The following is a 132778-nucleotide window of genomic DNA, read 5'->3' as shown; positions in this document are numbered from 1 at the left end:
ACTTTTAGAAATGGGATGATAGTTGCTTATTGGTCTACAAGTGGACTGCTTGATTGTGGAGAGACTGTTCAGATTCCCATTGTTCACAAGAGTGTTTCATAGTGAGAAGGTATATATTATATATACCATATATATATATATATATATATACCTTATAGGTATATTACTCATAGAGTAATATGCTGACTGGTTTGAATAGTTCGACAGTCACCCAGGGAATACCCGAACTCCGTTGATGTAACCGGCGTGCCCTCGGTAGTAGACGTTCTTCCCTTCAGCTCTGGCTCGCTCCATTTTAGGCCAAACTGCAGCTCTTGCCTCCCGGTCTAGTTTGCAGAAATCTTGCTTGAAGTAGACGCCTGCTCCTTGCACACCTGGGAATCCTTAGTCAGTTTCCAGAAAGCGTCTCGGTAGTGCCTCATGGTGAACTGAACTATTATTTGTCGATGTCTACCCGCTTCTTTTTTCCCTAGACGATGGACGGTTTCCACATGTGGCGCGATCTTAGCCAAGATGTCAATAACTTCTTTGCGGGTATCTTCGTCATTTTTTTCTTTCCAGCCCTGGATTTTCAAGTTCCAGCGATGCATATATCGTTCTGGTTCCAACATCCTCTCTTTCATCTCAGCGTTTTCTTTGTTTAGAGCAGGAATGTCTTTTTCCAAACCAGACAGTTTAGCCTTACAGTCTTTTATATCGGCTGCGTTCATTTCAGCTAGCTTGGCAATGTTTGCCACCATTATCATGTTGTTACTTAACTGCACGCCGAAGTCATCAATCTTGTTTGTTAGCTTGTTAATGGCTTCTATTATGGAGTTGTTGGTTTCCACACTTTGGGACACAGTAGCCTTGCTAGGTGGTGTGGGTGCTTTGGTGGGCATAGGTGGAGTTTTTCTTTTGGCTGACGGTGTTGAAATCTCCATTGCATATTCGTGGCCAGTGGGTGCGGAGCTCTTGGAAGCTACCGCTGGCTTAGCTGAAGCTTCTTCTTTTTCCTGCGTCATGATCTTCTCCTTTTAATGGCAGATTGGGTCCGTTCAATAGGTTTCAAGAGGTGAATCTAGTCCTTAAAAACTATAGGCAAAAACAGAAACCTACTTGGTATTCAAAAGTAGAGGTCTAAACAGGTCCACCGGGATTAGTGCACGACGGCTTAAAAGAAGTTGCCTGCCCCGACAGCCATCTTGCCGGATCCCCTGTTCCCTGTTACTTACAAGAGCACCTGGCTGCAGCCACTGGGGAGTGTCGCTACCCGATCCATACCGGAAACCCGATCGGTACCCCACATGCGCAAATCTTACGTCACTTCCTCTCTTTGCCAACATTGCGACATTCAATATATTTGAATGATACGGTTAGCGCCCAGTTAGCTCCTAGCATTTCTCAACAGCTCTGCCTCCTTTTCGACTACCGGGACATTTAAACTATGGATAATCCGTATACAAACAAATTCATGCTTTTCTCCTCAACAGAGAGCGTTCCCCGATTGAACAACAGCGCCGTAAAATAAGAAGAATGGCGCCTAATTACAGAGTTAATAATACAGACTTTGTAATATCTCACGTGAAGATTCAGCAGCCAGATGAAGTGTTTACTGTGAACTGACAGTGATAGCGGACATCATCATCACTATTCCGACAATCCTCTCCACACAGACAAGCATAAACACACTCGACTATCACTAAATCAAATTTAACACACGTTTGTAATGACGCCAATTCAGTTTACAATAGGGTTCATTCGCTCAGTCAGCAGGCGGCGGTATCCTCGTACACTGGGGAGTAAACTGCCAATAAACGAACAGAAGAAGAAGAAAACCCCTGCACATGCGCGGTACGGATCGGGTAGACCCGATTTGTACGGTCCGACTTTGCACATGCGCAGTAAGGATCGGGGAGTCCTGATCTGTCACTATCTTTTTATTTTTTTGTTTTTGTCTACATTATATTGAAATGCTTCATTATTGGAAACATGTTAAGATATACTTGTTATTTTTAACATCTTAACAGATACTCTGACCTGTAACTATCGTAAAACGCTACGACCGGAAGTAGACACCTTTCGCGCATGCGGGGTACCGATCGGGTAGTGACAGCGAGGAGAAGGGTCTGGCTGCAGCCACTGGGGAGTGCCATATTGGGACCTCCACAGTAGGCGGAAATACGTTCCCGCATCGATTTTTGGTTTTGTTTTGTCTTGTTTCTGCATGGATCATTAACCTTGCAAATTGATCGTAAAGGTTGGTACAGAGTCTTCCATGTATACATTCGCCGTTAATAATTATATAATTCTAGGAATCATCTACTTTGCTTACACTGATTACGTTGGCACTTTGTTAGCGTTACAACAACGGTCAGACCCCCGAGGTATCTAAACTTTAGTAAGAATGTGCACTGTTAACACCTCTGACTAGCATTTAGTGGTCAGTTTCAAACATATTTGATTTTTGCTTGTTATTGAACAAATTCACTTCGCTGCTTTCCCCTATCTGACATCAATGCACATTGTTCCATTTCCAGGAGCAAATAAATGGACACATTAAAAATGCTTTGCCTTCAAAGGTATGTTGGTATTAAATATCATAGGTAAAGTTATAAATATGCCCTTCTTTTCAGCACCTCTGCAGTCTCTTTGTTGACTTAAAAGTTGCTTTTCACATTGTACAGTTCAGTGCATTCGTCAGCAAGACAAAAAGTGTGTTTTCATTAAATATTTGTTTTCCTGTTCACCACATTTCCTGACAGCTCTTATGATCCACACCATTTTGCTTTCATTATTAAGGATGGCTTGGATATGGTAAATGGTAAATGGCCTGTATTTATATAGCGCCTTACTAGTCCCTAAGGACCCCAAAGCACTTTACATATCCAGTCATCCACCCATTCACACACATTTTTGTTAATATGTACAATCTGATTGTTAGATAAACTGATTGCATTCTATACAACTGCATTTAAATTACATGTTGTTGTTTTTTTCTTTTTTCTCACTCTTACAGACAAAATGATATGCCGGTGCACTTTCACTGCCCTGTCTGCAACACGACAGTCATACAGCGTGGGGATATGGTAAGGCAATTATTGTCATGTCAGCATTCAGGACTGTTCCCCACTGAACTCTCTGTGGAGCCCCGCCTCCCTCTCAATGTCTTGTCTCCAGCATCTAAATCATTTTCTGAATCTTCAGTAGAACATTCATGTGCTCCTCCCTCTGTGCTAAATGAAACTGTGGCTTGTAGAAAGTCCATGAAAATGAAACGCCCTCACTGTGGTCTTAGTCTTCTTACAAAAAAGCTTCAAGGCTGACATGATGAGGAGGCATTCAAACAGGTCAACAGATGTTTGCCTGGCCTGTCATCTGCAGTGTTTTTGTGGAGAGGGACTTCTTCTTCTTTCTTTTTCAGTTTGCAGAGGACATGGAGCTCTTTTTAAAAGTGCTGACGAGCAGAGACTACGGGTCAATGTGATGTGATGACATGTGATGACAATGATGACACTTAATGGACAGATGAAGGCACTGGCTGTTTGTTTGTGTTGTTTATGTGCTGTTGGGTTTCTTTTTTGCAGTGTTCAGAATTCCAGTTAAACTTATAAAATGTTGTTCACTTGTTTCCATACTTATAGTAAAAATTTAAGTGTAAATGTAACAGCATTGTTTATACTTGTAACTTCAAAGTAAAAAGCTTACAGTTGCTATTAACATTAATGTATTACCCTGCAATCAATAATATTTTTAGACATTTTACGCATTAACCCTCTGATCTCTATCCTGGCCATTTGTGGCCACTTCACTTCTTTTTTTTGTGACTACTACACTGCAGTGGATCAAAAGAATGACACAGGTTTGATCTTAAGGATCTAATAGTTGTGTGTTTGTGCATCACATTGCAACGCAAATATGTATTTGCAAGATAGACTGGAATAAATTATGACGCATCAAATATTACACAGGCTGCAGTGAATTTTTGTTGATACAGGCTACTGAGCTTTGAGTTTCCCAGTCAAACTTAGCTTTGACCTCATGGTTTGAGACGGACAGACTCCCACGCCCCACCCTCCCCTCTCCAAGGACATTGCTTTAGACATTGACCCCCAAACACACCTTCCACCTCTCCCCCTCCCCAATCCAGTCTCAATGACCACCACCCTCCCCAATCCAGACCTAACGACCTCCACCACCCTCTCCAATCCAGACTCAACGACCTCCACCACACCTCTCACCCCCCTTTCCTCCTCCCTGAAACTCAGAATACACACTGAGGATGTGAGCCGACTATTCCAGAAACAGAAGCCCAGGAAAGCCCCCGGACCAGACGGCGTCTCACCCTCCTGCCTCAAAACCTGTGCTGAACAGCTGGTTCCCATCTTTACTCGCATCTTCAACAGATCCCTGGAGCTGTGTGAAGTTCCCTCCTGCTTCAAACGCTCCACCATCATCCCTGTTCCCAAGAAACCCACCATCACAGGACTGAATTACTACAGACCTGTCGCCTTGACGTCTGTGGTCATGAAATCCTTCGAACGACTGGTGTTAGCCCATCTGAAAGACATTACAGGCCACCAGCTGGACCCTCTGCAGTTTGCCTACCGGGCAAACAGGTCGGTGGATGATGCAGTGAACATGGGGCTGCATTACATCCTGCAACACCTCGACCGCCTGGGAACTTATGCCGGGGTCCTGTTTGTGGACTTTAGTTCGGCTTTTAACACCATCGTGCCTGAACTTCTCTCCTCCAAACTCTCCCAGCTCAGCGTGTCACCAGCTACCTGTCAGTGGATCACCAGCTTCCTGACAGACAGGAAGCAGCAAGTGAGGCTGGGGGAGATCACCTCTGAAACTCGGTCCCTCAGTATTGGTGCCCCTCAAGGATGTGTCCTCTCACCACTACTGTTCTCCCTCTACACTAATGACTGCACCTCCAAGAACTCGGCTGTTAAACTCCTAAAGTTTGCAGATGACACCACTGTCATTGGCCTCATTCAGGATGGTGATGAGTCTGCATACTGGCAGGAAGTTGAGCGGCTGGTGCAGTCAGCACAGTCTGGAGCTGAACACTCTTAAAACTGTAGAGATGACAGTGGACTTCAGGAGACATCCATCAACTCTGGTCCCCCTCACCATATCAGACAGCCCTGTGTCAACTGTGAAGATCTTCAAGTTCCTGGGTACAACCATCTCCCAGGACCTGAAGTGGGAGACCAACATCAACTCCATCCTCAAAAAACCCAGCAGAGGATGTACTTCCTGAGACAACTGGGGAAGTACAGTCTTCCACAGGAGCTGCTGATCCAGTTCTACACTGCAGTCATTGAGTCTGTCCTGTGCTCCTCCATCACAGTCTGGTATGGTGCAGCCACTAAACAGGACAGGAGCAGACTGCAGCGGACTGTACGGGCAGCAGAAAGGATCATCGGCGCCCCCCTGCCCTCCATCCAGGATCTGTACCTCTCAAGAACCAGGAAACGGGGAAATCATCACAGACCCCTCACGCCCTGGACACAGACTTTTTGATCTGCTGCCCTCTGGCAGACGGTACAGAAGCCTGCAGACCAGGACCACCCGACACAGGAACAGCTTCTTTCCCCTCGCCATCTCCCTCCTTAACAGTTGACCTGTCACACTGCTCCCACTGCCAGACTGCAACTGCACCTTATGTACATTCTGTAGTATTCATTCAACCTCATTCATTTCTGTATTTTGTGTATATACGTTTAGATGAGTTATTTATAGTTGGTTTACACAGCTTTGTGTATGTATGTGTATGTATGTGTAATGTGTGTATATAGACACGTGTGTGTGTGTGTGATTTACATTGCTGTGCTTGAGAGCCTCCATCTACCGGAACCAAATTCCTTGTATGTGTCTGCACATATACTTGGCCAATAAACACGATTCTGATTCTGATTCTGATTCTGATGCTAACACTTCACATTTCATAACAAGACACCATAGCGACCGTGGCTCAGAGGGTTGGGAAGCGCATCTGTAACCGGAAGGTTGCCGGTTCGATCCCCGGGCTAAAATTCCTCTCTGTCCTGGTCGTTGTGTCCTTGAGCAAGAAACTTTACCCTACCACCTACTGGTGTTGGCCAGAGGGGCCGATGGTGCGATATGGCAGCCAGTCTACAACTGCAGCTGCCTCCACCAGTGTGTGAATGTGAGAGTGAATGAATAGTGGCATTGTAAAGCCCTTTGGGTGCCTTGAAAAGCGCTATATAAATGCAATCCATTGTTATTATAGTCCAATCACACTATTCACATTCGTATATACGCATATCATATCGTATATCATATTAATAAAAGATTCAAAGCTGCAGCACATACAGCAACACATACTGTTAGTAAATGTGTCCTGGACTTTATGCAGTTACAGAAAGTGCTGCTGTAAGTAAGACTAACAGCTTCCAGATCGCTTATTTTTCTGGAAAGATGGCAAGAAGGGCATCACTGCTCATTTCTACAATCTCCCAGATCTTGGAATACAAGCCTTTGTCCCACGAAAACCACTTCACAGTACTAAGAGTCCACTAAAACCTACAAATGAAGAGTCATCCTGGAAGAAATAGGGCGCACACTAGTGAACCTCAACAATTGCAAGACAGCCTTGTCCCCGATGCTTATATGAAAAAAATAAATAAATAAATAGGAAGATTTATGAAACCTTTAGGACTTTATTACTGTTTTATCTGAAACGTTACTGGTACTATATATAACCTAACTGGCATTTAAAGAGTAAAAAAAAGAATGTAGATAAAATTTTGATTTTGGAGCTAATTTAAAGAGTCAAGTCGGTAAAAGTAGATAAATGTTTTAATAAATACACATTTTACAGCATTTTGTGAACATACACAAAAGTGGCCATTTTTGGCAACGAACAAGCTGAGAGAGAGTTTTATAGTTTTTGCTCTCTTTGAACAAAAATAATAGTGCATAATAATCAATGTTGATGTTAATCAATTAGATGGTCTCAGCCTCAGATACTTATCAAATCACACAAAGATCATATAAAAACAAACAAACAGATGAGCAAAAAGATTTTATCCTTAATTTCTGTCAAACAATGCTGTTTCCAGCGGTTAGTGTCATGGTTGCTAGGCAACCTGAGAAGCCATGTCGGAGACTAGACTGACCCATTTCACAACCCTTTCGGCCTTCTCGGTCTTCAAGGACGCGGAATACACAACACATATGGGGTACAATACAGTATCCACATCTGAACCAAAGAGTAAAACAGTGAAATGTGGATTATTAAATATTAGGTCTCTCCTCCAAGTCTCTGTTAGTACATGACTTAATAATTGATCAACAAATCGATTTACTCTGCCTTACAGAAACCTGGTTGCAGCAGGATGATTATGTTAGTTTAAATGAATCAACACCCCCCGAGTCATTCTAACTACCAGAAACCTCGAAGCACAGGCCGAGGGGCGGTGTGGCAGACAGTTACAGAGCACACCACTTTGCAGTTATTTATTTGTAACAAATGTTTGGAATCATGTCTGATTTTCGTTCCACTTCTCACGTGTTCACCACTTTGTGTTGGTCTTTCACGTGGAATTCCAATAAAAGTGATCCATGTTTGTGGCTGTAATGTGACAAAATGTGGAAAGTTCAAGGGGGGCGAATACTTTTGCAAGCAGCTGTATACTCAGAACACTGGAAATCATCTACAATGAAGAAATCATAGACTGACAATAACAATAATACACAAAACACTGGGTCACCGAGGTCACCCAGGACCGTAACAAATAAACTCTGGCCACGAGAGCTAGTGAAAAAAATCCAAAATACAGTATATTTTTATCTCCTCTGTCATGTTAATTTGATAAAATGATATCTTTCTAGAGAGAATGAAGATGATCACATCACTGCATGCGAGGTTAAGCCTAGTTCCCCTGTAGCGTCTATGTCTTTGGATTCAGCCAATGAGAACAGTGATGAGGATCTGGTCATATGTGAAGATATGTCACAGGGTGCAAGACTTGGTGGTTCAGTTAGACATAAGTCTAACTTTAGTTGTGCTCTTTTGTAAAATGAGAAATAATCAAACTGTTGCTTAAATTTACTCAAAATATCAGAAATTTGCACTTCCATGAACACATTTTCAGCAAGAATTTAAACCTAATTTTTTATGATTTGTTGGGTTAACCCTCTGGGGTCCAAAACATGTCTGAATTTACTTACTATCCCACACTGAAAACTATTTTTTTGACATACTCTATTAACACAATTGATCTCAAAAATCACACAAATGCAAATATGAATTGCACATTTTAAAAACATATAAACACATTTTGTAAACAATAAAGTTATATACAATTATTTACCTAAAAATGCAGCCCCTGCATCTGGCATGTTTTGTACAACTATTTAAAACTACTACTAAAACTAAAATTACAGAGCACAAAAGGGTAACTAAAGGAGGCACCTTTTATTCACTGAAGCAAAATCCAAATATGTAATATTTATGATGGGAGACAGAGGGGAACATAGCTGGAACTAATCAAACATATTGAAATGGGAAGAAGGAAAACTCAACACACTTAACAGAGGACATGTGACTGTCAAAATAAAACATAAAATACACAGTGTGATGCAGACTAAGACACACAGGCTTGACACTGAAATCAAGGGAAAAACAGACAGGGGAACACAGCCGACTAGAGAGACAGAAGGAGACACAGGAGATAAAGTAGCATGAAGACAAGGGTGTCTAAATGTGAGACATGGCACACATGTGAGACACAGTAACAGAAACCTAAAGACTAGAAACCAAAAATATATCACAAGTAGAAAACAGCTAAACTAAAGCTGTCCATATACATAAACACTGGTTCACGGACCCAGGACCATGACACCAGCTCTTAGTCCGTCACTCCTCTTTTGGACTGGAAACCAGGGCCCAGAGAGGCTCAGCAGGGTGAGGATGTTCTGCATATAATAATAAACCATGTGTACATATCATAGTATAGAACAGAAGGCAATCATCAATATGTAGTTGACACGGTGGTGATTAACACTATTGCACCATTGCCTTAATCAAGAAGCTCCTGAGTTCAAGGAGCCTTTCTGTGTGGAGTCTGCATGTTTTCAGGGGTTTCATCTCTCTGGGTACTCTGGCTTCCTCTCAGGTTAATTGGTTAATAGGTGTGGTAGCCTGTGGTAGCTGGAACAGGCTCCAGCTTTGTTAGAGATGATCAGAATGCAGTAATTTGTGTAAAGCCAGAATTTCAGATGGTTGGTATAGATACAGACCCACTTTAACTCTTCATTTCTGTTTTCTCTCATCGGCTGTGGACAATGAAAAGAAGCTGGTCTAAAAGGGTTAATGGACAACGTCTGCAGAAAATGCTCTGTGTAGATTTAGGTGAGGTGTATTTTCTGGACTAGCTGCTTCAATTACACATGGGCTCAAACAGCTCTCTATTTCAGCGCTTTTTGTGGAAAAAGGTTCAGGGCTCAGTTTATGTGTGAAAACACCATGAGATCAGCCATAGGTCAGAAAGGTCTTCATCCAATCATAGAGCAGTTATCACTGAAAAGTAGAGCTAAACTCTACAAACCTTATATCTCCACTGTCCTCAAGCATGGACAGTGTGGCCACACTCTCGATCTGGTTTTAGCGCACTCATTGCCTGTTTTTAATCTGAAAGTCTCCGATCCTGTTTTCTCTGATCATATGCCGGTTCTGTTTGATATCTCTTTATCTAGAAATGAATTCAGGGGGCATGTCCCTGCAAAGACATCTCGTTTGTTAAATTCTTCCACAGCAGCACGGTTCTCCACCTACTATAATCAGTTCTCCATTCCTGAGACACTCCAATATGTAGAGGAATTCAGTTTTTCAGTTTCACTTGTCAGACTGTCTTGGATATTGTTGCCCCTCTAAAAATCAGGCATCCTAAGACTAAGTTTGAACCCTGGTTGAGCGATGAAACCCGTGCTGCAAGGCGTGAATGTCGTAGGGCTGAGCGGAGATGGAAAAAAGATAACTTACTGGTCTCTTTACAAAGTTTAAGAGAGTGCTGGGCCTTATATCAGCTTACAATAAAAGAAGCAAAGCGGAAACACTTTGCAAACATTATTATGGAAACCACATATATTGCTTAAGTCAATTGAGACTATTTTAAGCCCTCCCTCTGCTCTTAGTTTTGAGCCTTCACTTGACATGTGTGAAAAGTTTCTGCACTTCTTTATAAACAAGGTAGCCTCGGCTAGGGCGCGGATTATTTTGCCCACATCTGACCCCTCTGATCTTCCAATTTGCTCAGCTGTCTTTCAACAGTTTGAGTCGGTTACTCTTGCTCAGCTACAGGAGGTGGTGGATCATTTAAAGCCTGTAGGCTCACCTTATGATCCTATCCCTCCACTTTTTTCTGAAAGAAGTTTTTTCTACCATAGGTCCAACCATTTTAACCATTTTAAATAGCAGCCTTACCTCAGGTGTGGTTCCAAAGAATTTCAAAGATGCAATTGTGCAACCACTTCTTAAGAAACCTGGGCTAGATACAAACGCTGTTGAAAACTTTGGACCAATATCTAAGCTGCCCTTTTTATCTAAAGTCTTGGAAAAAATTGTATATGACCAATTGATCCCAGGAGATTTTTCAATCTGGTTTTAAAGCAATGCATAGCACTGAATTAGCGCTTTTAAGAATTCTTAATGATATATTTTTATCATGTGATTCTGGTGAAAGTGTCATTATTATTTTACTCGATTTAACTGCTGCATTTGACACTGTAGACCATGAAATTTCAATCTCGCGTTTGGAGCAGTGTGTCCGTATAACAGGTGTGGCTCTGAAATGGTTCAGGTCTTACTTAACAAATCGAACCTTTTCAGTTCGCTTAGGAAACTGTGAGTCCTCCCGTGCGCCGCTGTCTCATGGAGTACCACAAGGTTCCATTCTGGGCCCTATCCTGTTTTCACTTCATTTACTTCCATTGGGCTCAATTCTTAGAAAGCACAGACTCTCGTTTCACTGTTATGCAGATGACTGCCAGATTTATGTTCCTCTTAAAAAGAAAGATGGGTCATCTGTAAATCATTTGCAAACTTGTCTGGAGGACGTCAAGTCGTGGTTGGCGCTAAACTTTCTTTGTTTTAATGATTCTAAACCTGAAATAATGGTGTTCAGACCTGCCTCCACTGCTGTTCCGTGTGTTGATCTGCAATCCCTGAAATCATTCTGTAAACCAGAGTTAATTTGGGTTTTAAAATGGATCCTGAGCTTAAGCTTGAAAGCCAGATCGGGTTGGTTGTAAGGTCTAGTTTCTTTCATCTGAGGCAGCTGGCCAAAATTAAGCACTTTCTTATGAGACAGCAATTTGAAACAGTAATCTGTGCCTTTGCAACCGTTTGGCTGGATTACTGTAATTCTCTTCATTATGGGGTGAGTCGATCTTCTGTTTTCGACTGCAGCTAGTCCAGAATGCTGCTGCATGCCTTTTAACTGGCACTCGTAGATGCGAGCATATCACCCAGTTTTATATTCACTTCATTGGCTGCCCGTGCATTTTAGGATCCATTTTAAGCTGCTTTTATTTGTTTTTAAATGTCTGTCCAATGCTGCCCCTCTGTACCTCTCTAAGCTTCTTCATCCATACATACCTTCCTGGTCCCTCAGGTCGGCAGACCAGCTCCTCCTGAGCATGCCCAGAACTAATCGTAAGCTCAGAGGGGATCAGGCGTTTGCTGTGGCAGCACCAAAATTGTGGAATGAGTTGCCTTTACATGTTAGACAGGCACCTTCTTTATCTGTTTTTAAATCACGTCTTAAAACATATTTATTTACCTTGGCTTATAGCACAGCAGGACTTGTTGATGTCTCTTAATAAGTTTTCTTATTAATTATATTACTTTTAATTTTAAGATATTTTATATGTAATTTAAACTGTTTCCTCTCTGTTTTATATTTGTAGCACTTTGGTCAACATTGTTGGATGTAAAGTGCGTTATAAATAAAGATACTATGCTATTCTATGCTATGGATTAGTAATGTGTGACTAGTTGTAACTGCAGAGTCCTCAGTAGATCTTTGATTCCAATATGTTTACTGGCTTGTTTTCATTTAATGGTGGACCTACTTCTTCATAATAACCTGAATCAGTGCAATCAGCCCTTGTTGGAGTCAGAGGGGTGATGGTATGCTGACAGGGACAGGTTAGAGAGCAGAGTAAGAATCTTTGAAAGCTCGTGCACACAACAGCAGAGTGAAGTGTAGAGCAGTGACACTGAATGTGACAACAGGAAGTGCCGAAGGTGTGTCTCTGCTTGTCAGACTGCAGATATTCAGTTGACCTCCACACACTATGAAGACTGTACCTGTACGTCGGCTCTTCCTCGGTGAGTTATTCACACTCAGAACAATACAAATATTTCCAGCAGAGACTGATTCTCAGGGGAGCATAATTATTACTTTAATTGGTAATAATAATTATAGTGGATTCAGAAAGCAATGACGGTGCTTCACTATATTCATATTTTGTTATGTTACAGACAAAATAGATTAAATTCACTTTGACCTCAAAATTTTAAGCACAATACCCCATAATGCCAAAGTGAAAAAGCTTTGAATGAGAATACTTTATTAATCTTGGAGGGTTCTCACTTGGTGTTCGCTCTCTCTGTGGTAGAGTACCACATCCTGTTCTTGTTCCAACACACAGCGGTGTGTTTGTGTAGCTCATCTTTGTGGCCAATTTAATAAGAAAATTATAGATAACTTCTTATTTTACAATGTAATCTTCACATGCTTCATCCTAAGCACACTCTCTATTGATTCCCTTGCTAATTATAGTCACAATATTCACTCACTAAATGTTTCCCAATTCAGGGGCAGCATCCATCAAAGGATGTGGTTTTTGTGATCTATGTAGGCCATACCCTTTGATGACAAAAGGCCGGAAGCGGGGGGCCGTTAAATTAGTCATGCTGCTCAGGTTTATACTGATACTATGCGCTAACATTTTGATACAGCATTGTTTGACAGAAATGAAGGAGAAAATTCTTTTGCTCATCTGTTTGTTTGTTTATATAGCATTCATTTTTGTCATGACATCACTTTGATTAGTTGAGTATCTGAGGCTGAGACCACAGGACAGTAAAACATGATTGTTGGGCTTCATTTCTGTGCTGAACAGTCATTTAAGATTAGCTAGTAAATAATAATTAGCTGATGTTGTTCATGAGACTAAAGTCATCTCACTATGGTAATGTAAATATAATATGGACAATATTATAGTTATTGTCAGATTATTATGATATATTACAGCAGTGAGCTTGAACTCTGTGTCAAATACTGAGCTTCAGTAAATATTCAAGTTGCAGTTATTTATATTTCATATATTCATGTGCTCCTCATTAAAACATAAGACTCTGATTGGTTTATTGTTATTTCTGGAATTGTTAGAGAAGCATATTTTGCCTGCAGCCTTTTCTGATGGTGATAATAAAGACAACTGCTGAGGGTTTGGATTGGGACGTGACTAGAACAGCACACTGATGATATGGCTCCAAAATCTTTAGCATAATCCCCAGGCAGGATAGGGAGGTTAAAGTTTGATAGAAACCCTTCGTATGAGAGGAGTTTACCATCTTCATTAAATCACTGAGCCACATGTGTAATATTATTAAGAAACCAGTATTCCATCAAGAGGGATTTGTGTCTATATGAAACGTCATTATAGTTCCATTTATGATACCTGGGGGAGAGAAATTATACTTAAGGATGAGACTCCATGACATAAAGGCCCTGCGATGAAAAGCAGAAATTTTAATTGGTATTTTATCAATGTCATAACTGCATATTAAGAAAAAGTTAATACCACCTGGTTTAGATATCAGACAGAGGGGAATAACATTCCAAATGGAGCTGGGATATTTTTGTAAATATTTAAGCCAGTTCATTTTCAATGTATTGTTTAAAGTGCTAAAATACAGAAAGTTTAGAGCAATTGTTATCATATGCATTGATGAGAACAGCTTTTCTTAAATAATGAGTCGTCCTGTTGCAGGTGTGTGTGTGCTGCTGCTGTCTGCACTGACTGTTTCTGCAGGTGAGTCGATGGAAGTGAAAACAATCAGTGAGACTCCAACAGGAACACAAACACATTTACTCTGCGTGTGTGTGTGTGACTCTGCTCTGTTTGTGTCTCTGTTGGTCAGATAAAGGTCTGATCCTCGAGATCCCTGCACTTCCTGTGAGGACAGGAAGTGACGTCACTCTGCGTTGCAGACGGGTGAATGATGACATCATCACAGCTTATTTCTTCATTAATGGAAGTCGTATTGGATCCGAGGCTAAATTAGAGCTCACCATCACAAATGTCCAGCAGTCTGATGAAGGTCTCTACTCATGTTCTACTGATGTTTTGGGATCATCCCCTCCAAACTTTCTGAGGGTCAGAGGTCAGGATAATGACATCACTTCCTGTTTAAAGACATGAACTAACCTGCTGAGCTGATTATAAACTGAGTGAACCATCTTCATTGTCTCTCCTGTAGATCCTCCTCGTCATGCTCATCCTAAAAATACATTTTCTCTGTCTGTTATATAAAACGTGATGTATGTGTTGGTGGAACTCTGTCTCTTCACTCTGTTTGTATCTCTGTTGGTCAGATAAAGGTCTGATCCTCGAGATCCCTGCACTTCCTGTGAGGACAGGAAGTGACGTCACTCTGCGTTGCAGACGGGTGAATGATGACATCATCACAGCTTATTTCTTCATTAATGGAAGTCGTATTGGATCCGAGGCTAAATTAGAGCTCACCATCACAAATGTCCAGCAGTCTGATGAAGGTCTCTACTCATGTTCTACTGATGTTTTGGGATCATCCCCTTCAAACTTTCTGAGGGTCAGAGGTCAGGATAATGACATCACTTCCTGTTTAAAGACAAACTAACCAACTAAGCTGATAATAAACTGACTGAACCATCTTCATCAACTCCCCTGCAGATCCCCCAGCTCTACCTCCTCCTACTCAAACAGCCATGCCCGTCTCTCCTCCTGTTCTTTCTACACTCTCTATTCACAGCACCCCTCCCCCTTCCCCTCCACCTGGCCCCTCCTGGTTGGTCCCAGTTGTAGCAGGTCTGGTTTCTGTGGTTCTCCTGGTTCTGGTTATGACTGGAGTTCTGCTCCTTTGGAGAAAACTAAAAGGTAAGAAGTCTGTCAGGTTATATAAGCAGATGAAAATTCATGAATGAATCATGAATCAGTCCACAGTCCAGATCAGTGGGTCCAACTATGTATATGCCGATCTCCTTTCATGGCATCACTAAGACAGAGCATAGGAAAGAGAACATGGGTAACCTGGTCCAGCCCTAACTATATGCTTTAGCAAAAAGGAAAGTTTGAAGCCTAATCTTGAAAGTAGAGATAGTGTCTGTCTCCTGAATCCAAACTGGAAGCTGGTTCCACAGAAGAGGGGCCTGAAAACTGAAGGCTCTGCCTCCCATTCTACTTTAAACATTGTTCATTTATTCTGTAACGGAATCAAAATAAGGAAACAATCATAAAGAAACACAGAAAAGTAAACAAACAACAAACTGCTCCTCTTACAGCAATCCATACATTTCATACACAATTACCCTAAAAATACTTCAAACCAAATATCCAAACTTGTATAAGTTAAGTGTAAGTTTGTTCCTGTATAAAGGGAGGTCTTCCTTGCCACAGTCACTAGATACTTTCACAGATTGTTTACCGGTTCTTGTGATCTTTACCTTTCAGTGTAAACCACAACGGGGTACCTGTTGTTGTGATCTGTGGTTAGATACCGCAAAAACTCAAAATCTTACCAACTATATATGTCTAATTTCTAGTCAAAATATCTCATCACACTTAAAATAAGACACAAACAATATTTCAAGTAAAAATATCTTGTATTAAGTGAAAACAATCTGCCAGTGGAACAAGTAAAAATTCCCCAGATCCAAGATTTGATTTGAAGACGCAGCGTCTAAAAACAAGTTCCTATATTACACTGAAATGTTACTCTGTACCTGAATGTGTCTCAGACAAATATACTCAAGATTTTGAGTTTTTGCATTGTATAAATGAAGCTGAAGTAAAACAGATTCATAGACTAGAGACGGAGCTAATAATTAGGAATCTGCAGTGAGCTGTTGGAGGGTTTGATTAAAGTCCATGGAGAGCTCTTCCTGTGCTGATGTTGCTCTGTGTGATGTAGGAGGTCGGGGAGCAGAGCTGTGGAGCTGTGGAGGTGACGGCTGTCTGAGACGGAGCGACTGCCTCTGCTGTGAGTCTCCTTCATGTTTCTCCACATGTATTATCTGTGTTTCCACCACTGGAGGGCGCTGTGGGTTATTGATGTGTGGGAACAGCAACCAATCACTGCAGTCTGAATGCTTCTCTTTGGTCATGTGACCATTTGATCTCTGATCAGTGTGTTCTTCAGTTTCAGGCCTGTTTCTGCTGACTGCTGCAGGTGAGCTGATGTTCCTACACCTGTCTGTCCTCATGATAACCTCTGACCTTTGGTGACCTTTAGTGACCTCTGTCTGTTGCAGGTGTGTGTGTGCTGCTGCTGTCTGCTCTGGCTGTTCCTGCAGGTGAGTAGAAGATGAAGAACAAACACTAATAAATGAAGGAGGAGGGAGAAAAGTCCTCTGGAGGAAGAGCCACAGGCAGAGTCCTCCTTCATTACTTCTGCACTTACAAATATTGTTACCACACTCTGTTGATGTGAAAGGCTAGATCACTAGAAGGTGTTTGATTAGAAGAATTGGACGATGAGCTAAGTTGCTTTCTTTAAACCATTACTTTATAGATATATAACAGTGGGTCTGGTTCTGGAAAAAACACAAGGTACATCAAACTTGCATTTCGTCCTACACAAAGTGTACAACACTCCAGAATAGGGGACAAATGCCCTAAAACATATGTAGCTCCCTCTCAGTCTGTACTAGGTCACATACACTTTAACCAATCAGAGCTAATGGACAATAAAGAGACCCACCTCCTTAATCAGGAGTCTCAACACCGTTTAAAGGACCTCGGTGTCTCGGTGGGTTTGGGCCCAGTGCTTTGTTCTGATTGTAATGCTGTTCTTACTTATTAGTATCAGTTTCTGGTTATTATTATTATTATTAGTTTTCATTAGTCTTTAGTTTTCTGGTTTCTCATCAGTGTTTATTCCTTTGTTCCTGACATCCTGTTTGTTTCGCTGCTTGTTTAGTGTGTTTCACCCTTTTTCAGGTATTCAGGTTCTTGTTTATAGTTCATATTTAATTCATTGTAGGTTATCCTGCCTCCTCTGTGTCTTGTCAAGTCTGTGTCTCTCTCAGAAGTCCAGCATTTACCAAATGCTTTATTTTCAGTGTCCACTTTTCTTTTTTGCTCCTTTTTCTCTCTGTCTGTCCCTGTTTTGCTATTTTCTCTTTTTCTCAGATTTCCCCATCACAATTATCTGTATCTCCCTGTCTTTATTCTACATGAGTCTTTTTCTTTCTCCCGTCTTGTCAGCTGTCAGCACTGCACAGTGTTTACCACCTGGAGTGCACAGAGCTGATTGGCTGAGTAGTATCACATGGGATGCTGAACCACTACTGTAAAGACCAGAAAGCTGTACCAGTTAAAACAGAAGTGGCCTCTCAGGTTTTGAATCTGTTTTGGTTGTAGGTCCGAGTCTGTATGGAACAGCCAATGGGTCCGGACCCAGAGCACAGTCCACCTGTTAGTGTCTTAAAGCCTGTTTGAGTTCATGCAGTGTAATATTCCCACTGAGATTTTCTAGTCTTACTGACCACTCAAAGTGTTTGGACTACAGGTCCCACTCATATCTGCTTCACACCCACAGCTAATTTAAAATCAGCAGGTAACCTGTAGTCATGTCTTCGGACTGTGGGAGGAAACTGCAGAACCCACAGAGAGAACATACCAGACAGAAATCAACCAGCTGGGGCTAAAATCAACCTTCTTGCTGTGAGGGGACAGTGCTGACCACTGCACCACTGTGCTCTCTTCAGCTGATCAATACTCACTGATATCTGCACCAGTCACTGTAGTATCTCCTGCAATCAGGTTCCTCTCCTGCTGAGACTGTACCTGATCCATGATGGGAGTTTCTTTTTTCTCTCATCTAAAACTCTGATGGTCCACAGTAACAGTGGAACCCCCACATCCACAGGTTTGATAGGTTATTTTTTGTGTAAGCATGAAATAATTCATGTGTGATTACAGTGTCTGTTAAACACAAACTACAGTACTCTGCAGCAACAATGACACACAATTCAAAGTGTGTGACAAATTGTGTTCAGCTGTGTTTGCACTGAAACAAGAGCAATGTTTAGAAGCAGAAGATTTTATACTCCTGACTCCTCCTCTCTGCTTCCTCGTCCTTCAGCTCCTCCTCCCTCTGAGCTCCGACTCTTCTGCCATCTAGTGGTCTTCTGTCCGTACTGCATCTCCACCGGTCTGCTGCTGTCCGTCTGCTGGAGCAGGAAGAACAAACCAGCCGTCTCCATGGAGATGACCCAGCATGATGGAGGAGGTCAGGGATTGGACAGAGAGTATGATGATATCACCACTGAGCATGCCTTCTGAGCTGCGGAGGCTGTTAGTGTTTAAGTTGCAGATGATGATTTTTCACTGCTGGTAAAGACTTCACTGGTCTTTAACTTCTTCTTCAAACTCTTCCACTGGACTGCTCCACATCAGTTCATAGTTGTTCATATTTGTTGTAAACTGACTTCTCCTCCCACTGTCCCATAGCCAGGAATACATATGCTGGTGCACCAGATAAGAAGTTGCAATGCACGTTTGTGTACATAAGATTTTCTGGAGGAGGACAGGCATTTGTTTAGAACTCTTAAAGATGTCGAAGAAGCTCCTTTAAGCAATTACTTTGGTGTCCCTCCACCTCCAAAGAAATGTCAGAAGGAGTCCGAACCACAAAAGAAGCGCGTATTCACGGAAAAGTGGTTGCAGGAGGTGAGCTGGCTTCAAACAAACGATGAACGCACAGAGATGTGGTGCAGAATGTGCCGTGAAAATCCCTAGCGGACAAAAACAGTACCTCTTATATGTATGCGAGCACGTGTTGCAACTTCTTATCTGGTGTGTGTCTTTTATTTTGACAGCGAATGTGCAGCTGTGGATCCAACCAGATGATTGTTAGGTTTACTCTGTGCCTATTATTGTACAATCTACTGTACAATATGAAGCGCCTTGAGGCAACTGTCGTTGTGATTTTGTGCTGTATAAATAAATGTCACGGTTCTGGGTTCAACACAGCATTTTTGAATTCTTATGTTTTGGTTTATTTTTGAATGATCGTCTTGTTCTCTGGTGTCTTGTTTATTATTATTATTATTATTATTATTATTATTATTATTATTATTATTATTATTATTATTATTATTGGTCTATTGTTCAGTGATTCTGGTTTAGGGTTTTGTTCTCAGGTTTTGTGTTCTCCTGTTTTTGTGTGGGTGTAGTTCTGTGTCTAGTCTGCGTCTTTGTGTAGTGTTTTCTTGTTTCCTGTTTTATTGTGAAGGTCTGCGTCTCTTGTGAGTGTGTTCAGTTTACCTCCCTTGTCTCGTCTCGTTAATTACTCCCAGCTGTGTGTAATCTCCCTGTGTTTCTCTGAGTGTATTTAAGTTGGTGTCTTCTGTTGTTGTAGTCGCTGGTCCGTCTGTGTATCCACTGCTTCATCTGTGTGTGTGCTGCCTGCTGTCAACCGTCATTTACCTTCGTCCATCCTCCTTCATGTTCATGTCCTGGTTTGTGTTCAGTAGTTTAGTTGTTTAGATAGTTTTCTGTCCCGTTTCCCATTGCTTTATAGATATACCTTCTCACCTTCACGACAGCCTGCGATTGGATCCTCCTTTATTATTTCCACACGGCTCATCTCACTCGTCCTGACAATAAAATTGAATTGAACTGAACAGAAGAGTGCAGTCCTGGGAACAGCAAAGATACTGTGTAGGACCCTCAACCTCTGAGGCCTCTGGTGGATAATCTCAGGTTTTTGTTTCACTCTCGGTTTATTAATGATTGTGTGTTTATTGAAGATGATTCTGGGTTGTGTAGGTGCCTGAGATATTTCAGAGTTTCTCTGGTAACGGAGCAGGAGAAGGATGGATGCTCATCATATCTCTTTATACATGACATGATTTATTAGTCTGATTGCATTATTTAGCAAATACTCACTGAGACCTGTGACTTGTTCACTCACCTCTGACTCTGAGAGTCACTACTCTGTGTAGCAGCATGAGTCCATCCTTGTTGTAGACGGTGCAGGTGTAGACTCCACTGTCAGTGAGGTGGAGGTCTTTCAGGGTCAGACTGAAGTCTCCAGTTCTCAGTGGATCTTCCTTCATCTCTGTGCGACCTCTGTAACCCTGGTGCTGTTTGTCTGCCTGACTTTGGCTTTACTGAAACACAGACTTTGGTGTGTTTGGAGTCTGAGCGTGTCCACTCCACTGTGACGCCCTGACGAAGGTCAGCTGTGCTTTGAAAGGGCAGCAGCACAGACCTCTCCCCTTGTGTCTCCTCCAACACGTCCACTTCGTTATCTGAAAAGAGACGAGAGCAGAACATGTAAAGTACAGACAGACAGACATCAGTGAGGTTGATCCTCCATCATGTCCTCTGCTGTGTAACCAGCAGCTCCTGTTTTCAGTGCTTCTCTGACTTGGAGCTCAACTGTTGTGTGTTGATGTGTGAGGCTGCACAAACAGCTGTGCAGCTTTTATTCTCACACAGCTACAAACAGCTGAAAACACTCACAGGTTTCTTCTTTGTCCTTTTTTTCACATTAGAGAGAACAACAACAGCAACAACCTCAGCAAGTACAAGTAACGGTAAATAATAAATCTTGAATGTTACTGACAGTGTTGGGTGTAACGCGTTACTAAGTAACGTGTTACTGTAATTGAATTACTTTTCCACTGAAAAAGTAGAGTAACTAAATACTGTTCATTTTTAGGTATTTTAATTACAGTTACTTACAATGTACTTGTGTTACATTGTAAAATAATTGAACTCGCGGAATATCATTATTTAATTTCAATAATTTATCTTCTAAAGGTAGAAGTAAACTCTGCTCTTTAACATCGCTGTAGTGCAGCTGCACGTCATTTCACACCGGTTTGCTGCACAGTCGTATTCTACAGCGGAAGATGTCGGACTGAAGCGAGTGGCTGCTTTATGAAATGGACATATTTCACTTTTCTGAAACAAGCAGACATATATACCACCTCCGCTGTTAATAGCACGAGTAATCTACTGAAGTGCCTGACACGAGAGCATAGATGAACACTTCTGAGTGATCCTTGTTCATCATCCATCACCGCGGCAACTCCTGCTAAGCAGCAAAATGTGATTTTACTTCAGCAGCACAGAAAGTGTCTGAAGGTGAACTTAAAAAAATGATTGGAGGCTACACTGTGGAAGAGATGCTACGGCTGCGTACTGTAGAGTCTCAGTCTTTAAAAAATTATTATTTAAAGAGTTTAATTTCTATTGTTTGTCCACTCAAGGTTTAGAAGGATTTTAAGAAGTATTTAGTTAAATTACTTATTTAGTAATTAAATTACTTTTCTGACACAGTAATTAGCTAAGTATTTTAAATACAATATTGACTAAGTAATTAGTAATTAGTAATAAATTACTTTTTTAAAGTAACTTACCCAACACTGGTCGTGAGTTTACCTTTGGGCCTCCTCCTGGTGGGATCTTATTCAGATCTCGCTCTTTCGGTCACTACCCACAGCTGGTGAACACGGGTGAGGGTGGGGAAGTAGATCGACGTAGATCGAGAGCCCTGCTTTTACACTCAGCTGTCCAATCTGTTTGTCAATCTCCTGTCGCTCGTGAACAAGACCCCAAGATACTTCAACTCCTCCACTTGTGGCAAGGACTCGTCCCCAACCCGGATTGGGCACTCCATTCTTTTTCTGAGGAGAATGGACCGATCTGAGGAGAATGGCTGCAGATTTGGAGGTGCTGATTCTCATTCCCACCGCTTCACACTCGGCTGTGAACCATTCCAGTGCGAGCTGGAGGCCACCTCCTCCTGACCTCCTGCCTGGTTGGGCAAACTCCCTCAATGTGCCCTTGAGTATCCTTTAGAGGATGAAGAGCTGGTCCAGTGTTCCACGTATAACGGGCGGACTGTCCTTTCCAGCACCCTGGCATAGACCTTCCCAGGGAGGCTGAGTAGTGTGATCCCCCTATAGTTGTAAGACATCCTCCGGTCCCCCTTCTTAAAGATGGGAACCAATCCAGAGGTACCACCCCAAACACAGCCAAAACATCCCTAAAACATCCAGAGTCTTCAGGAACTCAGGCTGAACCCAGGGGCTCTGCCACCAAGGAGTAGTTTAACTGCCTCAGTGACTTGACTCACTGGACATTGGTGGGTCTTCCCCCTCGTCGCCAGGCTCTGCTTCCTCCACAAAAGACGTGTCAGTGGGATTATGGAGGTCCTCGAAGTATCCCTTCCACTGGCTGACAATGTCCTCAGTCGAAGTCAGCAGCACTCCACCCGCACTATTAATATGCACTGTGCCTTTTAAATAAATACATTCAAATTATACAGAGAACATTAATAATAATAATACAAACTAATAATGTCTTGCAGCTCCGCCCACTGTCAAACTTCACTCCACGACGCCTCTCTCCAGTCACCATCCTGCCATGTTGGTCTGCAGTGTCTATGACTTCTTTCCCAGTAAGATCAAAGTGAGCTGGCACAGAGACGGACAGGAAGTCACCTCTGATGTCACTTCCACTGAGGAGATGGAGGATGGGGATTGGTACTACCAGACCCACTGCTACCTGGAGTACACACCCAGGTGAGCATCATGATAATAATAGTGCTAAAGTTTAAACATTTAAAGTCCAGATCTGAGAGTCACTAATGTTTGTGTCGAAGGTCTGGAGAGAAGATCTCCTGTGTGGTGGAGCACGCCAGCCTGGAGAAACCTCTGATCACTAACTGGGGTAAATACCTGTCTGCTTGTATCTACACACCTGTACATACCTGTCTGTCTGTCCACCTGTCTGACTCTCACCTGTGTGACTCAGATCCCTCCTCATCCTCATTCATGCCTAAGACAGAGAGGAACAAGCTCGCCATCGGCGCCTCAGGACTGATCCTCTGTCTGATCTTGTCTCTGGCTGGGTTCATCTACTACAGACAGAGAGCTCGAGGTCAGAGAACCACTAATCACTCACAGACCAGTTCAGACCAGAAACCAGTTCAGACCAGAAACCAGTTCAGACCAGAAACCAGTTCATACCAGACTGAAACCGTTCAGAGATACAAAATCTCAAACCACATACGATGGGTCTAAAACTGGTTCTGATCTGGTTTACATCAGTATTTTTTAATATATTGATGTTTTAAAAATGTACACTTTTGGGCAGGTTAAGGCCAGTTTCACAAATTTCTAGAACAATCCTGTACATTTTCAGACAAGTGTTAGTTTCTGGCTGCATTCAAACGCAGGTTTTCTACTGGTTTCAGAGAACTCTTGGTCCTTATCCAATCTCTAAAACATGAAACTTTTCTGAATAATCAGCTCAGTTTAAAATCAGCTTCCATGAAGTGCTTTCAGAGTTTGTTGGTGACTGTGTCCTCATCTCCTCTTCTTTCTCCAGGTCGTATCCTGGTTCCCACAAACTGAGGCTGTTCCTGGTCCTGGTTTTCTCTGATGTTTTAAAGTCAGCTGCTTCCTGTGTTTAGCAGACTGATGACGGTGTAGCCAACATGTCAGCTCACCAAAGAATAACTGAAACAATATCTGTAACAAAAGAAGAAAATGTATTCAGGGTCTGACTGCAGTTTACCATCTGTGCTTAATATCTTATAGAGCAGCGGTCCCCCAACCCCGAGTCATTTGGTACCGGGCTGTGAGAGTTGAGGTTCTGGTGTAAAATGTATGGTTTTCAGGGTTTTCAGGGTTTTTAGCGGTTTTTAGCGTTATTTTTGTTTTTGTCGTTAACTCGGTTTTTGTGGGTCTTTAAACGCATGTTATGAATAAGTCTTCTTTTTTCGTTAGCGGTACTAATTTTCTTTTGTGGTATTTATTTGCGACACCTTAAAGGCCGTGAAAATATTGTCAGGCATAAACCGGTCCGTGGCGCAAAAAAGGTTGGAGACCGCTGCCATAGAGATTTCTGGATTGGAGCATGTCATCCTTCAGGACTTGAATCCACTTTACAGTTTACTTTTTGACCATGGGCCTGCTGACACAAGCGCTCTTTAAATAACTGTGACTCAGTCATTGTTTGTGCTAGGAAGAGCATGTGAATGGTTTTGAAAAGATGAGAAGCTGTTCTTTACGGGATATTTGGTGTATTACGGTAGCACAAAGCGTTCACAGGCTACTGCTGTCTGAACACAGACAAGTCAACTCTCCTTAGGTTTTACCGTCAGTGTTTTGCAATGCTGTAGCTCCTCAACCAACTGGGCTAGAGAGACATTTCAAAGACCAGCTTTACGAAACTTTACTGTGCATCACTAGAAAGCACGAGCAGCCACAGTCCAATCACAGATAAGAACTGATGATTGATGATGATGATGCACGGAGCAGAGAGGCAGGAATGGAGAAGTGGCAACGCACAAAAAAAGACCAGGAGATTTAAAAAACTCCAATGTGGCTGAAAAACCTTTTTATACATATTTTTTATATTTCATATTTAAAGTTGATGTTGTGTTACATTTTGTTCATGTTGAATATCAGTTTCCACTTAAATATAAAGCTGAAAAAACTGTCTGTTTTGTTTCTTTCTAAATGTCTGTATATAGTCTGGCCAGCAAAATAATAAAAATGAAAAGAGCTACAGTGGCTTGCAAAAGTATTCGGCCCCCTTGAACTTTCCCACATTTTGTCACATTACAGCCACAAACATGAATCAATTTTATTGTAATTCCACAAAAGAAAGAAAGACCAACACAAAGTGGTGAACACGTGAGAAGTGGAACGAACATCAGACATGATTCCAAACATTTGTTACAAATAAATAACTGCAAAGTGGGGTGTGCGTAATTATTCAGCTTGAGCATGTGACTGCTGCGTCAGTGCACACAAAAGTCTTTGATAGGTTTTTAAGATCATGTCAGCATTAGGTTAGTTAGGGGGAAAAGGTATATATCTTATAAAGGTATATATGTCCATGTGTACCTCTGCTGTCACAGCCCTCCCCTGCACCTGCACCACCAAACAAACAAGGAAGTCATATTTAGATATTAGAAGGTAACTTCCTCTTTCTGCTTCTTGGAAAGTTCAGTGTTTGATGTTTCTGTCATTTTTCCAGAGCTTCATGTAAATGAGTCCCTTTAGAACTCATATCTACACTGGATCGTTATGTCAGGAGGACAGTCTGTATGTTCATATTCAAATACTGAGTACACAGAGAGTGTGTGTTAGTACAGATGGTTATTTACTGCACAGCTGTCTGCATGAACACCAGAGAAGAACCAGATTCAAACCTGCAGGCTCATTTCATGTCTGTGTACAGAGGTGCTGTGTGGACCACATTTGAACTGTTGCTTCTTTCTTCTTGGACAATTTTAAACAGATGATCATTTATTAAGAAGAATCATATATTTCTTACAGCAGTGTGTGATAAACTAGATATCTGTGTTTAATATAAAGTGCTGCGTGTCCATCAAACACTGAAGAGCTGCTGGATTCATTGTTTCCTCCAAATGACAGAAAAGTCATTTTCATGTGACAGAGCGACGATGCAGTGGAGTCTGTTTCTGCTTCTTCTGATGGGTGAGTGATCATTTTACCAGGGCTCCTGATTGTTTCCACCTAAAATCCTTTAGTTTGATCAGGACTCATTAAACAAATGAACTCTTACTGAGAAAATCCAGGATTTGAGAACTGTGTGATAATAGAAGACAAATGGGCAGATGTTATATGGACTCAGACATATCCGTTCATCTGCTATAATGGTGAGAATTTGTGGACAGTAATGTGGTGATAGAATATTTAATAATGTTATAATCATTTAGTTTACTTGTGCGTTCATAACAGTTCATTACTTTGATTGTTGACTAACCTTTGTTTCTTTACCTGCTTCTGATGGTACCTGTGGGTTGCCAGGCAAAAAGTGGTGGCCAACGTTTGATAACTGGACTGCACCACCACTTCCTGCTGAATGGGAGAATGTGTATTTTCTTTAATTAAAAACAAAGTATTTGTATTTAATTAAATATCGAGTTTAGGGTTTAGTAGTTTTGATTTTCTTCTTTGGTGTTTAGTTTATTAACAAACTACATTGTACTGCATCGTTTTGTGTTTTATGATTGTGTTTTGGTTAGTCACCCATCTTATGTCATAGCTGTCTGATCAGCCATGATATATACCCCCGTGTGTCATTTCATATTTAGGTCAGTTATGTTTGTTTGGACAGTCATTTGGGTTGTTAAAGTTTGCAGTTTTGCCTGAGTTGAGTTTTGTTTCTTTGACCTCTTTTATGAGCTCAACATTTATTACTTTTGTAAATACAATTTTTGGGTTAAATAAATAGCAACCCTATTTTCCAAATAATTCCTGTTTCAACTCGGTCCATCACACCAGACAAGCCGAGAGAGATAATCTCTTCAGCGTGTCCTGGGTCTGCCCAGAACACCTCACCCACCTCACCTGTAACATTTAGTGAGAAAACTTTGTGTAGCAGGATGTTTCCCTCCTCGTTGTAGACGGTGCAGGTGTAGCCACCATGGTCACTAAGTTGGGGGTCATTCAGTTTCAGACTGAAGTCTTTAGTTCTCAGAGGATCTTCATTCATCTCTGTGTGGTCTCTGTAATCCTGGTCCTGTAAGAGATTCTGGTGTTCATTGTTCTGATACACATGGACCGTCGTATTTTGGTGTTTCCAGTCCACTTTGACGTCCTGAGGAACATCATCTTTGTTTTTTCTTTGTTTGTTTTCTGTTTTCAGGGTCATACTGAGGTCTTTGCTTCTCGTGGGTCTTTTCTGTATTTCTGCTCCTTTAACACAGCTGTTCTAACACCTCAGATACACCTGGACCAAATCTCCTCAGGTGAGTAAAGGATGCCTTTAAACACTGTGAGCTGAAGAAACATTCTGAGCTCTTGTTTTTATGCTTGATGCTCAATCATCCAGGTGAGTAAATCCCAAAAAGTGGATTCTGTTCATCTGGAGCGTTTTCAGTGGGAGGAACATTTTGTCACAAAGGATTCACTGCAGGTTAGTGTGGTGAAAGATAGAGATGTACAATGAGGCAAAAAGTATTTAGTCAGCCACCAATTGTGCAGGTTCTCCCATTTAAAAGATGAGAGAGGCCTGTAATTTTCATCATAGGCTGGGAAGACTGAATCTGCAATAGGTAAGCAGTTTGGTGTGAAGAAATCAGCTGTGGGAGCAATTATTAGAAAATGGAAGACATACAACATCAAACATTGTCTCCTGTAGCTGGTATAGTTAAGGTGATTACAATGTTTAACTTGGATTATATGCATTTATGTTGTCTTGGAGTTAGTAGAAAACTGCATCTGCTGTTTAAATCTAAATCCTCCACCTGTCACCTCAACCCTCTGTTATGACCCTCTGAGGCTGAAGCATCATTAACGTGCATGATCCACAAGCTTCAACTAGGATGTATAAATGTGTGCAGTGATGTGTGTGAAGCCTTTGAGGACTCACGGTGTTATTAGCTGGTAATGAAACACAGCTTCAGACGTTCAGTTATACGAAGCTGTGAAGGGCTGTCAGCAGGTGATGGCTCAGGTCACAGCCCACCTGTGTGATGTCACTGAACACCTGTGTACAAGCGCTGCTTCAGCCTCTGCAGTCGTGATGTGTTTATAGGACATCAGACAATCCTGCGTCCATGGACAGAAGTCAAACAGTGTTTAGCCTTGGTCACAGGTCCTCTGATGTTCACACAGAGTCACAGTCTGAGGAAACTTTGTGTTAACATGTTTCTGCATGTTCTTATAAAAACAGCTGATGATTTTACAGAAACATGATGCAAACATGAGAATGAACAAATGATTTTTATTAACAGACACTGTTTATTTTTCACTTTGCATGACATCATCAACTCAGTGCAGTGATAACGGGGGGGGGGGGGGGTGGACGCAGTATTGTGTGTACTACAGTTGTACTGTGGGTAATGACACCTGGTCACGTCAATCAGAGGTCACTAAAATCAATATTGAATCAGTAACTTTGCTTTTCTCGGGTCCCTCCCCAGTCAGACCAGGACTGACATGTTTAGCTGCATGTTCTCCTCTCAGGGGGTGGAGTCTGTCGTGTGGCCCTTTAATATCACACCTCTACTCTGACAGCATGGTGGGAGTTTCTAAAAATAATGGAGTCTTCATTAGTCCCATTGTCAATGGAAAATTGTACTAAGGAGTCAGTATAATCTTTTAATGATACAAGTTTCCATATATGCTTAGAGGTGTATAATCGATTGTGTAGTGATAGGATGTGTGATCTTTAGTAGGCTGCAAAGGCTTTGTGTGCATTCCAGAGTGTTCTGGCATCCACACCTACATCCTGGGAGCATGGGAGAGGTCATACCTTCTTTTATTATTTTATGGTAGGATAAACGTATCTATGTCTGTTTTAAGCTAAGTGCCTTTTGTTTAGATGAACTGCTGGACTTCCAGACCAGCAGGTTTAGGGAAGTCTTTATGGGTTCACACTCTGACCACACACACACACACACACACACACACATCCACATTCTGATGTAATATGCAAAACGCACCCACTGATGTATATAAATAAAGCCCAGGGCAGTGACAGGGCGCGAGTCTCGGAGTCCCTCACTTCCGTGCAAGTGCTCTGTGACTGCCCTTGCTTCAAGTAAAACTTGTGTGTTTCTCCTCTCTGATTCTCAGCTGAAGAAGTGTTTAAGAATACATCTCTTGACACCCATGCAGACGTACGCCTATCTGGAATAACCCTGACATATTACAAAACAATAATATGAATAATTTTCCAGAATGGAGTTGTAAAGGAATTAAATACTTAGAAGATATATTAGAAGGAACAGACTTCATTCCATTTGACAGACTTGTTATATAATATGGGATCAACAAGAAAAGATTTTTAGAATATCAACAAATTAAATCCATAGTAAAAAAGAAATTTAACCTCAGTCAAGTTGAATTGCAAACACCACCAAGTACGGTACATTTTCTTACTCTTAAATCCCCTAAATTATTGTCTAAAATATACAGAACACTTTCTAAAATAGATGAATCAATATCCCTTCCTATTGCAAATTGGGAAGCAGATTTGTCAGTCGGCTTAGACCAAAACCTCCGGTCTCAGATATGCTTAAAAACCTTTAAATTGATTAGAAATACCAGTCTGCAATTAATACAATACAAAATACTACATAGAGTACACCATACAGGTCAACTGATGTTCCAGATGGGCTTTACATCTTCCAACAACTGCTCACACTGCCAAACCAATACACCGGACAATTACATCCACGCTCTTTGGTTCTGTCCACCAGTGCAGAAGTTTTGGCGAAGGATATGTGAAGACTTATCAAAGTGTCTGAAATGTAAAATTCCAACCTCCTTTTTAGTGTGCTTTTTGGGCAAATTGGATGATGTCACTACAGAAACTAACACAGTCCAGGGGGCCTCTGGCACATCGGCCTAACTAGGGGGCTCCTCAACTGACAGGGAGTTTGTTCCATCCTTGCAGGAGTCCACTCTGCTGGTGGGGGAGAGTCATAGGAGAGGTGGAGAATAAACTTAACCTGGTTGTCTACTGTCTTGTGCAGTCTGGGAGATGATTGAATGTTAGGGTGGGTACAGTTTCCTCTGCAGTGGGGTCGGGTGGGCTGCCCCGGGTCCTGTGGGGCTGGGCGGTCCTGCTGCCGTAGGCCCCGATCTGGATGGGCCTGTGCTCCCTTGCCTTGGTGGGTGCCGAAGGACGGGGATGCCTACTGGGGTCAGCGGGGGAGCTAGCCCCAGGGAGGGGCATCTTGTTCCTCCTTTATTTTCCTCCCCATCCCCGGCTGCCTCCCTCTTCCCGCTCCAACACACCCACCCACACAAGTAGGGCTTTGGGGTGCCTTGAGGGTGGGCACGTTAACGGCGTCCAGTGGACGGTCTGTGTATTCAACCCCACCTCTGGCGCCGGTGCCCACCTCTCAATTTTAAATCCATGTAGACATTGAGGGTTCTTTGGAGGGGCCGTGCTAACACCTGCTGCTCTCTGGCAGCAGCATCATGCTCTCCCGTGTTTTAAATGCACCTTAGAACAGCACGCAGCAACACTACGCATGAGCAAGAGGAGGGAGATTTGGGGTCTTCACACACCCCTGTTCTCTGCTGGACATCGGCTGCTGCTGCGGAACCTGGGGCGGTCTGCTTGCCTCCACCCCGGGGGAAAGTGTAACACCTCCTGGATCTAGGTGCCGTTTCCCCCTCCAGGCACGAGGGTCCCTGGTCCCGGGGTATAGAGTTTGTTTGGGGAGTGTGATTGTGTGTACAGTGTCCATGTATGTCTATCCCTACGTTGGGTGAGTGCTGAATATTTGTATATCTGTGCAGGAGGGTGGGAATGCATGTTTGTGTCTGTGTGCCTGTTTGTCTGTGTCTATATGTCAGGTCGGATCTTACACTCCACCTCTCTGGGAACTCCCAGGCCCTCCAAAGGCCTATCTCCCCTCACCACACTCCCTGCCGGTAACTGATGCACTCTGGGGTCGGTGCATTGGTGGTTCTTGGTGTCCAGGGCTGGGTGCTCAGGTATGTACCAGGTCACTCCCGGTGACTACTTGGCGAGGCCTGGTGCCTGTTGCTCGGTCAGGCCTCTTCTGGGGCAAAGGGGGCCCTCGGGCCTCCGGCCTCTGGGCCTGCGGCTCGGTTCACTCTGGCACAGCTGGCTGTCGGCAGAGCCGGCGGGCACACCACTGCAGCCCCCTCTGGCTTCTGCTCCGTGGCTACTGGGTAACCCCTTATCCGCATCCGGGGCCCTCCTCAGCTCTTCCCAGGGGGGCAGCATGGATGCCCCTCCGGTGGTCCTCCTTGGGCTCTCGCACTCTATGGCCTCTGGATGTCTGGAATCTGGATCTCCTCCATGCCTGCTTCATGCCCTGGGGGCGGGGTTATGGCTCTCTACATCCTCCAGCAAACCATTACATGGAGAAACCTTTTGAATACAAGCGCGCTGAACCACACAGGTGTGCACACGGGTGTTCACTGTTCATAGACATAAACTATACCTTAATTAGCTGCTATTTCCAAGCACAATGTACGCTGTCGGTCCTGCTTTCTACACAACAACATTCAATATTTAGTATTTACTGCTGTTTACACTTAGCTAGATTAACATGATGGTGTTGTGTTTAGTATGTTGCTCTTTTTCTTTTTTTTCTCTCTTCTTTCTCTCTCAATGGGTGATCCAGGAGATTTTTTTTGCCCTCTCTCACTGTCCCTCTTCCCTTCTGTTTTTCTTTTCCTTCATCTTTCTTTCTTCCTTTCCTATCCCTCACTCATGTCTGTCCCGTCTGTAACAACTGAAAAATAAAATAAAATAAATAATAACAACAAAGGTTGATCAAATGGCAAGGACGTGATGATCCATTTGGCAAAGTAAATCCATTGGGTATCCTAGTTGGTCTTCAGACAACAATTCTGATGGCTAAAGAACCAAATGGGACAGGCGAAAATAAGGCAGAAAATAAATAAATTAATTAATTAAAAAATTTTAAAAAAAAAAATCACACCTGACCTTCCTCAGGATGTCACAGTGGAGTGGACACTCACTGATCCCAAACCCATGAAGGTCCATGAGAGTGGACCTTCATAATCAGTAACTAATCAGTTATCAGTAATCAGTAACTAATTACTGATTACTTCCCCAAAAAAGTAATCCCGTTACTTTATTGATTACTTTTTAAAAAAAATAAAAATAAAATAATAAATAATAATAAAAATAAGTTTTCTTCCCACGCACAACGGACACTAATGTTTTTGTCACTTTTTATGGAATCAAACTCAAAGTAAGGTCAGTACTTCCACGCTTTAAACGCTGCACGCTCATACTCTCTCTGCACTCGATATATGATCCATTGTTGATCTGCACACAGCTGTTGCCACGAACGTCGCACTCGCTTACGTCACTGTCATGAGACATTTTCGCAAAAAAATCACGGTTTTAGTAACGCAGTAACGCAGCGTTCCTACGGGAAAGTAACGGTAATCTAATTACAGTTTTTGCAATAGTAATCCCTTACTTTACTCGTTACTTGAAAAAAGTAATCAGATTACAGTAACGTGTTACTGCCCGTCTCTGGTTGTTGCTGGATCGTTGCCTCAGGGGGAAAGTTGTGTGTGTGTTATGCAGACTAACAGAGACTGCAGCTGTCAGCAGCCACACACACTTTCTATTCTTCAAATCAAATCTCAGTGAAACATGTTCACTGGCAGCTCAGCTTCAGCATCGTCTTCATGCTGTGACTGCAGCCGTTCAACTCTGTTGATCTTTAACCCAAATCATCACAACATGCAAATATAATCATCAAAATGATGTGACTGGAAGGATGCAGCAGTCTGTGCTCCACCTTTCTCCTCCACACCTGCAGGTGGAGAACATGGATGCATGAATCTCTACAGAGTTCTTTGAATATTATCCGTCTCATCAGTTTTCAGTGAACAAAACTGCTCACAGAGCCAAAATAAGCAGTTTGTATCCAACATAACTCAGCTGGACTCTGATGCTCCGTATAACAGCCACACATGAGTCTGGATTCACTCAAAGCATTGAACAAACTTTATTGTAAATGAAGCTTTTGGACATTTATTCTCTGATATTTGCTCTTCAGCTCGAGTCTCCATCAGTGGGAACATTTCCTGATTCAACTTTTCTTCTGTTCAAATCAAACTCCATGAGAATCAAAGTGTGAATCAGAGTCCTGATGATCAGATTCTATAGAAACATGGAGACTGTAGAGGATTTACACTCAATATGTTCATTTGTTCCCTTCAAGAAAAATCAATCATTCATCAAATTAAATCAGTCGTTGATCAGTTTGATTGACAGGACAGATGATCAGAGGTGCAGAGTTTTTACCTCCATCATTGATACAGGGATTGAAGTATGGGTGGAGTTTGTGAGTGAAGGAGCAGCCAGTAAAGGAGTAGATCAGAGCTGCAGCACCTACATCATAAAAGGAGACCAGACCCTCCTCATAATCCACAAACACCCCCACCTTCTCAGGACCAGGATGAAGACAGATATTAACTGGAGAGTCATCAAGAGCTTTGTACTCATTTCCATTTCTCAGCCACACAGTCCAGAAACCATCCTGAGGTCTCGCTGTGATTTGTCCCTTCCTGTTCATCGACTCTGTGGCCACTCCTAAATCCCACTCAGTCTTTCCTTTAACCTGAACCTCAAAGTAAAATCTGCCTGAAGAGAAACTCTGCTCTCCTAAAACACAATGACACAGAGAAAATCTCTCTGGGTTGTCTGGAAGTTTCTTCCTCACATCACTATCATACACTTGTTTTCCATCATCAGACAGGATGAGATAAGGATGAGCTGTATCAGGATCCAGAGTCACATCCACCTCATGCTGCTGGACCCTCTGCAGCTCAGCCTCAAACAGCTTCTTCTTCATGGGTTTCCAGACTGTCTCCTCCAGCTGAGCCACAGCTCTCCCCACAGTCCCCTCATATGATGGTGGATGAACTCTGACCTCTGTCCAGCCCTTGCTGGGTGGAGCAGCTTTCAGGGAGCAGAAGCTTTGGAGGAGGTGGAGGTGGTCTTCAGAGCGTGAGAGCTGCTCCACCTCAGAGCTTCTCTCCATCAGCTCAGAGATTTCCTGTTCCAGATCTTTGATGAGACCTTCAGCCTGTTTCTCTGTAGCTTCCTGTTTGTCTTCGATCTCCTTCATGAGCTCCTTCAGGCGTCTCTCAACAGACTCCATCAGAGCCGTGAGGACCTGAACACCTTCTGCTTTCTGTCTGTCTGCAGCATCTTTACTCATCTTCACCGACTCTGTGATCTCCTGAATCTTCAGTCGTCTCTTCTGGATCATCTGTTGAATCTCAGCCTCTGTCTTCTCCAGCTCTGCCTTCTTTCCTTCATATTCTTCTCTCAGAGGAACAAACTCGTGGTTCTTGTGGTCTTAAACAGGGCAGAGCATGCAGACACATGTCTGGTCGGTCTTACAGAACAGCTGCAGAAGGTTATCGTGCTTCGTGCACATCCTGTCTTCCAGGTTCTCCACAGCATCAATCAGCTGATGTTTTTTCAGACGTTTCAGTGTCAGATGAGGCTCCAGGTGAGTCTGACAGTAGGAGGTCTGACACACCAGGCAGGACTTCAGGGCCTTCAGTCTGGTTCCAGTGCAGACGTCACAGGGAACTTCTCCTGGTTTGGCAGCTTGTTGCTCTGAGCTGCTGCTGCTGGCTTTCTGCTGAGCTTCACGTCTGAACTGAGCAACCATCTCAGAGATGAAGGTGTTGATCTTCAGCTGAGGTCGAGTGTAGAAAGTCTCTTTACACATGGGACACTGACAGCTCTGATTCATGTCCCAGTGCTGACTGATGCAGGTTTTGCAGAAGTTGTGTCCACATGGTGTAGAGACTGGATCAGTGAACACATCCAGACAGATGGAGCACAGAAACTGATCTTCAGATCGCAGATTGCTGGCAGCAGACATGTCTGCACTCTGAGGGAGAAAGAAGAGAAACATTTGATTCAAAATTCACTTTAAATTTATTTTTTAAAAAGAGAGAAACAAGTGTCAGTAGTCTGAGGAGCTTGGAGAGAAAAGCGTCTGGACTTCTTTGAGTTTCTTGAAGACGTTTCATCAGAGAAGCTTCTTCAGTTCTCAGAGTAACTGGTGGAGACCCAGCAACACACTCAGACACAAACTGGTTCATCCCAAACACAAACCTAACATCGTAGTGTCTGCTGTACAGTGCAGCGTCCAGATGGACAGGATCAACGTTTGGAGATGAAGATAAATACAGTCGTTAAAAAGATGTGAAATTGTTTCTCTGACTGTTTTACAGAAGGTCCAAGATTCATCCAGATCTTTTGTATACTTGAATAAATCAGTTTGTTGGATATATTCCATCAATTACTGTGAAGTAAACTTCGACCTTGTTGGTGACTAAATGCTTCTTATTGTAAGTCCAGATCAATGACCCATTAATATTAAACAGTGACTGTTCCAGTAGAACTGACAGTGAGGAGGACAATGAATCATAAACCTCAGAAATGTGTTATTAACTGTTTGATCCAGTATATTAATGGCATTTATGAGAACATGTTTATTCAGAGGTGTCTGTATATTTGGTCCATTTGTGCGTCATTAAAAACTGTCCTGTTTTCTCTCACAGATACTGGAACATCACAGCTCCTCAAAAACTCAGGATATGGAAGAAGATGAACTTTTCCAGTCACTCGCTGGGATACATCATTCATGTTATTCTGGATCCTCAGAAAACATTGATTTATTTTTGTATTTCATATATTTGTTTGTCCAAATCAAAGATTGATGTTAGTAGAGAAGAAGCCACCATGATAAAGCCTGTGTGTGAAAACAAGATCAGTGGATTTGATCAAAATCACATTTAAGGAGGAATTCTGTCCTCCAGTTTGTTTAAATAAGCTTTGGGATTAAACACCATCATCTATGTTTGTGTATGATGTTTGATCCAGTTCAGCTTCAGTCTGAAGTCCAGAGCACAGATTGAGTCCAGAGTCCTGAGCAGGGCCACAGTGAGACTGAAACAGGGCTGGTATCATCACTGTTTCTATAATCGATTCAATTCTATTCAGTTTGGACTCAGACAGTCAGAAATATTCTAATTCTGATCATTTATCAGAACATATCCAGATTTTATATCTATGAGTAAAATATATGCATAAAAATATTCTGCAGTAGATCAAAAACAAAAGAAAACCATGAATCAACATATGAACATCACCTGATGCTGCTGAAGTGAAGCAGAGGAAAATTACAGAGGTTTGATTACAGACACAGCTGAGTGTTTTAACATAAACATTTAAATTTCTCTGGTATTGAACAGCTGAAATGAGGCTTTCTTGTTGGAGGTTGTTAGATTTGTGTTCTCATGAGTAAATATATTAATTCATCTTATGTTGTGAAAGACGTTTTCTGATTGTCATTTTATTTTGGAAAGGATTTTATTTTGGTGATTCTAGATTACTTCACTTCCTGTTCCTTATGTTCTGAAGCGCGAACTGCTGAAGTAATGTATGGTTTTCCCTCCTGTGTTGCTAACAATAAAAGAAACGGGAAAAGTAATCAACCAACCAAGTGTGTGCATTATTAAGAGAACATGGCCGAAGAAGAAGAAAACTCTTCGAGCTCAACAGGTTATGGGCCCAGGCGTGACACAACAGGAGGAAGATGGCAGAGGTTAGTGTTCAACGGAGACGAAAACAGTTACGAACTTTGGGAGGCAAAGTTTCTCGGCCACATGTGGATCATTGGTCTAAAGGACACTATATTATCAGCCACTAACCCAGATGCAGAGAAGAATGCTGAATGCTACGCTGAACTGATTCAGTTTCTTGATGATAAAAGCCTTTCACTGGTAATGAGAGTTGCGACTGACGACGGAAGAAAAGCTTTAAAAATACTTTGTGACCACTACGATAGTAAAGGCAAGCCCAGAATCATCGCACTGTACACAGAGCTGACGTCTTTAAAGAAGAAACCAAGTGAGACAGTGACAGATTATATTATCCGAGCTGAAAAAGCAGTGACCTCCCTAAGAAATGCAAAAGAAGTCATCAGTGATGGACTTATTATCGCTATGATTTAATGGTGGACTGTGGTGCTACTTCACACATCATTACGGAGAAGAACAAGTTCATAAAGTTTGATGAGACTTTTGATCCTGAGAAACACTACATGGAGCTCGCTGATGGATCCAGGACAAACAACGTCGCACTCAAGAGGGGAGATGCCAACGTCTCTCTACGGGACATACAAGGACACTGTACCACCATCACACTGAGAGATGCCCTGTTCATCCCATCCTACCCTCAGAGCATATTTTCAGTGAAGGCAGCTACAACCTATGGAGCACAGGTGGTCTTCAAGGAGGGACAGAATGAACTAGTGAACAAAGATGGGACAGTCTTCTCCATCGAAGAATACAACAGACTCTACTATTTGAAAACGGTAAACAATGAAACATCATTCAATGACATGATGTCCTGTGACACTGTTAATCTGGCTTGTGATGTGAAAACATGGCACGAAATTTTAGGACATTGTAATGTTAGCGATGTGTTAAAGCTACCTGATGTTGTAGATGGCATGAAAATCACAGGCAGTGGCATGTTAGATTGTAATGTGTGCACAGAAGGGAAATTCACTAACAACAGAAACAGACAAAGCGACCCAAAAGCAAGTGAGCCATTACAGTTGGTGTACACTGATCTAGCCGGCCCCATTGAACCAAGTGGCCAAAGTGGTCATAAATACGCTATATTATTTACGGATGGTTTTTCAGGGGCAGTGTCAGTTTACTTTCTAAAACAGAAAAGTGACACCACAGAGGCCACAGCAAAGTTTCTAGCCGACTGTGCACTATACGGCAGTGTTAAGTGCATTAGATCGGACAATGGCACCGAGTTCACAAGCAGTTCCTTCCAGTCTCTTTTAAGGGAAAAGGGTATAAAGCATGAGACATCTGCGCCATATTCTCCCCATCAGAATGGCACAGCTGAGAGGCAATGGAGAACTCTCTTTGAAATGGGGAGGTGTCTTTTACTAGAAAAAGAGCTGCCAAAAGAATTATGGCCTTACGCCATTCAAAATGCAGCACACATCTGCAACAGATGCTACAGTAACAGGACTAAAAGTACACCATATCAGATGTTAACAGGGAAAAGACCAGATCTCTCAAAACTGTGGATATTTGGGTCAGACTGTTATGCATACATACATGATCACAAGAAACTTGATCCCAGATGTGAAAAAGGAATATTTGTGGGTTATAGTAAAAATAGCCCAGCATACCTGGTTTATAACCCTCACACAGGAAAAGTGTCAAAACACAGACTTGTGAGATTTATCAAGAAGAACACTGTTGAACAACAAACACAGACTGATGAATATGACACAGAAATTCAGACTTATGAGCATGTAGTGCCTTCAAAAGAAAGTACAGAACAACAAAATGAAAATGCAGCAGAGAACAGACCTCCTAGAGAAGAGGAAACCAACACAAATGAACCAAACCCTGACATAGAAAGAAATGAGGGTGATGAGCAAAACCAAACTGAGCGCTATCCTAACAGAGAAAGGAAATCTAAATATTTAGAGGATTACACATCTAACTGCAAAGAGGTAGCTAATGTAACCTCTGTAAGTGTTGATTATTGTTACAGAGCAACCTGTGGAATCCCCCAAACCTATAAAGAGGCGCTGATGTTACCAGAGGCACCAAGGTGGAAACAGGCAATGACAGAAGAAATCAACTCTCTGAAAGAGAATGACACATTCGAACTTAGTACTTTACCTACTGGTAGAAACGCCCTCAAAGAAAATGAACAAGGACAGATATTCAAAGCCAGGTTTGTAGCAAAAGATTACAACCAGACACAAGGAATAGACTACCAAGAGACATTTGCACCAACAGCAAACATGACATCTGTGCGAACCCTAATGCAAATAGCAGTCCAGAATGACCTTATTATCCACCAAATGGATGTTAAAACTGCATATTTGCATGCTCCCATTGAGGAAGAAATATACATGGACCAACCAGAAGGTTTTGAGCAAACAGAGTCAGGAGAAAACTTGGTGTACAAATTAAAGAAATCCCTTTACAGGTTAAAACAATCAGGTAGAAACTGGTACAAACTCTTGAATGACTACCTTGAACAAAATGACTTTGAACTGATCTTTAAGAAAAGCAGTGAGGATCTAGATCTACTTGCTTACAGTGACTCTGACTGGGCATCCTCTGTAAAAGACAGACGCAGTACAACAGGCTACTGTTTTGCACTTACTAAAGAGGGACCAGTAATATCTTGGAAAACAAAGAAACAGCCTACAGTGGCACTCTCAACATGTGAAGCTGAATACATTGGTCTTGCAACCACTACTCAGGAAAGCATGTACTTAACCCAACTGTTAAACGGCATGGACAGAAAAAGGTACACATGTACAAAACTGTTTGGGGACAACCAAGGGGCCATTGCTTTGAGTAAAAACCCAGTGAACAGAGGTCAAAGCATATTGATGTGAAATATCACTTCATTCGTGAAGCGGTAAATGAAGGGAAAATCTGCATTGAACACTGTCCATCAGAAGAAATGGCTGCAGACATACTAACAAAACCAGTTACAAGAGTGAGACTCAGAAAGTTTCAAAAATGGTTCTTTGGAAATGCATAAGATGCTATGGGTTAACAGCATGAGAACGAGGGGGGTGTTAGATTTGTGTTCTCATGAGTAAATATATTAATTCATCTTATGTTGTGAAAGACGTTTTCTGATTGTCATTTTATTTTGGAAAGGTTTTTATTTTGGTGATTATAGATTACTTCACTTCCTGTTCCTTATGTTCTGAAGCGTGAACTGCTGAAGTAATGTATGGTTTTCCCTCCTGTGTTGCTAACAATAAAAGAAACGGGAAAAGTAATCAAGTGTGTGCATTATTAAGAGAACATGGCCGAAGAAGAAGAAAACTCTTCGAGCTCAACAGAGGTCATTTAAAAAAAACAAACAGCAGCCGACAGCAATGAACACAACAGCAGACTGGTGGGTAATAAGTGAACGAATAATGCTGAAAACAGATTTGAGATGGGAAACTGTTCTTGAAGTACACTGAGAGAGAGAGAGAAGAAGTGTGATTTTTAACGTGGTGGAAGAAAAAAAAGTCAGAGAGAATTCATGACGATGTTTATCAAACATGAAGCGTAGTTTGCTTTTCATTTGCTGCTGGTTCAGTGAAATTTGATCAGAGTGACAAACCTGCAGCTTCAGAATCTGTGAGATGTCGACTTTCAGCCCCGACGGCGTGTCCGTGTACGACGTCGGGTGAACGATCCACGCTCTGTTTACGTCTTTGTGCAGAATCTGTTTACCTGCTTTCATTTGCTGTTTTAGCAGTTTGGTGGTTGTAGAAATAGTTTTGTGAGCTTTAACCTGAGATTCCGTCCTAATACATTTATGTCTTGATGCATTCTCAGTCATCCAGGTAAGTAAATCTCCAAAAGTTGATTCTGTTCATCGGGATGTCCAGATGAACAGAATCAACTTTTGGAAAATAATTACATTTATATTTAAAAATCAATTCAAGATTTAATGAATTGATTTGACGTAATTAGAATCGATTATTGAAAACCAGCCCTAGTTTGAAACAGCAGCTCGATGTTCCTACAGTGGATCTGTGGTTACATGAGCAGATTTCTATGGATCCAATGTGACTGTGATGAGTCAGCATGAACAGGGCTCTAGAATAACTTGTTGCCATGGTTGCACTGGTGCGCCTGACAGTTTTTCTTAGGCACACCAGCACAAAACTTAGGTGCACCCAAATGTTTCAACCCCATCACTTAACACTGCAGTTTTACATGTTCAATGTTTTATTTGAAAATCCATACAGACAATATTGATTCGTAAATGATTAACTAACAATCTTGTCATCACAAAGCAAATTTGGAGCTCAGTTCTACAACAAAGATCAGTTAGTGAAAAAGTGCTTGAGCTTAAAGTGCTTCACTGAGCTGAAATTTAAACTATATTGTAGACAGTGTTGAACTTAATCATCACATCGGCTCCTCTGACGACCTGTTTGCTGCTGCCTGACGCTAAAAGGCAGTGGGCAGAGGGGACACTTGGACTGTGCATTTATCACAGCATATGATGTGTTTTCTGGATACACTGTGCTTTTTCAGGGTTTCATTTCTAAACATGCATCCAAATTAGGTCTCCCCAACAGAATTTCACCTGCGTCAGGAGCACTGTCCAAATCACGGACAAACAGTATCCCACATTCTTGATTTTTAGCTCACAAACACCTCTTTTAAGGACTTATTGCTCCTGAAATTTTGGGAGGTTTTAGCTATTTAAACAGTAAAGTTGTTGGATCCGCTCTCCCTGCCCAGCGAATGCTCCCGACTCAGATCCTGTCGGGGATCCCTACCTCGGCACAACACCTGCCACGGTCTTTGCACACTCACCACAGTAAATGCATCATGTTGTCAGCTTTACTGTATCTTAGCCAGAGAAACTGGTCAGGCCGCTCTCTTCCAAATGTCTACACTTCACCCTTTTACTGTCAGTGGGCTCAGAGTCCATCTAATGTGGCTCATTATCTGATGCCGTCTCCGGACCAGTGTTAGACACTGAGAGGTTGATGGCTCCGTGTCAGAGCTATGGCTGTGAATTTCAGACAGATCAGGCCTTAATGATGATGATGATGATGATGGATTGGATTTATATAGCGCTTTTCAAGGCACCCAAAGCGCTTTACAATGCCACTATTCATTCACTCTCACATTCACACACTGGTGGAGGCAAAAGTTATCAATGGTTCGTTTCATCTTTTCTTAATATCAGTCTGTACATGCTCCACAGAGCTTTTCTTCAAATTCTTTATTTCTCTCTCGCTTTTGAAACTTTGTACTTTTGTGTTACTCGCAGCAACAACTCCACCTCATTGTTAGTCCATTTAAAAAACTCGGTCCTCCACCTTTTGCCGCGACGTTTCAAACAGCTGGAAAGTGAATAAACGGCAGACAGAAATGAGACAGGTCAAATCGTCTTGTGTTTCACGCATGCGCAGGACTGGAACCTAAGTGTTTTCGGCTGTTTTAATGTGGACGCACAACTCTGTGAAAACGACTGAAAACACTAGTGTGGACGCGGAGCGTTTTCAAATCTATCCGGGCGAGTGTGGACACAGCCTAAGTGGCACCATGGAGAAATGAGGTGGCGCTCTAGAGCCCTGATGAAGTGAACAGAGTGAAGATTTGTGTAGAAACAGGAAGTGTGATCAGCTGCACTCACCACTGTTGCTGAGAGAAACCTGATGGACTCCAGTGAATCTTCTTTTAGAGACAAACAGGACTCGACTGCAGCTCTGCTGCCTCTCCCTTTACAGGAATCAGCCGTCATTACTGTGTGATGAGGCCGTCATCACACAGTAATGACGGCCTCAGGTGATCAGGAGAAACTCACCTGGATTTCCTTTTTCCACAGCAGACTGAGAGCTTCAGGTGGACCCTGAAGGTCGTCTCAGACACAGGTGGTAAAAGTACACACAGTGTGTACTGAAGTAGAAGTACTACTGTTAAAAATACTCCAAGTACTGTTTCAACTTCTTTACTCAAGTAAAAGTAAAAAAGTCCTGGCTGTGAAATGAGAGTAAAAAGAGCCGATTGAAGAACATTTCTAACACATGTGTTTATACAAAGCTAAGCTGGTAAACCATCGAGTGTCTCAGGTTTCTGTAGATACCACTTAAAGAGCTTCAGTTCCTTCTCTCTGAAATCCCCAAGTGTTTCCAGAAGCTCTGTCTGCAGACATTCCTTCATCTTTGCTCTGTAACAACACAAGAGTACAAATCTGAAGAAACTGGAAAGATCAGAGTCAGAGTGTTTTAAAGTTTAAGAAGCCAGTGTGTTTGTTTAATCAGGATCCCCATTAGCATAAGCCTTAGCTTTATTAATCCTGTGGTTCACTCAATCCAACACCACAACAAAAAACAAGCAGATTCTTAACAAACAGATAGCAATTCATTTCATATCACAAGAAATATATTCCAGCCCTAACTACAGTGGCTTGCAAAAGTATTCGGCCCACTTGAACTTTTCCACATTTTGTCACATTACAGCCACAAACATGAATCAATTTTATTGGAATTCCACGTGAAAGACCAACACAAAGTGGTGAACACGTGAGAAGTGGAATTAAAATCATACATGATTCCAAACATTTTTTACAAATAAATAACTGCAAAGTGGGGTGTGCGTAATTATTCAGCCCCTGAGTCAATACTTTGTAGAACCACCTTTTGCTGCAGTTCCAGCTGCCAGTCTTTTAGGGTCTGTCTCTACCAGCTTTGCACATCTACAGTCTGAAATCTTTGCCCATTCTTCTTTGAAACAGCTCCAGCTCAGTCAGATTAGATGGACAGCGTTTGTGAACAGCAGTTTTCAGCTCTTGCCACAGATTCTCGATTGGATTTAGATCTGGACTTTGACTGGGTCATTCAGAAAGTTCAAGGGGGCCGAATACTTTTGCAAGCCGCTGTAAACGGTTTTTAAACTGAAATCCTAAAACAACAAAACGTCACAGCATTTAAACCTTTTACACTGAGAAACAAAGAACATGGATTTACACCACCCAGGTCCTGATGGATGGCCTTTACTTCTGAGGCCAGTAAGAGTGATTGATCCATTTAATTCATTCATCTGTTAAGTTCAAATAGCTGAACACTGAAGCATCACAGACTTGTCCATCTCCACAGAGTTGATCCAGCCCTAACTATATGCTTTAGCAAAAAGGAAAGTTTGAAGCCTAATCTTGAAAGTAGAGATAGTGTCTGTCTCCTGAATCCAAACTGGAAGCTGGTTCCACAGAAGAGGGGCCTGAAAACTGAAGGCTCTCCCTCCCATTCTACTTTTAAATACTCTAGGAACAACAAGTAGGCCTGCAGAGTGAGAGAGAAGTGCTCTAATAGGGTGTGTGTGTGTGTCCAGAGTTCAGCTGACACAGTGTCCTTCGCCCTGCCAGGCTAAGTAAACAGTCTTCCAGCCAACCCAGGTGACCTTGCGTAAGATAGGAAGAACAGTCAATCCACAGTCTGTTATCAGGGTGTTGTTGTTCAGCTCCAGCCTTGAGCTCTCAGCTGGCGCCGAAGGGGTCTCCGCATGAAATGATGGTGGTTTTTATTTTAGTGCGAACAATTCATATGAATTTCAAAGCTGTTCTAACAGTCTGACACTGGTCTCTCAATCGCAGCCTCAAGCTTCTCCAAGATCTTATCCGTGCTGACTCAATGAGCCGATTTTGAGAACTCACGACTCGTCCCATCGTTTCAATCCCAGCGAGCAGCCTTGTGGGGGTTTGAACAGCCGGTTCCGCTTTCTTTAATCTTCGATAAGCCAGAGGAGACAGAGGAGAAAGAGTAAGTGACGGAAGTGACGGGTAAGGTAAGCGACCCATGTTGTAGGTGACGTCAGACGCCGGAGATTTGGCGGGGAAAAAAAGCGAATGGTAGCGTAGAGTTTAACAAAGTTTCTTTAAGCTTCAGTATTACCAAATATACTAATCAATTGTCATATAACTAACAACATCTGTCCTATCATCTCTAACACCCTGGAGGACAACGGGGAGAGTTTGGACGCTCTCCAAGATTACATCGACCGCTGCTTTCAAGATTTAGTAATGAAGAAGGCTCAGAGTGCATCTTCCCCGGCCAAAACTGAGACGCTGTCATCGAAGAGATGTCGCCCGGCAGACTCCCCCGGCACAACATCGCCTGCCGGCAAAGACATCGTAGACATCCTGGAGTCAATCGACAAGCGATTGTCCAGTTTCGATGCAAGGCTGTCCCTGGTGGAGATTTTACAGCAGGAATTTAAATCTCTGAGAGAATCCCTGGAATTCAGCCAGCAGCAGGTGGAAACGCTTGCCGCTGAAAATGCCACGCTACGGGAGTCGGTCAAATCTCTCACCGATAACGTGACCCAGCTAAACACTGAAAATAAAAAAATAAAAGAGTCCATTATTGATCTACAAGCCCGTAGCATGAGAGACAATCTTGTTTTTTCTGGTATTCCAGAATCTGCCGGAGAGGACTATGTCTATTGCAGCAAAACTAAGGGAGGATTCAGGGTCACCTGGTCCAGCCCTAACTATATGCTTTAGCAAAAAGGAAAGTTTTAAGACTAATCTTAAAAGTAGAGATAGTGTCTGTCTCCTGAATCCAAGCTGGAAGCTGGTTCCACAGAAGAGGGGCCTGAAAACTGAAGGCTCTGCCTCCCATTCTACTTTTAAATACTCTAGGAACAACAAGTAGGCCTGCAGAGCGAGAGCGAAGTGCTCTAATAGGGTGATATGGTACTACAAGGTCATTAAGATAAGATGGGGCCTGATTTTTCAAGACCTTGTATGTGAGGAGCAGGATTTTGAATTCAATATTGGATATAACAGGGAGCAAATGAAGAGAAACCTATGTAGGAGATCATATTACTGATTAATGATCAAGGAACTGACCTCAGAGTCCATTGTTCATTCAATGGACTGGTTTCACTTATTGTACAAATGTACTCTTCATAAGGTTGGGGAAACCTGCAGTCAGCTGAGACTGAAGAAGTCACTTGGATAAGTGATGAAACGTTTCTCCCATTGAAAAGGCTACATACAGATGAACAAAATCAACCTTTTGGGATATACAGGAAAACAAATGCTCTCTTCTTCAAGTCCCTGTCAGGACTCTTGCTGCAGCATTTTAAATGTTAATTTCTAACAAGTGGGCGTATATCTAGTGTTGGTATCAAGGTCTGTCTTCTTACTCCCATTGCCAACTCTAGGCCTCATTATGGTCTCAGTGGTCTCTTCCAGCCTACAGCAGCTTGAGCCTTAAGGCACGGTCTTCTCCCACCTGTCCCTTGCAAGTCTTAGCTTTTCACAGCCTCTCTACTCTGTCAGCTATCAGGTGCCAAGCACAGCTCCCACCGCTCACATTTTCAGTCTTTATGGCTCTTTGTTCTCTGTCAGCCATAAGTAGCCCTGAGCCAAGTCAGATGTGTTTTCCACTTAGCCATCACCATGAACCAGTTGTTAGAACCTCTGTTGACTTTTCTGATTCATAACCGCATAATGCGTCTCCCTTGCACTCATAAGGAAAGAGAAGGGTTTAACTCTGACTAAATGGTAAATGATTCAAATGAAAAAAATGTGTTAAACAGGAAGTGAGTTCAGAAAAATACCACACGTTAATAAGTTTTGCAACAAACTGACAAACCCGTCCTGAATTCTTTTGATTCCTTTCTCCTTTTAGCTCAGTGAGTTCACCTAGCCAATATATTTCCTCAGACAGGAATTCTTCATTTAACTTGTGACAGGTGAACTGAGGTTGCATGCTAAGCCATTTTAATAAGAACAGCATAAGAAAACCAATGTTACTTCTTTTCCTCCTTTTAGTAAGGATCGTGCACATGCTTGATGAAACGCTGCCAAATTATATTCATAGTACATTTGTAGAAGAGAATCAAAAATCTAATAAGGAATCTTTGGGATGAATTATAAAGGCGACTGAGGGCATTAATGTCTGACCTCACAAATGAGTTTCGGGAAGAATTAAAAAGTTCAAAACTCTCCTAAACACTCCAGAATCTTGTGGAAAGCCTTCACAGAAGACTTGAAGATGTTATAGCTGCAGAGGGTGGGCTGACATCATATTAAATCCTATGACTTAAGAAGGAGATGTGACTCGATTTCACATGAGACGGACAAATACTTTTTCGCATCATACCAAAGTTTTTCTCTTACAACAATTCAGAGACACTATTGCGTGCTTTTATTTCCTGTAGAGCTGATTTCCATAGTGCTCTACTTTCTGGCCCCGTGAACAAGTAAACACAAACAACAACCGCTTTGCACCTGAATGAATTTGACCACCTGTGATCACAGCCTTTGAAACAAATGTCTGCTTCACTGCTCTTTTCCCTTCCAATTTTTGCAGTAGTGTAAACAATCTTGTGTTATCTCTGATTAACCTGTATGCAATGCCACTGAACCCTCACTTCTAATATGTTGAACTGAAAGTGTTGAAGTGCTTGGTAGTCCAGATGTACAGAATCAACTTTTGGAGATTAGTCAGTTAAGTTATATCTGTAGTGCCTCCTACAGGCTCATTGAGAAAACATGACAAAACAAAAAAGAAACAAACTTTTTTTCCAGGTATATCTGCTATTTCATCTGCTTTCATTTCATAATTAGACCCCATTCCTACAAAACTGCTCAAAGAAGTCCTGCCATTAATTAATTCTTCGATCTTATATATGATCAACCTATCTCTAATAATCAGCTATGTACCACAGGCCTTCAAGCTGGCTGCAGTTAAACCTTTACTCAAAAAGCATCTCTAGACCCAGCAGTCTTAGCTAATTATAGGCCAATCTCCAACCTTCCTTTCATATCAAAAATCCTTGAAAGAGTAGTTGTCAAACAGCTAACAGATCATCTGCAGAGGAATGGTTTATTTGAAGAGTTTCAGTCAGGTTTCAGAGCTCATCACAGCACAGAAACAGCTTTAGTGAAGGTTACAAATGATCTTCTTATGGCCTCTGACAGTGGACTCATCTCTGTGCTTGTCCTGCTCGACCAGCCCAAAGAGCCATTGGACGCGCAAAAGAAAACTCTGGGAGCCACAAATACTTTGTGACATCTAAAATGAAGATAACACTGTATATATATATATATATATATATTTTACCTTTAAGCTTTGTGTGAACAACTAAGGTGTGTTGCTTATGAAATCCATGAAGTGCTACAGAGAAAATTACATTTTATTCATGTAATTAACACATTTTGAACTCTTAAAGAAATATAACAAAAGCAAAGACACCCAGCTGAACTAAAATGATCCAGCAAACAAAAACTGTTACATCTCCTTTGGGATTTTGGAGTCTTGACCTGACTTTTAAAAAAATAAATGGAAAAAAAGCACTATGCTGCTGAAAGATGAAAAATAGATATTTGCAAAAGTCAGCCTGAACATGTATTTTACCAGGTTACTGTGTGTGGCAGGGCGTGGTCTGCAGCGCCGCTGCAGGGGGCTTTAACACCGGCTGTGTGCGTACAGCAACCGTGTGTGTAAAGTGGTCAATACAGAGATGCTGAAAAGCATGTTCATGGAAATATCGTTGGATCTGCTGTGATATGTTTACAATGGGACTTCTGCTCCTGTACGAAGTCACTTTCATCTTTACGCAGGACTGTAAGCTGTCGTCTGTGAGGCGTGAGCTGTGTTTGTTTATAACATAGTTCATGGTGGAGCTGCTGACATAATGTGGATCCAAAGATCCATAACTGGCCTATCTGGGGTTGAAAGTCTCGATAAATGCACGGCGTTTTGGCGGGTACACCGGCTTCCACGAGTGTGACGCTTATTTTGAGCGATGAAAAAAGAATAGAATATAATTTTATATTTGTGTGTTAGAAATATGGTATCTAAGCAGATTCTTCCTCTGGATGGCATTACCTTGGCCTCCAGTAACACTGTGAGGAACCCTGGAGTCATTTTTGACCCGATTTTGACTTGACATTTTTTTAACATTTGGTGGTCAATACATTCACATCATCAGGTGTGTTGTTATGGTTACCTGTTGTCTCACCAGATTCCCTCTACCTTCTGCAGATCACCACACCGTAAACAACATCATCAGGGCCTAAAGACAGAAAAATGAATGGATGATGCTGCAGCTTCAGTTGTGACTCACAGTTTGATCAGATGTGTGCTGTATGGCAAGAGTCCAGCTCAGTATCTCCAAACTGACTCTGAACCATCATCTCTGTTAAAGACTTTTCCTCTGAAGGATGAATGAAGTCACACTAACTGTGCTGTCACTGATTTTAAAAAGAGCACATCTGTGTTCAGAGAGAATCAAAAGTATCAGTTTCTACAGAACAAAACATCAAACAGAGATTAACCTTCTCAGCAGCTCCCACTGTGAAAGTTAATCAGACTGAAGAAGGTGTGTGTCCTTCATCACTACACTGAACCATCGTCATCCTCATCTGTACCTGAAGTGCGAGTCCCCACATCAGAGTAGATAACATCTGGATCATCAGAACTTTTAGCTGGAAAACACATACACACACACACACACCTAAACACACACACACACACACACACCTAAACACACACACACACACACCTAAACACACACACACACACACACAAACGGAATCGTCCCGTATTTAGAAACAAAAGTACACGTCCCGTATTGAGCTAATAAGGGACGCACTTTGTCCTGTAATACAGTGAGAATCAAAAGTAGTTTATAAGTTTTAATGTAATTAACGCTTTGTTTGAAAACATAATTCCCAGCCCCGCTCCTGCTTTGTGACCAATGAGCTGACAGCACACTTATGACAATTCGAGTATGACAATTCAGATTACCGCTCATCTCATTGGTTGAGGAAAGGTCGCTTACGGAGAAAATACCAGAAGACAACAGATGACCACAACAAAAAGCATGGCCAACAGGGAAACAAACGCCGACACTGCGGTGCAAGTCTCAGACGACAGTACATCTGAAGCTGGGAAACACTGCGATTTTTACAGTCGCGTGATTCAGCTCCTGCTCAAACTGCACGATTGACTCGCAGGGGTTAGAAGTTCGTAGGTCACGATGCAGGTCTCACACTATACGGCCCGATGCTCTGATGCGACCTAAGTGCTCACACTGTGCCTCCATAAAATGAAGGTTATAACAGAAAATCTGTCGCTCGCTCTCCCTCTTTGTCTTTCACTCACACAGACACACACCACCATCAACTTTGCTAAATTGCTAATGAAAAACACTGATCAGGCAGCTGTGATTGAGCAGCAATGTAAATCCAACTATTTTCACGGTTGTTGTGGTCGTGATAATTTGGTGATGCCACATCGAAAAGGCTCGGATGAGCTTTCCAAAGTTCTACAAGTGCCTCCATCGCTTGTGTCCAGATCACACGCTGCACAGCCGTGCTGCTCCGTCTTTTTCACCGATGTTTACGTGTTTGCGCGTGAGCAGTGTGAGCGGCTGCGGTGACACCCTCACGAGCGATTGAGGATTGGGAGCTGGTCGTGAGGTGTTAATCGCTTCTCGTTACCCCACGTATACTACACGATGCACGATGAAGGCCAAAATCGGTCCGATCACCAAAACGGTCGCACGACTCAAAAATCGTCTCAAAATGGGCCAAAAATCGCACAGTGTAGCCCAGCATTAGACCAGCAATGTTTGTTCCTCGCAGAGAAAGAAAAAAAGGCTGCAAAAGTACAGGGAAGAATGGGAAAAGTTAATATGGGCATGTGCAGTGAATATCAGCGCTGTGTGGCCAGAAGTGTGATAATATAATTTATTTTGTGTAATAAACAACTGCAAGGATAGATGATTACAACAAATAGATGACTAATACATAAAAGTAACACATAGATGAATAATGATGATGAGTTATGATGCGTAATCATGGGAACAAGTGGGTTTACAAACGGGAGCAGCTGATTAGAAAAGCTGAAATAATACCTCAACTGAAGCCAATTGTACTAAATGCACTAAATGTGCACAGTTACAAGAATGTTTTTCTTTCTATTGTTTTCTATTAATTTAAGTTTAGCAGGACAGAGTTCTTTTAAAGAAAGATTTACTTTTATTCTCAAAAGTTAAGCATGACAGGCTTCTGTTTAAGAAAGAGACCTGTTTTATTGTGTTAATGTTGTCATTTTGAGCTAACAATAAATGGCTAAATGATTTTTGTTTCACATGTGTTCATACCACAAAGAATAGAATACGCATCTACTTAAATCAACTTCAAGTCAAATGGTTAAAAAAATAATTTCACACACAAAAAAAGAGCTAGAAAATTCACCACACTGGGAAGGGTGAAGACAACTGGGTCGCCCGGCCCTGGCCACGAGGTGTCCCTTATTTATTTTTCGGGGAGTTGGCAACCCTAGTCTGAACTCTCAAACACACAAACAAACCCATTAAACACCTGTAACTCTATCAATGTCGTACTGTTAAAGAACACTTTACTGTCTAAGGGATTGTTACGGATTCAAATATTGGGAATGGATACAAGAGGAAAACCAAAATAACAACACTGGTCCGGCTGGGTTGAGTCAAATGATGATTTAATGAACACACGCGTGGGAGATGGACACCATACAGCAGACAGCATCAGATCTCAAAATGGTGGAGCATTGATCAAACTCTTATAGCCTCTAGTGGCCCCCACCTAGTCATAAAAGCCTAAACATTCACATTCTTTCTCTCACACAGCGCCTAAGCTACGACCTTGGCTCCCTGTTTATCTGCTCCTGCTGAGATGGGGCAGTATGCTCTGTTCTCTTCTAACCAGACAAATAAGGCGATGACTTTCTGTGAACAGTATTTCTTATAACTCAGCAGTATAATGCATCATAAAACAATATCATTCATTCACAATAAATCAGCAGTCTAATGTAATGCAAATCAGTTATCACCTTCTTCTAATTCAGGAAAATAATGCAAACTAAAACTACATAATAATTCACAATCTTTAATTAGGGGTCTAACATGGCATAAAATAATATTATAATCCAACATCACGTTATTGTAATGCCTTGGTGCCACTGGATTTTAACATGTCTGACACTCATACTTAAGACAAATGGTGGGGGTGTAGTAAGGATGTTGGGGGAAACAGGAACTCCACAGGAAGAGTCTTTTGTCTCTTCGAGGACTCTGGGAAGTAGCAATGGAGTGTGAACCTTAAGGTGTGAAACAGCTGTGTACTGCCTTTTGTTCCTGAAGAAGGTGTTTAACTGAGAGCCATGCTAGGCTCAGGGAGACTCTGCTGACCGTCTGTCCCGTGGACATGCAGGGACTTCATCAAGCTGATTTTTCTTTTCTTTGTGTGCATTGATTAAAGAATGTTAGCTACCACTCACCACTCGTCTGCAGGCTTTATTTAAGTGGAAAACTTCCACAACAAAATGGCGACGAGGATGGGATGGTCCGTGTGGTCGCTGAACAACGGTTCCGTGGACGGGCTGATCACCCGTGAGGAAAAAGCTGCCTTTGTCCTACCAGCTGTTGAAGCGAAGGAAATGGAGGAGTCACGGAGACCCATTTTGAGGGGACTTCTGCAGATGGGTGAGTTGTAGCTAACTTGTCTACAGTCATGGAGAGTTGAGGGGGGGAACGGTGGCCGACTCCGGAGTTCAAGTCTCCGGAGGGAAAATCCTGGTGGTTTGAGGCCCCAGGCTTGTGTTGACTACGGTCCATCACAAGGAAATTGGCTCGCGCACGTTGTTGGGGAGAAGCCGGCCCAGACCTGTGTTCGGTCCAAGTACGCCACAGGAAGGGCGGTTCGGGTACACTGTCGGGAATCATTTCTGCGTACTACAGTGCGAGAAATGACGGTATTTTAGCACTTTTCTGCCGGTAAGGGAAGAAGGCCATTGCAGAGGACGCTCTGAATGTAAAGAGAAACTGGATCCAGTAAAGCAGCAGGCCTTCCACCAGGCGGCCAGAGACAAAACTCAATACGTGACTGTATGGTAAGAACTGAGTAAATGTGTGGTGTGTAAGATTGCAGAGAATGGTTGTGTGGGAAATGTTGATGTGTGTGTAAAAACAGTGAGAAATTGGGTTTCAAAATATTGAAAATGGGGAACAAAAACAAGGGAAAAAAGAGAGGAGTGTAGAAATGTGTGTAACAGTTGTTTCCAACTAGAGGGAGAAGGTGGTACTGCAGGCCACCAGCTCCCCTAGAGTGGACACACAAAATTGTCTCACTTTCTGGTTTTTAAGAAAGGGGAGTTCAGAACCAGAGAGGAGACGTGTTGTTTTAAGCAATGAGAAGAATGATCAAAATGTCTCAGTGTGTCACTTGCAGGTGAAGAGCAGACCTGGATCAATTTTCCACGTGCAGCAGTCGGAAGAAATTATAGGTTAACACCATTAGAAACACTCAAGCCAAGTTTTGGCTGAATTGTTTTACAGCTTAACTTCCATGTGTTTGTCACCCTGAGAACACAAGCTCCAAGAATCTCTCCTTGAAGACTAGAAATGCAGTTCCAGAACAACGAGATGGATCTCAAGAGCTCACAGCAGCATCCTGAGCAGTGAAGACAAGGTCCAGCAGCAACAGCTGTGCAAGACAGCGACAGCAAGGAGAAAAATGGCATCATCATGACTGGATGGATGGATGTGCATTTCCAATGAGCTGCAACTTCACTGTGTGTGAATGGACTTTTGAAAAGACTGCCTGAGTTGGACATTTGCCACTTTCGGCGCAAAAATGGCAAAATGAGAGTGTTAAAGACACAGGACAAAGCTGAAAGACAACTGACTCTCACTGGACTGCTGCAAGGGGGGAGAGATGAGACCACAGTCAAAGGAGAAGGGGACAACATGGAGGAATGCTGTTGTAGTGTGGGAATAAAATTTGAGTTTAGGAAACTGGGAAGGAAAACGACTGCCTTGCGTGGAGAATTGAAAAGCGTCTGGAGCACCGCGAAGAGGAGAGGTACACAAAAATTACACAAACAGAAAAATGCATTAATCCTACTAACACAAACACACATGCAATGAAGCTCATGAAGACCAAATAGCATTTTAAGCATTTCTGTTACCATCATCTTGTCCGGTTAGCTTAGTAGGTTAAGAAGTGATACATAGACGAGTGAACTAGTATTATTTTTGGGGAAGGATGATTGAATCAGCGGTGAACAGAATGCTGCAGGGGGGTCAGATGAGTGGAGACTAATAGATTATTGAGTTTCTGGTTTCTGATGTGTGGGGGAGGTCTTATCATGACACACATCTGGGTACATGGGGAAAACAAAACTCATTATCTAATAAAATATTGCTGTTGTGTGAGGTGTGACTGGTGGATGAAAGTTTTGGAGATTTACTGATGCATTTTCTTTTGGTACCACTTTGAACCTGCCAGTTTTGATCTATCATTCTAACAGAGTATGCTCTGTAAGTAAGTCCTAAAACTAGGCCTTCATATTTTTTGATTTTAACAGTGCACTGAGATTTTTGTTTGGCCATTTTCTCTTTTTCAAGCAGGCCTGCAAGATCGGGATTGAAAGCGCTATACAACATGTTGATCAATCGCAAGTGAGCTTCTCCAAAATTAAAACGGGCTCGGGGGAAAGCCACTTTTACTCCTCTCGCCACATAACTTGCATTCACTTGCATTCAACAAGCAAATACTTTGCTTCTTTTATTGATTTTTATGGGCTCAGGCTCAGGAGAAAGCCACTTATTTGGGACAATCAGAAAACAAGTCCCTGTCAAAAGGATTCAGCGAGGTAATCCAGTCTAAATTCTTTTTTTTCTTTTTTGAAATGACGTCATTGCTGGCAGTAGAAACTTATTGCGTCACGAGAGGTTCTACTGTCAGCAAATAAAAATGGGGACTGACTGGACTGACGAAAGCTTTGACTAAGTTGACACCAGTATGCAAGATTGCACCTCCACCTTGACCTGACAAAAGGGTGGATGTATGTATGTTTGTTTCTTTTTACAGGAGCAGAAAGGTGACAGCAGCAGGTTGCATGAGCTTTTGAGCCGTGCTGACTTAACCTTTTAATCACCACTTTCTGTGTCTGTGAATTTACCAGCAGTGTGTTATTCATGACCTTGTATTGTTTACAGTGCAGAGGTCACTGTGAGAAAGTGTGCATACAGACGCGCTGCACTAACATCTACATCACTTTTTCCACAGCCGAGGGTTAATCGTGGGATCTAATCACATGATTTACAGCAGGACATACCACTGGCTAATGTTTTACTTTTCTTAAGACAGGGCCTGGAGTGAAACTACTCCCTGGAATTTTTAAGAGACAATGCACAACTTTATTGTGTATGTCTAACAGTGCTAAGCTGACAGTGGGCAAACGAGGGTTTTCCGGGGAAGTTTTCATTTTTAAATTGCAGGGGATGTGACATTTGTGAGGTTGCCTTAAACACAGTCCGTCAGTCTTTTTGCTCTTGAACAATGAAATATTAAAAACTGTCTCGAGTTTATTTGGTGATGTTCTCGTGCACGAGGCGAAAACAGCAAACAAACGTCACAGTAAATCTTTCCAGCTGATGTTAGGCATCCTCCACCTGCTGAATCCACTTCAGCCTCTTCCTGCTCATGTTCCTGTTTAGAGGCACAGTCGGCCTGTACAATGGAAAAAACTGAACACAGGAATATTTGTATTTCCTTCTTTTTCTCTGCTCATGTTCAACTTGTCTGATTCAAGCTGGGAATATTTATTAGAAACAAAGTGAATAATATTATTTTATTATCACGTTGATGCAGCACATGGTTCAGTTAGCTTTGTATAAACACATGTGTTAGAAATGTTCTTCAATCAGCTCTTTTTACTCTCATTTCACAGCCAGGACTTTTTTACTTTTACTTGAGTAAAGAAGTTGAAACAGTACTTGGAGTATTTTTAACAGTAGTACTTCTACTTCAGTACACACTGTGTGTACTTTTACCACCTGTGTCTGAGACCTCCTTCAGGGTCCACCTGAAGCTCTCAGTCTGCTGTGGAAAAAGGAAATCCAGGTGAGTTTCTCCTGATCACCTGAGGCCGTCATTACTGTGTGAACCCACACACCACTCCTCACTCCTCCCACCCGCTGCACACAGTCACTGAGTACAGACCGGCTGATTCCTGTAAAGGGAGAGGCAGCAAAACAAGACAAACAGCTGCAGGAAGAGGCGGAGCAACAGCTGAAAAACAAGAAGCTCAACGTCATTTTGCAGAAGTGACAGTGTGAGAGAGCAGCAGCAGAGCTGCAGTCGAGTCCTGTTTGTCTCTAAAAGAAGATTCACTGGAGTCCATCAGGTTTCTCTCAGCAACAGTGGTGAGTGCAGCTGATCACACTTCCTGTTTCTACACAAATCTTCACTCTGTTCACTTCATCAGGACTCATCACAGTCACACTGGATCCATAGAAATCTGCTCATGTAACCACAGATCCACTGTAGGAACATCGAGCTGCTGCTTCAGTCTCACTGTGGCTCTGCTCAGGACTGTGGACTCAGGCTGTGCTCTGGACTTCAGACTGACTCCACACGTCTTGTTTAAGATAAGATAAGACTTTATTGATCCCACAACGGGGAAATTTCTGCGTCAGCTCAGCTCAGGTACAGATATCAGAAGTAAAGACAAAAATACAAATAAGTACAATCAATGAAAATAAGTAAGATAATACACTATATACAATGGTAGCATACACAGTATGTGATTATGGATATGGTTGGAAATATGGAAGACATAAACTATATAGCTTGATATAGCTATTTTACCACTACTATTCCTGTTTATAGACATGTACAGAGTAAATATACACATGTATACATATACATACATATATACCTGCACATGTCCATACACATGGAGGGTCCATTATGCATGAAGTGGTGACCGTGGATGTTCACAGTGTCCATCGACTTATGACATCGTGATTGAGGAGTTATAGAGTCTAACTGCTGTTGGTTGAATGATCTGCCAAAGCGCTCCTTCATGCAGCGAGGGTGTTTCAGTCTCTGACTAAAGGAGCTGCTCAGCCCACTCACAGACTCATGCAGTGGGTGATGTGGGTTGTTCATGATGGATGTCAGCTTTACTAACATCCTCCTCTCACCAACCACCTCCACAGACTCCAGGGGACATCCCAGCACGGAGCTAGACCTCCGCACCAGTTTGTCAGTCCTGTCCCTGTCCGTGCATCCACTCCCCCAGCAGACCACTGCATAGAAAAGGGCAGATGCTACCACAGTGTCATAGAATGTCCTTAACAGAGTCCTGCAGACTCCGAAGGACCTCAGTCTCCTCAGCAGGTGGAGTCGACTCTGGCCCTTCTTATACAGGACGTCTGTATTTGTAGTCCAGTCCAGTTTATTGTTGAGGTGAACACCCAGGTACTTATAAGAGTCCACTATCTCAGTGTCTTTCCCTTGGATGTTCACCGGTGTTGTAGGGGGTGACTTCCTCCTGAAGTCTGTGATCATCTCCTTTGTCTTGCCGGCGTTGATTTGGAGTACGTTGGTCTCACACCAGCCAACAAAGTCACTGATGACCCCCCTGTATTCCTGATCATTCCCGTCTGATATGCATCCAATGATGGCTGTATCATCTGAGAACTTCTGTAGATGGCAATCGTCCAAATTATAACAGAAGTCTGAAGTGTAAAGGCTGAACAGGAAATGTGAGAGAACCGTGCCCTGTGGTGCCCCCGTGCTGCAGATTACCACCTCGGACACACAGTCATGGAGCCTCACATACTGTGGTCTGTTGGTAAGGTAGTCGATGGTCCATGCAGTCAGCTGTTTGCCTACTCCGGCTCCCTCCAGCTTCCCTCTCAGTAGTGCGGGTTGGATGGTGTTGAAAGCACTGGAGAAGTCAAAAAACATGATCCTCACAGTGCTCCCCGCCTGCTCTAGGTGAGAGAGGGATCGGTATACCAGGTAGATGACAGCGTCATCAACCCCAATTCCAGGACGGTAGGCGAACTGCAGGGGGTCCAACACTGAGCCCACCAGTGGCCGAAGGTGGTGCAGGATGAGCCTTTCCATGGTCTTCATCAGATGAGAAGTCAAGGCAACAGCCTGAAGTGGTTGGGCTCCCTGGGGTGTGCGATTTTTGGCACCGGACCACACAGGAAGTCTTCCACAGTTCAGGAACCCTCTCCAGGCCCAGGCTCAGGTTGAAGATGTACAGGGCCACCTGACAGAGCTGGTCTGCACAGCTGTGAAGTAGATGTGAGGCTGGGCTGGAGTGGGGGGTGGGGCTGGCTTTGTTGTGGATAGATGTGTGGATAGGGGTGAAGCAGGGTTGTGGTGAGAGGAGAGCTCAGGTGACAATGGCATTGCACCCGGAGGGGGGGGGGGGGGGGGGGGCAACTGGAGGGGGGTTAATGGAACCTGGGGAGTGGGAGAGGTGATAAGTGGGCCATTGTCAAATCGGTTAAAAAACAGATTCAAGTTGTTAGCCCACCCCCGGCCAGCAGACACTGTGGCTCCTCCGTTGTCCTGGAAGTGTCCAGAGATTTTTTTCATGTTCCTCCAGACCTCTCTGACGTTTTTCTGTTGGCGTTGGTTTTCCATCTTCCTACTGAAGCGCTCCTTGCCTTCTCGGATCTTGTATTTAAGATCCTTTTGGACTTTCGTAAGTTCCTCCTTGTCTCCCGACCAGAAAGCACTCTTCTTCTTGTTCAGCAGGGCCTTCAGTTCTGGGGTGACCCACGGTTTATTGTTTGAGAAACACTGTACCTTCTTGGTAGGCACAGTGTTCTCAACACAGAAATTAATGTAGTCCGTGATGCAGTGGGTGAGGGCGTCGATGTCCTCACCGTGAGGCTTGCAGAGTTCCTGCCAGTCTCTTAGGGCCTCAGTGCATTCCTCAGACCACACCCTTATCACCTTCTTCGTGGGGGGGTTCCTCTTCACCAAGGGAGTGTAGGTGGGGTGGAGAAGGACCAGGTTGTGGTCTGAGTGGCCAAGCGGGGGGAGGAGTGATGCACTGTAAGCCTGCTTTGTGTTGGCAAACAATAGTTCCAGGGTTTTGCTGTCCCTTGTATGGCAGTCAACGTACTGGGAGAAGTTAGGGAGAGTGACAGATAGTGAGGCATGATTGAAGTCCCCAGAAATAATAATGAGGGACTGCGGATGTGCCATCTGTAGGTGAGAGACAGTGGAGTGAATGTAATCACAGGCTGCTGTAGCGTCGGCCGAGGGTGGGATGTAAACAGTCAGCACAATAACGTGTGAAAATTCCCTGGCCAGGCGGTATGGCCGGACGCTAACTGCCAACAGTTCAATGTCAGCTCTGTTCCTTCACAGTGATGTGCCCCGGGTTACACCATCTCTCATTGACATACATTGCTAGTCCCCCACCTCTCCTCTTACCACTCTCCATTGCACTCCGTTCCGCTCTAACCAGTTGAAAGCCATCCAGAGTTATGACAGAGTCCGGTGTGTGGTCCATGAGCCATGTCTCAGTGAACAGGAGGAGGCTGCTCTGCTTGTACTCCCACTGCAGTCTGGTTAGCGCAATTAGCTCTTCCATCTTGTTGGGTAAAGATCTTACATTACCCATGAGAATGGATGGAATGCTTGGTTTGTACCGTCTTCTTCTTTCCTGGTACTTCACTCCAGCCCTGCGTCCCCTCCTCCAACGTCGTAATTCCTTCGGAATCTTGGGTCGCTCCTCCGGGAGTACTTTCCTGTTGCCCAGTGCTAGCAGCTGCTCCCTACTGTAAATAATGGCTTGGCTTACAGATTCTCCAGAAGTGGTGGTAAAAAGTCCCAAAAACAGTAGAAGGCATGCTACTACTCTCACGAAAATTTGTGGGTCCATGTCCCGTTGCACAAGAAATAAAACACGACCAGGAGTGTCGGGTAAAAAAAAGCTTAAAGCACAAGAAAAAAAAGAAAGGAAAGGAAAAAGCTGGGAGCTGAGGAAACAGGCTGCCTACCGTGGCGCCATCTTGGATGTTATTGGGGTGATTTATTCATCACTTTCTGTTCCTATTAGATTGATTCTGGATCTGATGGATCATAAGGATTACAGACGTGAAAACACCTATTTATTCTTTATTGATATAAAGCCTTTGATACTGTAAACCAGTATGATAGGTTTGTAGCTTGAACCTATTCGCTGGAACGTTGAAGACAATATAATTACACAGCAAAGCAAGACACGAAGTAGGCAAAGTTCTTCATGTTTCTCGTGCACGGGAGAGAACCGGACAAACGCCGTTCCTTCGCTTGGCCCCAGTTGCTCTCGTCCGCTCCCCCGTAACACTGCTCTTTTATTGAGGTTACATGAATATGCATAGGTTCATTAACATACGACGTCTACATACAAACAAAGAGTACCTTGCCTGTGTGTGTGTGTGTGTGTGTGTGTGTGTGTGTGTGTGTGTGTGTGTGTGTGTGTGTGGGGTCAGAGTGTGACCCCATAAATGACTTCCCTAAACCTGCTGGTCTGGAAAGTCCAGCAGTTCATATAAACAAAAGGCACTTAGACTAAAACAGATATAGCCACGTTTATCCTACCATAAAATAATAAAACAAGGTACGACCTCTTCCCATGCTCAAAGGATGTAGGTGTGCGTTCTGGAATGCACACCAAGCCTTTGCAGCCTGCTAAAGATCATACATCCTATCACTACACAATTAATTATACACCTCTAAGCATATTTGGTTAAATATTTCTAAGCATAAATGACAATCAACAATACCTAACTACCTAACTACCTAACACAGTAGATTTTGGTCAGTACTTCAAAAAGTCATTCACTCATTTTACAAAGATTATCTGACTTAGTGTATCCTGTAAGTGTCACAGATGTTCCTAAATCATTCAGAAAACAGTCGATGCTGCACTTTATAACTTTGTGTGGAAACATCAATCTCATTATTTAAGTGAATTTTGAATCAAATGTTTCTTTTCTTTCTCCCTCAGAGTGCAGACATGTCTGCTGCCAGCAATCTGCGATCTGAAGATCAGTTTCTGTGCTCCATCTGTCTGGATGTGTTCACTGATCCAGTCTCTACACCATGTGGACACAACTTCTGCAAAACCTGCATCAGTCAGCACTGGGACATGAATCAGAGCTGTCAGTGTCCCATGTGTAAAGAGACTTTCTACACTCGACCTCAGCTGAGGGTCAACACCTTCATCTCTGAGATGGTTGCTCAGTTCAGACGTGAAGCTCAGCAGAAAGCCAGCAGCAGCAGCTTAGAGCAACAAGCTGCCAAACCAGGAGAAGTTCCCTGTGACGTCTGCACTGGAACCAGACTGAAGGCCCTGAAGTCCTGCCTGGTGTGTCAGACCTCCTACTGTCAGACTCACCTGGAGCCTCATCTGACACTGAGACGTCTGAAAAGACATCAGCTGATTGATGCTGTGGAGAACCTGGAAGGCAGGATGTGCACGAAGCACGATAACCTTCTGCAGCTGTTCTGTAAGACCGACCAGACATGTGTCTGCATGCTCTGCTCTGTTTTAGACCACAAGAACCACGAGTTTGTTCCTCTGAGAGAAGAATATGAAGGAAAGAAGGCAGAGCTGGAGAAGACAGAGGCTGAGATTCAGCAGATGATCCAGAAGAGACGACTGAAGATTCAGGAGATCACAGAGTCGGTGAAGATGAGTAAAGATGCTGCAGACAGACAGAAAGCAGAAGGTGTTCAGGTCCTCACGGCTCTGATGGAGTCTGTTGAGAGACGCCTGAAGGAGCTCATGAAGGAGATTGAAGACAAACAGGAAGCTACAGAGAAACAGGCTGAAGGTCTCATCAAAGATCTGGAACAGGAAATCTCTGAGCTGATGGAGAGAAGCTCTGAGGTGGAGAAGCTCTCACGCTCTGAAGACCACCTCCACCTCCTCCAAAGCTTCTCCTCCCTGAAAGCTGCTCCACCCAGCAAGGACTGGACAGAGGTCAGAGTTCATCCACCATCATATGAGGGGACTGTGGGGAGAGCTGTGGCTCAGCTGGAGGAGACAGTCTGGAAACCCATGAAGAAGAAGCTGTTAGAGGCTGAGCTGCAGAGGGTCCAGCAGCATGAGGTGGATGTGACTCTGGATCCTGATACAGCTCATCCTGAACTCATCCTGTCTGATGATGGAAAACAAGTTTATCATAGTGATGTGAGGAAGAATCTTCCAGACAACCCAGAGAGATTTTCTTACTGTGTTATGGTTTTAGGAGAGCAGAGTTTCTCTTCAGGCAGATTTTACTTTGAGGTTCAGGTTAAAGGAAAGACTGACTGGGATTTAGGAGTGGTCAAAGAGTCGATCAACAGGAAGGGAGAAATCACACTGAGTCCTCAGGATGGTTTCTGGACTGTAGTGCGGAGAAATGGAAATGAGTACTTAGCTGCTGCTGGCTGTCCAGTTGATCTCTGTCTTCATCCTGGTCCTGAGAAGGTGGGGGTGTTTGTGGATTATGAGGAGGGTCTGGTCTCCTTTTATGATGTAGGTGCTGCAGCTCTGATCTACTCCTTTACTGGCTGCTCCTTCACTCACAAACTCCACCCATACTTCAGTCCCAGTAACAATGATGGAGGTAAAAACTCTGCACCTCTGATCATCTGTCCTGTCAATCAAACTGATCAACGACTGATTTAATTTGATGATTGATTGATTTTTCTTGAAGGGAACAAATGAACATATTGAGTGTAAATCCTCTACAGTCTCCATGTTTCTATAGAATCTGATCATCAGGACTCTGATTCACACTTTGATTCTCATGGAGTTTGATTTGAACAGAAGAAAAGTTGAATCAGGAAATGTTCCCACTGATGGAGACTCGAGCTGAAGAGCAAATATCAGAGAATAAATGTCCAAAAGCTTCATTTACAATAAAGTTTGTTCAATGCTTTGAGTGAATCCAGACTCATGTGTGGCTGTTATACGGAGCATCAGAGTCCAGCTGAGTTATGTTGGATACAAACTGCTTATTTTGGCTCTGTGAGCAGTTTTGTTCACTGAAAACTGATGAGACGGATAATATTCAAAGAACTCTGTAGAGATTCATGCATCCATGTTCTCCACCTGCAGGTGTGGAGGAGAAAGGTGGAGCACAGACTGCTGCATCCTTCCAGTCACATCATTTTGATGATTATATTTCCATGTTGTGATGATTTGGGTTAAAGATCAACAGAGTTGAACGGCTGCAGTCACAGCATGAAGACGATGCTGAAGCTGAGCTGTCAGTGAACATGTTTCACTGTGATTTGATTTGAATGTCATGTTCAACACACACACACAACTTGAGGCTGAGAGCAGCAGGCCCACGTGGAGTCTGACCCGTGGCCCTTCAAATAAAGCTGAAAAAGGCCAATATATGATAATAAATATAAAATATAATTAAAACAACATCAGAATGAACAACGAGCTGCTGTTAAGAACCTCCGACGTCCATCCAAGGCCTGATTGTCTTACAGATAAAGACAAAGTCAAAGTTTCATCCCTCCATTCTCCTGTTTCACTTTAAACAGTTTCCATGACAACAACCACCGTATGTGGAAAAGAACCCGGCACCAAAAACTGAAGCTGTGAAAAAGTTTTGTTGCTGATAAACTATTAACTTTATGTTATTTATTTTCGAAGAGAGCTTTGTGTGACCTCTGACCCTGATCACCAGCGTTAGGGTCAGTGAAGGTGAGATACCGTGTGACAGGAGGAACAATAAAGTTTTATTTGTACGAACATGTAAAACAGATGAAGTCAGAACGAAGCAGGTGGAGCTCAGTCAGGGTGGAGGTGCAGACAGGTGAGCTGAAGGGGAGGAGCCAGTCTGGTCAGGAACTCTCTGTCTCCTTGAATGAACCTCCTCACCTCTGAAACACACACACACACACACACACACACACAAACACGACTCTGAAGGTTGCAGTCAGGGTGGTGAGGGTGGTGAGGGTGGTGAGGGTGGGGTTACCTTCTGGTCTCTGGTTGGTGTGTTTCCTGCAGGTGAGGCTGAGCGGTCGAATCATGACATCACTGCTGCACAGAGACAACAGGAAGTGGAGGAGGAAGTCGTCAGCGTCACACACCTGAGACAGACACAGAGGTTATGTCTCTGCAGACTCACGGCTCGGCCCTGTGGAAACGTCCTGCAGGACGCCTGTTTAAGATAAGATAAGATAAGATAAAACTTTATTAATCCCTCGGGTAGGTTCCTCTGGGAAATTTGTTTTCCAAAAAGCACAGCACCGACAGAAGTTACAGAGTCAAGAATATTATATATATATATATATATATATATATATATATATATATATATATATATACACACACACACACACACACACATATATAAATACAAAGACATATATAGATAAAATATACAAAGGGGATAAATAGAATAAATAGGAATAAAAATAAAAATAAAAATACAAGTGAATAAAAATACAAGTGAATTGCACATTTCAAGTATGATTATTAACAAAAAGTATTGCACAAAGGTATTACACAGTGAAGTGGAGAGGCACTACAGCTTAGTTGTTCCCCCCTCCTTTGTCCTCCTGTTTCCCCTCCCTCTCCCCTCCAGAGAGGAGTTAAACAGTTTGATGGCGTGTGGGACAAAGGAGTTTTTAAGTCTGTTGGTTCTTGTCTTGGGGAGAAGCAACCTGTCACTGAACAGACTCTTCTGGTTGTTTATGGCCGTGTGCAGAGGATGCCCAGCATTGTCCATAATATCCAGCAGTTTCTTTAGTGTCCTTTTCTCTGCCACTGACACCAGAGTGTCCAGCTTCATGCCGACCACAGAGCCGGCCTTCCTGATCAGTTTTTCCAGCCTGTTCCAGTTTCTCTCTGTGGTGGCCCCCCCACAGCGTCCCCACCGTGCTTCACTGTGTGGACGCTGTTCTTTGGTTTGCAGCTGCATCTTCTTCTCGTTTCACCTCCACAGGACGTTTCAGTCTGCAGGGTCTTTTAACACAGCTCCACCTGTGGGTGGAGGGGCCCTGTGGGTTCTCCTGGTGTGACCCGAGTCCTAAATGCCTCTCGCTGTCCTGCCCCTCCCCTGTGGTCTCCACCCTCCATGTGGGAGGTGTGGTGTGGTGAACATGGAGCTGGTCAGCCCTGATTACCCTCAGAACTACACCACCTGCTGCTTCTTCAGGTCGAGTGGGTGGAGTCAGGGGCACGACCTCGCTGAAACACACGGCTGTAAGGCCCCTCCCCCCCTGTTCACGTGAGCCCAGTGTGGGTCCGTCACACCTACAGACTTTTAAAGGTGGAAGTGGCCACGCCCCCAAACCAGTTCAGCAGTAGAGTGTGAGCAGACGTTACCAGGATGTAAACAGGATGTGCCCTTTCAAAGTTAAAGCCTCCTCTTAAATTTTAAAGACAAAATAAAGTTTAAAGAGGACGATGAGCACGTGACTCACCTGTGACAGGTAAACATATACACCTGACAGGTGCTACTGACCTGGCTCTGCCCACGAGGGAAGACTCTGATGTGACCTCTGACCCTGAGTGCTCTCTGAAGCCCCTCCCACTGAGCATCAGCCAATCCCAGCAGAGCACGAACCAGAGCAGCTGAGAAGCAGACGTGAGCCTCACCTGTCCCGTCATCAATCACCAGCCTGATCGAAGAGCGACATGGTTTGATCATGTGACTGTCACCTGACTGATCCAGGTGATTAACATCAGCAGGTGAGCTCAACAGGAAGCTGCTCTTACTTTGCTTTGGACTGAAACACTGACGAGGTCGAGCGACACTGAGAGCTGCTGCAGCCCTGACAGAGAGAGAGCAACAGGTAAACACACACACACCTGAAGTCGTGAGCAGTTTCCTCCAAAACAACACTTTACTTACGTGCACCGACACTAACACACCACCAACACGCTAACAACACATGAAGCACTCTGAGGACTTTCACTGCACCCGAGAAACTACAACTAAACACATCCTGTACACACTGTGTGTATTTTATGCAGTACCTGTGTGTACACGCTGCCACACAGCGAGCAGCTCCACTGCAGCTGCAGGAACAGGAAACACACCACGTGACCTTTGACCTGTCCCACAGCGCACCTCTGCTTGCTGCTCAGAGCCCACTCGCCCAGGTGCATGATGGGAGCAGGAGGAGAAGGCTGGGCCGAGCTGATAGAAACCAAACAAACAAATAAACAACAGCACGACAAACACGTGAACCAGACGTTACCTGTAAACTTACCTGCTGTCTCCCAGGGAGACCACAGTTATGGAGCTGACAGGTAAGTACGTGCAGTACACACTTCCTGTCCTGAAACACACACACAGTTAAAACGTACAGGTACGTAAACATCGGCGTAACTTTGTATTGAACATTGGGGGGGGTCAAGATCTCTGTCTAAATAAATCAATCTGGGTACATTCCCAGATGATTAGCAACTATTTTGCTGGTAACACCTGAAACGAGTGAAGAAAATCAGCAGCCTATTAATGCAAGATAATTCAGAACTTTATTGGGGACATTGTTGGAAATGAGTCCAAACAAAGAGTCCAAACATTTATAAGCCTGTCTATGTGTGTCTCACCTGGACAGCCTCCTCTGGAAACCAGACAACAGCAGAGTGTTACCCGGCAACAGGCCAGGTGGGTAGGGGGTGTGGCTTAAGTCCAGGTACACCTGCAGACTCCTCCCAGCTTGGTCACAAAGAGTGAGACGCACACCTGCACACACACATTCAGCTAACAGTCAGACCTGAGACTCGTACCTGAAGCACTGATGCCTGCAGTTCCTCTAGTGTCCAGCAGAGGCAGCAGTGAGTCGCCCCCATAGACCCCCATGTTAAACTTCACAGCAGAAAAAGCCTGACACACAAACCACCTGTGTGTTTGTACCTGAGTGTGTGTGTCCAGAGTGGGCAGTCCTGTTGTTCACACTGATCCTTTCAGACACCACACCCTGAAAACACACCAGCTCTGAGCTGACACACACACACACACACACACACACACACACAGCAGTAAGAGTTTAAAGCAGGCTGCAGCTTTAGTTCCTCAGATGGCCACAGGGGGCGACTCAGTGAGGGACGAGCAGTTTACCTGCAGTCTAAGACCTCTGAGACGGACAAGACTGTGGGTGGGACGGCCTGAAAACACAGAGAAGAGACATGGAAAATGTGACGTCATTCAGGGGTAAAACCGCAAAGGATTGTGGGTACGAGTGGCAAGCGGTACTAGCGCACGCAGGCTTTCACATGAAAAAGAAACACAAAGAATGGCAAGAAGCTGTTGTATTATTAACTGCAATAGCTGGTCACATGACAGCCACGGGAAGCCGACGGGAAAAGAGATCGGTTGTTATCAGATTACGTCGTTGAAGAGAAATTGTTCGAGCCATGTTTCCGGAGTAACAAAGAGCTGACGGATGTCCATTCGAAGACCAAATATAACGTCCCAGAACATCCAGCTCACATGTTAGTCTGCTCCAAGCATTTCCACAAAGGTCAGTCTTCTGTTGTAGTTTTTACATCATTCATCATAATTGTTGATGTAGGTTACAAATGAGTCTCATATTGATTTGAATTGAATTCGTTGCTAAGCTGCTTTGTTCACTGTGGCTTTGCGGGCTAATGTTTGTTGTGTTTTGTAGGAAAACCAGCCTACAAAATGCAGGAATCTGATCCAGACTGGGCCCCTCTATCAGCCTGGGTCATACCGAGTTTAAAGCTGCTACCACAGCCAGATTTGATCTGTTAAGAGAGAGAGCGAGATCAAAACAGCCACGAAACGTCTGCATATATGTGCCCAAGTGTTGTATTGAAGCAAGCAAGTGATGGATAACTGTTTTCCAGTTTGTTGTTAGCAATGTTTTTTTCTTTTTGCATTGTTGATTTGTTTTTCACTGAAGCAGCTAATAAAGCTGATGGATTTTTACAATGTTGCCTCTTTCTTGTAAGATTCTATAATAGAATGAAGCAATGATGCCAGTTATAAATAAAGACAATAAATTGAATGAATTATGAAACACTCATTTTATTTCTATTAGATCTGAAAATGTTGTGTAACACTACAACCTGAAACGACAAATAGATTGTGTTGGCCTGTACAGGAGGGAAGGGAAAATATTTAACAACAGCTAAATAAACGGTAAAGGGCATTTGTATAGTTGACTTAGTCCCTAAGGACCCCAAAGCGCTTTACACTACATTCAATCATTCACACACTGGTGATGTTACATTGTAGCCACAGCTGCCCTGGGGCGCACTGACAGAGGCGAGGCTGCCGGACACTGGCGACACCGGGCTTCTGACCACCACCAGTAGGCAAACATAGGGTTAGTATAGGGCAGGGGTCGGCAACCTGCGGCTCCAGAGCTGCATGCGGCTCTTTAGTCCTTTTAGTGCGGCTCCGCGTGATTTGGGAATTTTTTTTTTTTTTTAAGTAATTAGCTGAAGTGTATTTTATTTATGTTAGCTCTTTTTTTAACTTGTAGTTCTAAATTGGAAGATTATTGTGATATTGAAATATAAAAATAAAATTATATTCTATTATTTTTTTAATCGTTCAAAATAAGCGTCACACTTGCGGAAGCCGATATACCCACCGAAACGCCGTGCCTTTATCGAGACTTTCAACCCCAGGTAAGCGAATTATGGATCTTCGGATCCACATTATGTCAGCAGCTGTTCTCCACCGTGAACTATGTTAAAAACAAACACCGCTCACGCCTCACAGATGACAGCTTACACTCCTGCGTGAAGATGAAAGTGACTTCGTACAGCCCGTACGGCAGAACCGACGCTGTTATGCAAACAGCGTCGGTTCTGCTCAGGTGCGTCCGCCTCCCCTGCAGCGGCGCTGCAGACCACGCCCCGCCACACACATTAACCAGATAAAATACATATTTAGGCTGAATTTTGCAAAGATCTATTTTTCATTCTTTAGCAGCATAGTGCTTTTTTCCCAATTATTTTTTTTAAAAGTCAGGTCAAGGCTCCAAAAGCCCAAAGGCGATATAAAGGTGGCGGCTCACAACAGTTTTTGTTTGCTACATGGATCATTTTAATTCAGCTGGGTGTCTTTCCTTTTGTTATATTTCTTTAAGAGTTCAAAATGTGTTAATAACATAAATAAAATGTAATTTTCTCTGTAGCACTTCATGGATTCAAGCAACACGCCTTAGTTGTTTACACAAAGTATAAAGGTAAAAAAAAAAACAAACAATGTATACAGTGTTATGTTCATTTTAGATTTCAAAAAGTATTTGCGGCTCCCAGTGTTTTCTTTTGCATGGAAATCGCGTCCAAATGGCTCTTTGGGTGTTAAAGGTTGCAGACCCCTGGTATAGAGGGTTAATATAAGGATATTTGGGCAGCCAGGAGGCAGCCTGGGATCAAACCACCGACCTTCTGATTAGTGGCTGACCTGCCACCCCACCTGCAGCTGTGAAATGGAATAGTCCAAATCACCAAAGTAAACTGGACCTGGGCTTGTTGCAGGGATCTGAAGTTACTAAACATCTTGTGAGTGTATGCACTGTTGGGTGAAAAGGGGGTGTTTTACTGTTATTTTAGCATCAGCATTATTATTACATCAGAATCATATAACAAGCATTGCATTAAACATTGATTGAAGCTATTGACATTACATTAACATTTGCATTACAGTGATTGTTATAACCCTATCTTAATCTTTTACTTACAGGTGTCAGAATAATCATATGATCTCTCATTGCAGGTGTAAACACGATCACCTTATACATATTGCAGTTTGTTGCTCATTATAGAGTTGTGCTCAAGTTAATAAGGGTTAAAAGCTACAGTCAGCGCGACGTCTGGTTGATCTATGGAGTGGGATGACTTTGGGCCTAGGAGGTCGCACGCGCTTACATAACACTGATATCATGTTATTCTTTGTGATCTTTTATTCAGTTATATCTTTTGTTAAGTTTTAAGTAGTGGCAGTTGATTAAACAACATTCATTTAATATTGCATACCTGATTCAGAGTATTATACACAGATCAACTTGACAATTTGCAAAACCTTGTAGCTGTAGTGTTGTGTCTCTATAAGGGACAGTTGGCACCAAGGAGATAAGTGGGAGTCAGTGTCTGTCCTTGAGAAGGAGAGAATGTTCCTTTGCTGTGTCAAAAGTTGTCAACATTGATTGTATTGTACCAACTTACGCATGAGGGGGCGTTCTAATACCCTGATTTTCATAAAACAATTGTTGTGTGGTTTCTGGGGTGAGATCTGATGCTGTCTGCTGTATGGTGTCCATCTCCCATGCGTGTGTTCAATAAATCATCGTTTGACTTGACCCGTGTTGTTATTTTTGGTTTTTCCTCTTGTGTCCATCCCCAATATTTGAATCCGTAACAGTTTGGGGGCTCGTCCTGTGGTATTGGGGTGGAAGTTTTGGAGGCTTGGACGGTCCGAGGTGGTCGAACGGACAGGCACGAGCCAGTGGTCTGACGTGAGTGGGCAAGCCGGCACATCTAAAGGTAAGGCACAACCTGTTGAATTTAGTCCAAAGTGTGCCAAATTGGACTGTATAAATTAAAAGTCTACTCACTGAAATTACTGGTGAAGGCCTGTTTTGATTTTGATGAAAAAATCTCATGAGAATTGAAGCTGAAATAATGATACATAAATAATAAAATAATAATAATAAAATAATAAAAAGCAGTTGGACTGCTGAGAGATAATAAAAAGCAGTTGGACTGCTGAGAGATAATAAAAAGCAGTTGGACTGCTGAGAGTTAATAAAAGCAGTTGGACTGCTGAGAAATATTAAAAAGCAGTTGGACTGCTGAGAGAAGTTAAAGCCGTTGGACTGCTGAGAAAAGTTAAAGCAGTTGGACTGCTGAGTGAAGTAGTTTGATAGGGAATTGGTCATTTAGTGGGTTAAAGTCCCCATTGGTCATATTGGCGTCAGTCATATTCTTGCTTTGGGGTGTTGACTGCTGTTTCAATGTGTTATAAATTATTATAACACTTTAATTATAAATTATTATAGAACGGCAGTGATAAGAAGCGCAGTGCTCAGAGGTAACGCTTGCCAAGGCCGGGGACGCCTAGGCCTTGTCCTCTTTGAGGGATAGTCAGTTGGTCACTGTGGAGCTTGGGGCACTCCAGAATAACTAGTGGTTGGACCACTTTACCGTTTGGAACGGTATCTGCGCTTTTTTGGGCAGCAAAGGTTGGACCTTGGGTGTTGGACACTTTTAAATTGAGTTAGGGACGTTAGAGATGAGGCCAGAAACTGTTGGACAGATACTGGTTAATTGATCACAAAAAAGTTGGACTTTCTTCGGTTGGACCCGTTAACTTAAATTTGTCAAAATTGTGTAGGTGCTAAAGCTTTCAGGCCTGAGAGTGATTGTAAATATAAGACGTCTTTGTAATATAAAATAGAGAGTTGGTTGCGAAACAAGGCTGTGTGTGATGACAGTGCGCTGCAGAGCTGCAAGCTATTTTTAGACGGTGTGTGAAAATGCAAATGAGGTGGCTGCTGTGAAGCGCACAGAGGATGTTCATTTCCTGTTTAGCGTGTTGAGTATTGTAATTATGATTTGCAAATATTGTTAAAGGCCTGTAAATAACATGCTGGCTTTGTTCATCATAATAATATAAATTAATTTTGAGTTAATGCTGTGAATATATGATTGATGACTGCGGTTGGCATATTTCTCTTGGGCTGCAGGGCTCAAAATTGGAAAGTTTAAAATGCTGTTGATTCAAGCAAGTTATATGTGATGTTATAAGAGTGTGAGTGTCTTTTTCTTTCAGCCTGAAAGCACAGACAAATATGCTTGATGAACCCAGTTACCTTTTGGTGATAATATAAGGTATAGTGCATTTAAGTCTGAGTCACTGTAGTTTATGCTGAGGGTAGGTGAGTGTTTACAATTCAGATCAAACTGCTGTGAATTAACCTGAGACAAAATTTAAGTGAATTTAGAAAACTAGACACTTATTCCGCAGGAGAATCTTAATCTATAATACGTTCAGGTAAAATTGTTAAAAAGTTATGAGCTGTCTTGATACAGAGAAAGTGGAGTTTCTCACCCTAAAAAGGATGGAAATATGCTCTACCTCTGTGTTCAAGTTCAGACATAAGCTTTAAGCATATATGAGCCACTAATAAGCATGACATTAATAACCTTTAAAAAAAAAAAGTACATTTGGCGAATAACTCTAACAGAAGCAAATCTATGAGCACGCAATAAAGTGGACTTGTTAGGGGCAGTTTAGCATCTGACTTGTGAAAAGTGAAAAATTGATTTACATTTACACACACACTTTAAAGAAAAATCCCACTTAATATTGATAAATTCCCGTTCATATACAGTTACATATAAACCTAACAATGTTGCGATCTGCATCTTGTCACATTGAAATTACAGAGATAGAGGGGCTTCTGGAGGTGAACTGTGACTGTTACGCAGAGACAGAGGAGGGAGAGGCACCTTATGAGGTGTCAGTGTGTTCAGAAATAGAGCTGGACGACTTAGATGACTATGTCAACCGTTGTTTATTATTGTTTCAAGGGGTGATTGAACTAGCCATACATGCGGACGACTCCGCTTGGGAACTCACAGAGGTGGCGGTGTTTGTTTTCTCTATGGTAGAAGCTGTAGAAACCGGCACCGACTTTAGTATGCTTTCTTAAAAACTTGTGGAGTTATTTGTTGAGACGTCCTGAAGTAATGAATAACTTAAAAGAAGATAATTGTGTGTTTGAAATCGTTTGGCTGACATTATTTGTTTGTGACTGTGTGCTTGAAATGGTTAACGGTGTCTGGAATAAATGAGACTGAGCGGAGTTTGGTTGTCCAGTGTTGAAGCAAAACAAGTGAAATGGCGAACTCTTGAGGAGTTTGACCGGTCCACCACTCTCCCACCCTTTAAACAGCACGGTGTGTATTTATCATTATTTGATGTTCATAGCGCCTTGACGCAGGTTCTGTGGTGACTTGGTGCTGTGTGAATGTATTAAACTGTATGGCTGTAGCGTGCACAAAGGACAGCACACAGTGCGTTTGGTTTTACTAAATTAAATGGGAGAGTGAAGCATTATGATTGAGTGTGAACATTAATAAACGCACGGTCAAATCTCTGACGCACTGGGTTAACTGTGTGTGTCACCGAGCAGGTCAGGAGGAGACTGTGACCGCTGGAGTGGTGAGACTAATTCTGAAAACTGACAGGGAGACGTAGCGGGGTGACCCAGGAGAAGGAGTCGAGTAACAGAGAGGGAGGTAAGCCTGTGTTTCAGGAAAATGGCTAACAGCTCCAGTGCGACATCTAGTTGGTCTAGGGGCTATAGGCATCTGAAGGAGCAGCTGGAACAGCTTAAAAAAGCCATTCGCTTGGCTTCCCCTGGATCATCAAAAATAGCTGAGAAAGAATGCAAAACGATGGTAAGGAAACTTATTGCCTCCCAACAGAAAGGGCTGGAGGATAAAATAGCCCTAAACATTGTGTTCAAGACGAAAGGAGAGAGATGTGAGCAAAAACTGGAACAACTGGAAAAGGAAGCAGAGGGACGTTCAGTTAACTGGAAAGCCAAAAAAGAAATCAAGAATCTAAAGGAAACCCATGCAAAGTGCTGTAAATGGCTGTTCTTGTGGAATGGAGCATCTTCCTGGATGATGGAGGATGACACGGAGGAAACAGGAGACATGGGAAGTGTAATGGAGTCATTGAAACAGCTGAAGGAGGAAAATAAAAAGATAAAGAGCCAAATGAAGGATTTAATTCCAAAGCCAGAAGATGCTAACAGACATGACACACCAAAATTATATCCTTGGGCCGCATTATCACCTAGTGCCCCACCACAATCATACATCATGCCTGTGATGACTCTTGGTGGGGGACAAGTTCATGGCCCAGATGGACAAACTGGAGTGGTTCTTGGAGGAATAGCGGACGTTGAATATACCAGCCCGCCCCTAATTTTCCCCAAAAGCAGGGTCAGTGACAGTTAAACGTCAGTCCCACAGTGGGGGAGGGAGAATGATAGCCTCAGCTGCAGATGAAGGCTCAACCTCGCCTCCCCATTCGCTTGTCAAAGAAAATATGTCAGGCCCCGAAGCATTAATGGAGGGACAGCCAAGTCACAGTGGACAGACTGAACAGACCCCTGCAATGGAGGACACAATGTCACCTGAGGATGGGAGTGAACAGTCAACCTTTCAGGAGTTGCCAACACCAGCAAGAGAAGGGCAGGCCCAAACCAGTAGGTCAGAGAGATCTGACACAACAGCCAAGGCGGGAAGCTGGAGAGGAGAAGTCTATGGTCGGATGCATGAAACCCCAAACGCACTACTGGAAGTATTAAAAACGCTAAATGTCGTTAAGAAAAAACTGAGTAAAGGTATGTCAGAGGAGGAGAATGAAGATGGTGCGACTTCATCAGAGGAAGAGGATGATGATGAGGAAAAAGACAGAGTAGTCGAGTCAGAGCCAAATGCAGGCAGAAATCTGAGATCAAGACGTGTGAAAATAGAACAACGACTAGAATGCCCATGTTTAAAAGCTCAAAAGGAAAGGGAAAGTTGAGTCAGAATAAAAAAGTGACCTTAGAGCCAGAAGCTGCTGACCCTAGTTATAATCTCCCTTTAATAGCAGGCCCAAAAAACGAACCACTGTATTGCCCATACAAAGTAAGAGATTTGGAAGCATTGGTTAAACAACTTCCACCTATAACTGAGGGAGAAGCAAGTTGGTTAAGAACACTGAGCAGGTTGACCGAAGGACAGGAACTTGCAATAGGCGATTTCCGTGCTATCGGCGGCCATTGTATGCTCGGTGGTGGACCAGCAGATGTAGAGGCCATAGCCCACACAACCCGGTATGCAAATGATCTGCCATACCATGAGGTGCAATGTGCCTTATGTGACGCAGTCGGTGAGAAGTACCCAACCCCTAACACTGGAGCTATACCTAAAATAATTTGGGACCCCCAAAACACACCTAGGGAGTTTTTAGCAAAAGCCAAAGAGCAGTGGTTGTCAGAAACAGGCGTCCATCCAGGTAAAGAAGGTGAGCATCGGCCATGGTTCTGTTCTGCGGTGCTGGCAGGGCTGCCCAATCAAGTTACAGCTGACTTAGAGAAAAATCCAGATTTTGCCGTGGCAGATTCTGTGCAGTGGGAAAGACATGTAACCCATCGGTTGCAACAGGAACAGGATACGGCGAACAGACAGAAAAAAGAGTTGGAGGAGGAGAAATTTCAGAAACACATGGGAGAGAGAGAGCAGACCATCCTGATGCAGTTGCCGAACTGTCAAGACTGCCTGACAGTCTGTGGTCCAAAGGGCCCACGGACGTTGGCCTGGCCACCTGTTCGCCCGTCCTGTTCCAGCTTAAATCAGACACACCAGTTAACAGACCTCAGTATAAACATAAACCTGACGCAGAAGAGGGAATCGCAGAAACAATTGAAGGCTTGTTAAAGGTTGGAGTGTTAGAGCCATCTCACTCACATTGGAACACACCAATTCTACCAGTGGAGAAACATGGGACAGGAAAGTACCGTATGGCACATGATTTGCGAGCCATTAATGCCATACTGCATACTAACACTGCCTGTTCCAAACCCCGACACAGCACTATCAGCTATCACGTGTGACCAAAAGTGGTTCACCTGTATTGACCTCGCAAATGCATTCTTTTGTCTTCCACTGCATGAGTCACTCAGAGACATTTTCTCATTCACATACAGAGGCAAAAAATTCAGATACACACGTTTACCACAAGGTTTTGCACTTTCTCCTGGCATTTTCAACCAGGTGCTCAAAGAGGCCCTGTCAACATGTAATTTGCCTGATGGATGTACATTAATTCAGTATGTTGATGATCTTCTCATTGCAGCCCCATCAGCAGTGGATTGTGCGGCAGCCTCGCTCATCGTGTTGAATAGATTGGCAGAGTGTGGCTTCAAAGTGAGTAAAGAAAAGTTGCAATTGGTTCGACCTGAGGTAACATTTTTGGGTCGGGTAATCGCACACAAATCAGTGGGTTTAATGAACACACACAGAGACCAAATTCTGACACATCCAAAACCGCGAACAGTGAGAGAGATGCTTTCTTTCCTTGGTTTGACAGGTTACAGCAGAAAGTTCATTCCTGACTATGTAGGTAAAACTGCCCCTTTAAGGGGCCTAATGAAGCAAGTCGGCGTTCGAAATCTTAAGGCTGAGTTGCCTTGGACGCCTGACACTGAAACCGCGTTTATTACGTTAAAACAGGATTTGTCAAGAGCCTCTGATCTGGCCACACCTAATTATGATGAGCCATTCTATTTGGATATTTCTGAAACAAACTCCGTTGTAAACGGGGTGTTGTTTCAGAAAAAAGGGGGGAGTAGGGACGTTCTCATGTATGTCAGCATAAAACTACATCCAACAGAAGCAAGGCATCCCACATGCACACAACACGCAGCAGGGGTCGCCAAAGTCATTCAGAAAACAGCACATGTAGTGAGAGGGCACCCACTGAAAATACTCACTACACACAGCATAGTGGCGTACGTGAACTCACAAGCATTTAGCATGACACCACAGGCACAACAGAAATTGAGCAAAATCTTAGAGGCCCCAAATTTGACATTCACACATGAAGGAACTAACATGGCAGATTTAATGGGAGCAGGGGAACCACATGACTGCGTCAAAAGAGCACAGGTTGAAGAAAAAATTAGAGAGGACCTGAAGGCGGAACCTATACCTGGAGCTGAAGATTGGTTCACAGATGGATGTTGCCACAGAGATGAAGAAGGACTAAAAACAGGGTATGCGGTGGTCTGCAGAGTAGGAAGTGAGTATCAGGTCAAAGAAGCAGGAAGGATTGAGGGACAGCAGTGGAAAAGAGCAGGATTCAGAACAGCAACCAACGCACCTATTTGCCACAAGAAGGAAATGGAGGAACTGGAGGAGGCCTTGGGTGATCCAAGGGAGGTGAGTATCATAAAATGCAAAGGGCACTCACAAGGAACCAGCATGGTGGCAAAAGGAAACCAGAAAGCGGATGAAGCCGCAAAGGAAGGAGCAGGCTACAAAGGACGGAGACAAATGATACAGGTAATTGCAGAAGAGGAAGGGCCCACAAACATAACGGAGGAGGTCAAACAGGCCCAGGAGGAGGCATCCCCAGAGGAAAAGGGGGTGTGGAAAAACAAGGGAGCCTGGCAGGATGGAGGCTTGTGGAGGGGGCCAGACGGGCGTCCCGTGCTAACAGCCAAAATGGCGAAACAGAAGGTGAGCGAGGCCCACGGGCTTGGCCACGTGGGGATAGCACAGATGGAGAGAAATCTGTGTCATTGGTGGCACCCTAAGCTGAGAGAAATGATAAGGGAGAAGGCCAGAATGTGTTTAATCTGCGGGGCACACAATCCCAAGCCAGTGGTCAAACCAGAATCGGGTAAGTTCCGGATGCCTGAGAGGCCGGGAGAGGAGATTGTCATTGAGTTCACTGATATGATTGATTCAGGCCCTGGTGGTCTTCGATATTTGTTGGTGTGTGTAGATGTTCTGACCGGCTGGCCAGAGGCATGGGCGACTAAAAAGGAAGATGCGAGGACCGTGATCAAATGTTTAATCAATCATTACATTCCTCGACATGGGTTCCCTAAAAGAATTAGATCAGATAATGGAACCCATTTCAAAAATCAAGATTTGGCAAAGGTGGAAAAAATGTTGGGAGTTCAGCACAAATTTGGGACAGTGTATCATCCTTAATCTCAAGGGAAAGTAGAAAGAATGAACCTAAATTTGAAAAATAAATTAGCTAAAATCTGCGCGCAAACAGGGCTCAATTGGGTCGCAGCCCTGCCGATTGCTTTGATGACCATAAGATGTTCTGTTAATCAGTCCACAGGTTTTACGCCCTACGAGCTGCTAACTGGGAGACAGTTTCCGGCACCTTGGACGGTGGTCTCAGTGGAACAGGGCACGAGAGGGAACAGGTCTCACGCAGACTATTGGAACGAGTTGAAAGCGCTTGTGTCCAGCTTCACAAAACAGCTGGCTTGTAAAAGGCCCACAGGAGAAGGAGAGGTCCCAGACGTGAGAGTGGTGTGGCTGAAGGTCATCAAACGCAAATGGAAGGAACCTCGCTGGACTGGCCCGTACGAGGTGTCTGCCCGGACAGCTAAAGCGGTTCAACTGAAAGGGAAAGGCGACAACTGGTATCACTGGTCGCAGTGTGCACCGGCACACAACAGCTGGGTGGGGAAAATTCCATCTCCACCCATCACAGGTGAAAATCAGAGGCAGAATAAATCCTCACACCTGTGCAACAGGCCGACCGGTAGTCTATCTGGGAGGCCGAAGAAAGAAGAGCAGCCTAGGAGGAAGTCGCCGCGCCAGCAGAAAGGAGCGGTATCAAATTGAACATCTGCCACAAAGGCTTTAACAAAAAGAGCTTTGAACTTGCAAAAAATAATTCTCACATAACACGCCATCACAACAATCAGAAACCCGTGATGAGAGAGAAGCTTCAAAAGCTATCAAAATATTACTTAGTTTGATGTCGATTATGTTATTAATCACCGCTATATGTTTTTTGGTTTATTTGTTGCAGACCGGCCCGCGCAGACTGTCTGAGCACAGAGGCCATGCCAGCCCAGCGTCATTCGATATACCACTCAGTGAAATCAAGCCGTGGGTGAGAACGAAGTGCGAGGTCTCTGGTAAAAAGGATGAGTGTCTCAGCACTTATGGTGGATTAGAATTAGATTATGTTAACGGCTCCACAACTTCTTTTACGTTTGATCTGTGTGATGTTTTTAACTGTAAGGGCGCAAGCAGTAGCTGGAGGGGATATAATGTGTGGATCTGCTGGGACTACTCAGTGAGTACACACTGCGAAAGGGGAAATCGGCCTTATGACGGGTGGTGTAGGAATTTGAATCAGGTAAGGGGTTACACTGGGGAAAATTGGGAACCGTCAGAACTAGGACCAGGAAACGAGCTTAAACTTCAAAGGGATTACAGTCCATCTAAAAATCCATTGACTTTGTCATTGGGGAATTGGCATCGGAAAAAACCTGTATATTTAGTTGTGGGTGTGGAAACTGCAGGAGTTGATCAAAAAGGGTTAATTAAAGTTCATTTCCTAGAAAAGCATAACCCCGTACAGCCAGTTAGAGAAGAAACGGCAACACAGGTGATTTCCAATCCAATGAACTCTGTTACATCTTTTACAGGGCAGAAGGGAAGCGGGTCGTCGGAGGCTGTACCAGAGGAGCAGGAACCAAAGGATAGACGGGTCTTGTCAGTGGACTACAGCACATTAAAACCTCAAGATTTGATTGAACGCGCCACCGGGTTCAGTGACAGCAACATCTGGCTGGACTGGATGGCTCAAAATGCTAGAGAACAAAAATTGTCTAACTGTGTAGCTTGTGCTTCCGCTAGACCGCGTTTGTTTACAGAGCCTGCGCCGCTGCATCCAGAGGATCAGTGGAGCTATAATTGCATGTTGTGAATGACGAAAGAAGTAGTGAATAGTGGGAACTGCACTGTTTTGTCCAGTTTATTTCCCCCTATTGACAAATACACCCAAGTAGGACCGTTTATGCCCAGAAAAGATAACTATACTTGTTTTAAGTTTTCCACAGATAAAGTAAAGTATAATTTGGGAGAAATTGATCCCAGTTGGTGTTCTGTTACACAGATGGGGAGGACCACAAACAATGTAAGTGATGCAACCACACTAACTGGAACCTGGGCTAGGAGCGGGCTGTATTATTATTGCGGGCACAAGACTCTTTTGGTTCGTGTTCCTCTGGGAAGCGTGGGGACGTGCGCGATGGTGAGACAAGGAGCGCCACTTATGCTAATTGGAAACCAGGTAAAAGCGATCCCACAGCGCAACACACACACGCACATTGGCAGCCAGACGCAAGAGACATTTTGGTAAAAAGAGAAATTGATGGAACACATGTCTATGACCCTAGAATGAATTCACCGACCTGGATCGACTCCATTAGAGTGCCCAGGGGGGTTCCAAATGAATATAAACTCGCTGATCAAATAGCAGCCGGCTTTGAAAATCTTCCAATAATCTCTGCTTTCTTTCCAGTGACCCCAAACAAGAACATAGACAGGATCAACTATGTTCATTATAATGTGCTGAGACTCTCTAACCTGACCAGAGACGCGATGGAGGGGTTAGCGGAGCAGATGGGTCCGACCTCATTAATGGGTGTGCAAAATAGGATGGCCCTTGATATGGTATTAGCAGAAAAAGGGGGCGTCTGTGCCATGTTTGGGGATCAGTGCTGCACCTTCATTCCCAACAACACCGCACCGAATGGCTCAGTGACTCGGGCTCTCGAGTGCCTAAAGAGCCTGTCTGAAACTATGCATGATCACTCAGGAGTTGACAATCCGCTGGAGGGCTAGATGACCTTGGTGTTCGGACGGTGGAAAGGGCTTGTGATTTTGGTCATGCTTTCTTTATCTGTTTTGGTGGGTATTTTCGTCACCTGTGGCTGTTGTCTCATTCCTTGTGTCAGAGGATTGTTAGAAAAGGTGATTACAAGGGCAGTGAACCCCAGAGTGGTGACTCCGATGTCCATGATGCCACTGATGCACGTAGAACTGGCTGTATAGGTCAAGGAGTGACACAACACTCGGTGTGGTGACCTCTGGATTCTCCTAGAGGTCAACAGAGGGAATTGTGGGGTGAAAAGGGGATGTTTTACTGTTATTTTAGCATCAGCATTATTATTACATCAGAATCATATAACAAGCATTGCATTAAACATTGATTGAAGCTATTGACATTACATTAACATTTGTATTACAGTGATTGTTATAACCTCATCTTATTTTACTTACAGGTGTCAGAATAATCATATGATTTCTCATTGCAGGTGTAAACATGATCACCTTATACATATTGCAGTTTGTTGCTCATTATAGAGTTGTGCTCAAGTTAATAAGGGTTAAAAGCTACAGTCAGCGCGACGTCTGGCTGATCTATGGAGTGGGATGACTTTGGGCCTATGAGGTCGCACGCGCTTACATAACACTGATATCATGTTATTCTTTGTGATCTTTTATTCAGTTATATCTTTTGTTAAGTTTTAAGTAGTGGCCGTTGATTAAACAACATTCATTTAATATTGCATACCTGATTCAGAGTATTATACACAGATCAACTTGACAATTTGCAAAACCTTGTAGCTGTAATGTTGTGTCTCTATAAGGGAAAGTTGGCTCCAAGGAGATAAGTGGGAGTCAGTGCCTGTCCTTGAGAAGGAGAGAATGTTCCTTTGCTGTGTCAGAAGTTGTCAACATTGATTGTACCAACCTTACGCATGAGGGGGCGTTCTAATACCCTGATTTTCATAAAACAATTGTTGTGTGGTTTCTGGGGTGAGATCTGATGCTGTCTGCTGTATGGTGTCCATCTCCCACGCGTGTGTTCACTAAATGATCGTTTGACTTGACCTGGCCGGACCAGTGTTGTTATTTTTGGTTTTTCCTCTTGTATCCATCCCCAATATTTGAATCCGTGACAGCACTCACACTTAGGACCATAAAATAATAAATATGTGCGTGATGAAAGTTGGGCAGCACGCTAAAGTCCTTACTACACTCTGTATGCTCGTATGGGTCTGACACTTTACCTCCTTTGAGTTTTTTCCTCGTACTTTTTTTTTTTGCCTCTTCGTCACGTCTGTCTTTGTACGGAGCTGCTGTGTTCTCCGTCGTTTTTGTACAGAACTGTTTTTGGGGCAAATAAAATGAAAGTAGGGATTAAAACCACAGAATTGATGATTACTGGAAATGCTAGTGTTTGATGCAGTGTTTTGATTTTGTTGCCACTTGTACCCACAATGCAATGCGTGAAAGTCACATGGTCTGTCGATCTCTATAAAAAAGTTTAAGGGTCCTGGAGGAAGACGGGGAGCAAACCGAGTGTTACCTGTCTGCAGGTGGGCAGCAGCAGTGGGCGTGTCAGAGTGTGGAATCTCCAACCACGTCTGACTTGTAGGTTTGACTCAGCGTGGAGATCCACCGCACTGCGCCCAGAAACTCCACAGCCAATCAAAACACTGGGATCCTGATTGACAGACACATGGGCCAATCAGCTGCAAGGATTCAGGTCATATCAACTCCCCACAAACAGGAATGTTGGGTGTCATCTGCATAGCAGTAAAAATGTAAGCTGTGTGTTTTGATGATGCTGCCAAAGCAAGCATGTGTAATGTAAACAGAACTGGTCCCAGCATTGAACCCTGTGGAACTCCATAATTAACTCAGTGTGTGAACAACTACAGTTAAAGCTGAAAAACGTGTTCCTGTGTACTAATATCAGAGAGCACAGACCGATGAGGCGAACCTCTGGCCACGCCCCTTAGTGACATCATCAAAGCTGGGTTGATACCTGAGTGTTAGCCGCGATGAGTCTGTAGAAACATCCAGGCTGGAGGACAGGAAACCACCGCGTACACACACACCTGAGAACGCCAGCACCACCTGCACACACACGCACACACACGTAACTGTGTATCCAGGTGAGCTCAGGTAAACACACACAGGTGCGTCTCTCACCTTTCTCTCCTGCTTTTGTTCACTTTCTTTCTCTGTCATTGGCTCATTCTTTGGGTCCCGCCTCCAGCTGACCACTGGACCAATCACAGCAGCTTTCACTGAGAAGCACAGTCTCAGCCCTGCCTCCTGATCCTCTGCCTCCGCCCCTGTATTCCTCCAGGACACACCCTCCTTCTGCTCCACCCTGATCACCATGGAGACACAGGGCCCGGGGTTGCCGGAGTCCGCTTCTTCTTCTTCTCTTCTCCTCCTCTTACTCCCAGCAGTCTCTTCTTCTTCTACTGTCTGCTTCCTGGCAGTGACATCCCCTCCTGGATCCTCCCCCTTGTGTCTCAGGTGTGTCTCCATGGCAACAGATGGACTCAGGATGTGCAGGTGGTCCAGAGAGAACTGCAGGTAAACCCTGTGAATTGAACCCAGCTTTATTTAACTCATAATGTTCACAACCAGGAAGGAAGCTCACATCCTGAACCAATCAGACGCCCTCTTACATCACAGAGAATGGACCAATGAGCAGTCAGCATGCTGCAGGTTGTGTGTGTGTACCTGCAGTGTTTGTGTGTGATGAACCTGTCCTGGTCCAGGTGCTGGTAGGAGGGGAAATCTGATTGGAGGAATCTCTCTGTCACCATGGTGAACTGCACCACACCCACCAGACAACCTGCAGCACACACACACATTAAAGAATAAAGCTGTGTGTCCCTGTGTGTGTGTCTGTGTGCGTGCATTGTACCAATCCAGGCGCTGTTAAAGACTGCCCTCTGCGCTCCCTCCTCCTCCTCGCTGCTCTCCGTCAGCACGCAGGCTGCAGCTCCCGCGGCGTCTCTGAGCTGCATCGAGTGTTTGAACTCAGACGTCTGTGACGGCAGCTCCAGCACGCCGACCAGCAGCAGGGGGCGCCGCCTGACACACAAACCGGCAAAAATCATTGGTACGTAATCACATGACTTCACGTGGGGAGCTGCTGTCACCTTACCTGACAGCGTCTCCGCCCCAAGGCTCGGAGGACAGAGTCCTGCAAGATCAGGACAGGAACCCGTTGATCTGGGAGGAGGTCAGGTTGGAGCCATCAGGGGGCAGCAGAGAGCTCAGAGGGGCCGAAGACCAGCAGTCAGTCTGCAGGGACTCCAGGAGCTCCGACACACCGAGGTACTGACGGACCGCCAAGGACACGCTGTACTGCAGGGACACAGAGCACACTGAGCATGCTCCACACTCACCTGTAAGGAAGACAGGTGAGAGTGGGACCTACCTGAGTCACAGGACAGGTGTGAGGCTCGTCCAGCATCTCAGAGTAGATGTCTCTGCGTCCTCGTCCTCCAGCTCTGCTCAGAGTCTCCATCAGCCTCCAGGACAGCAAGCACACACACTGCTGCCTCCACGCACCTTGGACCAGACTGAGGACCAAGACCAGGACCAGGACGAGAGTGAGGACCAGGACCAGGACCGGGATGAGAGTGAGGACCAAGACCAAGACCAGGACCAGGACGAGAGTGAGGACCAAGACCAGGACCAGGACGAGAGTGAGGACCAAGACCAGGACCAGGATGAGAGTGAGGACCAAGACCAGGATCAGGACCAGGGCGAGAGTGAAGACCAAGACCGGGACCAGAACCAGGATGAGAGTGAGGACCAAGAAAAGGACCAGAACCAGGACGAGAGTGAGGACCAAGACCAGGACCAAGACCAGGACCAGGAGCAGGACGAGAGTGAGGACCAAGACCAGGACCAGAACCAGGACGAGAGTGAGGACGAAGACCGGGACCAGAACCAGGACGAGAGTGAGGACCAAGACCGGGACCAGAACCAGGACGAGAGTGAGGACCAAGACCGGGACCAGGACCAGGACGAGAGTGAGGACAAAGACCGGGACCAGAACCAGGACGAGAGTGAGGACCAAGACCGGGACCAGGACCAGGACGAGAGTGAGGACAAAGACCAGGACCAGAACGAGAGTGAGGACAAAGACCAAGACCGGGACCAGGACCAGGACGAGAGTGAGGACCAGGACCAGGACGAGAGTGAGGACGAGAGTGAGGACCAAGACCAGGACGAGAGTGAGGACCAAGACCAGGACGAGAGTGAGGACCAAGACCAGGACGAGAGTGAGGACGAGAGTGAGGACCAAGACCAGGACGAGAGTGAGGACCAAGACCAGGACCAGGACGAGAGTGAGGACCAAGACCAGGACCAGGACCAGGACGAGAGTGAGGACCAGGACCAGGAGCAGGACGAGAGTGAGGACCAAGACAAAGACCAGGACCAGGATGAGAGTGAGGACAAAGACCAGGACCAGGACCAGGACGAGAGTGAGGACCAGGACCAGGAGCAGGACGAGAGTGAGGACCAAGACCAGGACCAGGATGAGAGTGAGGACCAAGACCGGGACCAGAATCAGGACGAGAGTGAGGACCAAGACCAGGACCAGGACCAGGTCGAGAGTGAGGACCAAGACCAGGACCAGGACGAGAGTGAGGACCAAGACCAGGAACAAGACCAGGACGAGAGTGAAGACCAAGACCAAGACCAGGACCAGGACCAGGACGAGAGTGAGGACCAAGACCAGGACCAGAACCAGGACGAGAGTGAGGACCAAGACCAGGACCAGGACCAGGACGAGAGTGAGGACCAAGACCAGGACCAGGACCAGGACGAGAGTGAGGACCAGGACCAGGAGCAGGACGAGAGTGAGGACCAAGACCAGGACCAGGACGAGAGTGATTACCACCATCGCGCTCTGCGCCCTCTAGTGTCCGGATGTAGAATTGCATTTTAATGCCTGAAACTCACAATCCAACAGGTTTTTGCAACGTGTTTTTAAATCACTGTAACTTTTGAACCGTTCGCTCAATTGAAACAAATCCAACTGTTTCTGAAAGCAGAGACTCTGCACTTTCTCTGCATTTAACTTTAGCGTGAATATGCATGCACAGTTTGTTCAGCTGATAGAAAAGTCACGAAATTACCTGATACTTGTAAAAACACCAAAGTTAGCCAGTTTACTCTCGCTGTAGTTTCTCTGTAGGGTTACATTCACCTGGAAGTATGTCTGTGAAGGTTCTCAGTCATCCAGCTCAGCGTAGTGTAAGGAGCCACTGATGGAGAGTCCCACATTTAGCCATATGGGAGAGTCCCCAAGAGGGTCATGGACCCCTAATCATCCTCTACCTAATCATACGAGCCGAGGTGTGAAGATAACAAAGCCAGCAGACAGGGTGGCACCTTTGTCTCTCATGCATGAAGAGAGACGCCTCTGAAAAGGCCTCCAGGCCTCTTTAAGTGTAGTCACACCTAACAAAAAGGGACAAACCTGGATTATAGATGTTCAACGATGGTCGTTCACACAGCACAAAAGCATTGCACATCTGCCTTTCACGAGCTGCCATCTTCCAAGGAAAAGCATTTACAATTCCTTATCAGCTGTCAAAGGGTTTCCTACAGCTCGCCTCCTGCCTCTTCACAGCCAGGGAGCTTCTAACGACCTCTGACCTCCTGTAGTTTGGAGTTATCAAAGTAACCCATGACATTAATGTTTATGCTGAGAGATGGGCTTAATATGATAGAGTTGGTTCATGAGAACTCCAGAACTCTTGCAGCTGTTAGTAATCACAGCAAGTTTCACAATCCCAGTTTTAGTTTTCCACTCACCCTTTATTTACAGACATCAGTAACATTGTCAGCTCTGTCTTGCCTGTTGATGTTCTTGTTTTGACATTTTGGCGTTAATCCTTTTAAATAAACTATAAAAACAATCCATGTGTCAGAGCCTTGTTTGTGGTGATTATTGTAGAGTCAAGACTCTTTATTTGTCACATGCACAGTTATACAAATACAACACGCAGTGAAATCTATCCTGACACACTCCTGCACTGTGGAAAGGTTACAGAAGAACATTATATTATATACATTAAGTATACAAAATATACATTAATGTATATATTATATACACTGTAGGTGTTTGAGCTGTTATCGATGAAACACTGTCCTTCTCCCTGACGTCTCTCTTCATGAGATCCTCCACCGATAATAATAATAATAATAATAATAATAATAATAATAATAATAATAATAATAATAATAATAATAATAATAATAAACTTTATTTATAAAGCACACTTAAAAACCAAGGGTATGCCAAGGTGCTTAACAAGTAACATAGAGAATAGAAGGAGGATAATAGAAATAGGACCAATGCAAGTCCTAAGTAGGTAGCTGTCACTGATACATAGGAAAGCAACAGGTAACGAGCAAACAAGAAATTAAATGAGCATAAAAGTGCATCATATAAAATCATAAAAGAAATTTTAACTAGAGGGAAAGGCAAGATTGAATAAGGGGGTTTTTAGTCGTGATTTGGGCCAAAGTAGGCTGTCATTCCCAGAATAGTCCAGGTCTCTATCTTACAATAAAACACAGACCGATCTCTCCTTCCTCCTCTTCCTCCTTCATCCCCTCTGAGGACCCAGAAAAGGGTTCATAGAGTCTCTACTCCCTTTCAAAATTAATAATTAGGGCTCCCCCAATAAAGATTAAACCATAAGCTGGAGGGCTGGGTTTGTTTGCTCTCACTGGTCTGATCGAGCATCCCTGATGTTTCACACTGGTTACCAGTTCTTCAGAGGGAAAAACACAGGTGGGAACAGGAGAGAAACAAGGCACAAGTCCACACTCCCCACTCTGAATGGCACATACGAGATTCTTTGAATCCAAAGAGAGCTTGCCTGCAGTTGGCCACACCGTTCCTCTACGTGGATTAGATGCATCTATGCAGTGAGTAACACACCAGTTTCTCTGAGGGCATTTTGACCTTCCCCTCCAAGTTGCTCTCGTTAAAATGTCACACAAACTGGGTTTTTTTAAAATGTAAAATCTGTCTTAATTATGCTGCAGAACGTGTGAGGCAGATGGTAACTTGTTCTGTGCAAGAAAAATACCCTCTGGTCAGCTTTCTGTTATGGCCTCTATCACTTCAAAATACTGTGGTATCTAAGACATGAAGTTTTAAGTGGCTACTCTCATATTGAAGTTTAATTGACCAATGATGTGTATTTAAAATCTGTGTGAACTCTTTAAAAGTGTCTTCCACATGCACCCACACACCATAGTTCCACCTTTCTCCTCCACACCTGCAGGTGGAGAACATGGATGCATGAATCTCTACAGAGTTCTTTGAATATTATCCGTCTCATTAGTTTTCAGTGAACAAAACTCCTCACAGAGCCAAAATAAGCAGTTTGTATCCAACATAACTCAGCTGGACTCTGATGCTCCGTATAACAGCCACACATGAGTCTGGATTCACTCAAAGCATTGAACAAACTTTATTGTAAATGAAGCTTTTGGACATTTATTCTCTGATATTTGCTCTTCAGCTCGAGTCTCCATCAGTGGGAACATTTCCTGATTCAACTTTTCTTCTGTTCAAATCAAACTCCATGAGAATCAAAGTGTGAATCAGAGTCCTGATGATCAGATTCTATAGAAACATGGAGACTGTAGAGGATTTACACTCAATATGTTCATTTGTTCCCTTCAAGAAAAATCAATAATTAAAAGTAAAATCTGCCGGAACAAAAAGACTCTGCTCTCCTAACAAACTAGAAAAATTTTGTCTCATCAACTGATCCTGCATGAAATCTGGAACAACTGGAATCGTATAGATTTCATCATCAGACAGGATGAGAGCAGGATGAGCTGTATCAGGATCCAGAGTCACGTCCACCTCATGCTGCTGGACCCTCTGCAGCTCAGCCTCTAACAGCTTCTTCTTCATGGGTTTCCAGACTGTCTCCTCCAGCTGAGCCACAGCTCTCCCCACAGTCCCCTCATATGATGGTGGATGAACTCTGACCTCTGTCCAGTCCTTGCTGGGTAGAGCAGCTTTCAGGGAGGAGAAGCTTTGGAGGAGGTGGAGGTGGTCTTCAGAGCGTGAGAGCTGCTCCACCTCAGAGCTTCTCTCCATCAGCTCAGAGATTTCCTGTTCCAGATCTTTGATGAGACCTTCAGCCTGTTTCTCTGTAGCTTCCTGTTTGTCTTCGATCTCCTTCATGAGCTCCTTCAGGCGTCTCTCAACAGACTCCATCAGAGCCGTGAGGACCTGAACACCTTCTGCTTTCTGTCTGTCTGCAGCATCTTTACTCATCTTCACCGACTCTGTGATCTCCTGAATCTTCAGTCGTCTCTTCTGGATCATCTGCTGAATCTCAGCCTCTGTCTTCTCCAGCTCTGCCTTCTTTCCTTCACATTCTTCTCTCAGAGGAACAAACTCGTGGTTCTTGTGATCTAAAACAGGGCAGAGCATGCAGACACATGTCTGGTCGGTCTTACAGAACAGCTCCAGGAGTTTATCGTGCTTCGTGCACATCCTGCCTTCCAGGTTCTCCACAGCATCAACCAGCTGATGTCTTTTCAGACGTTTCACTGTCAGATGAGGCTCCAGGTGAGTCTGACAGTAGGAGGTCTGACACACCAGGCAGGACTTCAGGGCCTTCAGTCTGGTTCCAGTGCAGACGTCACAGGGAACTTCTCCTGGTTTGGCAGCTTGTTGCTCTGAGCTGCTGCTGCTGGCTTTCTGCTGAGCTTCACGTCTGAACTGAGCAACCATCTCAGAGATGAAGGTGTTGACCCTCAGCTGAGGTCGAGTGTAGAAAGTCTCTTTACACATGGGACACTGACAGCTGTGATTCATGTCCCAGTGCTGACTGATGCAGGTTTTGCAGAAGTTGTGTCCACATGGTGTAGAGACTGGATCAGTGAACACATCCAGACAGATGGAGCACAGAAACTGATCTTCAGATCGCAGATTGCTGGCAGCAGACATGTCTGCACTCTGAGGGAGAAAGAAAAGAAACATTTGATTCAAAATTCACTTTAAATTTCATTTTTACAAAGAGAGAAACAAGCGTCAGTAGTCTGAGGAGCTTGGAGAGAAAAGCGTCTGGACTTCTTTAAGTTTCTTGAAGACGTTTCATTAGAGAAGCTTCTTCAGGTCTCAGAGTAACTGGTGGAGACCCAGCAACACACTCAGACACAAACTGGTTCATCCCAACACAAACCTAACATCGTGGTGTCTGCTGTACAGTGCAGCGTCCAGATGAACAGGATCAACGTTTGGGGATGAAGATAAATACAGTCGTTAAAAAGATATGAAATTGTTTCTCTGACTTTTTTACAGAAGGTCCAAGATTCATCCAGATCATTTGTATACTTGAATAAATCGGTTTGTTGGATATATTCCATCAATTACTGTGAAGTAAACTTCAACCTTGTTGGTGACTAAATACTTCTTATTGTAAGTCCAGATCAACGAGCCATTAATATTAAACAGTGACTGTTCCAGTAGAACTGACAGTGAGGAAGACAATGAATCATAAACCTCAGAAATGTGTTATTAACTGTTTGATCCTGTATATTAATGGCATTTATGAGAACATGTCTATTCAGAGGTGTCTGTATATTTGATCCATTTGTGCGTCATTAAAAACTGTCCTGTTTTCTCTCACAGATACTGGAACATCACAGCTCCTCACAAACTCAGGATATGGAAGAAGATGAACTTTTCCAGTCACTCGCTGGGATACATCATTCATGTTATTCTGGATCCTCAGAAAACATTGATTTATTTTTGTATTTCATATATTTGTTTGTCCAAATCAAAGATTGATGTTAGTAGAGAAGAAGCCACCATGATAAAGCCTGTGTGTGAAAACGAGATCAGTGGATTTGATCAAAATCACATTTAAGGAGGAATTCTGTCCTCCAGTTTGTTTAAATAAGCTTTGGGATTAAACACCATCATCTATGTTTGTGTATGATGTTTGATCCAGTTCAGCTTCAGTCTGAAGTCCAGAGCACAGATTGAGTCCAGAGTCCTGAGCAGGGCCACAGTGAGACTGAAACAGGGCTGGTATCATCACTGTTTCTATAATCGATTCAATTCTATTCAGTTTGGACTCAGACAGTCAGAAATATTCTAATTCTGATCATTTATCAGAACATATCCAGATTTTATATCTATGAGTAAAATATATGCATAAAAATATTCTGCAGTAGATCAAAAACAAAAGAAAACCATGAATCAACATATGAACATCACCTGATGCTGCTGAAGTGAAGCAGAGGAAAATTACAGAGGTTTGATTACAGACACAGCTGAGTGTTTTAACATAAACATTTAAATTTCTCTGGTATTGAACAGCTGAAATGAGGCTTTCTTGTTGGAGGTTGTTAGATTTGTGTTCTCATGAGTAAATATATTAATTCATCTTATGTTGTGAAAGACGTTTTCTGATTGTCATTTTATTTTGGAAAGGATTTTATTTTGGTGATTCTAGATTACTTCACTTCCTGTTCCTTATGTTCTGAAGCGCGAACTGCTGAAGTAATGTATGGTTTTCCCTCCTGTGTTGCTAACAATAAAAGAAACGGGAAAAGTAATCAACCAACCAAGTGTGTGCATTATTAAGAGAACATGGCCGAAGAAGAAGAAAACTCTTCGAGCTCAACAGGTTATGGGCCCAGGCGTGACACAGCAGGAGGAAGATGGCAGAGGTTAGTGTTCAACGGAGACGAAAACAGTTACGAACTTTGGGAGGCAAAGTTTCTCGGCCACATGCGGATCATTGGTCTAAAGGACACTATATTATCAGCCACTAACCCAGATGCAGAGAAGAATGCTGAATGCTACGCTGAACTGATTCAGTTTCTTGATGATAAAAGCCTTTCACTGGTAATGAGAGTTGCGACTGACGACGGAAGAAAAGCTTTAAAAATACTTTGTGACCACTACGATAGTAAAGGCAAGCCCAGAATCATCGCACTGTACACAGAGCTGACGTCTTTAAAGAAGAAACCAAGTGAGACAGTGACAGATTATATTATCCGAGCTGAAAAAGCAGTGACCTCCCTAAGAAATGCAAAAGAAGTCATCAGTGATGGACTTATTATCGCTATGATTTTAAAGGGGCTTCCTGAAGCTTACAAGCCATTTGCTATTCACACAACTCAAAGCAGTGAAGATTTAACATTCACACAGTTCAAAAGCAACCTACGAAGTTATGAGGAAACCGAGAAATTCGACAACAAAGTAAACGCAGATAATGTGATGAAGGTTGATTTATCAATCACCTGTCATGGATGCGGAAACCGAGGACATTTTGTAAAAGATTGTCGCCAAAAGGGAACACCTAAGTGGTGTAGCTACCATAGAAGCTTGACACACAGTGATGAGACATGTAGAAGAAAAACCAAGTACAGAGATGATGCAAAACTAACTGTAGTAAAACAAGAGGACAAGAAAGAAGAGCAGACTTTTGTATTTAAAGTTAGTCAAAGACTTCTGCCTACTGACATAATAAGAGAAGGACTAATGGTGGACTGTGGTGCTACTTCACACATCATTACGGAGAAGAACAAGTTCATAAAGTTTGATGAGACTTTTGATCCTGAGAAACACTACATGGAGCTCGCTGATGGATCCAGGACAAACAACGTCGCACTCAAGAGGGGAGATGCCAACGTCTCTCTACGGGACATACAAGGACACTGTACCACCATCACACTGAGAGATGCCCTGTTCATCCCATCCTACCCTCAGAGCATATTTTCAGTGAAGGCAGCTACAACCTATGGAGCACAGGTGGTCTTCAAGGAGGGACAGAATGAACTAGTGAACAAAGATGGGACAGTCTTCTCCATCGAAGAATACAACAGACTCTACTATTTGAACAGTAAACAATGAAACATCATTCAATGACATGATGTCCTGTGACACTGTTAATCTGGCTTGTGATGTGAAAACATGGCACGAAATTTTAGGACATTAGCGATGTGTTAAAGCTACCTGATGTTGTAGATGGCATGAAAATCACAGGCAGTGGCATGTTAGATTGTGTGCACAGAAGGGAAATTCACTAACAACAGAAACAGACAAAGCGACCCAAAAGCAAGTGAGCCATTACAGTTGGTGCACACTGATCTAGCCGGCCCCATTGAACCAAGTGGCCAAAGTGGTCATAAATACGCTATATTATTTACGGATGATTTTTCAGGGGCAGTGTCAGTTTACTTTCTAAAACAGAAAAGTGACACCACAGAGGCCACAGCAAAGTTTCTAGCCGACTGTGCACTATACGGCAGTGTTAAGTGCATTAGATCGGACAATGGCACCGAGTTCACAAGCAGTTCCTTCCAGTCTCTTTTAAGGGAAAAGGGTATAAAGCATGAGACATCTGCGCCATATTCTCCCCATCAGAATGGCACAGCTGAGAGGCAATGGAGAACTCTCTTTGAAATGGGGAGGTGTCTTTTACTAGAAAAAGAGCTGCCAAAAGAATTATGGCCTTACGCCATTCAAAATGCAGCACACATCTGCAACAGATGCTACAGTAACAGGACTAAAAGTAAACCATATCAGATGTTAACAGGGAAAAGACCAGATCTCTCAAAACTGTGGATATTTGGGTCAGACTGTTATGCATACATACATGATCACAAGAAACTTGATCCCAGATGTGAAAAAGGAATATTTGTGGGTTATAGTAAAAATAGCCCAGCATACCTGGTTTATAACCCTCACACAGGAAAAGTGTCAAAACACAGACTCGAGAGATTTATCAAGAAGAACACTGTTGAACAACAAACACAGACTGATGAATATGACACAGAAATTCAGACTTATGAGCATGTAGTGCCTTCAAAAGAAAGTACAGAACAACAAAATGAAAATGCAGCAGAGAACAGACCTCCTAGAGAAGAGGAAACCAACACAAATGAACCAAACCCTGACATAGAAAGAAATGAGGGTGATGAGCAAAACCAAACTGAGCGCTATCCTAACAGAGAAAGGAAATCTAAATATTTAGAGGATTACACATCTAACTGCAAAGAGGTAGCTAATGTAACCTCTGTAAGTGTTGATTATTGTTACAGAGCAACCTGTGGAATCCCCCAAACCTATAAAGAGGCGCTGATGTTACCAGAGGCACCAAGGTGGAAACAGGCAATGACAGAAGAAATCAACTCTCTGAAAGAGAATGACACATTCGAACTGACTACTTTACCTACTGGTAGAAACGCCCTCAAAGAAAATGAACAAGGACAGATATTCAAAGCCAGGTTTGTAGCAAAAGATTACAACCAGACACAAGGAATAGACTACCAAGAGACATTTGCACCAACAGCAAACATGACATCTGTGCGAACCCTAATGCAAATAGCAGTCCAGAATGACCTCATTATCCACCAAATGGATGTTAAAACTGCATATTTGCATGCTCCCATTGAGGAAGAAATATACATGGACCAACCAGAAGGTTTTGAGCAAACAGAGTCAGGAGAAAACTTGGTGTACAAATTAAAGAAATCCCTTTACGGGTTAAAACAATCAGGTAGAAACTGGTACAAACTCTTGAATGACTACCTTGAACAAAAGGACTTTGAACTGATCTTTAGGAAAAGCAGTGAGGATCTAGATCTAATTGCTTACAGTGACTCTGACTGGGCATCCTCTGTAAAAGACAGACGCAGTACAACAGGCTACTGTTTTGCACTTACTAAAGAGGGACCAGTAATATCTTGGAAAACAAAGAAACAGCCTACAGTGGCACTCTCAACATGTGAAGCTGAATACATTGGTCTTGCAACCACTACTCAGGAAAGCATGTACTTAACCCAACTGTTAAACGGCATGGACAGAAAAAGGTACACATGTACAAAACTGTTTGGGGACAACCAAGGGGCCATTGCTTTGAGTAAAAACCCAGTGAACAGAGGTCAAAGCATATTGATGTGAAATATCACTTCATTCGTGAAGCGGTAAATGAAGGGAAAATCCGCATTGAACACTGTCCATCAGAAGAAATGGCTGCAGACATACTAACAAAACCAGTTACAAGAGTGAGACTCAGAAAGTTTCAAAAATGGTTCTTTGGAAATGCATAAGATGCTATGGGTTAACAGCATGAGAACGAGGGGGGTGTTAGATTTGTGTTCTCATGAGTAAATATATTAATTCATCTTATGTTGTGAAAGACGTTTTCTGATTGTCATTTTATTTTGGAAAGGTTTTTATTTTGGTGATTCTAGATTACTTCACTTCCTGTTCCTTATGTTCTGAAGCGTGAACTGCTGAAGTAATGTATGGTTTTCTCTCCTGTGTTGCTAACAATAAAAGAAACGGGAAAAGTAATCAAGTGTGTGCATTATTAAGAGAACATGGCCAAAGAAGAAGAAAACTCTTCGAGCTCAACAGAGGTCATTTAAAAAAAACAAACAGCAGCCGACAGCAATGAACACAACAGCAGACTGGTGGGTAATAAGTGAACGAATAATGCTGAAAACAGATTTGAGATGGGAAACTGTTCTTGAAGTCCACTGAGAGAGAGAGAGAGAGAGAGAGAAGAAGTGTGATTTTTATCGTGGTGGAAGAAAAAAAGTCAGAGAGAATTCATGACGATGTTTATCAAACATGAAGCGTAGTTTGATCTTCATTTGCTGCTGGTTCAGTGAAATTTGATCAGAGTGACAAACCTGCAGCTTCAGAATCTGTGAGATGTCGACTTTCAGCCCCGACGGTGTGTCCGTGTACGACGTCGGGTGAACGATCCACGCTCTGTTTACGTCTTTGTGCAGAATCTGTTTACCTGCTTTCATTTGCTGTTTTAGCAGTTTGGTGGTTGTAGAAATAGTTTTGTGAGCTTTAACCTGAGATTCCGTCCTAATACATTTATGTCTTGATGCATTCTCAGTCATCCAGGTAAGTAAATCTCCAAAAGTTGATTCTGTTCATCGGGATGTCCAGATGAACAGAATCAACTTTTGGAAAATAATTACATTTATATTTAAAAATCAATTCAAGATTTAATGAATTGATTTGGCGTAATTAGAATCGATTATTGAAAACCAGCCCTAGTTTGAAACAGCAGCTCGATGTTCCTACAGTGGATCTGTGGTTACATGAGCAGATTTCTATGGATCCAGTGTGACTGTGATGAGTCAGCATGAACAGGGCTCTAGAATAACTTGTTGCCATGGTTGCACTGGTGCGTCTGACATTTTTTCTTAGGCGCACCAGCACAAAACTTAGGTGCACCCAAATGTTTCAACCCCATCACTTAACACTGCAGTTTTACATGTTCACTGTTTTATTTGAACAATATTGATTTGTAAATGATTAACTAACAATCTTGTCATCACAAAGCTCTTTATTTGGAGCTCAGTTCTACAACAAAGATCAGTTAGTGAAAAAGTGCTTGAGCTTAAAGTGCTTCACTGAGCTGAAATTTAAACTATATTGTAGACAGTGTTGAACTTAATCATCACATCGGCTCCTCTGACGACCTGTTTGCTGCTGCCTGACGCTAAAAGGCAGTGGGCAGAGGGGACACTTGGACTGTGCATTTATCACAGCATATGATGTGTTTTCTGGATACACTGTGCTTTTTCAGGGTTTCATTTCTAAACGTGCATCCAAATTAGGTCTCCCCAACAGAATTTCACCTGCGTCAGGAGCACTGTCCAAATCACGGACAAACAGTATCCCACATTCTTGATTTTTAGCTCACAAACACCTCTTATAAGGACTTATTGCTCCTGAAATTTTGGGAGGTTTTAGCTATTTAAACAGTAAAGTTGTTGGATCCGCTCTCCCTGCCCAGCGAATGCTCCCGACTCAGATCCTGTCGGGGATCCCTACCTCGGCACGACACCTGCCACGGTCTTTGCACACTCACCAGAGTAAATGCATCATGTTGTCAGCTTTACTGTATCTTAGCCAGAGAAACTGGTCAGGCCGCTCTCTTCCAGATGTCTACACTTCACCCTTTTACTGTCAGTGGGCTCAGAGTCCATCTAATGTGGCTCATTATCTGATGCCGTCTCCGGACCAGTGTTAGACACTGAGAGGTTGATGGCTCCGTGTCAGAGCTATGGCTGTGAATTTCAGACAGATCAGGCCTTAATGATGATGATGATGATGATGGATTGGATTTATATAGCGCTTTTCAAGGCACCCAAAGCGCTTTACAATGCCACTATTCATTCACTCTCACATTCACACACTGGTGGAGGCAAAAGTTATCAATGGTTCGTTTCATCTTTTCTTAATATCAGTCTGTACATGCTCCACAGAGCTTTTCTTCAAATTCTTTATTTCTCTCTCGCTTTTGAAACTTTGTACTTTTGTGTTACTCGCAGCAACAACTCCACCTCATTGTTAGTCCATTTAAAAAACTCGGTCCTCCACCTTTTGCCGCGACGTTTCAAACAGCTGGAAAGTGAATAAACGGCAGACAGAAATGAGACAGGTCAAATCGTCTTGTGTTTCACGCATGCGCAGGACTGGAACCTAAGTGTTTTCGGCTGTTTTAATGTGGACGCACAACTCTGTGAAAACGACTGAAAACACTAGTGTGGACGCGGAGCGTTTTCAAATCTATCCGGGCGAGTGTGGACACAGCCTAAGTGGCACCATGGAGAAATGAGGTGGCGCTCTAGAGCCCTGATGAAGTGAACAGAGTGAAGATTTGTGTAGAAACAGGAAGTGTGATCAGCTGCACTCACCACTGTTGCTGAGAGAAACCTGATGGACTCCAGTGAATCTTCTTTTAGAGACAAACAGGACTCGACTGCAGCTCTGCTGCTGCTCTCTCACACTGTCACTTCTGCAAAATGACGTTGAGCTTCTTGTTTTTCAGCTGTTGCTCCGCCTCTTCCTGCAGCTGTTTGTCTTGTTTTGCTGCCTCTCCCTTTACAGGAATCAGCCGGTCTGTACTCAGTGACTGTGTGCAGCGGGTGGGAGGAGTGAGGAGTGGTGTGTGGGTTCACACAGTAATGACGGCCTCAGGTGATCAGGAGAAACTCACCTGGATTTCCTTTTTCCACAGCAGACTGAGAGCTTCAGGTGGACCCTGAAGGAGGTCTCAGACACAGGTGGTAAAAGTACACACAGTGTGTACTGAAGTAGAAGTACTACTGTTAAAAATACTCCAAGTACTGTTTCAACTTCTTTACTCAAGTAAAAGTAAAAAAGTCCTGGCTGTGAAATGAGAGTAAAAAGAGCCGATTGAAGAACATTTCTAACACATGTGTTTATACAAAGCTAAGCTGGTAAACCATCGAGTGTCTCAGGTTTCTGTAGATACCACTTAAAGAGCTTCAGTTCCTTCTCTCTGAAATCCCCAAGTGTTTCCAGAAGCTCTGTCTGCAGACATTCCTTCATCTTTGCTCTGTAACAACACAAGAGTACAAATCTGAAGAAACTGGAAAGATCAGAGTCAGAGTGTTTTAAAGTTTAAGAAGCCAGTGTGTTTGTTTAATCAGGATCCCCATTAGCATAAGCCTTAGCTTTATTAATCCTGTGGTTCACTCAATCCAACACCACAACAAAAAACAAGCAGATTCTTAACAAACAGATAGCAATTCATTTCATATCACATGAAATATATTCCAGCCCTAACTACAGTGGCTTGCAAAAGTATTCGGCCCACTTGAACTTTTCCACATTTTGTCACATTACAGCCACAAACATGAATCAATTTTATTGGAATTCCACGTGAAAGACCAACACAAAGTGGTGAACACGTGAGAAGTGGAATTAAAATCATACATGATTCCAAACATTTTTTACAAATAAATAACTGCAAAGTGGGGTGTGCGTAATTATTCAGCCCCCTGAGTCAATACTTTGTAGAACCACCTTTTGCTGCAGTTCCAGCTGCCAGTCTTTTAGGGTCTGTCTCTACCAGCTTTGCACATCTACAGTCTGAAATCTTTGCCCATTCTTCTTTGAAACAGCTCCAGCTCAGTCAGATTAGATGGACAGCGTTTGTGAACAGCAGTTTTCAGCTCTTGCCACAGATTCTCGATTGGATTTAGATCTGGACTTTGACTGGGTCATTCAGAAAGTTCAAGGGGGCCGAATACTTTTGCAAGCCGCTGTAAACGGTTTTTAAACTGAAATCCTAAAACAACAAAACGTCACAGCATTTAAACCTTTTACACTGAGAAACAAAGAACATGGATTTACACCACCCAGGTCCTGATGGATGGCCTTTACTTCTGAGGCCAGTAAGAGTGATTGATCCATTTAATTCATTCATCTGTTAAGTTCAAATAGCTGAACACTGAAGCATCACAGACTTGTCCATCTCCACAGAGTTGATCCAGCCCTAACTATATGCTTTAGCAAAAAGGAAAGTTTGAAGCCTAATCTTGAAAGTAGAGATAGTGTCTGTCTCCTGAATCCAAACTGGAAGCTGGTTCCACAGAAGAGGGGCCTGAAAACTGAAGGCTCTCCCTCCCATTCTACTTTTAAATACTCTAGGAACAACAAGTAGGCCTGCAGAGTGAGAGAGAAGTGCTCTAATAGGGTGTGTGTGTGTGTCCAGAGTTCAGCTGACACAGTGTCCTTCGCCCTGCCAGGCTAAGTAAACAGTCTTCCAGCCAACCCAGGTGACCTTGCGTAAGATAGGAAGAACAGTCAATCCACAGTCTGTTATCAGGGTGTTGTTGTTCAGCTCCAGCCTTGAGCTCTCAGCTGGCGCCGAAGGGGTCTCCGCATGAAATGATGGTGGTTTTTATTTTAGTGCGAACAATTCATATGAATTTCAAAGCTGTTCTAACAGTCTGACACTGGTCTCTCAATCGCAGCCTCAAGCTTCTCCAAGATCTTATCCGTGCTGACTCAATGAGCCGATTTTGAGAACTCACGACTCGTCCCATCGTTTCAATCCCAGCGAGCAGCCTTGTGGGGGTTTGAACAGCCGGTTCCGCTTTCTTTAATCTTCGATAAGCCAGAGGAGACAGAGGAGAAAGAGTAAGTGACGGAAGTGACGGGTAAGGTAAGCGACCCATGTTGTAGGTGACGTCAGACGCCGGAGATTTGGCGGGGAAAAAAAGCGAATGGTAGCGTAGAGTTTAACAAAGTTTCTTTAAGCTTCAGTATTACCAAATATACTAATCAATTGTCATATAACTAACAACATCTGTCCTATCATCTCTAACACCCTGGAGGACAACGGGGAGAGTTTGGACGCTCTCCAAGATTACATCGACCGCTGCTTCCAAGATTTAGTAATGAAGAAGGCTCAGAGTGCATCTTCCCCGGCCAAAACTGAGACGCTGTCATCGAAGAGATGTCGCCCGGCAGACTCCCCCGGCACAACATCGCCTGCCGGCAAAGACATCGTAGACATCCTGGAGTCAATCGACAAGCGATTGTCCAGTTTCGATGCGAGGCTGTCCCTGGTGGAGATTTTACAGCAGGAATTTAAATCTCTGAGAGAATCCCTGGAATTCAGCCAGCAGCAGGTGGAAACGCTTGCCGCTGAAAATGCCACGCTACAGGAGTCGGTCAAATCTCTCACCGATAACGTGACCCAGCTAAACATAGAAAATAAAAAAATAAAAGAGTCCGTTATCGATCTACAAGCCCGTAGCATGAGAGATAATCTTGTGTTTTCTGGTATTCCAGAATCTGCCGGAGAGGACTACGTCTATTGCAGCAAAACTAAGGGAGGATTCAGGGTCACCTGGTCCAGCCCTAACTATATGCTTTAGCAAAAAGGAAAGTTTGAAGCCTAATCTTAAAAGTAGAGATAGTGTCTGTCTCCTGAATCCAAACTGGAAGCTGGTTCCACAGAAGAGGGGCCTGAAAACTGAAGGCTCTGCCTCCCATTCTACTTTTAAATACTCTAGGAACAACAAGTAGGCCTGCAGAGCGAGAGCGAAGTGCTCTAATAGGGTGATATGGTACTACAAGGTCATTAAGATAAGATGGGGCCTGATTTTTCAAGACCTTGTATGTGAGGAGCAGAATTGTGAATTCAATATTGGATATAACAGGGAGCAAATGAAGAGAAACCTATGTAGGAGATCATATTACTAATTAATGATCAAGGAACTGACCTCAGAGTCCATTGTTCATTCAATGGACTGGTTTCACTTATTGTACAAATGTACTCTTCATAAGGTTGGGAAACCTGCAGTCAGCTGAGACTGAAGAAGTCACTTGGATGAGTGATGAAACGTTTCTCCCATTGAAAAGGCTACATACAGATGAACAAAATCAACCTTTTGGGATATACAGGAAAACAAATGCTCTCTTTTTCAAGTCCCTGTCAGGACTCTTGCTGCAGCATTTTAAATGTTAATTTCTAACAAGTGGGCGTATATCTAGTGTTGGTATCAAGGTCTGTCTTCTTACTCCCATTGCCAACTCTAGGCCTCATTATGGTCTCAGTGGTCTCTTCCAGCCTACAGCAGCTTGAGCCTTAAGGCACGGTCTTCTCCCACCTGTCCCTTGCAAGTCTTAGCTTTTCACAGCCTCTCTACTCTGTCAGCTATCAGGTGCCAAGCACAGCTCCCACCGCTCACATTTTCAGTCTTTATGGCTCTTTGTTCTCTGTCAGCCATAAGTAGCCCTGAGCCAAGTCAGATGTGTTTTCCACTTAGCCATCACCATGAACCAGTTGTTAGAACCTCTGTTGACTTTTCTGATTCATAACCGCATAATGCGTCTCCCTTGCACTCATAAGGAAAGAGAAGGGTTTAACTCTGACTAAATGGTAAATGATTCAAATGAAAAAAATGTGTTAAACAGGAAGTGAGTTCAGAAAAATACCACACGTTAATAAGTTTTGCAACAAACTGACAAACCCGTCCTGAATTCTTTTGATTCCTGTCTCCTTTTAGCTCAGTGAGTTCACCTAGAACTGGTTTCTATAGTGCTCTACTTTCTGGCCCCATGAACAAGTAAACACAAACAACAACCGCTTTGCACCTGAATGAATTTGACCACCTGTGATCACAGCCTTTGAAACAAATGTCTGCTTCACTGCTCTTTTCCCTTCCAATTTTTGCAGTAGTGTAAACAATCTTGTGTTATCTCTGATTAACCTGTATGCAATGCCACTGAACCCTCACTTCTAATATGTTGAACTGAAAGTGTTGAAGTGCTTGGTAGTGACTGCAGTGTCTCTAAAGTGATCAATTCTAGTCTCAGTTTTTCTTTCTTTTGTTTCAAATCTACTTACCATTTACTTTTGTTCTTCTCTCAAAAAGTTTTATTTCCTTATTTTGCAGCTTTCAATTTTGGAAAGCATGACAGACACAAAGGCTCATTGGAAACAGGTTGAGCAGGAAACACATTTCCTGAACCATTCTCATAGCACACACACACCTGCTGTAATCCCATTCAAATCATCCACCAGTTTCAGCCAAAAGAAGAAATACTCTACATGCTTTCATGCATACCCCAACGTAACCAGCGTGAGATGTTTCCTTGTCAGGTAAACTCGGATGAATCAATTCAACAACAACAGCAGAATCTAAATATAAGTATTTAAGATTCAGAATTTAAACAAATGTGCATATCTCAAAAGGGGGGGGGGTGATTTACCTTGTACAAAAATGAATCAGGACGGAGAAATCAAAAATGAAATGATGGCAATCCTGGAGGAAGTTTCTGAAAAGCTCCCCTCTGGGAGGGGGAGAGTTCTCATCTTGGAGGCAAGAGTTTGGTCCCAGACTGTGGCGATATGTGATTTCCACCAGCAGAATTTTATCTTAATATGTTTCTCCCTTAAATTGCCTTCAGTTATGACAAGCTTTGTTTTTCAAGTGAGGGAGATGCTGCCCCACATCATCACACTGCCTCCCCCAAAAGATGTTGCCCCACTAGTCCAGCAATCAACATAGCGTTGTCCATGTCTTCTCCACACCGTGAACCTATGATCCAACTCCCATAGGCAGAATCTGGACTCACCTTTGAACAAAATAACGTTTTTCTACATGTTCAGGCTTCAGTACATATATTGCAGACACAAGCACACACAGGCCTGATGGTGAATGGCAATCTCAGACTGTCTGGGTAGAGAGCCAATGGGCCATGCCATCTTACAAACCTTGAGTGCAAATCTGTAGAAGACATTGTGAGGAAACAGTCTTCTTGTGGCATCATCTTTCCATGACAACCATTTTGCGGCCAGTTTCTTTCATGCCTGTTACATAAATTGAACTTGACCTTCAAATTGGAGATATTACTCAGGACTCACTCCAATTAATGCTTCAACTTTGTTTTGCAGAGCAGCTTTAAGTTTCCCTATGGAACGTGCCCTATGCAGATAAGTCAAACATGTATGTTTTGCAGCACCATAGCAGGGTCCATCAGTTGTACTAGGAAATATCATCAGGAGACATGGCATTATTTTCCATTGTTATGCTGCTGACACCCAGCTTTACATTGTTGTTTCTCCTGATGACCCTGGGCCAAACGACCGTCTCACCCATCCAAATCATTTAATGTAGGTGATTCAATCACTTCCATGGCCATACGTGTATAAAAATCAAGCACATAGGAATGCAGACTGCTTCTGCAAACATCTGTCAAGAGAATAGGTCCCTCTCAGGAGCTCAGTGAATTTTAGCGTGGTAACGTGATAGGAAGGCAAAAAGTCCAGATGTGAAATTTCCTTTCTGCTAAATATCACACAGTCAGGTGTTACAAATATGTCCAGCGTCAGATACATTAGTGTAAAGCACACTGCCACTGGACTCTAAGATAAGATAAGATAAGATGACCTTTATTAGTCCCACAGGTGGGAAATTTGTTTTGTTACAGCAAAAGTGCAAAAGTGCAAAGTTATGTAGCAGAAATGAGAAAACACTGGAATGCAATAAAATACAATAGAATAAAATAGAATAGAATAATATATACAATAGAATAAAATAGAAATACAAATACTATATACAACTGAGTAGGAAAATACAAAAATACAACTTCATCAGAAGAAGAATTGCACAAGAATTGCACATATAGCAGTCTTATTGCACATGTGTGGGTTTGTGTATTTGATCAGCTGCAAAAGTCTTTGTTGTGGAGTCTGACAGCAGTGGGGAGGAAAGACCTGCGAAATCTCTCCGTCCCACACTGTAGAGTATAGTATGTAGAGTGTATATACGTATGTGTATATACCAGGGGTCTGCAATCCCAAGTCCAGACGCTTTTCTCTCCAAGCTCCTCAGATTATTGACGCTTGTTTCTCTCTTTTTAAAAATGAAATTTAAAGTGAATTTTGAATCAAATGTTTCTCTTCTTTCTCCCTGAGAGTGCAGACATGTCTGCTGCCAGCAATCTGCAATCTGAAGATCAGTTTCTGTGCTCCATCTGTCTGGATGTGTTCACTGATCCAGTCTCTACACCATGTGGACACAACTTCTGCAAAACCTGCATCAGTCAGCACTGGGACATGAATCAGAGCTGTCAGTGTCCCATGTGTAAAGAGACTTTCTACACTCGACCTCAGCTGAGGGTCAACACCTTCATCTCTGAGATGGTTGCTCAGTTCAGACGTGAAGCTCAGCAGAAAGCCAGCAGCAGCAGCTCAGAGCAACAAGCTGCCAAACCAGGAGAAGTTCCCTGTGACGTCTGCACTGGAACCAGACTGAAGGCCCTGAAGTCCTGCCTGGTGTGTCAGACCTCCTACTGTCAGACTCACCTGGAGCCTCATCTGACAGTGAAAGGCCTGAAAAGACATCAGCTGATTGATGCTGTGGAGAACCTGGAAGGCAGGATGTGCACGAAGCACGATAACCTTCTGCAGCTGTTCTGTAAGACTGACCAGACATGTGTCTGCATGCTCTGCCCTGTTTTAGACCACAAGAACCACGAGTTTGTTCCTCTGAGAGAAGAATATGAAGGAAAGAAGGCAGAGCTGGAGAAGACAGAGGCTGAGATTCAGCAGATGATCCAGAAGAGACGACTGAAGATTCAGGAGATCACAGAGTCGGTGAAGATGAGTAAAGATGCTGCAGACAGACAGAAAGCAGAAGGTGTTCAGGTCCTCACGGCTCTGATGGAGTCTGTTGAGAGACGCCTGAAGGAGCTCATGAAGGAGATCGAAGACAAACAGGAAGCTACAGAGAAACAGGCTGAAGGTCTCATCAAAGATCTGGAACAGGAAATCTCTGAGCTGATGGAGAGAAGCTCTGAGGTGGAGCAGCTCTCACGCTCTGAAGACCACCTCCACCTCCTCCAAAGCTTCTCCTCCCTGAAAGCTGCTCCACCCAGCAAGGACTGGACAGAGGTCAGAGTTCATCCACCATCATATGAGGGGACTGTGGGGAGAGCTGTGGCTCAGCTGGAGGAGACAGTCTGGAAACCCATGAAGAAGAAGCTGTTAGAGGCTGAGCTGCAGAGGGTCCAGCAGCATGAGGTGGACGTGACTCTGGATCCTGATACAGCTCATCCTGATCTCATCCTGTCTGATGATGGAAAACAAGTTTATCATAGTGATGTGAGGAAGAAACTTCCAGACAACCCAGAGAGATTTTCTTACTGTGTTTGTGTTTTAGGAGAGCAGAGTTTCTCTTCAGGCAGATTTTACTTTGAGGTTCAGGTTAAAGGAAAGACTGACTGGACTTTAGGAGTGGCCACAGAGTCGATCAACAGGAAGGGACTAATCCCACTGAGTCCTCGAAATGGTTTCTGGACTGTGATGCTGAGAAATGGAAATGAGTACAGTGCTTGTGCTGGTCCTTCAGTCCCCCTCTGTCTTCATCCTGGTCCTGAGAAGGTGGGGGTGTTTGTGGATTATGAGGAGGGTCTGGTCTCCTTTTATGATGTAGGTGCTGCAGCTCTGATCTACTCCTTTACTGGCTGCTCCTTCACTCACAGACTCCACCCATACTTCAGTCCCTTTCCTAATGATGGAGGTAAAAACTCTGCACCTCTGATCATCTGTCCTGTCAATCAAACTGATCAACGACTGATTTAATTTGATGAATGATTGATTTTTCTTGAAGGGAACAAATGAACATATTGAGTGTAAATCCTCTACAGTCTCCATGTTTCTATAGAATCTGATGATCAGGACTCTGATTCACACTTTGATTCTCATGGAATTTGATTTGAACAGAAGAAAAGTTGAATCAGGAAATGTTCCCACTGATGGAGACTCGAGCTGAAGAGCAAATATCAGAGAATAAATGTCCAAAAGCTTCATTTACAATAAAGTTTGTTCAATGCTTTGAGTGAATCCAGACTCATGTGTGGCTGTTATACGGAGCATCAGAGTCCAGCTGATTTGAGGTCTCTACCAGTGTCTCTTGTTTTGACCTTTGACCTATTCATTCCTTATAACCAAAAAAAAAACCTTTTATCTGATATTTTCACCTTATTTATTCATTATATATATCTATTATATTTTCTCACCTTACCTTATTTTGACCTTTGACCTATGTCCTTGTTAGCCTTGATAAACCTTGATCTTCCTTAATCAAACATGAAATTTCTTTCACCTTTGAACTTAAAGCTTAAATTAAACCTTTGTTAAAATCCTTCTTACCAACTTGTAATTCCAACTTTCTGCATTAAACATGTATCTTATCATATAAACACTCGATCACTGAGAGAACTTTAACTTTAGGCAGAACCAAATGAAGCAGCTAACCTCGTCAAACTCATAGCAACAGTAACTGACAGTGAATTATTTTAATGTTCTTCATTGTATTTGTTAGAAACATATTTATTTTCCTTTAATTGCGGGACTTTGATTAAGTTAAATCCGATGTATTAACCGACCTTTGAGGTGAAGTGCAGCTGCGAAGAACGCTACGGCAGACAATGAGGTGCGTTTAATGTCGCTCTGTTAATTTGAGCGTCCATAAATTGAATGTCTTATTTTTTCTTACTTTATTATTGCTAATTTATTGGAGAATTAGGCCATTTAATTAAGATAGATTGTATGTTGTTGGTTGTAAAGATCTGGATGGATATTTTATTCTGTATTTCTATTTTTCAGTTTTACTTTTCGAGACTTGGTGAATTGCCTTTTTCTTTAAAATTTGGCCTACTTTTTGTTTAGTTTAGTTTAGCAGTGAGAAGTGTTATTGTCGGTCTTGAATATATTCTATGTAGCCCATACAATTAAGGTAAGTGTCATGTTTTTAGTTGTTAGAGTCTGATGAAGAATCTTTTATTTTTCTCCAAAAGTTGATTCTGTTTATCTGGACATAGTGTTTTTCAGTTTCAGCTGAATGCAGGTTTCCCCAGTCTTATACGTGTCAGGAGCATCAGCACAGCTGAAATGCATTTTTTATAAGCACCGCGTCTCTGTGGCTTTTAAACCCCAAAACACGCTAAAACAAAATCGGTCCACCCCAAGGATCGGGTCCCCCGGTGTAGTTTCCACTCTGATAGACTGTAGGCTTCCTCAGAGTGAGGCTGAGAGCGCCAGGCCCAGGTGGAGTCTGACCCGTGGCCCTTCAAATAAAGCTGAAAAAGGCCAATATATGATATTAAATATAGAATATAAATAAACAACAACATCAGAATGAACAACGAGCTGCTGTTAAGAACTCCCGACGTCCATCCAAGGCCTGTTTTTCTTACAGATAAAGACAAAGTCAAAGTTTCATCCCTCCGTTCTCCTGTTTCACTTTAAACACTGTTTCCATGACAACAACCACCGTATGTGGAAAAGAACCCGACACCAAAAACTGAAGCGGTGAAAAAGTTTTGTTGCAGATAAACTATTAACTTTACGTTATTTATTTTCAGCTCATACCATCATTAAAGCATGTTAGAACACACATGTAGGATTTCACAAATCATCGCTCCTAAATGTAATCGTATCCATAACAACTGTTTGTACGTGTTCGCTTTGAAAACATCACATTCTTTATGTTAGTTGGTTTAGACGAGTGATCTCCAGTATGAATGAGGGCAGAGTTTCATGGAGACACACCTGTTCAGGTACACGTGTGACACGGCGCACCTGTTCAGGTACACGTGTGACACGGCGCACCTGTTCAGGTACACGTGTGACACGGCGCACCTGTTCAGGTACACGTGTGACACGGCGCACCTGTTCAGGTACACGTGTGACACGGCGCACCTGTTCAGGTACACGTGTGACACGGCGCACCTGTTCAGGTACACGTGTCACCACAGCGCACCTGTTCAGGTACACGTGTCACCACAGCGCACCTGTTCAGCTACACGTGTGCCACAGCGCACCTGTTCAGGTACACGTGTGCCACAGCGCACCTGTTCAGGTACACGTGTGCCACAGCGCACCTGTTCAGGTACACGTGTCACCACAGCGCACCTGTTCAGGTACACGTGTCACCACAGCGCACCTGTTCAGGTACACGTGTCACCACAACACACCTGTTCAAATACACGTGTGACACAGCGCACCTGTTCAGGTACACGTGTGACACGGCGCACCTGTTCAGGTACACGTGTGACACGGCGCACCTGTTCAGGTACACGTGTCACCACAACACACCTGTTCAAATACACGTGTGACACAGCGCACCTGTTCAGGTACACGTGTGACACGGCGCACCTGTTCAGGTACACGTGTGCCACAGCACACCTGTTCAGGTAACGTGTCACCACAGCGCACCTGTTCAGGTACACGTGTCACCACAGCGCACCTGTTCAGGTACACGTGTCACCACAGCGCACCTGTTCAGTTACACGTGTGCCACAGCGCACCTGTTCAGGTACACGTGTGCCACGGCGCACCTGTTCAGGTACACGTGTGCCACAGCGCACCTGTTCAGGTACACGTGTCACCACAGCGCACCTGTTCAGGTACACGTGTCACCACAGCGCACCTGTTCAGTTACACGTGTGCCACAGCGCACCTGTTTAGGTACACGTGTCACCACAGCGCACCTGTTCAGGTACACGTGTGCCACAGCGCACCTGTTCAGGTACAAGTGTGACACTTCGCACCTGTTCAGGTACACGTGTGACACGGCGCACCTGTTCAGGTACAAGTGTGACACTTCGCACCTGTTCAGGTACACGTGTAACCACAGCGCACCTGTTCAGTTACACGTGTGCCACAGCGCACCTGTTCAGGTACACGTGTCACCACAGCGCACCTGTTCAGGTACACGTGTCACCACAGCGCACCTGTTCAGTTACACGTGTGCCACAGCGCACCTGTTCAGGTACACGTGTCACCAGAGCGCACCTGTTCAGGTACACGTGTCACCACAGCGCACCTGTTCAGGTACAAGTGTGACACTTCGCACCTGTTCAGGTACACGTGTCACCACAGCGCACCTGTTCAGGTACACGTGTCACCACAGCGCACCTGTTCAGGTACAAGTGTGACACTTCGCACCTGTTCAGGTACACGTGTCACCAGAGCGCACCTGTTCAGGTACACGTGTGACACGGCGCACCTGTTCAGGTACACGTGTGACACTTCGCACCTGTTCAGGTACACGTGTCACCACAGCGCACCTGTTCAGGTACACGTGTCACCACAGCGCACCTGTTCAGGTACACGTGTCACCACAGCGCACCTGTTCAAGTACACGTGTCACCACAACACACCTGTTCAGGTACACGTGTCACCACAGCGCACCTGTTCAGGTACACGTGTCACACAGTGGAGGTCAAACCTTCTGTGCCACAAACACCAGATTAACCAGTTTCACTCATCATCCTTCTACTGTCAGATTTTACTGGTTCAGGTTTTATGAATCACCATCTGAGAACGTCTCTGATGTGGGCGCCACTCACAGGGATTACTTCCTGTAGAAGGGTCACATGACCTGTTATATGCCCCTTTGTGATGATTCCAGCAACGCCCTTTCATGTGAGGTTAAACCCAGAGAGCTTCATGTGACCTCTGACCCTGATCACCAGCGTTAGGGTCAGTGAAGGTGAGATACCGTGTGACAGGAGGAACAATAAAGTTTTATTTGTACGAACACGTAGAACAGATGAAGTCAGAACGAAGCAGGTGGAGCTCAGTCAGGGTGGAGGTGCAGACAGGTGAGCTGAAGAAGTCACTTGGATGAGTGATGAAACGTTTCTCCCATTGAAAAGGCTACATACAGATGAACAAAATCAACCTTTGGGATATACAGGAAAACAAATGCTCTCTTTTTCAAGTCCCTGTCAGGACTCTTGCTGCAGCATTTTAAATGTTAATTTCTAACAAGTCGGCGTATATCTAGTGTTGGTATCAAGGTCTGTCTTCTTACTCCCATTGCCAACTCTAGGCCTCATTATGGTCTCAGTGGTCTCTTCCAGCCTACAGCAGCTTGAGCCTTAAGGCACGGTCTTCTCCCACCTGTCCCTTGCAAGTCTTAGCTTTTCACAGCCTCTCTACTCTGTCAGCTATCAGGTGCCAAGCACAGCTCCCACCGCTCACATTTTCAGTCTTTATGGCTCTTTGTTCTCTGTCAGCCATAAGTAGCCCTGAGCCAAGTCAGATGTGTTTTCCACTTAGCCATCACCATGAACCAGTTGTTAGAACCTCTGTTGACTTTTCTGATTCATAACCGCATAATGCGTCTCCCTTGCACTCATAAGGAAAGAGAAGGGTTTAACTCTGACTAAATGGTAAATGATTCAAATGAAAAAAATGTGTTAAACAGGAAGTGAGTTCAGAAAAATACCACACGTTAATAAGTTTTGCAACAAACTGACAAACCCGTCCTGAATTCTTTTGATTCCTTTCTCCTTTTAGCTCAGTGAGTTCACCTAGCCAATATATTTCCTCAGACGGGAATTCTTCATTTAACTTGTGACAGGTAAACTGAGGTTGCATGCTAAGCCATTTTAATAAGAGCAGCATAAGAAAACCAATGTTACTTCTTTTCCTCCTTTTAGTAAGGATCGTGCACGTGCTTGATGAAACGCTGCCAAATTATATTCATAGTACATTTGTAGAAGAGAATCAAAAACCTAATAAGGAATCTTTGGGATGAATTATAAAGGCGACTGAGGGCATTAATGTCTGACCTCACAAATGAGTTTCGGGAAGAATTAAAAAGTTCAAAACTCTCCTAAACACTCCAGAATCTTGTGGAAAGCCTTCACAGAAGACTTGAAGATGTTATCAATCAATCAATCAATCTTTATTTATAAAGCACTTTTCATACAAAAAGAAAATGTAGCACAAAGTGCTTTACATGGTTAAAAGCAGCCCCCCCTTCCCTCCCCCCCCCCCACACACACACACACGCACACACTTAAAAAGTAAAATTGGACTGGGTACGCATGAGCCAAGTGAGGAAACACTATCACAGGGAGCCGTCTGCACCGGAAGCCGGTCACAGACCGCAGCCTCCAGGCTGGGCACACAGCAGGAGGGAGGCAAAAAAGCCCCCCAGCCAGGCTGAGAGGACCCCCAGAGCCCCAGCAGCCACGGTCGATCACAGCCCCGGTGCAGAGAGCGCCCTCTGAGGAAACACTGGAGATATGACCTAATAAGAGTATATACTGGGTAAAAAGATCAAATAAATAAGAACGGGATACAATATAAATATAAATATAAATAGAGTAAGAAGATTAAAAAAAAATAATAATAAGAATAAAATCAATAAATATTAGGTAAAACCTAAATTAACAATAGAATAACAGGATAGAATAAATAAGCGTAAAATAAATAAACGTTAAGTAAAAGCCAAATTAAAAAGGTGGGTCTTGAGCCTGTTCTTAAAAACATGTACGTTCTCTGCGGCCCTGAGCTCCTCCGGCAGGCTGTTCCACAGACGAGGACCATACCACTGAAACGCTGCCTCTCCGTGAGTATGTGTCCTGACTTTAGGGACAATCAAAAGGCCAGTACCAGAGGACCTCAGGGTCCGCGAGGGTTCATATGGTAAAAGCAGATCTGAGAGATAAGAAGGCCTGAGACCATTAAGACATTTAAAAACCAATAAAAGAACTTTAAAATCGATCCTGAAACACACGGGGAGCCAGTGCAGCGATTCTAAAACCGGTGTAATGTGGGCCCGCCCTCTGGTCTTCGTCAGCACACGAGCTGCAGAGTTTTGTAAAAGTTGTAAAGGTGAAATATTCTTTTTGGGGAGACCAGAGAGCAGGGCATTACAGTAATCAATGCGACTGGTAATAAAAGCATGCATCAACATCTCCATGTTGGCCTGAGAGAGAATAGGGCGGACTCTGGCTATATTCTTTAGATGATAAAATCCAATTTTGGTTACATGTTTAATATGTGGGATAAAACCAAGCTCAGAGTCAAAAACAACACCCAGGTTTTTCACTTGTAGTGAAGCACATAGTGAAAATGCCTGTAATTTAGACAAGAGTTTCTCTCTCTGAGCCTCAGGACCGACGATTAAAACTTCAGTTTTGTCCTGGTTAAGCTGTAAAAAGTTTTCTGCCATCCAAGATCTTATATCTAAAATACAGTTAAAAAGGGCATCCATTGGTCTGGTGTCATCAGGAGACATGGAAATGTACAGCTGAGTGTCATCAGCGTAACTGTGGAAGTTCACTCCATGCCTCCTGATGACACCGCCGAGAGGGAGCATATACAAATTAAAAAGTACAGGGCCTAGAACCGACCCTTGAGGCACACCACATGTCATTTTATGGATCTTAGAGGAGCATGTATCCATACTCACCATAAAAGTTCTGTCTGAGAGACAGGAAGTGAACCATTTGTGTACAGCACCAGAGAGGCCCACCATGTGTTTCAGTCTGTTTAAAAGAACAGCGTGGTCTACTGTATCAAAGGCTGCGCTTAGATCCAGTAGCACCAGGACTGAGAGCTTTTGGGAGTCCCAGTTACATCTAAGATCATTTAAAACCTTTAGGAGAGCAGTCTCTGTGCTGTGGTTCACCTTAAATCCAGACTGGAATATCTCCAGGATCTGTCTATCACTCAAAAAGTCATTAATCTGAGTAAAAACAAGTTTTTCTAAAATTTTACTTAAAAATGGTAAGTTGGATACAGGTCTGTAGTTATTAAAATCATTACAATCCAAATTGCTCTTCTTCAGAAGGGGCCTCACCACCGCCGTTTTAAAGGCAGCAGGGAAGACACCCAACTGAAGAGAGCAATTCATCATGTATAAAAGCTCAGCTTCAAAAGATCCATAAAGTGTTTTAAAGAGTGAAGAAGGGATTGGATCTAAAAGACATGTGGTGGGTCTCACTGTGGAGAAAACTTTCTTAAGGTTCTCAGCATTAACCAGGACAAAGCTGTCCAGTGTCTCCTCGGGTACAATCGAGTCCTCAGATGTGTTTAAAATCATATCGCGAGAAGATAAAATATCAGATCTGATGGCGCTGATTTTTCCCCTGAAGTGGTCTGCAAACTGCTCACAGAGCGAGTCTGTGGGGGTTCTGTGGGAGCTGTTAAAATCAGGGTTAAATAAATGATCTATGGTGGAAAAGAGGACCTTGGGATTATTTTTGTTATTACTGATTATTTTGGCAAAGTATGAATTTCTTGAATTCCTTAATATATTATTGTACATTTTAAGTTGCTCGCAAAATATTTCATGGTTGATTGTATTTTTATTTTTCCTCCATCTCCTTTCTGCTGCCCTGCAATTTCTTTTGAATTTTTTGACTTCTTCGTTTCTCCAGGGTGATGCATGTTTTACGTTAATCTTTTTGGTGGTGAGTGGAGCAACGGAGTCAAGGCTTTTCTTCAGTTTACTGTTTTAGACCACAAAAACCACGAGTTTGTTCCTCTGAGAGAAGAATATGAAGGAAAGAAGGCAGAGCTGGAGAAGACAGAGGCTGAGATTCAGCAGATGATCCAGAAGAGACGACTGAAGATTCAGGAGATCACAGAGTCGGTGAAGATGAGTAAAGATGCTGCAGACAGACAGAAAGCAGAAGGTGTTCAGGTCCTCACGGCTCTGATGGAGTCTGTTGAGAGACGCCTGAAGGAGCTCATGAAGGAGATCGAAGACAAACAGGAAGCTACAGAGAAACAGGCTGAAGGTCTCATCAAAGATCTGGAACAGGAAATCTCTGAGCTGATGGAGAGAAGCTTTGAGGTGGAGCAGCTCTCACGCTCTGAAGACCACCTCCACCTCCTCCAAAGCTTCTCCTCCCTGAAAGCTGCTCCACCCAGCAAGGACTGGACAGAGGTCAGAGTTCATCCACCATCATATGAGGGGACTGTGGGGAGAGCTGTGGCTCAGCTGGAGGAGACAGTCTGGAAACCCATGAAGAAGAAGCTGTTTGAGGCTGAGCTGCAGAGGGTCCAGCAGCATGAGGTGGATGTGACTCTGGATCCTGATACAGCTCATCCTAATCTCATCCTGTCTGATGATGGAAAACAAGTTTATGATAGTGATGTGAGGAAGAAACTTCCAGACAACCCAGAGAGATTTTCTTACTGTGTTTGTGTTTTAGGAGAGCAGAGTTTCTCTTCAGGCAGATTTTACTTTGAGGTTCAGGTTAAAGGAAAGACTGACTGGACTTTAGGAGTGGCCACAGAGTCGATCAACAGGAAGGGAATAATCACAGCGAGACCTCAGTATGGTTTCTGGACTGTGAGGCTGAGAAATGGAAATGAGTACAGAGCTTGTGCTAAGTATTTAATCCCCCTCTGTCTTCATCCTGGTCCTGAGAAGGTGGGGGTGTTTGTGGATTATGAGGAGGGTCTGGTCTCCTTTTATGATGTAGGTGCTGCAGCTCTGATCTACTCCTTTACTGGCTGCTCCTTCACTCACAGACTCCACCCATACTTCAGTCCCTTTCCTAATGATGGAGGTAAAAACTCTGCACCTCTGATCATCTGTCCTGTCAATCAAACTGATCAACGACTGATTTAATTTGATGAATGATTGATTTTTCTTGAAGGGAACAAATGAACATATTGAGTGTAAATCCTCTACAGTCTCCATGTTTCTATAGAATCTGATGATCAGGACTCTGATTCACACTTTGATTCTCATGGAATTTGATTTGAACAGAAGAAAAGTTGAATCAGGAAATGTTCCCACTGATGGAGACTCGAGCTGAAGAGCAAATATCAGAGAATAAATGTCCAAAAGCTTCATTTACAATAAAGTTTGTTCAATGCTTTGAGTGAATCCAGACTCATGTGTGGCTGTTATACGGAGCATCAGAGTCCAGCTGATTTGAGGTCTCTACCAGTGTCTCTTGTTTTGACCTTTGACCTATTCATTCCTTATAACCAAAAAAAAAACCTTTTATCTGATATTTTCACCTTATTTATTCATTATATATATCTATTATATTTTCTCACCTTACCTTATTTTGACCTTTGACCTATGTCCTTGTTAGCCTTGATAAACCTTGATCTTCCTTCATCAAACGTGAAATTTCTTTCACCTTTGAACTTAAAGCTTAAATTAAACCTTTGTTAAAAACCTTCTTACCAACTTGTAATTCCAACTTTCTGCATTAAACATGTATCTTATCATATAAACACTCGATCACTGAGAGAACTTTAACTTTAGGCAGAACCAAATGAAGCAGCTAACCTCGTCAAACTCATAGCGACAGTAACTGACAGTGAATTATTTTAATGTTCTTCATTGTATTTGGTAGAAACATATTTATTTTCCTTTAATTGCGGGACTTTGGTTAAGTTAAATCCGATGTATTAACCGACCTTTGAGGTGAAGTGCAGCTGCGAAGAACGCTACGGCAGGCAATGAGGTGCGTTTAATGTCGCTCTGTTAATTTGAGCGTCCATAAATTGAATGTCTTATTTTTTCTTACTTTATTATTGCTAATTTATTGGAGAATTAGGCCATTTAATTAAGATAGATTTTATGTTGTTGGTTGTGAAGGTCTGGATGGATATTTTATTCTGTATTTCTATTTTTCAGTTTTACTTTTCAAGACTTGGTGAATTGCCTTTTTCTTTAAAATTTGGCCTACTTTTTGTTTAGTTTAGTTTAGCAGTGAGAAGTGTTGTTGTCGGTCTTGAATATATTCTATGTAGCCCATACAATTAAGGTAAGTGTCATGTTTTTAGTTGTTAGAGTCTGATGAAGAATCTTTTATTTTGCTCCAAAAGTTGATTCTGTTTATCTGGACATAGTGTTTTTCAGTTTCAGCTGAATGCAGGTTTCCCCAGTCTTATACGTGTCAGGAGCATCAGCACAGCTGAAATGCATTTTTTATAAGCACCGCGTCTCTGTGGCTTTTAAACCCCAAAACACGCTAAAACAAAAATCGGTCCACCCCAAGGATCGGGTCCCCCGGTGTAGTTTCCACTCTGATAGACTGTAGGCTTCCTCAGAGTGAGGCTGAGAGCGCCAGGCCCAGGTGGAGTCTGACCCGTGGCCCTTCAAATAAAGCTGAAAAAGGCCAATATATGATATTAAATATAGAATATAAATAAACAACAACATCAGAATGAACAACGAGCTGCTGTTAAGAACTCCCGACGTCCATCCAAGGCCTGTTTTTCTTACAGATAAAGACAAAGTCAAAGTTTCATCCCTCCGTTCTCCTGTTTCACTTTAAACACTGTTTCCATGACAACATCCACCGTATGTGGAAAAGAACCCGACACCAAAAACTGAAGCGGTGAAAAAGTTTTGTTGCAGATAAACTATTAACTTTACGTTATTTATTTTCAGCTCATGCCATCATTAAAGCATGTTAGAACACACATGTAGGATTTCACAAATCATCGCTCCTAAATGTAATCGTATCCATAACAACTGTTTGTACGTGTTCGCTTTGAAAACATCACATTCTTTATGTTAGTTGGTTTAGACGAGTGATCTCCAGGATGAATGAGGGCAGAGTTTCATGGAGACACACCTGTTCAGGTACACGTGTGACACAGCGCACCTGTTCAGGTACACGTGTGACACGGCGCACCTGTTCAGGTACACGTGTGACACGGCGCACATGTTCAGGTACACGTGTGACACGGCGCACCTGTTCAGGTACACGTGTGACACGGCGCACCTGTTCAGGTACACGTGTGACACGGCGCACATGTTCAGGTACACGTGTGACACGGCGCACCTGTTCAGGTACACGTGTCACCACAACACACCTGTTCAAATACACGTGTGACACAGCGCACCTGTTCAGGTACACGTGTGCCACAGCACACCTGTTCAGGTACACGTGTGACACGGCGCACCTGTTCAGGTACACGTGTGACACAGCGCACCTGTTCAGGTACACGTGTGACACGGCGCACCTGTTCAGGTACACGTGTCACCACAACACACCTGTTCAAATACACGTGTGACACAGCGCACCTGTTCAGGTACACGTGTGACACGGCGCACCTGTTCAGGTACACGTGTCACCACAACACACCTGTTCAAATACACGTGTGACACAGCGCACCTGTTCAGGTACACGTGTGACACGGCGCACCTGTTCAGGTACACGTGTGACACGGCACACCTGTTCAGGTACACGTGTGACACGGCGCACCTGTTCAGGTACACGTGTCACCACAACACACCTGTTCAAATACACGTGTGACACAGCGCACCTGTTCAGGTACACGTGTGACACAGCGCACCTGTTCAGGTACACGTGTCACCACAGCGCACCTGTTCAGGTACACGTGTCACCACAGCGCACCTGTTCAGGTACACGTGTGCCACAGCGCACCTGTTCAGGTACACGTGTGCCACAGCGCACCTGTTCAGGTACACGTGTCACCACAGCGCACCTGTTCAGGTACACGTGTGACACGGCGCACCTGTTCAGGTACACGTGTGACACGGCGCACCTGTTCAGGTACACGTGTCACCACAACACACCTGTTCAAATACACGTGTGACACAGCGCACCTGTTCAGGTACACGTGTGACACGGCGCACCTGTTCAGGTACACGTGTCACCACAACACACCTGTTCAAATACACGTGTGACACGGCGCACCTGTTCAGGTACACGTGTGACACGGCGCACCTGTTCAGGTACACGTGTCACCACAACACACCTGTTCAAATACACGTGTGACACAGCGCACCTGTTCAGGTACACGTGTGCCACAGCGCACCTGTTCAGGTACACGTGTCACCACAGCGCACCTGTTCAGGTACACGTGTCACCACAACACACCTGTTCAAATACACGTGTGACACAGCGCACCTGTTCAGGTACACATGTCACCACAGCGCACCTGTTCAGGTACACGTGTGCCACAGCGCACCTGTTCAGGTACACGTGTGCCACAGCGCACCTGTTCAGGTACACGTGTCACCACAGCGCACCTGTTCAGTTACACGTGTGCCACAGCGCACCTGTTCAGGTACACGTGTCACCACAGCGCACCTGTTCAGGTACACGTGTGCCACAGCGCACCTGTTCAGGTACACGTGTGCCACAGCGCACCTGTTCAGGTACACGTCTGCCACAGCGCACCTGTTCAGGTACACGTGTGACACTTCGCACCTGTTCAGGTACACGTGTCACCACAGCGCACCTGTTCAGGTACACGTGTGACACTTCGCACCTGTTCAGGTACACGTGACACCACAGCACACCTGTTCAGGTACACGTGTGCCACAGCACACCTGTTCAGGTACACGTGACACCACAGCGCACCTGTTCAGGTACACATGTCACCACAGCACACCTGTTCAGGTACACGTGTCACCACAGCGCACCTGTTCAGGTACACGTGTCACACAGTGGAGGTCAAACCTTCTGTGCCACAAACACCAGATTAACCAGTTTCACTCATCATCCTTCTACTGTCAGATTTTACTGGTTCAGGTTTTATGAATCACCATCTGAGAACGTCTCTGATGTGGGCGCCACTCACAGGGATTACTTCCTGTAGAAGGGTCACATGACCTGTTATATGCCCCTTTGTGATGATTCCAGCGACGCCCTTTCATGTGAGGTTAAACCCAGAGAGCTTCATGTGACCTCTGACCTTAATCACCAGCGTTAGGGTCAGTGAAGGTGAGATACCGTGTGACAGGAGGAACAATAAAGTTTTATTTGTACGAACACGTAGAACAGATGAAGTCAGAACGAAGCAGGTGGAGCTCAGTCAGGGTGGAGGTGCAGACAGGTGAGCTGAAGAAGTCACTTGGATAAGTGATGAAACGTTTCTCCCATTGAAAAGGCTACATACAGATGAACAAAATCAACCTTTTGGGATATACAGGAAAACAAATGCTCTCTTCTTCAAGTCCCTGTCAGGACTCTTGCTGCAGCATTTTAAATGTTAATTTCTAACAAGTGGGCGTATATCTAGTGTTGGTATCAAGGTCTGTCTTCTTACTCCCATTGCCAACTCTAGGCCTCATTATGGTCTCAGTGGTCTCTTCCAGCCTACAGCAGCTTGAGCCTTAAGGCACGGTCTTCTCCCACCTGTCCCTTGCAAGTCTTAGCTTTTCACAGCCTCTCTACTCTGTCAGCTATCAGGTGGCAAGCACAGCTCCCACCGCTCACATTTTCAGTCTTTATGGCTCTTTGTTCTCTGTCAGCCATAAGTAGCCCTGAGCCAAGTCAGATGTGTTTTCCACTTAGCCATCACCATGAACCAGTTGTTAGAACCTCTGTTGACTTTTCTGATTCATAACCGCATAATGCGTCTCGCTTGCACTCATAAGGAAAGAGAAGGGTTTAACTCTGACTAAATGGTAAATGATTCAAATGAAAAAAATGTGTTAAACAGGAAGTGAGTTCAGAAAAATACCACACGTTAATAAGTTTTGCAACAAACTGACATACCCGTCCTGAATTCTTTTGATTCCTTTCTCCTTTTAGCTCAGTGAGTTCACCTAGCCAATATATTTCCTCAGACGGGAATTCTTCATTTAACTTGTGACAGGTGAACTGAGGTTGCATGCTAAGCCATTTTAATAAGAACAGCATAAGAAAACCAATGTTACTTCTTTTCCTCCTTTTAGTAAGGATCGTGCACGTGCTTGATGTAACGCTGCCAAATTATATTCATAGTACATTTGTAGAAGAGAATCAAAAACCTAATAAGGAATCTTTGGGATGAATTATAAAGGCGACTGAGGGCATTAATGTCTGACCTCACAAATGAGTTTCGGGAAGAATTAAAAAGTTCAAAACTCTCCTAAACACTCCAGAATCTTGTGGAAAGCCTTCACAGAAGACTTGAAGATGTTATAGCTGCAGAGGGTGGGCTGACATCATATTAAATCCTATGACTTAAGAAGGAGATGTGACTTGATTTCACATGAGACGGACAAATACTTTTTCGCATCATACCAAAGTTTTTCTCTTACAACAATTCAGAGACACTATTGCGTGCTTTTATTTCCTGTAGAGCTGATTTCCATAGTGCTCTACTTTCTGGCCCCGTGAACAAGTAAACACAAACAACAACCGCTTTGCACCTGAATGAATTTGACCACCTGTGATCACAGCCTTTGAAACAAATGTCTGCTTCACTGCTCTTTTCCCTTCCAATTTTTGCAGTAGTGTAAACAATCTTGTGTTATCTCTGATTAACCTGTATGCAATGCCACTGAACCCTCACTTCTAATATGTTGAACTGAAAGTGTTGAAGTGCTTGGTAGTGACTGCAGTGTCTCTAAAGTGATCAATTCTAGTCTCAGTTTTTCTTTCTTTTGTTTCAAATCTACTTACCATTTACTTTTGTCGTTCTCTCAAAAAGTTTTATTTCCTTATTTTGCAGCTTTCAATTTTGGAAAGCATGACAGACACAAAGGCTCATTGGAAACAGGTTGAGCAGGAAACACATTTCCTGAACCATTCTCATAGCACACACACACCTGCTGTAATCCCATTCAAATCATCCACAAGTTTCAGCCAAAAGAAGAAATACTCTACATGCTTTCATGCATACCCCAACGTCACCAGCGTGAGATGTTTCCTTGTCAGGTAAACTCGGATGAATCAATTCAACAACAACAGCAGAATCTAAATATAAGTATTTAAGTTTCAGAATTTAAACAAATGTGCATATCTCAAAAGGGGGGGGGGGGTGATTTACCTTGTACAAAAATGAATCAGGACGGAGAAATCAAAAATGAAATGATGGCAATCCTGGAGGAAGTTTCTGAAAAGCTCCCCTCTGGGAGGGGGAGAGTTCTCATCTTGGAGGCAAGAGTTTGGTCCCAGACTGTGGCGATATGTGATTTCCACCAGCAGAAGTTTATCTTAATATGTTTCTCCCTTAAATTGCCTTCAGTTATGACAAGCTTTGTTTTTCAAGTGAGGGAGATGCTGCCCCACATCATCACACTGCCTCCCCCAAAAGATGTTGCCCCACTACCAGCAGAATTTTAAACTTGATGCATGCACAATCATCCAGGTACGTAAATCTCGTGTGAAAACGCTACGTCCAGATGTACAGAATCAACTTTTGGAGATTAGTCAGTTAAGTTATATCTGTAGTGCCCCCTACAGGGTCATTGAGAAAACATGACAAAACAAAAAAGAAACAAACTTTTTTTCCAGGTATATCTGCTATTTCATCTGCTTTCATTTCATAATTAGACCCCATTCCTACAAAACTGCTCAAAGAAGTCCTGCCATTAATTAATTATTCGATCTTATATATGATCAACCTATCTCTAATAATCAGCTATGTACCACAGGCCTTCAAGCTGGCTGTAGCCAAACCTTTACTCAAAAAGCATCTCTAGACCCAGCAGTCTTAGCTAATTATAGGCCAATCTCCAACCTTCCTTTCATATCAAAAATCCTTGAAAGAGTAGTTGTCAAACAGCTAACAGATCATCTGCAGAGGAATGGTTTATTTGAAGAGTTTCAGTCAGGTTTCAGAGTTCATCACAGCACAGAAACAGCTTTAGTGAAGGTTACAAATGATCTTCTTATGGCCTCTGACAGTGGACTCATCTCTGTGCTTGTCCTGCTCGACCAGCCCAAAGAGCCATTGGACGCGCAAAAGAAAACTCTGGGAGCCACAAATACTTTGTGACATCTAAAATGAAGATAACACTGTATATATATATATTTTTTTTTACCTTTAAGCTTTGTGTGAACAACTAAGGTGTGTTGCTTATGAAATCCATGAAGTGCTACAGAGAAAATTACATTTTATTTATGTAATTAACACATTTTGAACTCTTAAAGAAATATAACAAAAGCAAAGACACCCAGCTGAACTAAAATGATCCAGCAAACAAAAACTGTTACATCTCCTTTGGGATTTTGGAGTCTTGACCTGACTTTTAAAAAAATAAATGGAAAAAAAGCACTATGCTGCTGAAAGATGAAAAATAGATATTTGCAAAAGTCAGCCTGAACATGTATTTTACCAGGTTACTGTGTGTGGCAGGGCGTGGTCTGCAGCGCCGCTGCAGGGGGCTTTAACACCGGCTGTGTGCGTACAGCAACCGTGTGTGTAAAGTGGTCAATACAGAGATGCTGAAAAGCATGTTCATGGAAATATCGTTGGATCTGTCGTGATATGTTTACAATGGGACTTCTGCTCCTGTACGAAGTCACTTTCATCTTTACGCAGGACTGTAAGCTGTCGTCTGTGAGGCGTGAGCGGTGTTTGTTTATAACATAGTTCATGGTGGAGCTGCTGACATAATGTGGATCCAAAGATCCATAACTGGCCTATCTGGGGTTGAAAGTCTCGATAAATGCACGGCGTTTTGGCGGGTACACCGGCTTCCACGAGTGTGACGCTTATTTTGAGCGATGAAAAAAGAATAGAATATAATTTTATATTTGTGTGTTAGAAATATGGTATCTAAGCAGATTCTTCCTCTGGATGGCATTACCTTGGCCTCCAGTAACACTGTGAGGAACCCTGGAGTCATTTTTGACCAGATTTTGACTTGACATTTTTTTAACATTTGGTGGTCAATACATTCACATCATCAGGTGTGTTGTTATGGTTACCTGTTGTCTCACCAGATTCCCTCTACCTTCTGCAGATCACCACACCGTAAACAACATCATCAGGGCCTAAAGACAGAAAAATGAATGGATGATGCTGCAGCTTCAGTTGTGACTCACAGTTTGATCAGATGTGTGCTGTATGGCAAGAGTCCAGCTCAGTATCTCCAAACTGACTCTGAACCATCATCTCTGTTAAAGACTTTTCCTCTGAAGGATGAATGAAGTCACACTAACTGTGCTGTCACTGATTTTAAAAAGAGCACATCTGTGTTCAGAGAGAATCAAAAGTATCAGTTTCTACAGAACAAAACATCAAACAGAGATTAACCTTCTCAGCAGCTCCCACTGTGAAAGTTAATCAGACTGAAGAAGGTGTGTGTCCTTCATCACTACACTGAACCATCGTCATCCTCATCTGTACCTGAAGTGCGAGTCCCCACATCAGAGTAGATAACATCTGGATCATCAGAACTTTTAGCTGGAAAACACATACACACACACACACACCTAAACACACACACACACACACAAACGGAATCGTCCCGTATTTAGAAACAAAAGTACACGTCCCGTATTGAGCTAATAAGGGACGCACTTTGTCCTGTAATACAGTGAGAATCAAAAGTAGTCTATAAGTTTTAATGTAATTAACACTTTGTTTGAAAACATCATTCCCAGCCCCGCTCCTGCTTTGTGACCAATGAGCTGATTCAAAAATCGGCTCAAAATGGGCCAAAAATCGCACAGTGTGAGCCCAGCATTAGACCAGCAATGTTGGTCCTCTCAGAGAAAGGGAAGAATGGGAAAAGGAAAACACCTGGCTGGAAAAAGTTAATATGGGCATGTGCAGTGAATATCAGCGCTATGTGGCCAGAAGTGTGATAATATAATTTATTTTGTGTAATAAACAACTGCAAGGATAGATGATTACAACAAATAGATGACTAATACATAAAAGTAATACATAGATGAATAATGATGATGAGTCATGATGCGTAATCATGGGAACAAGTGGGTTTACAAACGGGAGCAGCTGATTAGAAAAGCTGAAATAATACCTCAACTGAAGCCAATTGTACTAAATGCACTAAATGTGCACAGTTACAAGAATGTTTTTCTTTCTATTGTTTTCTATTAATTTAAGTTAAGCAGGACAGAGTTCTTTTAAAGAAAGATTTACTTAACTTTCTCAAAAGTTAAGCATGACAGGCTTCTGTTTAAGAAAGAGACCTGTTTTATTGTGTTAATGTTGTCATTTTGAGCTAAAAATAAATGGCTAAATGATTTTTGTTTCCCATGTTTTCATACCCAGTGTTGGGAAGGTTACTTTTAAAATGTATTCCATTACAGATTACATGCCCCAAAATGTATTCTGTAACGTATTCCGTTACGTTACTCAATGAGAGTAACGTATTCTGAATACTTTGGATTACTTAATATATTATCATGCTGTTTACAACTACATGAATGTACTATTGCTGTGATTTATTACTGTTACTGAAGGTCCGCGGCTCCGAACCGTAGTAAAGGGACCTCTGGCTAATACGGTGGGTTCTGTGTCGGCTCGTAGCTGAAAACTAGCTTTACTTTGTTGTCTGGGTCAACTTTGCTAGCAGAGACAGAGAGAGGCGTTGAAAGGCTGCTCCAACAGAACTTATTGTTTCAGAGGAAAACACGAACACGGTGTACAGTCGAGTCTTAATAGCTTACTTACAACTGGGCTCGTCAGGCTCTCTTCTTGGCTGCAGTGGTTATTATTATATTTACATGCTTCCAGCTCCCGTTTCTGCTCGATGACAGCTCGTACTTTTCCTTTTTCTCCCTCCCTCGCTCACAGACACATAACGTGTATGGCAGTCCATTCTCCCTGCAGCACGGACTACACTGCCCATGATGCTACATTCTTTAGAGCTATACCTGTAGCATTCTGCCTATTAGCTTAGCACAACAACAACAAAAAGGCCTCTCTCACCCAGGAAACACAGAGAGAGAGAGCATCACCCTGTAACCATGGCAACCGTAACGCGGCCGCCTGGAACAACAGAACGTAGCTGTCAAACAAAACCCAAACAGTCCTGACCCGCCACAATATGAAACAGGGAAGTACCGCCGTGTAATCCATTTATTTCAACAAAGCAACTGTATTCTAAATACCACCTTTTTAAACGGTAACTGTAACGGAATACAGTTACTCATATTTTGTATTTTAAATACGTAACGGCGGTACATGTATTCCGTTACTCCCCAACACTGTTCATACCACAAAGAATAGAATACGCATCTACTTAAATCAACTTCAAGTCAAATGGTTAAAAAAATAATTTCACACACAAAAAAAGAGCTCCTCCGTGAATCGCAACCTTATCGTGGTGGAGGGGTTTGTGTGTCCCAGGGATCCCAGGGGCTATGTTGTGTGGGGGCTTTTGCCCCCTGGTAGGGTCTCCCATGGCAAATTGGTCCTGGGTGAGGGACCAGATAAAGAGCGATTCAGAAGACCCTTATGAAAAGAACATCGAGGGAACAGTTTACCCTGCCCGGGATAGGGTTACCGGGGCCCCGCCCTGGAGCCAGGCCCGGGAAGGGCGAGCGTCTGGTGGCCGGGCCTTAGTCCATGGGGCCCGGCCGGGCACAGCCCGAAGAGGAGACATGGGCCCATCCTCCCGCAGGCCCACCACCCGCAGGAGGTGCCATAGGGGTCAGGTGCATTGTGTGCCGGGCGGCGGCCAGGAGCGGAGGCCCTGGCGGACTGACCCCTGGCTGCCAAGACTGGCAATAGGGACATGGAATGTCACATCTCTGGTGGGGAAGGAGCCTGAGTTAGTGCGTGAGGTTGAGAGGTACCGGCTAGATATAGTCGGGCTCACCTCTACGCATGGCTTGGGCTCTGGAACCAGTCTCCTGGAGAGGGGCTGGACTCTGTCTCAGTCTGGAGTTGCCCCTGGTGAGAGGCGGCGGGCTGGGGTGGGTATTCTAATATCCCCTCGGCTTGCTGCCGGTACGTTGGGGTTTTTCCCGGTGGACGAGAGGGTTTGTTCCCTGCGCCTTAGGGTCGGAGAACGGGTCCTGACTGTCATCTGCGCTTATGCGCCGAGTGGCAGTTCAGAGTACCCAGCCTTCTTAGAGTCCCTGGGGGGGGTGCTGGAAGGAGCTCCACCTGGAGACTCTGTTGTCCTGCTGGGAGACTTCAATGCTCACGTGGGTAACGACAGCGAGACCTGGAGGGGCGTGATTGGGAGGAACGGCCTCCCTGATCTGAACCCGAGCGGTGCTTTGTTATTGGACTTCTGTGCTAATCACAGTTTGGCCATAACGAACACCTTGTTCGAACATAAGAGTGTCCATAAGTGCACGTGGCACCAGGACGCTCTAGGCCGTAGGCCGATGATCGATTTTGTAATCGTATCACCAGACCTGCGACCATATGTTCTGGACACTCGGGTAAAGAGACGGGCTGAGCTGTCAACTGATCACCACCTGGTGGTGAGTTGGATCAGGTGGCGGGGGAGGACGCTGGACAGACCTGGTGCACCTAAACGCGTAGTGAGGGTGTGCTGGGAACGACTAGCAGAGTTCTCGGGGTCTTGTTCGCGAGTGATGGGAGAAGGGAGCCGGAGATCGACAGATGGATTGGGGCTGCAGCTGCAGTAATGCAGACGCTGCACCGGTCCGTCGTGGTGAAGAGGGAGCTGAGTGTAAAAGCGAGGCTATCAATTTACCGGTCGATCTACGTCTCTACCCTCACCTATGGCCACGAGCTGTGGGTAGTGACCGAAAGAACGAGATCGCGGATACAAGCGGCGGAAATGAGCTTCCTCCGAAGGGTGGCTGGCCTCTCCCTTAGAGATAGGGTGAGAAGTGTGGCCATCCGGGAGGGGCTCCGAGTAGAGCCGCTGCTGCTCCACATCGAAAGGAGCCAGCTGAGGTGGTTCGGGCATCTAACAAGGATGCCCCCTGGGCGCCTCCTGGGTGAGGTGTTCCAGGCATGTCCCACCGGGAGGAGGCCCCGGGGCAGACCCAGGACACGCTGGAGAGATTATATCTCTCGGCTGGCCTGGGAACGCCTTGGTGTTCCCCCGGATAAGCTGGAGGAAGTGGCTGGGGAGAGGGAGGTCTGGGCCTCTTTGCTTAGGCTGCTGCCCCCGCGACCCGGCCCCGAATAAAGCGGAGGAAGATGGATGGACAAAAAAAGAGCTAGAAAATTCACCACACTGGGAAGGGTGAAGACAACTGGGTCGCCCGGCCCTGGCCACAAGGTGTCCCTTATTTATTTTTCAGGGATTTGGCAACCCTAGTCTGAACTCTCAAACACACAAACAAACCCATTAAACACCTGTAACTCTATCAATGTCGTACTGTTAAAGAACACTTTACTGTCTAAGGGATTGTTACGGATTCAAATATTGGGAATGGATACAAGAGGAAAACCAAAATAACCACACTGGTCCAGCCGGTTGAGTCAAATGATGATTTAATGAACACACGCGTGGGAGATGGACACCATACAGCAGACAGCATCAGATCTCAAAATGGTGGAGCATTGATCAAACTCTTATAGCCTCTAGTGGCCCCCACCTAATCATAAAAGCCTAAACATTCACATTCTTTCTCTCACACAGCGCCTAAGCTACGACCTTGGCTCCCTGTTTATCTGCTCCTGCTGAGATGGGGCAGTATGCTCTGTTCTCTTCTAACCAGACAAATAAGGCGATCACTTTCTGTGAACAATATTTTCTTATAACTCAGCAGTATAATGCATCATAAAACAATATCATTCATTCACAATAAATCAACAGTCTAATATAATGCAAATCAGTTATCACCTTCTTCTAATTCAGGAGCATAATGCAAACTAAAACTACATAATAATTCACAATCTTTAATTAGGGGTCTAACATGGCATAAAATAATATTATAATCCAACAGGATTAACAACTTCATTTTAAAAATCGTGCGGGCAGCTATTCAATTTAGTCACACTGTGGGATGTAAGGAGCTCTCTGATTTTCCAAAAGTTGATTCTGTTCATCTGGACGTAGTGTTTTTCTGGGAGAAACGTTTCATCATCATCCAGGTGACTTCTTCAGTCTCAGCTGACTGCAGGTTCCCCCAATCTTATAAACAGTACATTTGCATAATGACTGAAACCAGCCCACTGAAGGAACAATGGGCTGTGAGGTCAGTTCCTTAATCATAATTATGCAAATTCTCATGACCATTGATCAACAACCACTGACCAAAACCCACTGACCAAAACCCACTGATCAAAGACCACTGATCAATGGCCATGAGTAACATTCACAGAGAGTTGGGGAATGGCTGCAATCACAGCATGTAAGATGGTGACAGATGTACCCTTAGGCCCCCTCCTTGATTCAGAGATGGTCTAATTGTTATTTACTAACTAATCTTAAATAACTGTTCAGTACAGAAATGAAGCCCAACAATCGTGTTTTACAGTCCTGTGGTCTCAGCCTCAGATACTCAACTAATCAAAGTGATGTCATGACAACAATGAATGACCAACAAAAAAATTTTCTCCTTCATTTCTGTCAAACAAAGTTGTATGTAACATTTCTCGCGGTTAGTATCATGGTTGCTTGGCAACCTGAACAGCGCGACGAGGGCTAGACCGTCCCATTTCACAAGCCTCTCACTTCCGCACTTCTCGTACTTATAGTACGCACCGTACGTAGTACGCGTACTTCAAGCGTGCAGACCCGGAATTGGGACACAGCCACAGTATCCAGGAGGCTCCTTCCAGCTCACCTGTCCCCTGACACCAAAAACAAGTACACACAGCCAGCTGTCAATCACTCTGCCAACTTCCTGTTTCCTCCTGCAGAGCCCGCCCATCAAGGAATCTACAGCTGTGTTTATCAAGTCCACGTTTCATCTCATAAGTGGTCCTCTGAGAGCCACCTGCTGTCTGTCACAGTCTCAGGTAAGAAGAAGCAGTAGATGATGAGATCATGGGAATATTAACCAGTGTTGTAGAGCAACAACAACAACAACAACAACAACAACAACAACTAGTAACTCTTCTCTGCAGCCTGATATCACAACAAAGCGTGCAAAAGACACCCGAGTCCATCATGTCAATATCACAATTTGCTTCTCCAAACTGTGAATTGACAAGCATGCAGAAGATGCACTATCAGCAGAGGTAATATATTCAATGCCAAGAAGTCAGCAGTGTCCAAAGAACGTATGAAGCACATTCCAATGTCCTTCTAGGCCAGAAATGATAAAGCTAGGCAGCTAATATATATTTACATGTAAATGTGTTCATGCCTTTCCAGCGATTATTTTCTTTGTTATAATTATTCTTTCTTTGAAATGAAATATCTCCATCTGCTCTTACTGCAACCTACTGCATAGAGCATCAGCTTCCACTACACAACTTTTGAACCCTTGACTCCCGCTCTCAGAGCTGCTTCCTGTGTGAAAACTCAGTCGACACCTTTGTAGCTGAGAATGAAGCGTTCAGCCTGTTTGGACCTTCAGAGAGAAGTGATGCAGTCAGTCTGATCTGTGGGCTGTCATGTCTCTGCAGCCTCACCGCAGACGGGAAGACGCTGAGCTGGTGGAGCGTAACCTCGGCATTGGTGCAGTGAAGAGGGAGGAGTTTAGGAAGGAGATTACTCGATATTTAGAGTATTTGTCATGTTCCCCCTCCACTGTGTGGATTCCTGCCTGGCTTAAACTTCTGCTGCTATGCTCATTAAACTCTGTAACACTAAACCCACCTCTGACTACGAGTCTTCCTATAAACCAACAGACAGAGGAACAGGTCTGAGGTGAAGCTAACACTGATTCACTGTCAGAACAAAGTTTTGTTTAAGTTGAAGACATATTTCTCTTATTAAAGTGCTGCTTTGGTCTTTGAATATTGATGTTCAGTTAACATGATATTGGTATTTCCCTTTGTCCAAACACCTGCACTGAGATCAGTTTTCTCTGAGTCAATGGATGCATTATGCACTCCATGTTTCAAACTACCTGCTAAGTTTTTACCTGTTGATTTACAAAAGCACTAAACACATTATGAGACACTTGAACTGATGAGAGTGTGGTTGAAGTCCTCTGTAATCACTTGGTGAGGTTGCCGTGCTTCAGCCTTCAGGATTATTATAAATTACTGTTTACTGGAGGCAAACTGGATAGATGGAGGGAATTTTACTGCAGTCACAGAAATCCTAAACAGGAAGGACAAAGTGGAGATTACTCCAAAATGTGACAGTTATGGAGTGTATGCACTTATAAACTCAATCGATATTTAGTACTTAAGTACTGAGTAGGTGTATTTTTTTATTTCTCATCTCTCTGTCCATAATCCCTTTGTAAAAGAGAGTCTCACTTAGAAAACAGACTGAGGCCTGAAGTTGTTCAATTGTTGAGGGTTTTTTTGCAGAATATCAGGTGAAAACTGTCTGACTTCATGCTCCTATAGGCCTAAATCCAGCCAGACACTAGTGTTGTTGTTGCTTTACATTGTAAGGTAAAGACCCTACAATAAGAATGAAACCCCCAAAAGTCACATGACGCCCTGTTACCAAGCACTTTGACATCAGTGGGAAGGAAAACCCTTTTAAAAGGAAGAAACATTTGATACAACCAGGGACGGCCATGGGGGGAAAAAACATGCTGTGGAAGAGATGAATAGCAAGTATGATTCCATGCAGAGAGGTCTATTAACACATAGTGACTGAAGAAGGAACACCCAGTGCATCATGGGAGTCCCCCAGCAACCTACACCATTTGCAGCATAACTAAGGGAGGATTCAGGGTCACCTGGTCCAGCCCTAACTATATGCTTTAGCACAAAGGAAAGTTTGAAGCCTAATCTTGAAAGTAGAGATAGTGTCTGTCTCCTGAATCCCGAATCAGGGAGATTTTTAGGAATTCAGCAACAGACTGTTGCAGGCTTTGTTGTTTGGTGTGACTATTTTTAAATCTCTGTAGAACTGGAACCACGTAAGGTAGCGCAATAATTTTTGTTTCCATATGAAACAAAAGAAACCGGAGGAGTTGTACTTACATCTTATGCCATTAGCTTGTCCTAGGTCACGGTTTCCTTCCACATATAGCTTTGCAAAAATTGCATAAAAAGCTCTTGCAGCAACAAAAATATAATATTCCATATGTATATACACGCACACACACATATGCATAAGTATATGCATGTTTGGTATACATATTTAGTAATGTGCATACAATCTTATATTTGTACACATTTTAATTCTTGCAATTCTCATATTCCTGTTTCTTATGTTTCTTGTATTTTGCACACCTCTGTTGCTTGTGAAGCTTGCACACAAGAATTTCCCTCACATGTGCTGTACCGGTGGACCAGTAATGTGATGTGACAATAATATTGATTGATTTGATTTTGATTTGAACACAGGACAAAGACACAAGGAGAACCTCATAAACAAGGAAGTAAACAATGAAATGACTGAGATCAAAAGAATGTCAAGCAGATGTCATACAAACAACAACACTAGACATTCAGAAAGAAACAAATCACCTGATGTTACGAAACAGCTCAAAATGGACCAAAGTTAGACATCCAAAAATAACTTTTTATCAACTGCAGAACACTATGTATTATACACATTCACACCCCTAACAAACCAGCCTCTCTGAAACTGTTTTAAGAACTATGTTATTAATGGTTGACAGCATGTCAAAATGCTTCTAACTGCTGATATTTTTTCCTTTTTGGTGGCTCCATAATGTGCTTATAATGTTCCTGCAAGTGGGTGATCATCCCCAGATTCACCTCAGATCCAGTTCATGCAAAAAATAAATCCCTGTGTCTTCTCAACAGTTTGAATCACACAATGAGGCAGTGATGTCATTTCAGAGAAACAAGGACTTGTTTATCTTTGGTGACGTGATATTCTGAAGAATGATATGGGCCTTAACACAGGCTTCATTTGGACACGCCCCCTGTGCTCAACACAGGAGATAAATTTCATCATTTCATGAACTGAAGCTATTTCCATATATACTGTGACAAATGTAGTGTGTACCTGTAAAACCAGGTGGCTTTGGTATGCATGCGTTGGATGCACCTTTGCTGTGAGTGGCTTGATGCGAGCTGTAGAAACGCATCATGTTGACTTTAATGTTGACTGGTTCAACCTTTAGGTGGCGCTGTTTGTATTTGTTCCTGTGAAAGCTGTAACAGTGACAGACTTGGTTGAATGAAGGTGTATAAGTCATGTAGATTCTTGCATTTACACAGTGGTTTATTTGGGATAAGATAATAAGAATAAGATACTGTACACCATAGAAAAGAGTGAAATACAAAACAACAGAATAAAATATGGTATGACATCTTCAATGAATGTGGACAAACAGAAGTTACCTTGGAATATATATAATGACTTGTAAAAGGGAAACAGTGAATATAGACTTACACAGAAGGTCGAGCCTTTATCTTACAGTGTGACTGAAGTGCATCTACATTTTATTGCCCCCCTCTCTCTCTCTCTCTCTCTCTCATTTTCTCAGCTTGTTGTCTTTGTAGCAGCAAAAATATCTCTGGCTCCCAGACAAGCTGTTCACTCCAAAGCGCCGACGCCTAGAGCATTTTCATTCTCAGCCAATTATAGGCTGTCTCATGATATGATCAGCCCATGCCAGGAAAAACAAACACACAGACATGCACATAGTAAAACAAGTGGTACTGGCCCATTTTTTAGAAGTGTTGCTGTAAACAAATTCAACATAGCAAACAGACTGGCCACTTGTCCACGTGTCTTGATACAGTCCCGACTTTGTTCTGCCTTGCTGCTTAATTAAAAACTAGTTTAATGTGATATTTATGTTTTTCCTATATGAAGTCATTCTTTATATAACAAAACTCTCACACAGTGGCTCAGCTATGCTCCAATCTCTCCATATTGTGGCCAATCACATGCGAGGATATAGGATAATATCGTTATGTGAAAAACAGAGAGGGTGAGAGACGCGACAGTCAAGTGGAGCGTGCGTCTGTCCTCTCAGTGAGTGAGTGAGACAGTAGACAGCGGTGAGGAGGGCTGTGCGAAAGCAAAAACACATAAATATGCCTGACACCTGTAAACGAGGCAGCATCTGGCTGCAGTTTAAAGACTTTTTTTTTGTCTCGGTCTTGGTCTTGGTTTCGTCTCAACTTGGTCTTGGTCTTGTCTTGGCCTCGGATTAGGCGGTCTTGACTACAAGTCTATGACAGAGTCACAGGAGGGACCCGAGGCTTTCAGCTGTATTATGGATTTATGGATTTACACCTTGAAAGGTGTAAAAGGGCAAAATTGTTGGATTGATTTGTATCTGCAAGGCTAATACCTCATTAATAGCGTCACATATGTATTTTATTTTTTATTGCACGCAGTTTATTGTAGAGAACTTTTGGAAGCAGACTGTTACTAACAGACACACAGACTAAGGCCTCACAGGCCTCGGTCATATGCACTGGGAGTTATAAGGGACAACGGAGGATAGTGAAACCATACACTATGAGGGACGACACAACAATGTACAGAGAAAGACACAGGGCTTAAATCCACAGGAGAGTAACGAGGGAAGCAAAAACACATGGGGAACACAGCTGAGAGAGATCAAACATAACGAGACGGGGAGGAAGCAAAACTGAAAACACTAACATACACTAACAAAAATACAACATTAAGCTTTGATCTTTATTTCTAGTTGTGTTTGTCATGGCCCTGGATCTGGTGACCCAGTGTTTGTGGGGGGGTTGGTTTAAGCTCTATACCTAATTTGTTGTTTTTAATGGTTCAATTCAATTCAATTCAATTCAATTCAATTTTATTTATATGGCGCCAAATCACAACAAATGTCGCCTCAAGGCGCTTCATAGATACAGAGAAAAACCCAACAATCATATGACCCCCTATGAGCAAGCACTTTGGCGACAGTGGGAAGGAAAAACTCCCTTTTAACAGGAAGAAACCTCCAGCAGAACCAGGCTCAGGGAGGGGCGGGGCCATCTGCTGTGATTGGTTGGGGTGAGAGAAGGAAGACAGGATAAAAGACATGCTGTGGAAGAGAGACAGAGATTAATAACAGATACGATTCAATACAGAGAGGTCTGTTAATACATAGTGAGTGAGAAAGGTGACTGGAAAGGAAAAACTCAATGCATCATGGGAATCCCCCGGCAGCCTACATCTATTGCAGCATAACTAAGGGAGGATTCAGGGTCACCTGGTCCAGCCCTAACTATATGCTTTAGCAAAAAGGAACGTTTTAAGCCTAATCTTAAAAGTAGAGATAGTGTCTGTCTCCCGAATCCAAACTGGAAGCTGGTTCCACAGAAGAGGGGCCTGAAAACTGAAGGCTCTGCCTCCCATTCTACTTTTAAATACTCTAGGAACAACAAGTAGGCCTGCAGAGCGGGAGCGAAGTGCTCTAATAGGGTGATACGGTAC

General features: G+C 43.5%; 7 protein-coding genes and 4 pseudogenes across 11 annotated transcripts; 7 read left to right on the top strand and 4 right to left on the bottom strand.

Annotated features, from left to right (window-relative positions):
* The first annotated feature begins 10556 nt into the window (after window positions 1–10556).
* Window positions 10557–19313, top strand: LOC146520966 (uncharacterized). Its single transcript, XM_085154494.1, has 9 exons — window positions 10557–12346; window positions 14017–14058; window positions 14168–14410; window positions 14622–14864; window positions 14959–15162; window positions 16196–16264; window positions 16424–16453; window positions 16536–16577; window positions 18371–19313. Exons 1-9 carry the CDS (start codon window positions 12313–12315, stop codon window positions 18568–18570), a joined length of 1107 nt encoding a protein of 368 aa, XP_085010620.1. The 5' UTR covers window positions 10557–12312; the 3' UTR covers window positions 18571–19313.
* A 2645-nt stretch (window positions 19314–21958) lies between these two features.
* On the top strand, window positions 21959–31872 carry LOC146520965 (rano class II histocompatibility antigen, A beta chain-like). Its single transcript, XM_085154590.1, has 5 exons — window positions 21959–22826; window positions 22907–22974; window positions 23059–23184; window positions 23635–25939; window positions 26932–31872. Exons 1-4 carry the CDS (start codon window positions 22669–22671, stop codon window positions 23658–23660), a joined length of 378 nt encoding a protein of 125 aa, XP_085010716.1. The 5' UTR covers window positions 21959–22668; the 3' UTR covers window positions 23661–25939; window positions 26932–31872.
* Window positions 31873–32743: 871 nt separating this feature from the next.
* LOC146520964 (E3 ubiquitin-protein ligase TRIM21-like) lies at window positions 32744–42083 on the bottom strand (annotated as a pseudogene). The gene is made up of 2 exons (XR_014873137.1): window positions 42010–42083; window positions 32744–34672 (listed from the first exon to the last, which is right to left on the bottom strand). The product of XR_014873137.1 is annotated as an E3 ubiquitin-protein ligase TRIM21-like (transcript).
* Window positions 42084–54815: 12732 nt separating this feature from the next.
* Window positions 54816–58789, bottom strand: LOC146520963 (uncharacterized). Its single transcript, XM_085148446.1, has 4 exons — window positions 58630–58789; window positions 57646–58526; window positions 56099–57348; window positions 54816–54888 (listed from the first exon to the last, which is right to left on the bottom strand). The coding sequence occupies exons 1-4, from the start codon at window positions 58787–58789 to the stop codon at window positions 54816–54818; spliced, it is 2364 nt and encodes a 787-aa protein (XP_085004572.1).
* On the top strand, window positions 55443–62119 carry LOC146520962 (E3 ubiquitin-protein ligase TRIM21-like; annotated as a pseudogene). Its single transcript, XR_014873136.1, has 2 exons — window positions 55443–55583; window positions 60191–62119. The product of XR_014873136.1 is annotated as an E3 ubiquitin-protein ligase TRIM21-like (transcript).
* On the top strand, window positions 55500–104778 carry LOC146520957 (E3 ubiquitin-protein ligase TRIM21-like; annotated as a pseudogene). The gene is made up of 2 exons (XR_014873138.1): window positions 55500–55583; window positions 102850–104778. The product of XR_014873138.1 is annotated as an E3 ubiquitin-protein ligase TRIM21-like (transcript).
* On the bottom strand, window positions 62845–83630 carry LOC146520960 (CST complex subunit CTC1-like; annotated as a pseudogene). Its single transcript, XR_014871911.1, has 16 exons — window positions 82998–83630; window positions 82722–82924; window positions 82479–82648; window positions 82292–82406; window positions 81746–82148; window positions 81579–81670; window positions 81117–81254; window positions 66270–66316; window positions 66066–66151; window positions 65759–65894; window positions 65416–65484; window positions 65180–65342; window positions 64919–64974; window positions 64665–64821; window positions 63171–63285; window positions 62845–63072 (listed from the first exon to the last, which is right to left on the bottom strand). The product of XR_014871911.1 is annotated as a CST complex subunit CTC1-like (transcript).
* On the top strand, window positions 75716–77569 carry LOC146520961 (uncharacterized). Its single transcript, XM_085154452.1, has 2 exons — window positions 75716–76598; window positions 77055–77569. The coding sequence occupies exons 1-2, from the start codon at window positions 75731–75733 to the stop codon at window positions 77567–77569; spliced, it is 1383 nt and encodes a 460-aa protein (XP_085010578.1). The 5' UTR covers window positions 75716–75730.
* On the top strand, window positions 83835–84521 carry LOC146520959 (uncharacterized; the record flags this gene model as incomplete). The annotated part of the gene is made up of 1 exon (XM_085148383.1): window positions 83835–84521. A coding segment is annotated over one exon (687 nt), but the record flags the coding sequence as incomplete, so codon positions are not given.
* LOC146520958 (E3 ubiquitin-protein ligase TRIM47-like) lies at window positions 87043–96464 on the bottom strand. Its single transcript, XM_085154466.1, has 2 exons — window positions 96305–96464; window positions 87043–88574 (listed from the first exon to the last, which is right to left on the bottom strand). The coding sequence occupies exon 2, from the start codon at window positions 88563–88565 to the stop codon at window positions 87288–87290; it is 1278 nt and encodes a 425-aa protein (XP_085010592.1). The 5' UTR covers window positions 88566–88574; window positions 96305–96464; the 3' UTR covers window positions 87043–87287.
* A 7422-nt stretch (window positions 104779–112200) lies between the features above and the next one.
* Window positions 112201–113584, top strand: LOC146520956 (zinc-binding protein A33-like). The gene has a single exon (XM_085154500.1). It carries the CDS (start codon window positions 112292–112294, stop codon window positions 113321–113323), a length of 1032 nt encoding a protein of 343 aa, XP_085010626.1. The 5' UTR covers window positions 112201–112291; the 3' UTR covers window positions 113324–113584.
* Window positions 113585–132778: the final 19194 nt, after the last annotated feature.

This window comes from Neolamprologus multifasciatus, chromosome 3, assembly GCF_963576455.1.
Source record: "Neolamprologus multifasciatus chromosome 3, fNeoMul1.2, whole genome shotgun sequence".
In the NCBI taxonomy this organism is placed as follows: Eukaryota; Metazoa; Chordata; class Actinopteri; order Cichliformes; family Cichlidae; genus Neolamprologus; species Neolamprologus multifasciatus.
Note: the sequence above shows the minus strand (reverse complement) of the source record. Positions and strands in the feature narration are given on the sequence as shown.

Coding starts and splice junctions, on each gene's coding strand:
- LOC146520966 (XM_085154494.1), top strand. CDS start 12,313: ATGAAGACTGTACCTGTACGTCGGCTCTTCCTCG. Junction 14,411..14,621: donor AAACTTTCTGAGGGTCAGAG/GTCAGGATAATG, acceptor TCTGTTGGTCAG/ATAAAGGTCTGATCCTCGAG. Junction 16,265..16,423: donor ACGGAGCGACTGCCTCTGCT/GTGAGTCTCCTT, acceptor TGTGTTCTTCAG/TTTCAGGCCTGTTTCTGCTG.
- LOC146520956 (XM_085154500.1), top strand. CDS start 112,292: ATGATCCAGAAGAGACGACTGAAGATTCAGGAGATCACAGAGTCGGTG.
- LOC146520963 (XM_085148446.1), bottom strand. CDS start 58,789: ATGGAAGAGCTAATTGCGCTAACCAGACTGCAGTGGGAGTACAAGCAG. Junction 57,349..57,645: donor TCACCTCTCCCACTCCCCAG/GTTCCATTAACC, acceptor CGCACACCCCAG/GGAGCCCAACCACTTCAGGC. Junction 54,889..56,098: donor ATGTGTATGGACATGTGCAG/GTATATATGTAT, acceptor TCCATTGTACAG/GCCGACTGTGCCTCTAAACA.
- LOC146520958 (XM_085154466.1), bottom strand. CDS start 88,565: ATGTCTGCTGCCAGCAATCTGCGATCTGAAGATCAGTTTCTGTGCTCC.
- LOC146520961 (XM_085154452.1), top strand. CDS start 75,731: ATGACACCACAGGCACAACAGAAATTGAGCAAAATCTTAGAGGCCCCA. Junction 76,599..77,054: donor AGTGGTCAAACCAGAATCGG/GTAAGTTCCGGA, acceptor ATCAGTCCACAG/GTTTTACGCCCTACGAGCTG.
- LOC146520965 (XM_085154590.1), top strand. CDS start 22,669: ATGTTGGTCTGCAGTGTCTATGACTTCTTTCCCAGTAAGATCAAAGTG. Junction 22,827..22,906: donor TACCTGGAGTACACACCCAG/GTGAGCATCATG, acceptor TTTGTGTCGAAG/GTCTGGAGAGAAGATCTCCT. Junction 23,185..23,634: donor CTACAGACAGAGAGCTCGAG/GTCAGAGAACCA, acceptor TTCTTTCTCCAG/GTCGTATCCTGGTTCCCACA.